We start from the raw sequence: 144,179 nt of genomic DNA, 5'->3' as shown, positions 1-144,179 counted from the left end.
AAATTATTGGAGAAATTTTTATAAATTTCTAGAAACAAATTAGGAAGTTTTAATTCTTGTTTAATTAAAACTCTCCTTGATTTGAGGAAATAAGTGGCCGGCCATGTTATAATGAGAAGAAAAATTATTTTAATTAAAATAAATTTTTCCTTTTCATGACAAAAGAATTAAGGAAGTTTTTAATTAAATTTCCTTATTTGCCAAGACCAAGGATTATAAAAGAGGGGGTAGAGAAGGCTTCATGGTGAACAACCTCTATTATTTTCTCCCTCTTTTCTTCCTTGGTGTGGCCGGCCTCCTTCCTTTCTCTTCTCTCCATCTTGTGGCCGGACCTCTCTTTCTCCTTGAAGATCAAGTGGTGGCCGGATTTTAGCTTGGAGAAGAAGGAGAGAAAGCTTACATCCCTTGGAGCTTGATTGGTGGAAAAAGGTCTTCATCTCTTGGAAGCATAGTGCTTGGCCGAAACTCAAGAAAGGAGAAGGTGCTTGTGGTTTTCTCATCTCGGAAGATCGCTGCCCACAAAACGTCCGAGGTTAGAAGAGGAATACGGTAGAAGATCAAGAGGTCTTTCTAAAAGGTATAACTAGTAATTTTTCTTTCCGCATCATACTAGTTATTTTTGGAAATAATACCAAATACAAGAGGCATGCGATTCTAGTATTTCGAATATGTTTTTCGATGTTGTGTTTTTTTTTTCCTTGTGATTTGATTGTTCTTTTTGGTTAACCTAAAGTTATTTTAGGAAATTAAATATTAGCTTTCCATAAAAGGTTTTGTCTAGTCGGTGGTGGTTGCTCCCATATCCAAGAAGGCCATGTGCCTCGCCACGTCAAGACGGGAACCAATTATGATATTTAATGGAATTAATAACTTAAGGTGATTTGGGTTGAACGTGTTAAGTTCCGCAGAGACCCAAGTCAAAACCTAAAAGAACTAATAGATTAAGTTTTGGATCAAACGTGTTAAGTTCCCAGCAGCGATCCAAAATTTAATTTAAAAGAACACATGGTAGCTAGGAAAGGTTCAGACCTTTGTACAAAATTTTCAGACAGGAACCTCTAGGCTTCCAGTAGCAACCAACACTAACATCCCAGCTTAGGACTTTCTCGCCTCGGCTTCACTCACTTTCTCCAACCGCCTAACATCCCGTTAGGACTTTCCCACCCGACTTCACTCACTGTGACTTTTCCACACCGCCTAACATCCCGCTAGGACTTTCCCACCGCGGCTTCACTCAGACTTTTCCACTAACATCCCGCTTAGGACTTTCCTGCCACCTCGCTTGGACTTTTCTGCCAGTCTCCATACTTGGACTTTTCCGTGCAAGTCTCCATACTTGATTCTTTCGCGAAGCTCCCCCTTGGACTTTTCCGAGCAAGTCTCCATACTGATTTTTCCAAAGCTCCCTCGCGACTTTTCAGTCAACCCTACTCCTGCAACTAATTGGTTAATTCTCCCAAGTTTGTATTCTTGTCAACACATCAGAATACAACTTTTCTACTCTCGTCAAACATTGTCAAACATCAAAATACAACTCAAGTCAGGTCACCCTTGACCAACTCGAGTCAGGTCAACCAAGTCAACCTTGACCTAAGGTTGCACCAACAAACTGCACCTGCATTGTCCATGTCTACATATCTTTCTGTATTATCAAACATCGAAACCATGACCAAGGTTTACGCTTGGTCAACTAGGTCAACCTTGACCTACTGGAAATTGCACCAACAGTAATATGTGGTTGTAGTGTTATTTTCCCTTGTCTAATTTCGGCTCCTAGGAATTCAATGTGGTTTACAGCTAATTTCATTTTACTTCTAGAAATAATTAATCCATGGGTTTCAAATAAGTTAAAAAGAAGATGTAAATGTGCATAATGTTCTTCTTTTGTTTTAGAAAAAACTAATACATCGTCTATATATACACATGTACAATTGGATATGTTTCTAAATATATTATTCATTTTTCTTTGGAATATTTGTGGTGCTACTTTTAAACCAAAAGACATTACTAGCCATTCAAAATGTCCTTCCGGACAGGAGAAAGCTGCCCATTCTACTGAGTCTGGATGCACTTTTACTTGCCAAAACCCCGATTTCATGTCAAACTTAGAATACCACTTTGAGTCTTGTATTTTATTTAGTAGTTGATCTTTGTCTAGGATTTTATATCCATCTTCTTGACAGTTATCATTAAGCCTTTTATAATTGAAAACCATTCGGGATTGCCCTCTTTTTTGTTCAGATCCTTTGTTTACTATGAAAGCAGGGTTTCTATGTCTAGAAGTAGAACGTTGGATAGCCCCAAGTTTTAATAATTGTTGAATGTGATTTTTACATTCTTCGGCTTCCCAGTTTGTATATTGCAATTCTTATGCTTTTATAGTTAAGTCTGGGTTTATTATTGATAAGTGACAATATATTTTCTCTCTACCCCTATTGTATCCCCTATTGTCTCTGACTATTCAGCATCAGTACAAAATATGGAGGTACTCCTCAAAATATCCCTGCCTCATTAGTACCACCACCACCTAAAGTAACACCTCCCAAAACACATAGTCAAACAATTTGTAATTGCAAAAACCAAAATACATGTAAAGGCTCTTGCCTAATATACCAACAACCTATTTATAACTTAACTTTCCAAGAATTTCAAGAGGATAACATTTCTGATAACTTATTAGATGAGGATCTTTTTAATTCTCTAGAAATACCAAAAGACTTTTTAGCACAAAAAATATTAATCCAGTTTATTTCAAAACAAGAAAATCTAGACGATATAATTTCTAGATTAAAAAAGCTAGAAATCATAGGAGACAACCCCATTAAATATTGGGATATATATATATATATATATATATATATATATATATATATATATATATATATTAATCAAGTAGTAATTGCTATATCCGTTATTTATATTTTTTTAAAAATAATAAAAAATCATTGACTTGCCATGTGAGGAGAAATATATATAGTAAATATATAATAATTTCAGGACATTAAAAAAAGTAAATATTAAGGCATAATGGCCGTCAAATTGAAATTAATCAGCGATTTAGCTTTATGTTTGGACTTCGTAATGGGAATAATAACGATCGGCTCCGGTCAAATCCCTAACCACCACCGGTATAAATAACGGAGCAGAGCTCCGCGCACTTTGGTAACGCAAACATCGCATCTTTTCTTCATGGCCCTCTCTTCGATCGCCGTCGATCCCGTCGCCCTCTGCGGCGGCGGTAGCCGGAGTCGGATCTGGAGTTCCCTCACTCCCTCACACTTGGCCCCTTCGGCTGGGTTCGGCTGGCGTAGGAAGGCCTCCGCTGCTGCTGCCTCCAGAACTGTGTCGGCCACCGCGGCCCCAACGGCCGTTGAAGAGGTCGGCCAGGGGGATGTCTTCGAAAGGGTGGCGTCGCTGAGTCAGGTTTCCGCCGTGCTAGGCACGCAGTGGGGCGATGAGGGTAAAGGGAAGCTCGTCGATATCCTTGCAAAGAGCTTTGATGTCGTTGCGCGTTGCCAGGTAAAGTTTTTCCGACTTGTATTTCTTTCAGATGATACAGAAAAAAAATCTTATCTTTTTTCTTCATTTTGCCTTTTCGCTTTGGGCTACTGTTTATCTACGACTCCAAAGTTTGATTTTGCATGTTTTATTTTTCAAGATTTCCCGTGCATTTGCTTTTTTATTCGTATTACTGTGTAGATCTTTTATGGAAATCTTTTACAAGATACTCATGAGTTCCCAGTAGCTTACTGCATATCAAAAAGAATTGAACGCATTAACGAATGATTCTCTTGTAATCTAGATTGATTTCTGAACTTCTTGATCTGCATGTACTAATTACTAAGGCATCCTCCTCCCTGTTGGCCTGGGACGGGTTGGCGGGGGCGCAAATTACTAAGGAAAAAACAAATCTTCTGTTCTTGGGATCTACTATATCTTACCTTACAACTTACTTATCACTAGACATAAAGCAGTTGGACTAGTTTTTGGAGTAAAGTTCAAGAGTTTGATGATTTTACTGTTTTCCTTTCAGTTTGTCAGTGAGAAAGCCCTTGGTGGCAGTTGATTGTCCTTTTTTCATCCAATTAAATTTGATGCTCGATGCAATGCATCCATGTCCAATCCCAATATCGTCTGTAAAATGTGGATGACTGTTCTAGGCTTTGACAACTTACCAAAACTATGTGAAAACCTGATGAAAACAGATCTTAACTTTACTTTGTTAGGATGGGCTGCTAATTGTAAGTGGGTTCATAATGCGCCTTCACGATCCAAGTGTTCTGATATGAAAAGTTAGACTAGATGGTTGCTAGAAGTAATCTATCACATAGACACAAATAATTGCTAAATAGGGAAAAATTCTTACATTGTTATGGGCTAATGCAGGTAAATAAGTTAGTTTATTACAACAACACATTGCAATGTAAACACTTTTAGGAAAACAGATTAGAATTAGTAGACTCAATGATGATCAGGAGGAGGATATATGTAATATGCTTATAAGATACAATGGGCAAGTGGAAGGACTAAATAAATAGGTAACACAATATTTAAAATTTTATATATTGAAGAAGTTAAACATATGTCATGAGTAGCTAGTCTTATAAGATCATAAGTACAATGTTATATTGTGAATGGAACTGGAGATGGTAGTGTAATTATGGACTTGGTGTTATGAAAAAAAAAGGTGTTATTCAAATTATCCACCTAAAAAGATCGAGTGTTATAATTAATGAAGTATTTAGAAAATTCTAGATGAAAACTTTTTGTGTATCTAAGATAGGGATTTGAATTGGATAATTTTTAGATGTATGTTGAGATATTAGATTTGGCCATTTGGGGGAGACAAGAGTATTGCAACTTTGGTTTTGCTATATCTCATTTCCTTATTGTTGATGTTAACATAATGAAAACTCAAGATGTTCATCTGATTCGATTGAATTTGACAAAAATCATATACCAAGTAGGTGTCTGCTTATTATAGAGGTAGTCAGAATTATATGTAAATGTGATGTGAGAAATTATTGTAATCTCCATAACACTAACAGAGCCACCAAATTTTCATTACTAATAACTTAGTTACTATTTGTATTTGGTAATCTGAATTTACCAAAAATAGTAATAAGCCCTTCTGCCCTTTTGCTTTTGCTCTGTGTATATACTAACTCACTATGTATCTGTCATAATTTCACTGTATATTATATGATAAAAGAATTTGGCTATTTACTAAGGATTTGTTTGTTATTCATCATGCTTCGTTGCATGAGTCAATTAGTTTAAGCTTACAATGTGTTTTCTTTATTCAATTTTCTTAATGATTATGTTTAATGAAGAGATAAAATAATTTAATGGTTCTGCTCTTTTCTTGAGAATCTGAATAAAAAATTTATTTTTTCAACATCAGGGTGGTTCAAATGCTGGACATACCATTTACAATGATGAGGGTAAAAAATTTGCACTCCATCTTGTTCCTTCTGGAATTCTGAATGAGGAAACTCTCTGTGTTATTGGTAACGGAGTTGTTGTTCATCTTCCTGGTTTATTTCAAGAAATTCATGGTCTGGAATCCAATGGAGTTTTATGCACTGGAAGAATATTGGTGTCTGATCGTGCCCATTTGTTATTTGATTTTCACCAAGTCGTAGATGGATTGAGAGAAGCCGAGCTTGCAAATTCTTTTATTGGAACAACCAAAAGAGGAATCGGTCCATGTTATTCAAGCAAGGTTATACGGAATGGAATAAGGGTTTGTGACCTCAGACACATGGATACGTTTGCACAGAAGCTTGAGATTTTATTGAGGGATGCTGCATCTAGGTTTGAAGGATTTGAATATACTACTGACATTCTTAAGAGTGAGGTTGAGAAGTACAAAAGATTTGCAGAGAGGTTAGAACCTTTTGTTGCTGATACTGTTCAGGTGATAAATGAGTCAATTTTGCAAAAGAGGAAAATATTGGTTGAAGGTGGTCAAGCAACTATGTTGGATATTGATTTTGGAACTTATCCATTTGTGACCTCTTCTAGTCCCTCCGCTGGTGGAATTTGCACAGGATTGGGGATAGCTCCAAAAAACCTTGGTGATCTTATTGGTGTTGTAAGTAGAATCATTCTCTAACTTCTTTTTATGAGTCCATTTTTTTTTTCCATTTTTTTCTTTTTCTTTTTAACTTCTTTAATATAACCTTATGCAGGTGAAGGCTTACACAACCAGAGTTGGTTCTGGTCCTTTTCCAACAGAAATATTGGGCAAAGATGGTGACCTTCTTAGAGATGCTGGGAGGGAGTTTGGAACAACTACTGGTCGTCCTCGCCGCTGTGGCTGGCTTGATATAGTTGCATTGAAGTATTGCTGTCAGATCAATGGTTTTTCTTCTCTGAATCTCACCAAGCTTGATGTGCTATCTGAACTTCCAGAAATCAAGCTTGGTATTTCATATCGGCAAACTGATGGCGAAAAGCTCAAGTCATTTCCTGCAGATCTCAGTCTTCTTGAGCAAGTACAGGTAAGTTATCTGCAATTCTATGCCATGTTTGACGCAGGATTGTGTATTCTTAGGGAATGAAATAAAGTAGATATGAATAATAATAATAATAATAATAATAATAATAATAATATATATATATATATATATATAGGATTGATATGCTGCGCGCCTGCACAGTGCGTGACTGTGCGCGCGCAGCATATCAATCGGCATTTTTTTATTTTTTTTATTAATTTTTAAATTAAAAAATAATTAAAAAATTTCCTTATATTTCATTTATATAACTTAATATATCCTAATATACTTCATACTAATACTCAATAAATGCTTAAATTAATTTTTTTTAATTTTTTTTAAACCAAAAAAACTTTATAAAACATAACCAAACTACATGAAACTGAAAAATATAAACAATTTTTTATTTTTTAATTTTTCTTAAATTATAAATTAAAAAAAAAAAAGCTTATCATGTAATTCGATGAGATGGAATAGAATTTGTGATTGCTATTTGTTATTGTGTTGGCTATTATTCGTATTTGAAATTGTATAAGTGAAGGCCAAGATTTGATTACAATTAAAAGATATTGTATTTTAGAAAAGACCAAAGCAATTATTTTTAATTAGGTGGATGCGTGGAATAACTGTGCTAGATTGTAAAGGATTATCATGTCAAAATTCAGGAATCACTTGTTATGATCTAGTTCATCATTAATTTTCTTTGGTGTAGGTCGATTATGAAGTGCTACCTGGGTGGAACAGCGATATTTCATCTATCCGAAAGTACAACGACCTTCCCTTAGCCGCTCGTCAGTATGTTGAGCTGATAGAACAGCTTGTTGGTGTTCCCATTCATTACATTGGTGTCGGACCTGGACGTGATGCCATTATTTGCAAATGATTCGGGGCTGGCTATTTCTTTACACATTGGGCGATCATTTTTAAGCTTCAAGCACATTCGATAGCATTCTAATCAATCAAGTCGTTTCGTTCCATTAGCATTCTAAAGATACTAATCAATGTCTTTTGAATCTAAAACTGAGAAAAGTCCATGTAATAAGCTTTACCTTGGTGTGGCACTGTGTTTTTAATTTAAGCCTGCAGGCTCGTCTTATAAGATGACAGCAAGAACTTGGCAACTTAATAATGCAGCAGGATTTAACCTGATCTAAGTCATCTTTAATTACTGATCTTCTACCTTTACTTTGATTGTCTGTTTCTTGCACTACTTATCTGTAAATCTGTAATGATGACTGATGCAGGAAATTCACCTACAAGAAAAATCATGGATCCACAAATCCCTACACTACTGCTTCCATGTGCAGTGAGCATCTTAATGAGGTAAAGACCAGACTCGAAACCCATCTAATGTTCAATGTAAATTGATCTCAACCATCAAGTTCAAGCTGCTTTCAGTATTAAGCTTGAGGTCTGGTCCCAGTTGATTAAACTATAGCCCAAGTCACTTAGTAGGGTTTGTTCATTAAATTATCTAACTACATATATTTATTGTCATTGCTGGCAACTCTTGTTCTTGCTACAAGATTCAAAGCAGTATAACTTCTAAATAATGAAGTGGATGTATGGTACTGGAAACAAGGAGGTAAGGCAGATGGGAAAATTTAGGAGATTCACCAACCCCCAGAAACTCTTGCATGTGGTTGAACCAATAAATAGTTGAAGCAATTTATGAAAAAATCATTGATTGTATCTAAATTTTTGGATGTTTTCCCATTTTAATAGCTAGTATTTTTATCTTAGTTTTCAGTATTTTCGTTTCCATTCTTTTATTATGCAGATTTGTTCTTGTTTGGCTTTCTCTTTTCATAAAATAAAAACTTTATGAAATACTTTTATAGTAATAAAAAGATATAGGATTTTTTTAAAAATTATTTCACTTTGAGAGTATTTTGATTTTTAAAATGTTTTCTAAGTAATTATCGAAGTTTTCTGTGATTATCGAAGTTTTTAAAGTAATTATCGATACTCGTATTATTATTAATTTTTTGTAATTATCGAAGTTTTCTGTGAATAAGTCAACATTTATCCGACACAATGGACATATAAGAATTCTGGGTTCCAGCGTACTGCACAAGTTGCAGCGGCGGTAGGCAACCTGAAATTTGAGGATTGAGCGGATTGGCGGAAGGCCAAAGCACCGCCCCCATCTTCTTCACGCGCGCCGTCAAATCTCGCCGCCTGCCGCTACGTCTTCCCCATGGCAGTTCCCGTGGCGTTGGTGGTGCTTCCCCTCGGCCTGCTCTTCCTCCTTTCCGGCCTGATAGTGAACTTCGTTCAGGTAGGTCATTTGGATTTCCCATTCCGTGATTCGGAGGTTTGTTTCCTCTTGTCTGGTCCCTTCTCCGTGTCGATTGGAGTTTCGCAGATAAATTCATCAGCTTTCGCGTTCATTGTCCTTAGGGTTTGATTTTTAGATGTTTGTTCCTGCGTTTTGGTCTCGTCCTGCGTTTTGCGTTCTTTTTGTTCATCTTCTTAAAAGATAATTCTTCTTTGTTCTTGCAGGCTATATTTTTCGTGACAATACGACCGTTTTCGAAGAGTATGTATAGGAGGATTAATAGAGTGGTGGCTGAATTACTATGGATCGAGTTAGTCTGGTTGGTTGATTGGTGGGCTGGTGTCAAGGTGTACTTTTTATTCGATTAGTTTCTTTATATATTGTTCATAATTTCCCCTATTATACGTACAATGTTTTGGCAAATTTGGATCCTTAAAGTTGTTACATAAATCTTGAGTCCTGTACACCAACAATCTACTCTACGACATGGCATGATCTACAGATTTCGATATTGAAAGATTCCGACTAAAGATTACCGTCCTTAACAAAATTAGTGAAGTTATTATGATGTCAACGAGGTTGTCATTGCTTATCTCTCACAAAATGTGACAAAATGATGGCAAATATTGAGCTAGGTTGCTTTCTCTCACAAACACAACATCATTTTCATGTTAACCTAGGTGTCATTTTGCCGCAATAAACCAGATATGGAATTTTAAACTGCCAAAACATGAAAAATGATTGTAGTGAGCTTGCCACAATCTCAATTGAGATGCCATCTTTGTTTGTTTAAGTTTGATGCTTATTCACAATTGTGAAATCATTGGAGGTCAATGGAACCTCTGCTTCTCATTTCTTCATTTTGATGGTTCGTAATAATGTAATTAATGTAGTTTTTCTGGTTACAGGTTGAGCTGTATGGAGATTCCAAAACCTTTGAATTAATGGGTGAGGATTTATCATTGTAAACCTACAAGTTTTCTGGGTCAAGTTGGCATTGTGTCAATTTCTTCTTTTTGTTTTATCTCCAAATTTTTTCTCTTAGTCTTCATTGTTGTTATGAGTTTTTATGGTGAATTTTACAGGAAAAGAGCATGCACTTCTCATATGCAATCATAGAAGTGATATTGATTGGCTTGTTGGATGGGTTCTAGCACAGGTTTTTCTCTTTCTGCTTATTTCTTGATCTTTAGCTTGTAGTTTGAATTCAGTTGGTTCATGTTGTCCTTTCACTGGTCGAGCATTCGTACTCTCAGGATGAAAATATTATGGCACTTCTGCACTGCTTCTGCTTGTTGATTCTGTGAATCTTTTAGTATTAACTTGATTTCCTAATTCCAGCGTTCAGGCTGCCTTGGTAGTGCATTAGCAGTCATGAAGAAGTCATCAAAGCTCCTTCCAGTGAGTATATTAATAGGACATTGGTCTCTTTCTCCTTCACATTTAGTTGTTTCTTTATTTCCTTCTTTAGTCGTCATGAAAAAGAATGACAATATATAGTTTCAAAAGTAAATATATTATGACTTGCAGGTCATTGGATGGTCAATGTGGTTTACTGAATACCTCTTTCTGGAAAGAAGTTGGGCTAAGGATGAGAACACACTTAAGGTTTGGTTGATTTGTGTTTGGTTGTTCTGTTTTGGCATTTTCTGATATCATTTGGATGACTGAGACATCCAGTTAGGTTTACAACGATTGAAAGACTTTCCAAGACCATTTTGGCTGGCTTTGTTTGTTGAGGGGACACGCTTTACTCCTGAAAAGCTTTTAGCAGCGCAAGAATATGCAGCTTCACAGGGTCTGCCCATCCCTAGAAATGTTCTCATTCCTCGAACCAAGGTTTCATTTAGTTTATGATTATTTATGTTTGCTAGGAGAATGCTTTTTCTTTATTTTTTTCGGTCTTATTTCTATATACTTTGAATTGCATGGATCACAAATGATGTAGATCGTAAAAGTAATTTTGATGCAACACGAACAAATCTTCCCACCACAAACTCTCAACGAATGAAAAGGGATTTTTTTTTATCAAACTAAAAGATAAAACGATACAAGGGATTCTAACCTCTTTATAGACATAATAACTTTGTTTTTGTAAAAAAGTGACTGATATCTCAAAATCTAACAAATCTAAATAACTCTTTTAAAAATTGAATAACAAAATTTAAATAATTGAATTGACAAAATCCCAATTATTAATAATCTTGAAAAATCTAATGATGTTTAAAAATCCTAACTATGTCATTCTCTCCCACCAAGAAGAATTTGATTCTATCGAGTAGTGAGTAGGATGATTATTCAAGTTATGCATCACCACACATAATTGCAAAGCGAACAACAATGTCTTTCATGGAAGATGGTTCTAGCACCCTTGATGAATCTTAACAAATAAGTTAGGTGTTGTATGTTGTAGTTTCACTTCTTTGATTTATGTGCCTTCTAGATCTGGAAGCCTTTTCCAGTGGACTAAGTATCTTTTAGTATTTCCATGGGGAGCCAACGATCTCTATGCATTAATGGCCCTCTCAATAATATGGACAACTATGATGGGGAGGAAGAACTGACACTGAACATGAATAACAATTTTGGGATTTGTTGTTGGTTTCACCAGTTCAATAACAGTTTCAGGGCCAGTTGAGTTCGTTCAATATGGTTCATTCCATACCAATGGAAATAATGTTCAATCTCAGCCACATTCAAAGAATGCACTTGGGTTTAATCTAATGTCAAAGCTAGGGACATCTATGTTACCTCTAGTAATGTCTCTTTCCTCTTGCCTAACCCTATGTCTATAGTTATTGTGTTTAGGGAAATATTTGTTTTCATCTCTTGGTGTGTGTTGAGAGTCACGATGCAAACGATGTTTAGGTGAAGTCCATCCGTCGAAATTTATCTCTTTACACATGTCCCCTAGTTTTTTTAATGTGTTTCTAAAATTTTTTAGTTTGCCCACTTGAAATGTTAGAACTTTAACCTTGTCTTCCAAGTCTTGACATTTGACTTTAAAAGTCTCATACCTACCAAGTGGGGTTTGACATGTTATGTTACGATTTGACAAGGAATGAAATTTATAAAATATGTAACACAAGTAAACTAAGTCTGTCCTGCGTGTGTTTCAATTGATGGGGGATGATGTACTCAAGTACAAATAAATCTCGGTGCTGTGAATCTGAAAAATGTTACGTATATATTTAAATCTACTAGTTTTATGGGCCAAAATCTGAAAGGCCAGGTTTGGATTAAGTCAGTTTTGGAAGAAATCGGGGAGGAGATCTCGTCCACTTTGTTGTGATGATGGAGCATCTGGATTGGTCGATCCCGCAATAGGATTTTGTTGAGTTGCTGATTTCCATCACTGCAGGATGTGTGGCTGTTCTGTTAGTGGATCCAGTAGCAGAAAGGGTGGTTTTTGGCATTCTCACCTATGATGAGGAAGGAGATGAGAGGGGTCAGCGATGGGGTCACTTCTTGCAAGCCCAGTCACCTTCTTGATGGAAGACAACAATCTCCCATTGATGCGGTGAATGAGGCAGAACTCTCCTTGTTCTGGGAAAGTGAGAGAGAAAGTGGCCAAGGAGCTTCAAGGGAGGGAGAGGTTGTGGTAGCAAGTGTAGAAATTTAGGCATGGTTCGCTGAAGTTGATCTTGAGCGGTTGGGCTTAAGTGAAGCCAGGGGTTCACGGATGGAGAGAAACAGAGGGCTCCAAGTTGGAGTATTGGAACAAGTATCAAGATTAAATTATTGAGATTTTCTTCACAAACATATAGAATTTCACCTTTGGCAGCAAAATGTGAAACCGTCACCTTGGCAGCCCCTCCAAGATGGGATTTTACCCCGCAATAACAGCGCATGCAAGGAGGGGTTGAGACAACCAGCGAAATAGAATTTCACCTTTGATACTACTTGATGCAACATGAACAAACCATGCAACCAAACACAAACTCTCAATGAATGAAGAGGGGACATTGTATTAAACTGAAATATAAAACAATACAAGGGATTCAAACCTCTTTTATAGACTGAGATCAAGACCAGTTTTTTTTTTTTTTTTCAAATAGACTGGGTTATTCCAAAATCCTAACAAATCTTTGAAAATTAAATAACAGGATTTTAAATAATTGAATTGGTAAAACCCTAATGGCATATTAAATCCCAAACAAACTAATGACTAATTAAAAACACTAACTACTTTGGTTTTGGTTCCCCTTCTGGTGTACTAGACCTTTATTAACTGAAGTTAATTAGCTACTCTGGGGCAGTCATAAATGGTATTGATAGATATACATTCTGATTTCAGGGTTTTGTTTCAGCAGTACAGATCATGCGACCTTTTGTTCCTGCTGTATATGATGTAACAGTGGCCATTCCTTCCGATCAACCATCACCAACAATGCTTAGGATTCTGAAAGGGCAACCATCAGTGGTATGTACACAGAATTAGTGGTGTCCATAATATGCAGTTTATTTGTGCATGTATCTTGAGTATGCTAATATATGTAATTTTTTGTAGATTTTAGTTTGTAGAATAGCAAGTTTCCTGAATTTGTAAATGAAAGCAAGGAATAACATGTATTTAGCTGTAAGGCTACACTTTCATGATAGTAGAAAAGTAAACATATTTATGTGTCTGAGTCATTGATGCAAGTTCAGCGCAAGAATGTTTCTTATAATTATAACAGGCTAATCTGTAAGAGAATCAGAATAATGTTATTCTTTGTAAAAGTCGCTCACTCTTGGGGCATAATAATAAATAGATCTTAAGTCATTGGCGCTAACATAGTTGTGAAAAGTGTGTGCTTGGTTGCGCAGTGGTGCGCCTGGGCAGTGGCCAAAGCACAGTACTTGAATGAAACACACTTAAGCATGAGAGGTTAAGACGCGCTTGAGGCGCAATTTTCCTCACCTTATTGAAGTTTTTAAAAAAAAAATAAAAGCTCAACCCATACCTTTAATTACCCTTTAAATTAATTAGTTTACATGCATGCATGTGACACATTTTTCTTACGTGACTCTTCCTTTCCTCTAGAAAATAAACATCAACCTCCCTTAGTCCCTTGGAAACTTATTTCTTGCATGACTCTTCGTCTCCCTTAAAAAATCAGCATCCACCTCACCTCCCCTCCCTTCTCAAACGTGAACTCTTCTCTCGCTTACAACATCAACATCGATCTTTTGGATTTGGCTACACTTTTTTACTTTTCTCCTTTAATTTTGTCATAATAGTATGTTTTTCCCTTGCAGATTTAATTTGAAATTTGATTTTGATTATGAAAATAAACTATTTCAATATTTGGATGTTAATGAATATTATATATACATTATTGTTTAATAGTTTTTGACATATTTTGAATTTTGTTAGTGAAATATTTTGGCAGAAATTCCATATATATGTTTGAATTGTAAAAATTTATACCCAAAGCACCTTATTTCAGTGCGCCTCACCGTACACCTAGCGTCTCATGCCCCACAGCAACTATACGCTTTTGGGCGCCTCACGCCTCAAATAACTATGGGTGCTAAATTTCACAGTGGTGTGCTATGTAGATTGCATAATCCAGTAATGTGATCCCTTATCTGGTCATAAAAATTTGGTGTAATGTCTAAATATAGGCAAACTACAAGGGTTGTTCAACGTATAACAAGTTTTCCATTTCGTAGAGATTTTATTCACAAGCATCACAAAGGGCAGCCTGGTGCACGAAGCTCCCTCAAATGCAGGTTCCGATGAAGGATCGGACCACATTGAGTCTATTATACACAATTTTACCCAGCATTACAAGAGGTTGTTTTCACAACTCGAACCCGACCACAACATCACATGGCAGCAACTTTACCATTGTACCAAGGCTCTCCCCTTTATTCACAAACATCACAAAATATGCTAATTGTAGCTCACTATCGACTTGAGTTTAGCAAATCATTAAACTTTATTTTACTTGATTCTAAAATATGATTTATTTTAATGACTTCCACTTAAAAAATTAATTTAATGAAGAAAAATTATACTCATCAATGTTGGCCTGGGAAATTTTTTAAAATATAAATGTTTTAGAGCTATGTCAGCTAAATTTAACCATTTGCTAATCTCAACTTACTTGACAATGGGCTATAATTGAAACTTTTTAGAAAGTTCTTGTATCATATAAAATGGCGATGAGCTATTTCGAAGAATAGTATTTTGGTCACTTATACACAATATCGATTGATGAAAGATGCCTATAAATGTTTAAATCAAGTTAATATATTTGTGGAGATTGCACATATACTTTTTGCTTGACCTTCCTGTCCATACCCTTTTATGTAATCTATAAGTTTTTGCCTTCAAAATTTATCCTTTCCATATTACTTTCTTCTAATATTCGTCTGAGCTTGGTCCATTTCTCAACAATTTGAAGTGTTTTGATTTTAACCAATACTTGGAAAAAATAAAGGAAAATGAGAAACCAACATTCTGAGCTATGAGACAATGCTGCATGAATCTATATCCAGTGAAAAGAAGAAAAGAATTTGGGAAAGGAGGGGGGAAAGAGTAGTTCTTTGCAGTTTCTTTGCTGTCAGCTTCTGGGATTTGAGGCCACTTTTTTAATATTTTATTATGTTCAAGAGAAGATGCAAAGATAGTATATTCAGTTGAGGAACAATTTGAACAGAAAAGGGTAGGAGCAGCAGTGACATGGCAGCCGTTTGGAGGAGTATCGAATCAGATGAGAAGTAGGTTTTCTTACTGTCTGATTGGAACAGAGATTTAGAAAAGTTGTGCAAAGGCTATCGCTAATGTGGAGTTCAATGATAATCTGGTTAGGAATGTTCAATTTGCTGATAATGTTGAATTTGAAGTTTACTTGTTTTTCTACTTTATGGATTTCTTATTTTACCTCTGCCTTTAGTGGTTACATTATGAAATTTTATTTTGAACTTTAGCTTAAGCTTCATATGTCCACAACAGAATTTAATGTGGGTTGTTCAGTTGACATTAGTTATTTTCAACTCTGTACTCATTGAAAATTCCTGTGCTTTCAGGTGCATGTCCACGTGAAACGACACCCATTAGCGGATCTTCCTGGAACAGATGAGGGGGTGTCGCAGTGGTGTAAAGACATATTTGTAGCTAAGGCATAGTATCTTTCTTGGCAAGCCTCATATGGGTTTCGTAGCTCTATTACTTTGGTCTATAATAGTTGAATATCGTTGGTTTTAGGACTACTTGCTGTAGTGTACCTTATGCTATATTTTCCTCGCAACAGCATCATACCAGGTTTCTTTTTTTATTTTTTGGCAGGATGCTTTCCTGGACAAATACAAATCAGAGGGCAGCTTTGGGGTTGAACAAAGGCAAATTGGTCGTCCTGTGAAATCATTGCTGGTAAGACATAAAAAGGTTTTATTCAAGACTTGAATTTTAGGTTTTTATCATGCAATGTCAATATTAATTTGCCAACAGAATTTGCTTGTAGTTATGATGATGCTATCCTGTTTTATTAGTATTTGAAATTTGTCCATCTCATTCTGCTGACACTTGCTCCGATGAAGAATAAAAACTTTGTTCTTGAAAGAACCATCTGGTGGTGGTTTTCACTTGCTCTTTGTCCAATGTCATTTTTTACCATACTAGTAACTTTACTCATGCAGCCTTGGTGTTCATGTTTGATAAAAGAGAAATTAGTGTTGGAAAATGCCTTTGCTGACATGGAGATTTAATATTGCAGTTTTTTTTTAGAAGAAAATATTGACTTGCAACTGATATTCTTGTTTTTTTTTTGGTTAATCAACTTTACAAACAGGTGGTAATGTTTTGGTTCGGCCTTCTGTCATATGCAACATTCAAATTCTTCAAATGGACTGAACTATTGTCAACATGGAAAGGAGTTGCAGTTACTGCTACGGGGCTTTTACTGGTGACGGCAGTTATGCACATTTTTGTTAGATTCTCCCAGTCCGAGCGTTCAGCTTCAGCCAAAGCTGCGCGAAATAGAGCTAAGAAGGACTAGACAGACAATTCTGGAAGAATACAAAGAATCTGCCCGACCTAAATGTAGGAAATCTTATGTACCTTTACCCCCTATTGGTAGTCATGCTTGCTCCTTTGCATATTTCTTGCCATAGAATAAAAGCAATCTGGATGAACTGCAAGGTTCGATTATTTCAATTCATTTTTCATTCAGATAATTCCAAGAAGTGCATTCTGCTCACTTCTTGTGAATATAGTCAGACAATGTTTCTAGAATAGCAACTTTCTGTCTATTATGTTGAGTATGATGGTGAGTATAACTTTAGATTTCTATTGCTCCAGTATTTAATCATATATTATCAATTATACCTCCTCTCTCAACAGATAGGCTAGAATCAAAATACTTGCCTACATCAACACTACAAATGAAGTAAACAACCAAGGCACAAGAGTGGAGTAATCAAGGAGGAAAAAGATGTCATAATCCATTGCAAGAGCTGCCATTTAATAAAAGATGGCCACTTGCTATTGTTTATCTCAACATTCAAAGCTTTTTTATGACGCCTGAAAAACTGTGATCATATAGAAACAAAAGAAATGTGCATTGCATAGATGACTACTACATCTGCATTTCTACTATTACTCTCAGATCTAATCACTTTTGTCTCATGCGTAAAAGGACAATGAGAAGCTTTATTTATCACTTGTTGATGTGATTTCAAACCTACCACATTAATTTGTTTATATTGCTTCTCTTGGATCTCATCTCCAGACAAAAATTTAAACAAGTCGTTTATTTAACAATAAAGCATCGTGTACTTGGCAACAACAAAAATATTATACTTTTGATTGCCATCTCGGATTATAATTTAACAGCCATTTGTTTAAACAAGTCATGGTATCTTCAGTACTTTAATTTGAATTGGTTTCGTCCGATTTAAATAGCATTTGGTTCTTTCCTAAAGATGAGAATGAGAATAGGAATTATAGTATCGTGGAATGAAAATGAATATGAATATGAATATGAGTATCATTCTTAAAAATAATATTTGATTAGTTGAATATTTTTTATTGTAATAAACTTAAATTTTCTTTTTTACCCTTAGAGAAAAATAAAAGAAAAAATTAGATGTACGAAAAAGTTGAATGTAAAAGAAAATTTTGATGAGAGAGAATGATGAAAGAAAAAAATGTGATGGGAAAGAATGAAGAACGAGAAAGTGTGATGGGGAGAGGATAAGGAGAGAGAAAGTATGATGGAGAGAAAGAAGAGAGAGTGTGATAGAAAATAAGGAGAGAGAGTGTGTGATGGGAAAAATTAAGGAGATAGAAAGTGTGATGAGAAAAAAAAATGAAAGAGAAGGTGATGGAAGAGCATCATGGTGCAAAAGGCGAATACGCTCGCCTTTAGCGTCCCTGCCAACCCGTCCCAAGGTCAACACGGAGAAGATAAATCACGAGCGACTATTAGCCTTTGGAATAATGACTAGCACATGATGAGAGAGAAAGTATGAAGAGAGAGAAAATATGATGAGAGAAAATGAGAAGAGAGAGTGTGTAATAGGAGAGATTGAGGAGAGAAAAAATACGATGAGAGAAAAAGTGTGATAAGAAAAAATGATGAAATAGAGTGTGATGGGAGAGAAAGCATGATGAGAAATAATGAGAAGAGAGAAAGTATGATGGGAGAGAATGAAGATAGAGAAAGTGTGATGAGAGAAAATGAAGAGAGACAGTGCATGATGGGAGAGCTTAAGGAGAGAGAAAGTGTGATAATAAAAAATGAGGAGAGACAGTGCATGATGGGAGAGCTTAAGGAGAGAGAAAGTGTGATGATAGAGTGAGAAGAGAAAGTATGATGAGAGAAAAAAAATATGATGATAGAATAAGAAGAAAGAAAGTACGATGAGAGAAAACAAAGAGATAAAAAATTATATTAAAGAAAAATTGAATAAATACATTAAGGGTATTTTTTCAAAACTTAATTCTCATTTTTATTCTTATCAAAACCCAAGAGGAAAGGTGGGTTTCATCAAAATTTAAATTTTAAGATTTTATTCTAAAATTTTAATTTCCTTCTCATCCATCATAAAATTTGAAAATAAATTTATTCCCTCCTTCTCAAAAATATGTAAACAAAATGCTACCTTAATTTATTAGTTTCATACCCACCCTTAGCAACATTCATCACTCCTTATGAATATTTATTGGTTCTATGCGTCAATGCATGGCATGCCTATTGTCCACAAAACTCCAACCTAACACGAGCAACTTTTTTTAAATGAGATATTGTAGGCCATTAAATATTTTCAAAAAAAAATTTATAGTGAACCTAAATTTTGGAATAAAAATGAAGATTATTTTTGAAATTTTCACACACATTTAATATAAATTATAAAAATAATAAAGTTGAGCTTATTAAAAGCTTAAATAATATTTATGAATAAGTTTGAGTTCATGTAAGTTTAATAAGATAGACTTGCTTCCGCCATTCAATAAAATGCTGGATTTTCTATGTTTTACTAATCTCTATAAGTAAGTTTCAATATTATCATATCCTGATACTCCTTTTTCTCTCTAGGTCCATTAACCAAATCACTTCAAACCATAATAAATATGATCTTGAAAATTTTAATGTAATTATGCTATCAGATCTAAATTCGAGTGTATGGTAGCAGGTGTGTGCACCCCGGACTCTACGTGGGTCGCGAGAGTGAGGGCAGCCTGAAAGAAGCCAGCTATTTCCACTTAAAGACGGAAACAAGGCAGCCATCATTGCGCTATTCCTGATGAGTGCCTACCGAGTGTCAGGTGAAGCGCATCCAGATCGCCTATCCACGGAGAGCACACCAAAGGGTGAGGATCCTCTCTCAACCACTACCGCGGACGTTGGTCAAGGGGTTGTCCCATGATGCTAGGGCAAGGTAGAGTAAGCAGTGGCAGAGAAAGGACAACCTCTTGGGGTCCATATCACATGGTCCAGGTCCATCATACCTACCCTGAGCGGGGTAGGGGGCCGTGTTCAGGGGTGTTGTAATTGGGCGGCTGCTTGTCGTAACTAGCCGCGAAGCCCGCCTGTATGCATAGTACCTCACAACGCGCCTTCTCAGCGTGCAGCTATATATCACGGAAGACTTCACGTTATCGAGGTACATAATACGTCTTGGCGACTTGTGAGCTGGTACCGAGTGAGGGAACTTGTGAGGCTGCCGGAGACCTGTCTTTGTGCGTGGAGGACCGCCACATGCAGCGAGGTCGGAAACCTCGTGGCTCCGTCCTGATCGTGCCGATCAGTCTGAAAGGCCAACGCCATTGGTCGCGACCGCCAGAGAGCGGGCGAGCGGGAACATTCAGGAGGATCAATTTGTCCAGGTTGCCCTGAATTTCGCTCGGACTAAGTAGCGACGTAACTCGCAAGCAGGGTGACTGACAGCCGGCAGCAGAAGAGCAGCTGCTCGGCAACAACAACATGTGAGGCCGGACGGGCCGCGCAGCGGGCAGGTCCAGCAGGCCGTTTTGTATCGCACGAAGCAGAGCCTACAATCGGACGATTGGCCAAGACTTCGAGGCGAAGCGAGCGGGGATTGGCAGCTGCAAAAGCGCCATGGGCGATGTCAGTGCCGCGCATCTTAGAAGTCATTGAGGATGAATCGCTCCTCTCTTAGTGATCTCTGCACGCTACCGGCTGACTCGCGATCGACGATAATACAATGGGAACGACCCGATCCGATCCGATCATCCAATGGACACACACCGCGCCTAATAGCACTAAGTGTGAAGTCGGTTTCTAACCTCTCGGATCGGCGCGATGGTTTGAGAGGTCGGATGTGGGTCCATCACAAACTCAAGGACTTCCGGCCTAACGGCCTTCCTCCATCATTGCAAGCTTGCAACGGTGCCCTTGTGTTCCGCCGTGACAAAGAGCTCGGAGCTAGAGCTATATCCGCCGGTCTGTGAGTGCTATATTCCGGATATTCAGCATATTCAACGGACATGATGACTCGATTTCCTTCATTGAACACTTCACAGATGCCTTACCTCATGGATGATTATTCATTACAGCGCCCGCGCTCCAGATGCTCCTGTGGCCGACACTAAAGCCCTTGAGGCTGAAGGCGACCAGAGGAAGCCGCAGCATCACGTCCGAAGCAGCGTGGCGGACCCACGCACGGAGGAGATGGGAGGTGACCTTGCAGGTTTAAATCACATGGCGAACTCAGGTCAAGGGGTCAAGGTACCGAGTGTCAGTTGACTTGACCGAACTGCTTGAGTCGAGTCGAGCTTGTTATGTTTGATTTGTTATTATGTTTGGCGAGTTATGGCAATTTGGCGGATGGAAAGAGATTTATATCTCTCGATGTTTGACAAGGATACAAGTTGAGGATGTCAAGGTTGATTGACGGGTGAGGAATCGTAGAGAAGAGTACTGACACATAAAAGTCACGAATGTAGGCCCAGAGTCCAAATGGAGACTTTGTGGAGAGAGTCCCATGGGGTGTGAAGTGAGAGAGAGGCTCTCTAGTAGCCTGCTCTCTCCTGACCAGACCAGCCGAGGAGGTGAGCTGGACGTGCCTGACCGGTGACATTCGCGATGATAAGGTGGTGGTTGAGGATAAGTCTGCCAAGGTGAGTGAAGCAGGCTGAGAGCCAGGATGGCGGTAGGTAAGTGCCGGTTAAGGTGGGTGAAAGTAAAACACGGTGAAGAGGAGTGGTCCTGAACGGTGAGCTGTGTGGAAGAAGAGAGAAGATGCCCCAGGTGAGGTGAGTGTCTGAGAGGCGAAAGTCAGGCGCAGCCCCGGAGTCTCGGAAATCCCAAGTGAAAACAAGGTGGAAAGTAGGTTAGAAAGTCAGGGTGAAAGGTCCAGATGTCAGCGCAGCGATCGAGGGTGATGGATCGGGACATCTAGTGGTTAGAGAAGGTAGGTCGGTCAAGGACCGGGATTGAGACGTGGGTGGGTCAGAAGAGTTGGCCAATTGTGCGGACATGCGCAGTCAGTGTGATGCATTTGGTCGAGGTTGGCAGTCTTAGCGGTTGGGTGTTGGACTTGGCTAAAACTTGGTTTGGGCGACTGCATATGACAGGTGGATGTCTGACTCCAAGGTGACTCGATGCGAGACCGAGCCCAAGACGTTCCTGTGGTTTCAAAAGGTGAGGCAGTGGGACGATCGAAGATAGACGTGTGCATCGTGCCTCATCGCCTTAAAGCCGGGACCGATCTGACGACTCGAAGGACCGTACGAAGGTGGGCATCGATCTCGCGAACGAGTTGGGCAACTGCGCACGAACATTCTGCACTAGGTCCGTCATGGCTCATCTGACACGATGTTGTTCTGCAGCTACCAGCCCCAACCGTCCCATCCTCTTTGTTCGTCTTCCGCGGGTTTTTCATGATGGAGTGAGCAAAGAGGGCTTTACTAAGTGGACGGTGGGTCTTCACATCGTTCCTTCCTACCTCATCTATCTACTTACTCAGCGAGCTAGATGCCGCTTGGAACTTCGTGAACGTCTTCATTGGGTTCTTCTCGTAGGCTTCTCACATGTTGTGCTGAATCGTCTAGAAGCGATCCATGTCTACAGCTGATGTGTATACAGTGTATACCGATATACTCTGTATTCAAGAAGTTGCATAGTCAGGTCCACCGTAAGGGTTTATTGCCCGTGCTCCTGGGAGGACTCCCACGCGCGTTGATGGAGAACTCGCTTCACTTATTATTGACACACGACCGCGACGTAGAGATAGTCACTCCCCTATGTGAGGTTGCTTTCCTTTTCGCTTTTATTTAGCAACCCGGCACTTGCATAACCTAATGAAGGAAAGCAAATCGAAATTAATCATTATTCTATTCTTCTTCCAGTAGCATCGCGTCCTCGAAGAGAAACAACTATGCCATAGGTCCCGTCCGCGTCCCATGCAGAAGGTCCCACGTCACACTGGCAAGCCCACCCTGAGATTTCTGTTGCGCTTCTTCAACGCAACTGGATCGGACACACAACCACACAAGGAGTTGTCAAGTCTTCCCTGCTCATCCCTTCCTCTCGAATGGTCGGATGTCTCCCTCAGTAAGAGCCAGCGTGCTGACAGCAGGACGAGAACTCATGCCGTTCGGGGTGGCGGTAGATGAGACAACAAACTCCAGGCATGCCCTCCGGATCGATCGAGTGTCTAAGCGGTCCCGACTCCGAAGCCTCGGGAAGAAGAAATGTACTCTCGTGGCGATCAATTATTAAGGTTCGGGCCAGGACGCCGTGACTCTAGTCTGCGAGCACAAGCAAGGCGAAGTCCGGTACGGCAAAATGGCAACGAATGAAGAGCAAGACTCAGTAAAATTAGGCAGGAGGTTTCGTGGTTTGGACTTGAAGGAGTTGAAGTCCCCCTGGCGCCCTTCCTTCCATAATAACACTATTCATGCCAGCGTTTGTTGGAGGGAAATATATTGAAAGAAAATTGATCATGATCGCCGATCATCAATGGAGAGCTCCCTTAGTTTACGCGTTATTGGTGATGTCTTTTGGTGGCCGCGGTCGGCCGAGATTGGCGATTCAGATAAGGAAGGGGAAGTAAGCTGAGATCGCATCATCGACTCTCCGCCAGCTCCTCGTACGTCACGCCATCGCCACAACCTCAGCCTAACCCGCACAGACTCTCAGAGCACTTCTCGAAGTCAGTCGTCGAGGACAAAGTGGGATGAGTCGTAGAATCGATCTGCTTTAAGCCCTTTCACCTAAGGTGAGCTATAACAGCATGTATACAACATAAAAGCATCCCTATAAGGAAGAAATGAAGATCATTCAGACACGGAGCCCGCCACAGACTGTGACCGTTCTGGCCGACCGACAAGGCAAGTGGGCCACCGGGGATGAGTGATCACTTATTATTTTAGGAGAAGCGTACGTCAGAGTTTAATCAAGCCTCAGGATGATGCATGTCACCGGAACTCTTATATATATGTTTTTATTTCAGAATGTAAAAGCAATAATTAAAGGATGGCAAATAGTACATATAAGAGATTTAAGTTAGCGATCCTTTCAAATACGTCATATTAAATATCGTTAAATATCAGACGGCCTATAAACGAGCTATAAGACTCCTATAAACCTCCGAGAGGGTCGAGCTCGGCGTTAAATATCGAGACGACGTAGTATATATAAACCCCTCGGCGGCGGAGCCAGCCGCGCGTCAGAAAGGCCGGCGTGCGTTTAAACCTGCCTATAAACTCATAAACCAAGTAGCAACTACCTGAAGGCCGGAAAGCGTCATCAGGGACGTAAACATGAGTTAGAGATGTCGCTCAAAGAGATGAGCCAGGCGTCCGAGATCGCGTTAAATATCGAGAGGCATAAACTTGAGGAAGACAGCACATTAAATATCGAGAGCGAGTCTAAACAATGACTCCGTCCGTCGAAGCCACGTAAATACACCGACGGCGCGTCATGCCTTAAACCCGTAACCCGTGCGGACCGCCGAGGCCGAGTCAGCCGCAATATATCAAGCCGTAGAAATACGAGAGTGGGGAGGCCAGTGCTCGGCTCCGTTATAATATCGAACGAGCTGAGAAACCCGGCGATAATATCGGAGGCCGAGCGGTATAGGCGTACTGACGGCTTGCTTACGCAGGCCGGGTCGAGACGACTCCGATACCGTCGAAGCTCACACAACAAGCCGACATCTATAACGGAGCCGAGGAAGAGACTCGGTAAATGTCGAAGCGACCGTCTACTAAGAAGCAATAGCAGTCGACGACGTTAAATATCGAGACGCGTACGATAACCGCCATGACGGAAGACGACCGTGGGCACATTATTAATATCGAAGAACGCTCTATAAACCCCGAGCTCTCGTCGAACAAGTTAAATAATTAAATATCTGGTCAACTCAGAGGCGTTACGTGCAGTATTCTAAACGAAGACCCGTCGGACTCACTCGAGCGCGTCGACGTCGGCTAATATGCGATGTGAGCGACGACTCGTCTGTCCTCGAGCGAAGGACTCGATGGACGTGGCGCGCTTAGTCAAGCTTCGCATACGTGCGGAAGAATGTATAACAAACTCTTGAAGAGTTTCAAAATCTTGAGGTTCAGAGTGTTAGTGTCTTATGATCCATCGTCACCGCGATCTGGACTAGTGTAGTGTAGGGCCAAGGACCGGGTTCGGGATGGGCCAAGGAAGCCGAATCGAAGATCAGGCAGAAGAAAGGAGAAGCGTTAGCCAGAAGGGTAAAAGAGGTAAAAGAGGTCAATGATTGGCAGACAGCCGATAACGTATAAACACGTACACAACAAGAGGTATGCCCAGGAAAAGGATCAAGAAGCGTGGGAGGCCTTTAGGGTCGAGTCGGTGTGGGGAGCCGAACCGAACCGAGTAGAGGAGCGAAAAAGGAGATTTTAGGGCCCTCCAAGACGCCGGCCTCATCGATCTAGGTCAGGAATCAGTACGCGCTTATCATTTCAACCGCCTAGATCCCGCACCTTGGCGCCTTGGCAGTGGCCCGGTAGTGTACGACGATGTTCTACGCCATGTATGGCCCGATGATGCATAACGCGTACTCGACGCCGTAACTAACAAGGGTGTCTTGGCGTTGTACGAGAGGAGATCAGGTTCGGCTTGCTGAACTTAAAGGTCATCCCAAAGCCGAGGGTTAGTGTCAAGTTTAGCACCCGAGGCAGCCCATAACTAGGGACTAATCTCCGACCCCGGCCATTGACTTGCCGGGGAGGCAAGTGATCTTGCGTGACTACTGAACTTGAAGTGGAATCCCGGTAGGAAGAACTAGTCAACGGGAGGATGGTTGGTGTGTGGGAAAGCGTCCGCCACGAGTAGGCGTATCATCTCAAAGGCCGCCGGCTTAGGCATCGGCATCGGATACTGACCAAGGTAGTCAACCATCGCGAGGCAGGCCAAGCCGACGCAGGGATATCCAACCGCCCGTGAGATCTCCCACCGGCTAGGATGGACCCACCAACCCGTGGGTACTGATCCCCACGGTATACAAAGCGGGAAAGGACATCTTTTGGCCGACGATGGTGGGCCCCAACTCCATAATCCTTATAACAGTATTGATCGACCATGGGTAGTAAGCCCTGCGGCAGTACAAGACGTCTCATACCGAGACGCGGATGGTCAGGTGTAAAGGTGTACGCAATTCTCCTGCCCTCGGGCGGGAAATAATCTCTGGAGGCCACTTTTGCTTCGTCCGTTCGTACCTTCCGCCCCGCCTCCCGCGCGGCTAATGCTGCGGATGCATGCATAAATTGAGGCTCCAGATCCTGAGGATACAGTGCGAATTCTGCCGGAGGCGTCCGGTTGGTGATCACGTGATATTATAAAAAGAAGTGAATTTTTAAACGGATAAATGTTTGAAAAAAATTGTCACAAATTCATTATAAGGTCTTGGATAATGATACTTACTAACCAACATCACTAGTGAATTATTAAGATTACCCTTATTTGAAAAAAAAAATCAAATTTTTAAATTTTTGAATGGTATAAAATTTCAGATGAAACTGATCGATATATCATAAAACTCTGAATCACTTCAAATTAAAATTAATGTTCTTCTAAAAATCTTTTTAATATATTTATGTCCTCAAATCTAAATTCAATAGCATAAATTGAGAGTAATTAATTCTTTAATTGATAGAGTAAAAATAAAAAAAATGTACTCTCAAATTAATTTACTTATTAAATTTATATTTAGGCCATAAATACAAAAAAATTTAAGAGTATATTAGATTTGGTTTAAAATGACTGACTTCATTAATTAGTTTTGCGTAAAATTGACTGGGAGACCTTAAAAAAAAGGAGAGGCATTTTCGGAATAGGATATCTTTTTCGGAGAGCCTCAATATTATAAAAGTTGGATTTTGGATAATACCGAAACCTGATTAGGCTGTTTCAGTAAAATTCAGGGTTTTCAATAAATAAACTTGTTAAGTTTGAATATGTAAGGAAAGAAAGTCTGAGAAGGTGTGCATTTTAGAAGTTTCCAAAATTGAGGCTTTGATTTGGGAAAGGCAAAATATAGGTGTGATTTTAAAATTCTGCCATTTGTTTATAGATTAAGCCTCAAGTTAAAACAAATGAACTTAGGAAGAACCGTCGGGAAGAGTACGTGGAGTCTTCGTTAATGTGGGCGTTGCTATTTGTGGTTTGTGGGTGGTCGTCGTGGTTGCTGTTGTCCAGTGCAGAGGAGGAGGAGGAGGAGGAGGAGTCGCCGCTGTCAATCGAAGTCTACACCCTCTCCCTCTGTCCTTCCATCGAGCACCCACGAGTTCTCAATCTGGACGTCGCGGCGGCGGCACCCTCGGCGGGGGGTGCCTCGCCATCTTGTGGCGGCCCCGGAACCGCCGCAAGCAGTGGATTCCGCCGGAGGAGAGCGTGAAAGACCTGATCAAGACCAAGCCTCGGAGCCCCTCCGACCTCGTACGCCTGACGCGGGAGCTCCTGAGATACATCGACCGCGACGGAGACTTGCGGGATGCCAAACGGGAGGAGAAGGTGGGATTAGTCAATGCCCTCTCATTTTTTTGTGTTCATCGATCTTTGGATTCGGATCGTGTTTTTGTGTGTGTGTGTCTTTATATCTGTGCCAAGGATTGGTATTAATCGGCATTTTGCGCAACGGTGAGATCGGGTTTTGAAATCTGGCTCCATGATCGACTTCGGTTCTATGCTCTTCGTTTTGTCATTTTCCTTGTGTGTGAATTCTTTCACTATGCGGAGGCAGTGATGAATATAATCCTCTGTTTTCCGTATCGAAGAGCAGAATACGATTACTATCAATGAGAAAGATCAAAAGTAATAATATTTTTATCGCGTTTTACATGGAGTGTCATCTTCATTGGTTGGAGAGAGCAATATATGCGCAATCAAAAATATTTTGCGTTTCAGGGGAATGAAGGCTGGCCATTGACAAATTCAGATGCGGTTGGAAGCCGAATCTTTATTTGATGTCTACTAAGCCATAAACAAGGATCTTCTTGTCTGTATCCAATTTTTTTACTGAAAATACAGTAGATTTACTTGGCCACTTCAATTTCCAAGCAAATAAGTGATACCGCTTAAGAGTATTTGAGTTTACAATTGAAAACTTTTTATGAAACTACCTTCATTTTCTTTCCAGCCACAATATCTGAATCCAACTTTTATGCCAAACTGAGCATCGTCTTCTCTTGTTTAGATTTGGTTGTTGAAAAGTGTATCTTTGTTCAACTCAGATCTTCAGTATCATTCAGCGAGCTAATTTTTAGATATTGATAGTCCATCAAACTATCATCTCTTCTTATGCAGATGACAGAACTATCTAGCAGCATCAGGGAGGTGAAAATTGTGCTTTATGGCAACAGGGATTCAGAGCCAACTGCTGAAGGTTGCGCACAAGTAACTCAGGAATTCTTTAGGGAAAACACCCTACGCCTGCTAATTGTTTGTCTTCCAAAGTTAAGCCTAGAAGTAAGTATCTTAATCTATGATATTTTAGTAAGATTTAAAAGTGCATGATTAATCTTGAAGAACATTTTACAATGTTTTTTCACAGATCTGTTTTATTGTTACATGCTGTGATTAAAAAGTCCTAAATATATGTATACATGCATATAACTTGGTTTTGAAGTCTGATCTTGTGTGAGTTTGCAGGCTCGCAATGATGCTACCCAAATTGTAGCTAATTTGCAAAGGCAGCAGGTCCAGTCAAGATTAATTGCATCTGATTATTTGGAAGCTAACAAAGATCTCTTGGACCTCTTAATTTCTGGGTGAGTTTCCTATTTAAAGTTTCATGTATAACTGATCTATCTCATAGATGTCAGTTATGTATTGTAGAATTATAGGAAGGTTTCTGCCATTTGTGTCTGTTTCTTCCCCTTAACCCTGTTTTTACTGTTTGGATCTGAGTTATAAGTTGTAGCGTATCTATTCCATATATATTTGTTCCTGAACTTTTCAGAATAAAAAAAAATATCTGGAGTCTCTGGAATGACAATTGGAATCTGTGTTACATTAGTTAATGCTTATATGTTTTTATTCATTTCTATCACAACAAGATGGACTTTACCCCGGATGAGAATGGACTAGCAATTAAATCTTGGATGGAAATTTCTTTTACCTATTTCTTTGGGTAATCTATTATTGACAACTTCTTCTCAACTTATTTCACTATAAATTAAATAAAGTTTCCCTAACTATTTATGGTCAACTACATTGATCTTATTTCTCCTTTAACTGCATGCAATTCTATAAAAAGATTAATATTTAAACCAACTAAATTATTTTTTATTACATCAATTAAAACTTTAATTGATCTCCCTTTACTCTAAATCTTTCGAATCAATTCATCTCTTTAAGTTAACTTATTTTGTCTTATTTTATCATAAATTGAAAATTGAAGTGACACCTAATTGCTCTTGGATATTAATATCTTTCATTTTATGAGTTTTATCCTTTCTACAATACTAAATTAATCCATAAAATATAGTGAGTCAAGCCACAGTATTGTAAAACACTTTATAGCCTAAGGAGCACATGATGATCATAAAAGACTCTAAAAATTCTGTTAATGGTATTTTGTCAACTTCAATCTCAATAAAGTTGATACTTGAATATGCCACCTTAAATATCCTCTATATGTCAAAATTTATGCAGGTAGAATGCAAAATTACCTCTATTTCAAGTTGTATCTTTGTCTTTTGTAGTAGAAGCAATATATCAAACACCTCGTGTAGTCAAGAGTTGTCTCCTCCAACACCACAAGATTGCAAACATAAACGTAAAGAATGGACAAGAATGTTTGGCATAAGTTTACCTCTCATGAAGAGCATTCAAATTTATATAATATGATCAGGAGAGCAAAGGTAAAAAAAAATGGATAAGATGATGGCCACTACGTAAAAAAAGACTGCAACCCAAGTGTAACCCCACTCTCACATGAGGCACTTCCCTAATATAAAATACATTCCTTAAGAATAATGCTGTCCTCTCTACAAACTTTTTAATCTCCATTAGTCTCTCCTAACCTTGAGAAATTTGCATTGCAGGTTTCCTAAGTTGAGAATCCAAAATCATCTCTAAATTTCTTACCACTTACCTTAATGTCTTCTCATATAGTTGTCATTTTTTTTTCAACTTAGGCAGTACTCTCTCTCTCTCTTTCACAAAAAAGAGTTGGTTAAGGAGAAATAGTAGTTTCCTCTTATTTGTCATTCGTAATTAAAATTCTTATCTTTCATTTTTACTCTCTTATAAATAAAGATAATCTCCCATGTTCCCAACACATGTCTGGTCATTTCTCTATGGTGGCTCTTCAATTGTTTAAGATGAGAGAGGTACAAATAAGGATGGAGAGTAATTTAAGTATTTAGTTCTGATTTTTCAAAAAAAAAAAAAGTAAATGCATTAGTTGAGTTTCTTGAGAAGTGTGAAAAGTCTAGAATCATTATTGATCCAGTCTGAGATCAAGGAATGGGATGACTTGGTCAAAGTAACCATGATCGAGTAATTTTGACCAGGATACAAATTAAGTAGAGTAGGCTATCTTCAATTCAATCTTCTATCAGGTCGGACTTTAATCAAGTCGGACTTCAATAGACTGACTGCCTTCGGGTCGGGCTTCAATAGACCGAGTAATCAGGAGATCTTTCGGGTGAGGATCTGAAAAGACTCGAGAAGAACGTTAAGAGGGCAGATGACTCGACTTGGGCACTCCGACGCTCATGAGAAAAGGTGGAGAAAAGTAAAGAAAGTAGAAAGTTATTAGATTGCTTTCCTTGATGTTGTAAATAACTAGTTACCTTTAAATAGAAAGTGAAAGGGTGACCCTATTTCCCAAAGGGCGGACCTCTTTTTTTCGTTACTGAGAGACGTCTCTCTATCTGACTAGTGCTTTAACGGTTGCATCCCTTGGTGATCGGTGCTTCAATAACAGGCGAGTTAGGTCCTAATTTGGGCCAATGACATTCAGATGTTACTCGGGCTTAATTGACTTGAGGTCTTCTTTTAGAGCTGATTTGGTTGAAGCTTGGTTTAATTTGACCGGGACTTAGTCTAAACGGCTCTGAGCTAGGTTTAACTCGACCTGAGCTCGATATGTCTTGATCCAAGCTGATTTGACTTGACCCAAGTTCATCTTGACTTTGACTTCCAGCTCAACTTGACCTTTGACTTGACCATGCCATGTGGTGTTGGTTGTCTTCACCATATCAATTATCTTTGTGAAAATGAGGGATATTATTCTGATATGGTATGTATATACAAGTATATGTAATCTATAATATATTTTGAATCATATGTTTCCATGTGTTGCAAAAGGTGATAACGCTCACCCCAGGCACCCCTCCATGGCCCGCCCCAAGGCTTGTGGAAGGGTAGTAAATCACAGTACCGAGCGGCCTCCTAGGTGGGAGGAACTTATTCCCTAAGGGAATGAATTACCAAACAACTTGAAACATTTAGTAATAAAATTAAATGTGAATTTGCCTCCTTTTGATTAAAAAATAATCAAAGTATTTCAGTCATCAAGTTGTTTCATCAAACAACTTGATTATTAAACTGTAGGTGAAGCAACTTAATAGAATTCATTTTAAAAACATCTCCTATTTAATTTAATTGGTATTCGTTTTGAAGAAAAAATAATTTAATTTTCACCAATTTCTACCCATCAACCATTTTCACCAAATAGCTTGATGGAATAATTAATTTTTCAGTTTTAAAATTAGAAAAACATGTTTACCTGTAATATTAGATGGACATTTGCCTTTTTTTTAATATGTTTCTTTTCAATTTATTTTTCAGTCAAGCTATTTCACCAAAACTTTAAATTCTGTTTGGTGAAATAGTTGAGGGTATTTTGGCCTAGAAAAGTGGAAGGAGCTTGATTTATGCATTTGACAAAAAAAGGAGCTTGATTTTGGCATTTCCCAATGATCCTGTCCTAGCGCTGAGTCGATGGACACTGGGGACGTGGCACTCTCCGCTATCTTCGACGGGTGATGTGGATCTCAGCAGCCTCTCTCAGCCGAAAGAGAGGGGTTTCTGTGACGACCTCCACGAAACTTAAGTGTGAAAGGAGAAGGAGAGGCAATTGCGCTACTGATGAGAATCGTGAATACCTCAGGTGTGATGGTCCCTATATATAGGGACCAGCATGGCAATAGCACGCTTCGCGATGCGCCTTCCGAACATACCCTATTAGGGTTGTGTCGGCGCGGCATTCACGCCATTCCCGTGATCCGAATATCCTGATGCTGACGGTGGAAACTTCTGCGTGATGCGATACGGCATCCGTACGATGCAAGAGGCAAGTGTCTCGAAGATGATGTTACACAGCTGTCCTTTTGTCCCTTGCTGGCCAGCTACTCAAGGCTGTTCGTTTTGACTCCAAGGGCGGGTAGGCTCGGAAGCACTCGATCGTGCTGCTCGCGAATCCTTATCCGCCATGATTTCTGATGGAGAATTGAATACTTGAAGCTCCGTCCTGCCCGTAAACTATGGTGATACCGACTCCGCCCAGGCCCTCGACTATCTGAGATGGGCTCGTCATCACAGAGTCACACTGCGCCGTCTTCAGGCAGCGCTCTGCTGACAGGGTTTCACTGCTGATCTGGCCGACAACGGCGCTCCTCGTCTGTGCGTCCACCAACGTGATGACACCATCGACCATCGACCATGACACCCTTCCACCGATCATCCTTACCCTACCACCCCTACGCTAAGTCCGCGCTAAGTGGAGCTTTCAGCTACACTGAGTTTAGTCCGCCCATATCCGATTTATGTTAAGGAGGGCTTTCACTCTCCCCCTCCCACATCCGGCCTTCCCAGTGTACCTTCACCACCATGGGGTCGCCGAAGGTTTGCAGTGGCCCGTTGACGGTACAGGTGTGATGCAGCAGACGTAACTCTGTGTCAAACGCAGGAACCGGGTAAACCGCCTCTTGAGAGTGCGTTATGCCCTCGGGCTACGTGGCGGCGTGCTGTCACGGCTGTCGCCTTACGCCATCGTCGCCGTCGTCGGGATCCGATTCGGGGTATTGCGCGGCTCATGGTTAAACATCGGATGCTCAGCTGAAGTTCTGCAAGAATGAGCTGATCCCCATAAAAGCCGTGAGCTTCTTGCAGACCTTGTTCAATGACGCTCTTCGCACTTGTTCCCTTCCCGACAGACAGGTGAAGGCGGCCTGTGATCCATTCCGTCTTCCACTTCCAGATCCTCTCTTCATGATCTCTCCGCTCTGATTTGGTTCAAGATATAAGGCTCGTATAAGTTCTCCTCCGCACTGTTTGTTAGTGGCTCTGCATCTCTCCCGATTTCGCTTTGCCCAATCGTCTCCGGCGAAGATCGACTACAGCTCTTGATCTGAACTCCCTGCCTGCACCTGATATGTCCCACATGCTGTGCGGAGTGGTGATCGCCACCTTTGACTTACACCAACTCCCTCGCCTTAATACCCGATTCACTTTCACCTCGTCTCCAACTGACTTTGGGTTCCGTTTCACATGGCTGCGACGATCCACCCTTTCACCCTTACGCCTGCCGACCATAATCACCCAACGTATGAGTCATGTAAGATAAGATGAGATACACATCGATAGGTAGTTTAGCTGAGTAGGCGAGCGCTCGCTCGTAGACAATACCTCTTCCATCTTCAGGGCTCTCTATGGCTTGCCTGCCCTTCGCTAACTCGCCGGAACTATCTTCTTCTTCGACGAGTTCCTGGATACAATACCGTATACTATGCAGGCTCCTTTCCATGCTAGCGCTTACCTTTTACTGCTACGACCTGAGCCAAGGCTACCTATGCTTGGCTGTAGCGACCCAACGCTCCACCGGAATCAGCCGAGGCGGGACCCCCTCTGCTTGACTCAAGCTCTTGGCTCAGTTTTATATCAAGACTATGGCGCTGCGCCGAGCTACAACTGAGATCTTTCTTGCAGATCTGATGTCGAGATCCGCGGCAAATGAGACATCGCAGCCGCCATTTTCAGGCCACTATCGAAGTCCTTTCGAGTGGCTCGCTATCTGAACAGACGTATAGTGGTCACTCGAGCGCATTGAGGCTGCGAGTGAGCCCTTCCCTAAGGGAGGCCGCGCAACGCTTTGGGAGGGAAAGCTGCAGTCCGAAGGATGGACTCCGCTCTCTCCACGAGTTCAGTGAGACGTCGGCTGAACGACCTCTCGTTGTCGGCCCAGGGCCGGCGCCGAGTCCTCCGTCATGCGCATCGCCGCGTGTTGAGGCGTTCTTGGTCCGGCGTGTACCCTGGAGCATTACTCTGTGGCATCTCGGCGGTCAGTCTCTTCCCAATCGGATGCTCACCCCATCCTAGCGATCAGTCTCACGATTAAGCAGTCGACTTACGATCCGATACTGCTCTGGCTCGATAGCAGTCTGTTTACTGTATCATATCAAGCCGAGAGGCCACCTTGCGAGCACGCGACAGGACGATATATCAGTGGCGCTACTTGGGTGGCTGGCACGTCGAGACTGTGTTGAGGCACCACGTTCGAACGTCTGAGCCACAGTGGGTAAGTTTACCATGCCGACGTATCGAGCCTTCTTTATTTAACATTTATATCGCTTTTAATGGCCTGGAAACATTCGTTGTCCAGATGGCGTGAGTGATAGAGCTGTTGCGGAAGGAGGCTGCGGCCAAGAGAAGAGGATCATAAGAATTAGAAAATTAGGTTTTAGAGCCACCACCTATTCCTTTTATAGGCTAAGTAAAAGAAAGAAAAATGATTCATCTCTCTTTAAACCTTGCATTTTCAAAATCTCTTCATAACCATGTTAACCAAACAGTTTAAACCAAACCAAGTTAAGTTAAACCAACCAAGTTAAGTTAAACTAAACCAAGTTAAACTAAACTAAACCAAGTTAAAGATGGGTGGACGCGAGGCTTTATATAGAGGCTACGGACAGGGAGAGAAATTGGCTGGCTCTCTCACAACACTCAGTCCGATCAATAATAACCCATACCACTAAAGGGTTATTATCAACTTGAAATCAATCCCATATTACAATATGGGCTCTACTATATAAGTAAGTGTAATCTTCCCGTGTTTAAGATATCGTGGTTAATTAATCGAAAGTTCTTGACAGGAATAGGATCATCAAATGACATCACTTTCGCTCATGGCCTGTCTTGAAAGGCTCATGCCAACGAGATATCTTTCTTATAAACCCATGATCTTTCCGTGTTTTCATATGGACTACGTTTCAACCTTCAACCCCAACAATCCCCTCAAACAAAGGACCACTTTCCACGTCCGATCCTCGACCCACCAGGTCTTCCGTCTGCCCCTCCCACCCGACCTACTAGACTTCCTCGCTTAGCCGCAACTAGGACTTCCCACCGTAGTCCTCTGTTCGAACACAAGGTCTCCACTTCGCTCGGTTCTCAACCAGCTGTGCAATCAAACCATCTTAAGGTTAAACCTTACGGCTCCGGCTCCGATGCAGAGTAGGATCGAAAAGAATTTAGATATCTTCACAATGACATGATATTGTTCACTTGGGCCCAAGCCCTCATGGTTTTTCTCTTGGGCTCTATCCAGGCCATACCAATGGAGATATCTTTTCTTATAAACTCATGATCTTTCCCGTGTGTTTTGACTAACAGATATGTTTGCAACACAATTAATTAACATCGATTCCAGAGTAAGCCACTCAACTTTATTATCATGTCGAAAGTCCACTGCGGGTTTATGATAATCCTTAAACTCCTCTCAGGACATCATCAACCTAAATAATTAGGACACAATTTCCTTCTATAATCAACAACACACCATATAAATAATACTATCTCCAACTCAACCTATTGATTTACGACGAATAAATCTCACTCATGATAAGTTAAAGAAATAAATATTAAGTATCGTGCTTGTTATTATATATGGATTAAGAGCCATAATCATGTCGTTCTTTTATGTAGTCAGTATAAATCGAACAACCTCAAACAGTCCTGCTCAATACACACATAGTGTACTAGTGTAATTTTATAGTCAAGACAGACTAATACCAAATTACACTACAATCGTTCCAATGGTTTGCCCCAATCCATCTTGGTTGTGAGCTACTATTTATAATTTATAAGGAACCGATAACATGATATTCTGTGTGGCACCACACACCATGTTATCTATAATATAAATTAAATGGACAACTGCATTAATATATATATAAATATAAAATGCAAACATTTGACCAAAGTGATTCTCATTTCAAAACATTTCAAAACAGATGTTCATACAAAAGCTAGACTTATAGTATACATCCCAACATATCTTTCAACCTTCCTTTTTATTTTGTTGTGATGCCTATCTATTTCAGATTTAGGATTCGTCTCCTTGTTCTACTAATTTAAAAATACATCTATATGTACTCCAACTAAGATCTATGTTATGATTTTTTTAATATATCTCTCATATTGTGCATAAAGGTATGAAGACATAAATATGGCTTTACATTATGGACTAATGCTCAGAGAATGTATTCGGCACCAGAGTATAGCAAGGTAATGTATAGTCTTTGTTTTTCTTTTAGCACTCAAAATATTTTAATCTGAATTGTTGTTCCCTAGAGTGTTGGCTATGAATGAAAATGTAATGCATTTTCAGACGGTGTCAATCTAAGATAGAAAAGCAAATGACGACTTGAATGATCCTCATTTACATAGAAAGTATTTTTTAGTGATAGGTGGTTATGTTGTGTTATCAGTATCTCTCTTTTTCTGAAATTCTATTTATTATTTTATGCTACCGGTATAGGTTAACATGGTCACAATGCAGCATACTGATCATCAATTGATACCTAGGTAAATGTTATTGTGACGCCTATGCTTTTGGGGTTTCTATAGTGCCAATCAAGTCATAGTTTATCTAGACTAATAGAGTCTGCAATTAACTTAAGAAGGTATCCTTCAATTCTTTTCACCCGTCATGGGGAGGAAATAAATACTAAAAGAAGAGGGAATGCCAAGAGAAGCAACACGAATAAAGAATATCTACCAAGACGAAAAATCATTTTCCATCACTCATCTTTCAATTTTGTCATTTGTTAATCACGAAGAGAAGATGAAACACTAAAAAGAGAAGGGAGGGATAGAGGAGATGCACCAAATGGAGCACCAAATATTGAAAGAAAAAGTTACTAAAAGTATCTATATCTTGTACTTATAATTGCAGCATTTCAATGGTGCTAGATCAAATGTAAAAACCTAACTTAAACCACATTGTCAAACCATCAAAATAGTGTGGTTAGCTCTAACAACAATGGAGGAACTAATGTCCCGACAATTACAATTCCCTTATGATGGCATGTTTTCTATCCATATGAATTTGCAGTTACTAGTATATTTCTGTGAATTTTTGCATGAATGATCAATTTATGTGTTACATTGACTGGTAGTAGCCCTTTGGCAAAAAAAAATCTCTGATGTTTTTTTTTTCTTTCACTTTTTTGCTTTTAGAAATACTTGTATTCATTGACTAATTTTATCCTCAAATCAATCCTGCATTCTTTAAATTTGTGGTGTCGACTTCACTGTCCCAAAAGTAAATAGACACTGTTCAATTAAAATTCTTCCACTTCAAACATAAACCATTAATATTTAAGTTTGAATAGTCTTGACTCCTGGCTGGTAGAATTTTTAAATGTTGTTGCTTTTGTGCTAAAACTCTATCCCAACTAGTATTCCAGAGTAAATACAGTTAAGCACAGAATCATGAAAATTGATACAAGTGATGAGGAGGAATGTATAAATAACTTCATATAAGCCAATAGATTCAATTTGTGGAGAGTTTAAGATGAACAGAACTTTTGATGGACTATGTATTGTCTTTACATCACACTTTGTTGGATAAGTGTTGTTTCTTGCTTTTAAGATTTTGGTTTCCATTTTATATGATATTAAATATGCTTGTCACTTGGAACCATTTGTTTGCCAATTGCACTTGTCCTTGATTTGCTTTGGCAGGTACGTTCTAGAGTTCGATAAAATGAAGAAGTTCTTTGATTATATTGAGATTCCAAATTTTGACATATCATCAGATGCCTACTTAACTTTTAAGGTCAAGCAACTGTTACAATCTGTTTATTTTTATCAATTTTGGTCAGTTATTACCCTTAAACAGTTAAGAGCATATATTTGTTTTATTTCCAGCTAGGATTTAAATTTTCAAACCACAGAGCTTTTATGGTCTAAGTTTGTTGGTTGACCAAGAGACAGGTAGGGGCCACAAAACTTTAGAATGGATTAAGCAGATTTGTATGAACTGGTATAGAATTACTTTTCCCTAATGATTATTTGATGAGGATAATATAAACATATGTTTGGATTTAAGTTGGTTTAAGATCCCTTTTTAACTTTATAAATAATAGGAAATTTACAATGGAAAATAGTAGATATGAAGAATATAAAACTATTATTATTCTTAAAATATTTGGAATTATATAAGAGTTGAGAATTAGTAATTAGTGCAGAACAATCAGAAAACAAAGAAATTAGTTTCCAACTTCTACTTAGGAGTATTGGAATCTGAGTCTGCTAAAGCTATTCTGAGTTCCCGCTCTTTCTCTAGAAGGCAAGAAAAAAAACTGACCACTAAAGATATTATTATACAGGAGCTCATGACAAGGCACAAATCAACTGTTGCAGAATATCTCTCGAAAAATTTTGAATGGGTAAGGATATTTCTCTCAAGAGTTCTTTTGTGTAGGTAAATTTTAGGATAATCAGTTGCATTGGGCCAAGTTGTTCAGAGCTGATTGGGGCTTTTATTCAGATGGTTATGTTCTCTTCTTTATTATTGTTATGGTCAAACTCATGTACCATACTTTGCATACATTTTATTTATTCTCACTTTTTGTGTTTTACTTTGGGATTAGTACTTCTTTCATTTTGGTATAGTTAGGACCAGCTGATAATTTAAATTTTTTTGCATACGTTTAATTTAGTGTTGGTTTTGGAAGACATTTATTTGCCAAAAAACACCTGGCTGTGCCAATTGTAGAACTTAATCATTTTAGATATAAATTGTAGGTCTCAATTCTATTTTGATATTATTTGTTAGTATTCACATTCACATTGCTGTGATACACCTATGTGAGTTATTGTGATACCTGTGGAACAAAATATCACTATGACACCACCTGTTTGATCTTTCCCATGAAGATGGGATGCATCTAATTTCCTAGTATTTGAAACTGAACCAATCAGAACACTGCATAACATAATTTTCCATCAACAAGGCAAAGAAACCAAAAATTTTATGTGCAATTGAAATCAATCTCAACAACATAAGTGACAAACAGCAAAACACACAAGCTAGGAGAGCCATAAACTTGATTCGGTTTTCACTTGAAACTAACATGTATTTTATTTGTTGATCCATGATGAAGCTGGAAAACTTTTGCACAATAGATTCTATATAGTGTCACAATCATTGTATATTCTAGATAAAAATTAGATGGAAAAGGTGAAAAATAAACAGAGAAAAGCAGTGCCTACACCTGAATCCTAGAGGCTGTTGCCCCTCTATACTTACAAACGGGATGAGATATATAAGCAAAGATCTTACTTTTACTTCCTAGAAACAGCACTATTAAGAGAAGTAAAAACACTTTTTCTGTATTTGTTGCCTTCAATAATTGTATACATGCATTCATTTGGTCAAGGTCTGGTTTAGTTGAATTATGCTGGACCCCTTGAGGGTGTTCGACCATAAATGTAGCTACTATGGCTAGTGCTGGAAGAGCCAACCATATAAACCTCCACCTCATCAAGCTTTAGTTCAACAACTCAATCAACTCCAAACTAATATGAAATGATTTAACCTAAATGAGAAAATTGTCCTATCAATTTGGGTAAGTATGAACTACTGATCCAAAATTCTTGAACCCAAATTAGTGACGGTGAACTCATCTAGGCCTTATAATCCTTTGTTAATGCAAAACCTCCCTTTGGCTTAAACTTCGATGTAAAATCTCTAACCGAAGGGTGGCGACATGGTTAAATCTCAAGGTTTTTAACTGAAGGCATCTTAGACCCAGTTGTACACGCAACATTACAGGTAGCCCTTTCCTTTTGGGTCACCTCATCAAGATTTGGACTATCTATTTTGATTTTATCTGTAAAGACCTTAGGCTTGAATCACTAGCCTAAAATGGTTAATATAGTCTTAGTACTACGATGCTTATCAAAAAACTTATAGACGTCCTTCATCAGGACACAACTAAGGTGCCCAAATTAGGGGAAAAAAAACTTTTGCTGATGAGTCAGACACATCATTATTCTCAATTCTCCTTCATGGTAAAGGATACAAGATCCTGAGAGGACAAAGCTGATATTTGGTCTGTTTTATCATCTACGGTGTAAATAAAGGAATTATTCTGAGAAGGTGCCTTAGAGAGCACCTAAAACTGTGGCATCACTTTAATGCCTTTAATTTTAAGGGCGATCCTAATCAAGCAGCACCATGGCTGATGTGAAGCTTAACAAGTGTACCTACCTAGTTGCTAGGCATTCACTTCTTTTGAAAATAAATGTAAAATATTGCAGGGAGTGGAACTTTATTTCATTTTTGTTTTTTATTTTTTATTTTTAAAAAAAGAACTGAAACGTGAACAACAGGCTTATGAATACCTAACTTTGCCAATATAACAACCACTTTGCCATTGAGTTAGGACTAACTAATTATGGAATAACTTAAATAACTGATTCCTTTTAAAGGTTTGAATATTAACTAAGTTATTTGGTTTCGGATTATTAGTTTTAATATGAGTCGTCTTAAATTTCAGTCAGCAGAAGTTTGCATTTTCTTTGTAGTCACCCTAAGGCCATAGGCATTCAATTAATGTGTGTTTGCTTCTTTTGTTTTAAAGTGTTCTCTTTCAGTTTTTTGCAGAATACAACACAAGGCTCTTATCATCCTCCAATTACATCATAAGAAGACAATCTGTTAAGGTATATTCCAAATTATGTTCTAGATGCATTTTTCAGTTTGGTGTTTGGAATTTAATGAAGTTATATATCTTATATACAGTTTTGAGTAGTTACTTCAAGAACCTTATTTTTACTCTCTTTTAACTCAGCTTCTAGGTGATATGTTACTCGATCAATCAAACACTGCAATTATGGTGCGTTATGTTAGTTCAAAGGATAATCTTATGATCCTAATGAATCTCCTAAGGGTACGTTTACTCAAATCTTTCCTAATCAGGATTCATAAGCATTCTATGCTTACTTTGTTACAAAGGCTAAATTTTATATGGTTTGAAAATCACCAGTAAGTGCTAGTGTAAATTAAGTTAAATGTATCAAATATACGTAAAAAAGATGTGTTTGCCAAATGGCATATCTTTGTTTATCTGTATTCATATAGCTTAATGATTTACTATTATAGTTAAGTTGACAATTCTTTTTTTTCTATTGATAAATAACAATGATGTGATTACTTTGCAACTAGCAGCAATGGTATTATTTCATTGCTATTGTTATATATGATAAACTTATTTTATATTTACCTAGACTATTATCAGAAATCATTTTTCAATCATCTCTGCTGATAGGAATCAAGTCAGAATATTCAAATAGAAGCATTCCGTGTATTTAAGGTATACCTTGCATCCTTTTTTTTTTCTTTTAGAAACTTTTTTTTTGTTAATAACATATTCTTAGTTATGAGTTAATTTTTCTTTGAAATTTTTTTAGCTTTTTGTCGTCAATCAAAAGAAGCCTCCTGAAATAAGAACTATACTGATCACAAATCAGAACAAGCTTCTTCGTTTGCTCCAACAAATCAAGTTAGATAAAGGTATGCCAGAGCTCCAATTTATTTACTAAATAAAAGCACTTTCTTTTCATTTCCAACTTTTGTTTGGCATCAAATCGATAAAGATAACTAAGAAGCAGATACTTAAGTAGACAAACTCATTTACTCAACTTTACTGCCAAGCAGTAAGGATCGGATCAGGATTAGTTGATCAAGGTTTGGCTATTGTTTGTTGCTGTCATTTTCCCAACTTTTTCTGCAGAAGATGAGCAATTTGAAGGAGACAAAGCCCAGGCTACGAGAGAGATAGAAGCCCTCAAGTGAGAGAACACCTAATTGGGAACATTATATGCTATATCATTTTGGGTTCTCAAGTTTTTATAGAATGTTGGAAGAGTTGGTCCTGCAATATTAACCGGCTTAGTCAGCAAGAACTTTGAAAGTTGGGCCAAAACTCTTAGGTTCCCCTTTATAATAAAATATATCTATAGTTTATCACTGGTTCTAATCTCCAGCTTCACAAGAAAAATATAACAGTCCCAAGGCATCTTGTATACTGTATTGTCTCTCTAAAAAGTACAAACCAAAGGAATATGTTCCTAGATTTTCAGAGGTGTTAGCTCGCTTTTGACTATTAATTTGTTTCCTGGGGTTAGATTTCATTAACTTAGTCAAATTAGTCTATTAATGTCATGCTTGAGAGAATGGTTGATGACATTCTCAGAGGTGTTCTTACAAATATTTTTAAGAACTGTCACTTAAGTTGGAATTGTATCCTCTGTTTTACTATGCTGGTCAACGTCTACGTAAACAATCTCTTCTCTCTCTTGTTTTTTGGGTGATAAAATTAATTTCTTAGTTGAATAAAAAAAATAATGTCGAAAATAATTAATTAAGCGGATTTGCAATTAAATTCGAACGCAAAACAACGGGTCTGCAGCGACTACCTGGAAGTTTGAACTGTGGGGCTGACTCCTGATTTACATAGATAGGTGTGGGCCCGCCGTACTCTTCCTTCCGCAGCGTGATTTGTAGTGTTCCCCTCCACCTCGCTCATGGGCTCCTGTCTCCTTCTTCTGTTCTTCAGCCAGTCTTCCAATCCCCCTTCTTCTTCGCCCAGCGCCCTCCATTGGTTGATCATTCTAGAAGTTACGCCCTTTTGAGATGGTCTCCCTCGCCGACTCCCAGTGCGACAGGGCTCAGCGCTACCAGCAGGGCCGATCCATGCGCACCGTCCGGTCCCACCTCCCATCAACACCGCCCGCCCTCCCATCCTCCGCCGCTGTCTCCGAAAACCTAACCGACTCACTCGTCGATTTCAAGCTACGGGAGCTTGCCTCCTCCGGAGCGGGACCTTCTCGCTCTGCCAATTCCAGCGCCGAGCACGAGGAGCTTCTCGAAATCTCCAGGGGCTTCTCTGACTGCTCCAGCTTTGGCTCCGACATCTCCGGCGAGCTCCAGAGGCTGGCCTCCTTCTCCATATCTGAGGTGCCACGGAGCGTTGTGGCATCCAACGTCGAAGGTTTCGAGGAATCCGGGCTCAGCACGTCGTCGGAGAGCCTAGAGTACGCGTCGGTGGAGGGCGTCGAGCCGGTGGTGCGCGCTTGCGTGGAGCGTCTGAGGTCGGTGTCGGTGGAGGCGAAGCGGGAGGCTGCGGCGAGGATCCGGCTCCTGGCGAAGCACCGGTCGGATTTCCGGTCGCTGATCGGGGCGTCGGGGGCGATCTCGGCCCTAGTCCCGCTGCTGCGCAGCACGGATCCGGCAGCGCAAGAGAATGCGGCGACGGCGCTGCTTAACCTTTCGCTGGAGGAGGCCAACAAGAGGCGCATAGCGGCGGCGGGCGCGATCAAGCCGCTGGTGTACGCCCTGCGGACAGGGACAGCCTCTGCGAAGCAGAACGCTGCGTGCGCGTTGCTGAACATTTCGATGATCCAGGAGAACCGGGCAATGATAGGAGCATGTGGAGCGATCCCACCGTTTGCTTGCTACCTCGTGGGTATCGAAAGAAGGACAATAGCCATCTTGTTCACACGCTCGTAAAAGCTGTGTTCCGTACAGGGGCGGGCGACGCGGTGCCTCTGGTGGGCATGATCGCAGAACCCGATGGCGGCACAGCGGAGAAGGCAATGGTGGTGCTGGGTAGCCTGGCTGCGATCCCGGAGGGACGAGAGGCGATAGTAGAGGCCGGCGGCATCCCAGCGCTGGTAGAGGCGATCGAGGCCGGGCCAGCAAGGGGGAGAGAATTCGCTGTGCATGCCCTTGTACTGCTCTGCGCCGACAGCACCCAGAACCGCGGTCTCCTGGTCAGGGAAGGTGCTATTCCGCCGCTGGTAGCCCTTTCGCAGTGCGGTTCCGCCCGGGCCAAGCTCAAGGTACGCATTCGCCACCGCAACCTTCCTCTGCTTCCAACTCCTCCAAAGCTAAAACAAGTTTGATGTTTTATCTCGCAGGCAGAGACGCTTCTCCGATACTTGCGCGAGCAGCGGCAGGACATGGCGAGGTAATTTGGTAAGGTACATTGTTCTACACTGTTTTGGTGTATATCATGTATGGCAATACTTCCTGTTCAATCAATGACTTTAAGTTTCTTAGTGCAATATTGATGTGTACAAAACTTGTCTGATGTTCTCGAAATACATTTGGATTGTAATATTGTTGTTTTGTTGGTGTTACCATCCAGATGCTGCTGCTTGTTTGTTGATTGCATTGACATCGAATTGATGACTTGCTCCTAGTCCTTTATGTTTCTCACTTATTGATGATTGCAAATATCTGTCACTCTATACCTAGCTTCTTCTTAGCATCTCCATAGTTCAGCAACTTAGAAACATCAGTAGTGGCAATAACAACATAGAGCAAGTCAACCTTTGATTCAATCACATAATATCATTGTTTTATGGTTAAAAAAATGCTTCAAGCTTTGAAAATGATCAGAGTGATTAAAAATTTTGGTTGTTACATGACTCTTTTTTGTGCTTTCTATATATCTTTGCACGTGTAACATGGATCTTGTTCATTGATTTTTTTAGATATTTTAATAGGGAAACAAATCAACAAATTATTAAAGGCACGCTTTTCATCTAGAGATGAACCTGTCTCTTTTTTCACTGTCAGATCATATTCTTGAAAACTAATAGATATGGCTACAAAATTTGCATCCGTTAATTTGTGTCGGAATGTAAAACTTTCCCATCAATGCTCTTGTAAGTATCTCTCTGTTTTCCAGCCTCGTGCGAGGTAACACTTGTATCATGGTTCTCATATTTATGCCTTTCAAATAGAATAGTCAAATTTATTCAGGATGGGAAGAGCCTGTCCTGAAGCACATCCTGTACTAGTCATGTGCAAGCCAAAGTTTGGGAAGAAATATAATGTTTATTTAATGATTATGGCATTGCCTTAAGTGCATTTTTATGTAGCTTCTATTATGGCTGTCTTCTCTGGTGTCTCGACTGAGTATATTCAATTAGAATTTCAATAAATACCAAATGAAACCCAACCATCTCAACATTATCAATCAAAATTCAAAAGTGGGAGACATCGTCTGTCCCTCGTGCCGACCAGCATTAATTTGTAGGTGAACCGTCCGAACTACCACATGCCTTCACAGTTCCTCTCCATATGGAGGTTGGAGAAAATTTGTGAGCTAGAAGACAAAAACATCTTGTTTCTATATATTCGAAGGACTATATATCTATAATCTATCTAGAAATTATATGGAAAATAAAAATGCATATATATAATTCTAGGTTATTAGTTATGGTTAGAAGTTTTCTAACTCATTCTATCTATATGGATAAATATAGTTAGTTATATAATATTTATTAAAGTAATTAATACAGAACTAAAATAGATAGCTAACTAAGATTAAGTAATAGGTAAAATTTGGTAGTTTTCCAGATTTCTATATATTAATTTTTTTCTTACATTATGTGTTACGTGGGCTTGCTTAGCTTAGAGCTTAGAGCATTGTATTTGTAATGTAATGGCCATCAGTTTGACTCCGAGCATTATTATTAAACGTTTATTAATTCCTATGTTGTAGTCACTTGGATTATGACTAGGCATGGATGACAAATAATCGAGTCTACTTAGCCCAAGTCCAAACTTGAATCATGCCAATTCATACAGACCGAAAAGTGAAGTGTGCCTGATCAAAAGAAAACATAATTTCTTTATCTGGTAAATGGTTTAGTGCATTACTCTTTGCAACTGAAGCAGATTCTTTGTGTGCCAGTGCCTTAAGGCTGGTTGTTACATCATTCAATAAATCTCCTCCTTTAGCATTTCATTGTGCAGCACCAGCAACTTCATAGTTAACTTTTAAAATGCATTACAGTGTTGCAATGCTCTGAAGAATATTAATGCCCAAACCAGAACATTAGCAATCGGGTAAGCACTTGATTGTTCATTTTATGATACTTTTATCTTCAAGTGGGTCATGATTCACTTTACAACTTCTATCTTTGAGGAATATGTACAGTTTGAGCTGCAAAGCGTGAACGCACCACCAGACCACAAGGCCCCACTGTCTGCCAGATTTGGCTCAGCTTTAAGCTTCGGCACGCGTTTGATTCCACCTTTTCTCCTTCACGCTTGTTCTGCTTTGGTACAGTGGAGTTGGTGTGCCACACTGATATATTCTATTCTATGGTTGTGAATGATGAGTGATGAATATCAAATATGTGCAACTCTGTACGTCCAAAGCTATTTGAAGGCCCTAGCACCAGTTCAAACTAATACTAAGTTTATCATGCTGGATGCTGATGTTTGTAAACATTAATATTTCTGCTGCCTTAATAACGTCTAAAGGATGAATATAGTCAGAGTAGAGTGAAAACCTGTGCTAATGGTTGATCCTAGTCTCAAAATATGTTCTTTCGTAATTGAGAAAAATGGCTCATGTAGTTGTTGAATAGATGTGAATGGAGAAGAGGTGGAAGAGGAAAGAGGTTCCATTGTGAATGAGATTTTAGTCCCATATTGAGAGTTTCATGGCATAATGGTTAGTTTATATTGATTCACATGCATTGAGAATATGAGCAATTGCATGGGAAGAGACTCTCTTTCACATGTGGATGTGTAGAGGGGTGTAAATCCAAGGTTTGGATTTGCATTGAACTATGTTGACTCATGTTCGGGCACGACTTGTGTACGTCCACTCTCCACCAGTGTTCCCTCCTCCTTTATCGTGCAACTCCTGTTCGACGGAGTGTCTGTGATAGCAATCGAGTGTCACTCAGCTTGTCGTGTCCGTCATTGCTTGGTAGAATCTGTTTCAAGAAAACTGCGTCAGTCATAGGACTCGGTTAGTTTTTCCGGTCGGTCTCTTCGTCTGCACGTTCGGCCGACCTGCCTATATGCTCGCCTGGTCTGCCTGCTTCACTCGACCGACACCAACTCGTCCGACCAACCTATTGCTAGGCCTGTCTACTTGCACAGTCGGCTCTCTGATCGGACGACTACCTTGCTCGGTCGACCTCTCTCTGTCCGCTCGATCAACCTTTCTGAACCACTGTGTCCACTTCTGGTCTGCTGCTCGGCCGATCAGCCCGCCTTGTCAATATTGTGCAGACTACTTTCATACTTGGCAGAAACCAGTCCCTGCTGTATCAGCTCAGGTCATCTAACTGTAAGTTGAATTTAAATATGAGTATTTAAATTCAACTAATAATACCTCGTATATCTCCGGCAACCTATTATTTATCCAACAGTAGTTATCTTTAGTTAAGAATTAGAAAAAATGATTCTATATTTAATGTTTTCCGTAAAAAACACTCTAGCCTTTCATTGTTTTACAAAACATGCTCAGATCTTTAATTAAAACAAATTCTTTTAAATATAAAAATAGTAATATTGTATTAGAGTATTTAAAATCTCATAATGAATTTATGATCAAGTGTTCATTTTTCTCATCCTTTTCATTCTTTTGTTTACTTTTGACTAGTATGAGTTCACGATTGTCAATACGAAGAAAAATCTAATTACTTTCACTAAAGGAATAAGTATTAGGCAAAGTCACAAGGTCATTATAAATTTCTCCATGTTGATCCACAACAAGAAAGAAACAATTAGATAAATGAATATTATATTTGGATAGAAACAACTACAATAAAGAAAGAAGGAAAGAAGCCATTATTCCTATTTGGATAGTATTATATTTCACAAGAATCCATGCTCATTTTGTTTGAAATTATTATCTTTGATATAGTTGACATAACTTTTTCTTATTAAAACTTTATTTAATATTTGTATATACCATTCTGGCAATTCATGTGAGTCGATCTAAACTAATTTGATTTAAAACAAAACAATTTTTCAAAGAAGATAAGGGTGTTTTCTATAAAAATAAGTGGACGGCCAAAGTCAGTTCTCTAAATTTTGTTCACAATTATTATTGGAAAAAAATCAAAATGACACTCCAAATTAAATAAATTATCAAATTAAAAGGACTTTTCTTTTAAAAATAAGCCAAAGGCACCCATCAAATATTTTATTAATACTTTTACTTTCAACACTACTATAATGGCTACGATTAATTACTTTAATATAATATTATTCTACTTGCGTAGAAGCTACTATATAGTTTATACATAATGTAGTTATTAGATAACCGTTATAATTATTTTTAAATAATTTTAATCCATTTAAATAATTTTAATAAAATTTAAATAATTTTGATTAAGTTGATAAAAAATATTTTAATATAATAATATTTAAAGTTATGGTTAAGAATTTTAGTAAAATAGTTAATTTTTCATATATTGTAACAACTACCTAGTATTTTTTATATTTTGTAGTGGCTATTAAGTAATAATTACTGATTAATTTCTATACATTATAGTTAAATCATAAACTTTGAATATAAAATAGTTGATTTTTTATATAGTAGTACCTACCAATTAACATCTGCATAGTATACCAGTCATCGAGTAAGTATATATGTTATGATCAAATTCTAAATTTTAAAATCTTAAATTCTAAACTCTATACTATTATATCAAATTATTCTTTATCAATTTATTCAAAATTATCTTAAAACCGTTATACCAACTATACAATATATATATATATATATAGTAATTAGTGAAAACTGTTATAATAATTTTGAAAATAAAAAAATAATATTATAGTAATTACCGATAATGGTTACAATCATATTGAGTAAAAGATATTTTGAGAATAAAATAGTTTATGGGTGTTTTTTTATTATTTTTTTAATAGATATCCATTTATATAATTTGGAATGTTTTTTTTTATTTTTGTCTATATATATATATATATAGTAATTAGTGAAAACTATTATAATAATTTTGAAAATAAAAAATAATATTATAGTAATTACCGATAACGTTTACAATCATATTGAGTAAAAGATATTTTGAGATAAAAATATTTTACGGGTGTTTTTTAATTTTTTTTTTTTTTTATAGATATCCATTTATATAATTTGGAATGTTTTTTTTATTTTTGTCTATTATTATTTGGAGCAAAAAAGGAAGAATATTTAATGACAGTGAGATGGAAGGAATTGCCCGTGGTTAAAGCAATACTTTAGCTCCAAAAAAAAACTTAAATGAGTAGGAGAATTAAATATATGGATGAAAAAGTGTTGCAATTGGATCGCCTGAATTTAGGCAAAGGAAAGAAAATTAAGAAACAAGTGGAGTTGATGTGACCCACATTTGCTATGCTCCATGCCGACTTGATGTGACGTCTCACCAAGATCGTGCGTCGCATAGCCAACGTTCTTTCCCGTCACATTTTAGCGGAAAAATTAGAAGTCAAAAATTTTTAAAATGTTTTTTTATTATAATTAAAAAAATAAAAAAGATTTTTTCCATTAACAATACTGTTATTGGATTATTAAAGCATCCATAATCGTGAAATCTCACATAAAACTCCTTCGTTATCACATCTGTACCATATCAAAAATAAAAAATCTTACATATCTTTCTATTGCAAAAAAAAATTTCAACAACTCTTTCATGAATCTCATATTTTTTAAACCTTCACACCATATATATCTCTTTCCTAATTAAAAAAAATATCTCTAATATTATATTTAAATTACAAAACTTATATTAATTAAAAAAAATAAAAAGAAGATGAAGGAGCAGCTCCATATGTATGGAGCCGCTCCTTGCCAAATGGGAAAGAAGCTCCCTCCTATTTCGTACTATCACATTCGCAGAGCTCCCACTATGTGGATGTCCTTAATGTTAATATATAATAATTTTACTCGATTAACTATGTTACAATAATATTGATTAAATTAAAGTATTTTTTTATAATCCAATTTTCAATTGGATTAATCGTGATGAAGATGGGTAGGACACTCCGATGAATTAGGGTGATTAGCTTAACTTGTTTCTGTTGGGGCAATTTCCCTATGTCAAGTTTGACCAGCTTGACTAAGCTTGTGTTGAGTCAAGCTTGAGTCGGGATTTGAGTTTTGATGTTTGACAATATAAGGAGATTGCTGGAGCGCGTAATTGTCTGATTATGGAGATGGCGAAGGTTGACGATGAGTACAGTCAAGTAGGGTTGGCCGAGGAGAGACTTGGAGCCCTAAGCGGATGTTAGGCATTTAGAAAGTCTAGTGAGAAACTAGGGGAAAGTCAGTGATGAGCCGAGCAGGAGCTAGTGAAGGAGCTAGGAAAATCAGGCGAAGTGAAGCAAGGAAAGTCTAAGTGAAGAGTTGGTGGGAGAGAATTGAGTGGAGCGGTGAGAGCAAGTCGAGAAGTCGGTGAGGAGCCATAGTGAAAGTCAGGAGTGGCGATAGGAAGGAAAAGTCCAAGGTATGACGAGATAATGAGAAAGTCAAGTGTGATCTCGACATGGAAAGTCCATGACAGGTGTAAGTCCGTGTGGTGGTTGGCAATATAAGTCCTAGTATAACTTGAGGAGAATCTGGCACTAGGATGGTAAGCTCGAGGCGTGAAGGAGAGATCAGGGGATGCAATGGTGAGGCTAGGCTAGTTCGAGGTTAGTTGAGTGTGGTGGTATGGAGATCCAACAACGATTGATGGGGAGTTGGGTTGGAGACTTTGGACTTGAGATTGAGTCAAGCTAGTCTAGTGAAGTCGATTGAACCGAGGTCAGCCGTCAGGTGTGTCAAGGTCTTAGGAATAACAATTAGATCGAGTGTCGGTCGATTAGTCGATAAGTCGCATGAGCCTGAAATCTGACGATCTCCAAATCGATCGATTGGAGCTGGGAGTTCGCGCGCGATCGCGAGAACACAGAAAGCTTCTGAATCGATCCACCGATCGATTCAGACTGTCCCAATCGATTGGCCGATCGATTGAGATTCGACCGTTGCGCAGGATGCAGGTGATGGACAGCTGGGATTGTGCAAAGCTGACGTGACAATCGATTGAGGTTGATTTCAATCAATTGGGAACACAGGATATAACCGTTGCAGAGCATTTTCTCTGCAGATCTTTGCGATCTTTTCCAGCGAGCTTACAACGATTCTCACGGTGATTTCTCCAACACTCACGCTGGTTCTTGAAGGCACTTGAGGAGCATCTTCAAGGTTCAAAAGGCAACTACAAGTAGCAAGAAGAAAGTGTATTCACTTGTATTCTTAGGGGTTCTTCTTATATTTGTGTTTGTGTTATGTGAGAGTTTGTACGAGGCTTCTCCGCCTCCGGCTGCGACCGAGAGGGAGTTGTTCATAGTGGAGATAGCGTGTCGTGTGTGGATCCTTGAATTAGTTACCTCATATTGAGGTGGATACCAAGTAAATCTACTTTTTAGCGTTATGTGAGTCTTGTATTGTATTTCCGCTGTATATCATCATCAAGACGAAGCAAACGACATAAGGAGCACGACGAAACGCTATTCACCCCTCCTCTAGCGAGCACATCGGTCCCAACAGCTTCTTCAATAATTTATTGTACCGGCTAATTGAAGCGAAGACTTGACAATACTAACGCCCTTAATTTTACTTGGTATATCCATCTCCTTAAGGTGATTAATTCAAGAATCCACTTCTTCTCACTCACATATACATTATGAAAACTTCCTTCATGAAGACAGAAAAACCTCGTACAAACTCAAACAACAAGAATACATGAGATATACAACAATAGATGCAACAAAAATAAGTAAATGAATACAACAATATGAAACTTTGCTCTTGATATCTTATTGATCTGGAAATGCTTCTTTTAGACGATGCAACACTTTGCGAGAATCGGATGAGTGATGAATGATGGAGGAAGAAGTATATTTGAATCTTCATAGTCGCCTTTATACTCCAATTGATGGAGCTCCCAATGTAATTGGCGTTAGCGATCAAAATCGCGATCAAACCAAACCTGCCTTCACTCTTCATATAATTATTGGTTGGTCCTAGGAAGATCGTCTGGCCAGCTTCTGTATCAAAAACAAGTGTCGAACCTTTCCTAAACAACCTATTGTGTTCTTTAGAAATTAAATTAGGAATCGCAAACAGAACTTAACATTATTAATTCCAAATTTAATTTATCTGTTCTTAATGGTTTAGATTTGAATTACAAACGATACTTAACATTATTGATCCAAATCCACCTATGTTATAAATTTAATTAAATATTAATTTCTAAAATTGGCTTTCAGGATTGCATGACGAGACACTAGTCCTTTTTGAGTATGGGATCATCTATCACCGCCTAGATAAAGCCTTTTAAGGAAAGTTAATATTTAATTTCCTTATATAACTCTAGATTTAACCAAACAGAATAATCGAATCACAAATTCGAAAAACAAAAAAAAACACAAACTCGAATCATAAATTCGAAACTCTAGAATCATATGCCTATTGTGTTTGGAATTCATACAAAGAAAAACTAGCATGATGTGGAAAACAATTACTAGTTATTGTTGGTGCAGCGGAGACCGGCAAGAGGGGGGTGAATTGCTGAAAACAAAACTAAAAATACCCTCCTCGGATTTCAACTCAGAATTTAAATCAGCAATAGAAATAAATAAATTAAAGGAAGGCAGCGGAAAAGCGGAAATTGTAATTGATGGTTACAACCAAGGAGGTTGTTAATCCGGTCTCCTTTCTGAGGCTACTATATCCTTCTCGTTCGTACTTAGACAGAGTTCCTAGGAATTGATTGTCATTGATTGCTTGAGTTGTTTTGAATTCCTAGCTCTGTGGGCTTTTATAGCTCTGGAAAGTCTATCCCGAGGGCGCCTCCAACAAGGTTTAAGGCGCCAGTCGATAAACGTTATAAGCACATTCAACGCGCTGGGCGCCTCAGTCAAAGGCTGCCGCAAGCGCCTGCCGCGCCTCAGGTGGCTCAACATTCTAGCTTCTTTCTTCACTCCAGATTCTCCCGCGATCCGGGGTGGCCAACAAGTACTCGCCTTCTCCTAATCCGGCTCGCGCTAACGTTCCGTCGAGCAGACGGCAACGCGCTCCGCCGGGAGTACTCTTGGACCATCGCCCGTGCTCCGCTCGCCCGTCGACTCCTTCCCGTCCTCCCTCACTTATTGCGTCCTAGCAGCTCGCCTTCTGGATCCTCTAAGGACTAACACACGGGATCCGTGGATCCTAAAACACAGATAACACAATATTGATCATGGCTACGCTACCAACTCTAGCACAGCACCTGAACGCCTCCTCGTATTCTCCTTCTCGGCCTCCTCTTGGAGCGTGATCCGTGGGCATGATCAAGATGATCAACCTCCTCTCTCTAACGAAACCCAACCACCACCAAGGACCAAGACATAGAGAGGAAAGAAGAGAGGGGACGACACAAGAGAGCACAAGCAATAGAATAAGAATTGATATATCATGAGGCATCTCCTCCCCTTCTTTTATAATACTTGCCCAAGACAAATAAGGAATGATTTTGACAAATATTAAAATCTTCCTCTTGTGTTTCCTTTTCTCCTTTTAATTTTCTTTTTTCCTTTTAATTGATAGTATGATCGGCACCCTTGCTTGGGCACCAAGCAAGGGTGGCCGACCCTTAAAAGAGGAAGGAAATATTTTGTAAAAATTTTATAAGCAAAGAAAGAAAGCTCTTATAAAATTTTACAAGCTCTCTTTTAATTTCCTAATGTGGATGTTAAAAAAGGAAAGTTTTAAAAATTAAAACCAAATTTTAAAATTTAAAACTTCTCATTTAAAATTTCCTTTTTTAACACGGTGACAAAAAAGGAAAGTTTCAAATTTAAAACTCCCTTTATAAAAACCATGAGGATGGTTAAAAAAGGAAAGTTTTAAAACTTTTAAATTTTCTTTTAAACCATGTGACCTAATTCAAATAAGGAAAGTTTTATAATTTAAAATCTCTCTTTTAAAACTTGTAGATATCTACAAAGAGAATATTTTAAAAATTCAAAATACCCCTCTTAATTTGAATTATGGTGGCACCCTTACTTGCACGGCACGCTGAAGATTGCGGCAGATTTGTGACGTCAGCATGGCGCTTACGAAGACTCTCCTGGACACCAAGATGAGCTTTTCATGATTGTATTTGAGGCATTAATGAGGCTACGAAGGACCTAGAGGAGAATGTTTTGTGGGTGCGGTATCCCATGATTCGCGAACGAACACAACTCAAGTTCATCGATAATAACTCATTCTACTAGAGTTATTGTACTACGCATCGATCAAATTAGATTATGGGCTTATTCTTATTAGTAGTTAGTGATATATCGAATGTCCATTAATTTAATTGAAGCGACACAACTCGATCGATTTAATTAATATCTTAGTCTAAGAGTAGTACCACCTCAACTTCATCATGCTATGACTAAATCCACCAGGGTGGTTTTAACATGAACTTTAGCTCCTCTTGGGGCATTCTCAACCTAGATGACTAGAACAATTCCTTTTAAAGTAATATATTTCCCACTTATCTGGCATATTGATTTATCGATTAAATCTCACCTTTGATAAGTCAAAAATAAATACTAAATATATGTACTTGTTATTATATTAGGATTAATACACACCCATAATAACTAAGGTCTTATTTTATTAAGTTATAAAAATAAAAAGAATACCTTAAATGTATACACTAAGAAGTGATAGTATAAATTACAAGTGTACTAATATACTTTACACTACTGTTGTTCAGGTTTCCTAGACCGTCATCACATTTGTAATCACGATACTTACCGCATCACGTATCTGATATGAAATATAAATTAATTCAACTATACTTAGCAAATAAATATAGACATTTGACGACATTTGACGATTGGGAGCTTCTCTTAATCAATTACCTAATTGATCAAGCAGCTTCAATCGATCACCTGATCAATTTAAAAACTCTATGTTCACTCACGACCAAGCTTAATCGATTAAGCTTCTTGCAATATTCTCAATCGATTGGAAAATCGATTTAGCATAGTGCAATGCACTATGCTTCACGAAAACCACTTTCCAATCGATCACTTGATTGATTGAGTTCGGGGTGAATCAATCACCTAATTGATTCACCATACACTTCGCAAAGAGATGCGTTCAATCAATCAGCTACAGGTCTCAATCGATCACCTGATCGATTATTCAACCCTAACTTGCTTAACCCAAGTCTAGAGTTCCCTTGCCCAATCTCTGGTCAATCATGACTTGTTGGGACTTCTCCACCAAATGTCCAGTCAACGTTTTTGATCCACTTGGACTTTGCCAACTTCCTGCTAGATTTCGGATCACCAAGTACGGTACTCCTTAACCTATTTAGATTTCCCTCTTATTTAACCACAGTTAAGACTTTACTTTGCAAACGTGAGGTCCCTCCTTAACCCACTTGGACTTTTCTTTACCTAACCACAATTAGAACCTTCCTTTGCCAACATGCGATCTTCCTTGATCCACATGGACTTTTCTTGCCAACGTGCAGTCTTCCTTGATCCACTTGGACTTTCCTTTTCCTAATCGCAGTTAGGACTTTCCTTTGCCGATGTGTGATCCTTCTTGGTCCACTTGAACTTTCCTTGCTAACATACAATCCTCCTTCACTTACTTTAACTTTTTTTGTATAACCATAGTTAGAACTTTACCAGTCAAGTACCGACCCTCCTTGACTTACTTCACATTTCTCACATATTGTCCCAGCATGTTGTCCATAATATATTGCTTATACATCAAAACTCAAGTTCAAATCCACTCGAACTTAGTTAAATTGATCAATCTTGACTCCGGATAATGATTGGACCAACAATCTCCCAACAGATATGACCGCACAAGTTTTCCACCTGTGACCAAAATAAATTTGAGAAATGCTCGAGTTGAAGACCACGAGTAGTTAACCTCCACAATCGACCAATCATGGTAGGCTCCATGCTCCACCTAGATATTAGAACCACGGGCCACAGATACTATCGCTCCATCAAGTGAGAGCTGTTTGGCTCTACTTGATAAATTGAACTATGATATTCTAAATATCTATCAAGCATCTTACCGCTACATTGTGTCGATCAAAAGCAAACTTTAATTGATTTTTGAAGTAGTTTTTGATAAAATTGATGTAATTTTAGAAAAAAAAAGCTAAGTTATATAGAATTTATAATTTCTATTAACCAAAAATAAGGTTACTTAAATGACCATTATCTTAAACTTAGGTGATTTTATATGGCAAATGAAATGATTAGAAAACTTGGTTTATTCGTTACCAACTTACCATGTTTCAAAATAATATGTTATATCAGGCTCATCTTGCCCTCTAATTGTTAATATGGTTATTTTTTCTTTTAATTATTAAAATAATAATATTAATAACTAGGGGATAAATAAGTATTTTGATAATTTTAAATTTTAGAAAACTATTTTTGAAAAAACATAGAAGAAAAATTTATATAAAAAAAATAATCAAAAAGTATCTCACAAATTAAATGAAATATCAATTGAGTGTTTTATTTTTAAAAATAAATAAATTAAAAGGTGCTTCATCAAATATTGTAACTACTAATTCCCACACCATAAAATAACTATTCGATAATGATTATAACATGTAAAAATTATTAAGTAGCTGTTAAATATTATTTTTTATTTCTAATACTATTGGAGTAACTACAATAAGTATAAAACTATTATTTAATTATTACAATATATATCACTATAATTAAATTCCACTCGAACATAAAATATCGATCTGTTACATTTTAAATTTCACTCGACCCTTAGTCACCCCTCCTGTCCAATTTAACTATGATTTACTCTCTCTAAATATCTGTGAGGCCAGATTCAGGGGCTGCTAAGATGACGATTCCACCTTTTATAACTATAATTAAATTAAATTATAAATTCATCGTAAATACATTATAATAATTATAGAGTAATTTTTTTAAATAATAGTGAGTCGGGAACTAATATTATAATATTAAAATATAATATATTTTTAAAATATAATTAATAATGGTGTTTTTTATATTTATTTTTATTTAACAAAAAAGACGTTTCAAGATGCCTTTTAATTTTTATCCAAATTTATTTACCGTGCCCTTTCCATTTTGACAAAATGTCAATCAAACCCCCGCACTGAAAGCTACTGCAATTACGAGCATGGAGAGCCCCCGAAACAGGGGCGGGGCCCACCTGTTCCATTCATTCTCTTTGATAATTTTTGCCTTTTTGTTCTTGTTTTTTATTTTTTTATTTTTTTTTTGTTTGTCATTGGAAAAAAGGTGAAGACGAAGGAAAAGCACTGACGTCGACTCCGTCGTTGTTCTTCAATGCTGCGCCTTTAATTTTCACAGCATTCCAGTCAATTTAGAACTTTGGCGAGCGACAGAGACCGAGTTCAACTTTACCTTTGAGGAATCACTTCTTTTTGGCCTCTTCAACCTGGTGAGATTGGTGATGGTGTTTCTAGATCTTTTCGCTTTGCTTTCACCCCTTCGCCCTGGTTTCGCTCCTCGGATTCTGGTCGAGCAGAGTTTTTTTGTTTGGTTGTATTTTTTTTGGAGCAAAGGTGAGATTTTTGGGGGCTTCAACGCTTTCTCATGCTTTACGCGTTGCTTGTTAGCAGATCCTTGCGATTTTTATACTGCAAGAACCGTTCCTCTCTGGGATCTGTGCATTCTTGCTTAGATCTTCTTGTATCCCTCATCTGGATTTTGGGGAGAAGTTTGTTTTTTGCAAGTTTGTGAGCTTCCCGAGGTTTCAAAAACTGGAATTTTGCCGTCTATCTTCTCAAATTAGTGGTGTTCATCAGAACATCTGTGCTTATTTAGATCGACTACCTTTTAGCTTGCTTTGTAATCCAATACTCTTGTTGGTGCAGCTGTTAGCAGAAGCTATGGAGTCCTACCAAGCAGTTCCCGCAACCTTCGGCTCAGCTGCCGCCGCTGCCGCTCCCAACGGGGCCGGACCAAAGCCGATCGCCGGCCCTGTCCTTGAGAGCACCAATAGCTTCAGCGATGAATTTAACCCTGAGGATTTCATTGGCTTTCTTGAAGTCTTTGTCCACCAAGCTCGTGACATCCACAACATCTGCATCTACCACAAGCAAGATGTTTTCGCTAGGCTTTGCCTTACCAACAACCCTGATGTTACTGTCTCGACGCAGACAATCAACGGCGGAGGTAGGAACCCGGTCTTCAACCAGAACCTCCGACTCAACGTGAAGAACATCAACTGTTCGATGAAATGCGAGATATGGATGCTAAGCAAGGCCAAGAATTATCTTGAAGACCAGTTGCTTGGATTTGCGCTGGTCCCCCTTTCAAATGTCCTCATGGCCAACGGAAAGCTGGTGAAGGAGTACTCCCTATCTTCAACTGATCTTTTCCATTCGCCCGCCGGGTTTGTTCAGCTGTCAATCTCTTATGTCGGAGCTTCTCCCGAAGTGATGACAATTCCATCACTTCCAAAATCGCTGATCGTCGACACTACCTTACCTGATGCAGAACCTGATAACTCAATTCCCTGTGATTACGAGAAAATTGAGTTTCCTGACTTGAAAGCCGACAAGGAGAATCAACTAATGGTTTCTGAATATTATGGGATTCCATGTGCGGACATGGAAACTCAGAGTTCAGATAGCTTTGTTACTGCAGAGAATGATAATTGCGCCGGTGAGGAAGCAGGGATGCGCATAGTGGAGAGCTTCTCCACCGCCAATAGTCATGATTCCATTGGAAATCTTAAACGTGATACTGCAGCAAGCAGTTTCTCAACCACTGAATCGACTGTGGTGCTCCCAGCTTCCTCTGATCCATTGTCATCCACAGCATCGCCGAGGCCAAATGTCAAAAGTCTCGAATCTATGGAAGCTGAGGTAGATTCTTCTAGAGCACCATCAGATGATGCATTCTTCAAGCCTATTATCAAGATAGACGTTCCAGAGCAACCAGTTGTTCAGCAGGACTTTGTTGATATGTACATGAAAAGTATGCAGCAGTTTACAGAGTCATTGGCCAAGCTGAAACTTCCTATGGACATTGATAATAGTAGCACAGCTTCCGAAAATGGTAACTCAGGTCCGACTCAAGAGAATGGTAGCTCAGGATCTGAGAAGACGCTGCCGACTCCAAAGAGCAATGGTTCCAGAGTTTTTTATGGAAGCAGGGCATTCTTCTGATCTTATGGAGTGAAGTTCTATGGTTAACTCAAGAGCTCGTACTTTAACTGGTCAGTTTAGTTCCAAGCAATGACCAAGAAACACTTTCTGTCTGTTCACAAGATAATCAGACAATAATATGAGTTGCTTAGATAAAAAATGCTTTAATGTACTGATGTTACGCTGTTATTATCGTCTGTCGAATTTGCATGATATGTTCTTTATCTCTTGCTTGTTTTGTGTTTTTTTGTTCTGCCTGAATTGGCTTTTGATTTTCAATTTACAGTGTGGATTCTGAGTCAGGTGCTCTTTTGTCTAGATTAAAATTTACAGTGTCTGTTTAGTTTCTAAAGCATGTAGCTGGCTAAGCAAATGCTCATCGACACTACCATTAAGGTTTCATGGATGTGATCACTGCACTGGTTTTTTGCTTGTTTAGATTGATAGATAGATCATATTGTGTGAAATTTTTTTGGAATCATAATCTAATCCAATCACGTTACTCTTTACATTCCTATGATAGAAAAGTATGATCAATACTGCTCATGCAGTTTGTAGAGCTGAAACTAATCATTAGTAATTTGTTGCGATGCAAAACCAATGGCAATAATTCAATAAAATGTGATTGATTGAATCTTTTTTATCCATAATCCTTGTATTTCTTTATCAAAACTGATGTATAGAAGTGAAAGTTTTCGCGGATAGTACTCTTCATCTAATAAATAAAAAAAAATTATCCCAAACCAAAAATCTCCTCTACAAATTCTTAAGTTGAAATTTTTATTTTTTTGGCACCATGTGTTGAGCAGGCTGGAACCCCGTGCTGTATTGCTGATCCTGTATTGAGGCCAACCCCTTGAACAAACGCTAAATAATTCTGTTAGATTTTATCTCGCTATTTGGTAGGCTTGTATGTTGTTTTGTAACACGGTTTTATGTCATTACGAATAAATTTGTAATCCATTAATTAACTGATTATAAAATTGGACTTATTATATGCATACATTCTTGTCGGTTTTTGCTTTTTTTTTTTTTAATTTCTGCTGTAAAATAAATCTGTCTAGAATTCAAAGGTTTGTTAGAATTTGCTTAGGATTCGTGATTAAGAAAACCTCCTCCAAATTCTTCCATTAAATTCTTCCATTAAATTCTTCCAGCAGTTTATCCCTTTCCTTAGCAACAACAGCTAATTAATTCTCTATCTTTCAACTTCGTTTTGCTTTTCTATTTTCATTCTTTAACATTGATTTCTTTGCCTGCTGTCAAACATCTACTCCTGCTGTCCTTTTCACCTTTGTGAAGTTGATTGAGCCAGCAGTGAAGGGAAAAATGGCTGATGCCTCTCTCTGACTTGAGTTGGAATCTATGCATTATGCATATAAAACATGTTCTTTTCACTTGCTTATGTGCAAATAAACATGTTATTTTCACTTGCTTATATCTTCCCTTCTAATCTACAGCTTACGGCTAGATAGATCACTTTCAACTATTTTCTTGTTGTGCTCATATAACTGTCACTGTTGCATAAACTCTACACCATATCGATTTCAACTTCAACCTCTTTTCCCTCATATATTCTACAATACCTTACGACATCTCTAACTTGAACTTTGCTTCCACTAGTCGGTTGGTGATAACATAAATAAATAAGCAAAATGATGATGGAGGTTCCTTGTAAGATTGTCTCAAGTTCACTCTTTAGTTTTTGTAAAGTTGTACCGATTAATTTTAAGATGATTGATATGATATCATAATTTTTTTTTACTATCTACCAAGATAAATTAAGAAGTACTTATAATGAAGGTCTATTAATCTAGTATTTTTAGATTTCATTAAAAAAAATCATATGTTAATTTACTTAAACGAAAACTCTATCTTGAAATATTTGGGAGGATCAAAATATTTGGGAAATTGAGAAAATGCTCAGGTGCACAATTGCAAGTTTCATAATGCAATGGTAAGAAATGACTCAGTTAGTTATCATATAATCAAATTGCTAAATCAAATAAGGGATATTTTATTTTTGTAAAGTTGGGAGAAATATCTTTTTCATATAGTGGTATGCTTAGTTTTCTGATTTATCTTTCTACGAATAACTATGAAACCGATCATGTGATGTGTCTGAGTCAATATATGACTTTTTGTCAAATCATGATGTCAAAAGATGAATACGTTATCCCTAGTGCCTCCGTCAATCCGTCCTAGGACCAATACAGAGGAGATAAATCACGGACGACTACTAATCTTTGGAATCGTGACTAGTAGATAAGGGAGATATTTATCTTGACTTTGATGAGATTCGAACCTTAGACCTTATGATAATAATATTTCATATGCTAACCACTAAATCGTTCTGAATAAACTTTTACCAAATCATGCAAAGCTTGAAAGTATACTCACGCATCTAGGATTTGATTTCCAATAAGACAATATTACATTAGCGGTGCTCGAACTACTGGGTCCGCTGAGCTACCATGTGGAGTCATTGTGCTTTTGAATTTATCGATGGACGAACTAGGAAAAGACCATTCACTGCTAAGATTAATGGATAAAGGTTACCCAGATTTTTTTTTTAAAAAAACCTACTAACAATGTGATGTACACATTGCTGGTTTGCTGTGGAGAATGGTGTTGGACAAACATGAATATACTCCATCAAGAACCAGTCCATTTTTTTCTTGAATATTTTTATTCATACCAAAGCCAACCAACACAACTTCTGATTTTGAACTGCAGGACTGCTCATCATGAAAGCTGGTCCATTTAACAAATGCCATCATGATGGTGAGAATGACAACATCTTGGATCATGCAAATCCAAGCACTATCTCCACTGTGCTCGTCAGTGGACGGCCGGTCCCCCTTCCGTTTTGTATATCAAGATAAGAGTCCTCGAGTACACCACAAGGTCAGAGTCAACCCCAAAAAGTATTGGCACCTCATGGGAAGGAAAGGGGACACAACGGATGCTCCTCACCTCAGTCAGCTGCAGTGGCTTAGGCCTCATGATGGTGGCTACAATGATCTTGTTATATACAGCAGCTGGCCCTGCCACTCATCCTTGCGCCTCTTGGAACTTTTGTTCCACGACAGGCCAAATTGAGTTGCTGAAACATCTTGTTTGCACTTGAAAGTTACTCGATATCTGAATTTTAATTTGGGTTTAGCAAGGGAGAATTGTTACAAATGATGAAGAAAGAGTGTTTGATCTTCATGGAATCTTAAGGAGCACACAAAAAGATGCACAATATCTTGGCATTTTCTTCGACATCTCTCACGTGCCCCGGCATGCTGCTGCTACGTACGAAGAATAAATATATTGTAATATAAATGAATGAATGGTTAACAGAGATTGTACACTGGACCGCCAACCATCTGCAAGATTAGCAGTGTGCAAATGACAGTTTAGCATGTTAATATTATGTTTCGTAATTTTTCTACAAATAGATTATTTTTTAGCAAATAAATAAAGTCTAATATGGCCAGATATTGTCTCTCTTTTTCCTCTGTTCATGTTGGCTTCGATGTCCTCACAGGTATCTAATTAGTTAGAGGTTAATAATTTTACTATAATAAAATAAGAATTTTCAATTGATGCATATTCTCATATAAAAAGATCCCTCTTATTATTTAGTTATTTGATAGTCAACTATAAACTATAAGCGAATTGTATTTTGTCACTTGACGATTAATTATAAATTAATTTTATAATTTATTTCTCTCTATTTAATTTAGGAATAGACTACGAAAGTATTTGAAATGAATGTATCACCTACTATATTGGCTTCGATTATATCATAATTATAGATAGACATCCAACTAATTATGAGTTAAACATAGGAAAAATAAAAATTTGGTGGGGGCAATCGGCAACAGGTCCCCCACGTTGATGTCTAAAATCATCTTATTCACAGGAAAAATTTAGTTGTGTTGCATTAGCTATTTTTTTGAATTTTTTTTTTAATTTTTGAGCCACATCATCTTATCAATTTCTTATAAATTGATTATCTTTACATACCTTATTCAATATTATTACCTGTTATTATGCATATTAAATTTTAAATTAGTCGGTCAATTATATAAATAAGATAAATTTATATTTTAATAGTTATGAAACCTAACTAGTATAGTTATGACAATTACAATTTATGGTTACTTGTTACAATATGAATAATATTGAATAAGACAAGTTTATATTATAGTTCATATAAAATTGTAATTATTATAATATAAATATTAGATGAATAAATCAAGTCTCTATTATAATAATAACTATGAAATGATGATGATAAATAATACACAGTAGCTGTTTCAATTGAATATTATTGAACAAATTAAGTCCACATAATCATTTTAGTCTCAGGGCATTCACAGTGGTTAGAACTCATAGAGAGCTTTTTCGTTACCACGTCTGTGCCACATCAAAAGTTAAAAACCTCATATCTCTTTTCACTATCAAAAAAACCTCTCAATTTCTTCATGGGTTTCACATTCATGATTTCATATTCTTTAAACCTTTAAATCATATATATATATTTTCCTGATTTAAAAATAATTTCTAATTTAAAAAAATAAAAAAATGATGAAGAAACGGTTCTATATAGATGAAACCACTTCTTGACAATAGAGAAAAAGCTCCCTCCCACTATGGGAGGGAGCTTCTTCTATTTTACCATGTCATAGTGAGAATTTTAAAAGAGCTCTTACTGTGGATGTTTTTAAACTTAAAATCGACTTAATACTTTATTTGAGGATAATTACATAATTTTACAAGCGTCCAGAACATGAGAAAAATATTGCATTTTATCTCTGTTTGGTGTCTGATCCCATCTCCTCTCCCTCCACATGAAAGAACAAGTTGATTATTTTTTGTCACATCAGTTGTCAGGAAAGACATGCATGAAAGAAACATAGCCTTGTTCTGATTCTTTTTCCTCTTGAATTACCATCCCCATGTCAGGGTGGTCTCTTCCTGTATTTACATATTTTGTTCCTATTGTATTAATAGCACTCCCTTGTCAGTCCCAACAGATGATGAGATAATGATGCAGCATCAAACCATTAACAAATATGCTTCGCATCACCATGTATGATGTGGGTTGAGCAGTGGAGAGAGAGAGGAGGCTGAGAAGCTAAGAAAAGAACAAAAACAGTGCACCGAAGAGAGAGAGAGAGAGGCTTTTATTATTTTTATTATTATTGCAGTTCCATTGTTGAAGGTCTGTTCATTTTAGCTTGTTTGATGGTTTCAGGCTAGATTGAGGAAGAACAAAGGTAGTCTTTCTGGGATCATTCTATTATTGGACCTTTTTTGTGTAGTGGTGTGATTTAGGGGTTGGGCAGGGATAAGGGGTGTTCGAGAGAAGCAAAGAAGAATAAAGCAGGAACCGTCTTTTTCCTGTATCTTCTTCCTCTGATGAAATCCATGTGCCTTCTGGGCTTCTCCTTGAGTGGCTTCTCGAAAAGGTGTGGTCTTGATGGATCCCTGGGCTGGATGCAGTGAAGGCAGAGGCAAATTGGGAATAGTGAGTAGCTGAAAAAGAGTAGGAGGAGGGAGCTGCCATGTCATGTGGAACTGCTTGACATGAGAGCGTCAGTGCCCTCCTCACTTTGGATCTGGTTTCGTTTTGTGGCCAGACATGTGGGATGTGTTCCAAGATCTTGTCTTTGACCTGAAGGTTGCGAAGGACACAAGAAGAGGAAGATCTTGCCTCCTGCCCTTGTGCTTCTCCGAAAGACTGGCTGCGTTCGTCTCACTGTCTCATCTCGAAAACCTTCTTCTGGAAAGTTCGCATCTTGACTGGGTGGCTGTTTGGCTTTGTCCTTCAATACCATTCTGCAACTTCCTCTGCCATTTTTGAAGTTTCGTGAGGCGAATCCTTTGAAGGATGGCCAAGAAAAGGGTCGCCTTTGCTGGTGACCGGTGCAGCAAGAGTTTTGTAAGGTCGAGAAACGTGTTGATGGTTCTATCTGTTCTCTGTTGCGTCAGTTGCTCGATGTGGTTATTATGGAAGCCGGGGAACTCCGGGATTTTGGAGAAGTTTAGGGATTTGCGAAATCCAATAAAGAAGATGCTGTTCGATCGATTCAACTCCAGCTCAGATCAACTGCGGGCCTTGGCTTTGCTGATCTCCTCACTGGATCAGGTACACTCTGCCTTTTGTTATTTTGCTCACCATTGGTCAGTGATGCTGTGTTTGCTTGGAGGAAAGGAAATAGGAGGGGAATGAAAAGTTTACTTGTTTCAGTCTATTCCATTCATCTTGTTTACTTGTAGGCATGGAAGGAAAGAAATATATTACTTATTCGTGTGTTTGTTAGATGCTTATCTGATATGTGCAAATCAAAGAACTTACATATGTCCCTCCATGAAAAGCTTCTATTGCTGCTGAGAAAGTTTAATTAGTATTTTGTAGATTATTCATCATTTGAATCTGTGGAACTATTTTGATAACCTTTGATGTTGATGGCTTGATTTATTTTTAAGAGTTAACTGCAGTAGCACAAACTGGACTAAGTACCATACTCTATACTAAGTGTTTTGGTTAACTTTTTACTCAGTGATGATAATGTTCTTCAAATCCAGATTTGGGAGTACATTGCGATATAAAATTTATTATAGTAAGGTCTTGGTTGACTAGGATGAACTGGAGGCATGGCATGAGCTTCATATTTGACTTGGCTTTAGGTTCACATGTTTAATCTGTTAATTACCATTTCAGATATGAACTTGAAAATTTTCAGATCACTTTGATTTATTTCATTTTATCACTTTAGGTGAACGCAAAACCGATGTTATTTGGATCAATAGGGCAGAACAGGTCAACTAGGGGATGCAAACTACTATACAATGGGTATCCTTGCACTTTTAAAATTGTTGTTAAGGGAAAGAAAAATTCTATTGAATCTTTTAAAGATATATATTACATAGGTGTATATAGGATTCATGATAAAACCTTGAACCTAGGAATACCAATGTGAGACTCAATGCACAACACCTACTGACTCCATTAAAGCCCCTCGAGCTAGAGCATAGATAGTATCTATTTTTAGTTTGATAAATAAAGTTGAGAAATTTTCATAAGGGGAGCATAGATTAGACACGATAGTAATGAAACTCAAAAGATGGGAAAATGAAACTTTGAAAGGAACATACAAATGATGATCCTTGTATCTCAGATTAGACTGTCGACAAAGAGAGCTGAAATACGGACGTCTCAAGAACAAATTTTTCGAGTGGGCTTCTCCTGAAGCGACATATACAGTAGCATGCAGCAGACTACAATATGTGCTGGAAGAAGGAAGAAGGGGAACAGGAACTTCTCTTGAAGTGACCTGGAGAAGGTGAGTTCCACACTGCTACTGTTGTTCGTTTACAGTATATTGATGGAGACAAAAGAGATGTGGATGCATGAGTCAGCTCAGATCTAAGATGTGCAGGAAATTCTATAGCAATTAGATGATGGAGGCAAAGATTCAACTAGAAATCTATTTGAGGTGAACTAATCCATCCGCTATGCTGTTGGAACAAGCTACCAAATCAGATTCCAGATATGAACAACCAAAATAGAGTGATGTGGAGCTGAATTTTTTGAAGCAAAGATATATCAGTTGCCTTCTTCTTGAAAACAAGGGTATTTACTTATCGTCCAAAGAGAACTGTGTAGAGATGCGAGGGAGGAACAATGAGTGAGCTAGGGGAAGGTGATGAACCAAGGAAAAGGAGTTCACGTGGGGGACAAGTCTAGCAACCCTTCCTTAGGATCAGTCTACACTAGAGGATGGAAACTAATTCTGCGGACAATTTTTAAGGTAGTTTTTTCCCACTCCCTTATTTACCTTAGTGAAATTGGCCAGAAGAAGGAACCGATTAATGTTTCCCTTATTTACCTTTGAGATTGATTCCTAGTGGAGTGGTACTAAAATTAATCCTATTTTGAAAAATCAAGCAACAAGAGTACAAATGAACGGACATATTATATTTATTTGACTGTTAAATGAAAAGATCCTGAGTTTCTTCATCAAGGGAAAGACTTGATGTTTTTGCATCAACTTTCTCTCATTGACTTTGATACTGAAACACATATTACTTGGTAAATATGCCTTTGTGTATTATAATATGTTTGAGATCACTCTGTAATCCGTCAGACTGCATGATGCCAGATTTTTCCGTTGACCTATTGATGTTATGAAAATTTTGATTAATTTTATTTTGGCATTTCTGAACTCCATTTGTAGTTATCAAAAGGAGTGTGCCTTTAGGAAACTATTTCATTTAGCAACTTGTAGCACAATTCCATTTGGATCAATATTTATCAGTTTTTATATATTTATTATGACGAGAAGTAGATCCTAGTATTGCCTTATTTATCAGTAAGCAAATGCCAATGCGTTTTTTGATGTATCAAGCTGGAAAATTGAAAAAGGAAAACCCCAGCAAAACCCAGTTGAACCGGAAACCAGTAGAATCGATATGTTGAATCTGAGAAAGAAATACTGCATTTCGAGGTAACCTAAAACTCTAACATGAAGTTAAACCCACGACATAATGGTCATAGTTTAGAACATTGACAACGCGTTTTTTAATAATTTTAATAATTTGCAGTACACATGAATTTGAATATATTGTTTATATCATTTATTTAATTGTAAGTTCTAATTTTTTATGTTTAATAATGTGTGATAGTTTTTTATTAATTAATATAAATATTTTACTTGTAAAAAATTTATTCATATTTATAATATCAATTTCCACTCAAACAATTGAATCAAACAGGTAGTGCTGCCAATTCAATATTTGGTTTGGTTTTGTGAACATTGCCTAAAAGGGTTACTCGAGGACAAACTCTAGGACATGCTGCTGAGAAACAAAACCAATGTATAGGTGTAAACTTTGCAAATTGATCAAAGTACATAGTTATCTACCTTAATTAGCTAGATAGTCAAATTTTGGTAATTCAAGCAGTCCTTTTGATTGTGTCCTCAATTATTTCCAATGTATGGAAATCTATCGACAGGCAAGCTTACCTAATTTATAACAGAACAAGTTAGATAACAACTCGATAAAAGCATAAGAATTTTGAGTTCATTGATATTGTTTACATCTATACAGTAGATTTACGAAGATGAGAAATCCAAAAATACTATTCATGAGAATTATATAATCTCAGGTTGTTTGATAAGTCATATTCGGAATGGTTAAGAGGAAGCTTTTATAAGAAATAATATGATTTCTGCAAGAGAACATTTGTTTCCATCTAGCTTCCTATTTTAGAAAATTCACAGTGTGTATTTGCTCAGGAATACAGTCATATTGCTAAGATGGATTCTTCTCCTGATCTTCATTTTCATATTTTGTCATAGGGAAGATTCTTTGAGTGCATGAACAAATCTGTATCTGATGCAAAGCTAGGCAGTAAGCTGCTGCAAACATTAATAGCACTAAATTCAGAAATGGACCATACCCAAGGCCAGCAGGACCTGATAGGGAGAAACATATTCTTTGGTGGGAGGTGTTCAATTCAAATTGGTTGCATAAACTCTACAGAATCATCTCTGTCATATATCACCCCCCAAAAAATTATGCCTTCAACAACCTTAGGTGCAACATCTCAAAAGGTTTGCAAACTGTTTTGTAATTTCACTCAGAACATAAAATTTTGCATACTTGTTTTGTGATCATATATAAATTTCTAAGAAACATGCAAAATGTGGGAGATTTTTTTCCTTTTTTTCTTACGTTTTGACCTTGAAGCAGAGGGAGAATTTACATTGTGCCTATTGGCCCAATTAAGATTCATCAAGCAGTCCAGTATTCTCAAGGATAATGACCTATCTACCTTAGCATATTAAGGATAATTTCCCCACCAGGCCTACATTATACATTGTGCACATTGGCCCAATTATATAAATTTCTAAGAAACATGCAAAATGTGGGAGATTTTTTCCCTTTTTTTCTTATGTTTTTACCTTGAAGTAGATGGAGAATTTACATTGTGCCCATTGGCCCAATTAAGATTAAGCAGTCCAATATTCTCAAGGATAATGACCTATCTACCTTAGCATATTAAGGATAATTTCCCCCACCTGGCCTATATTATACAATGTATAACTAAAAAGCGTTCCATCAACCTATGTTCTACGACTGTGAATATTTTTTGCCTTTTGTTTTCTCCATAACATTTTCCTTCCAGAAATAATAAATACTTAAGTTAGTGGCTAGACAAGATGAATAGATAAAGAAGATGCAAAGGATGGGATGGTAGCCATATAGCATGCTATGGAATTTGCACCTTTTGTCTCTCGATGCCTTAACTAATTTCAATGAGAATAGAGTATTATGCTGTCGAATGTAGTCTAAGGCTAAATTTAGCACTATTCTTCCCAAATATAACAATATGAGCATCAAATTATATTTGATCATATTTTTTATTATGAAATATTTGTAATAATTCTTGTTACATTATTTGCAGCAAATTATCGTTTATTATTAAGAATTATTAGGGAGAAGCTTGACACAATGGTAAAGTTGTTGTTTGATCTGGTGATGTGGTCTGATCCTTCTCCAAGACCTCGCATTTGGGGGGAGTTTCATGCATGGAATTGCCTTTTATTAAAAATTATTAAGAAATGATGATTAGTAAAATATTTTATAAAAATAATACTAAAAATGCATGAACAATTTAATCAATTATTGAAATAGTTAGATATAAAACAAACATTTATAAAGGAACAAATAGATTAATTAATAGTTAAAAACTATTTTTATTTTTAATATAAAATATTTATAGGATCATATGGCATCATCATTGATATAGAATGATCAAATTGACTGAAACAAATCAGTAAAATCAATTTTTAGGTTATTTTGAAATATATTGTTCAAGCATGATGCCTTCTAGCTTCAGAGGTCACTTTCCCAAGTTGATAATTGAAAAGATGTTCCACTTTGATTGAAATATATTCTCCATTGAATCTTTTCAATTTAACTAACAACACCATAAAGTTCTCAAAACATTTTTCTCAAACTAGTTTATTTTTGTACCATTGAGCTCTGAATGGTCATTGCCATACAATTTAGACTTTTTTGTTAAACAGACAAATTTTAAGGACATTTACTATCCAATCTGTTTCCTTCTTGTGTAGGACTCCAAAACTATGCCATATGAGAGAGAATTGGCAAAATCTTCACTGGATCAAGTGAGAGTATTTTCTAGAACTTTGTATAGCATACGTTCTCAGCTTGTAGTGGCCATAGGTTTCTTCTCTGGGGGATTTGCTTTTGGAGTATTTACAAAGTCCTCAAATAAACAATTTCAGTTGCAAAAGCATTATAGATCACGCAGATGGAACAAGAATTTCCTGATTCTAGGCATCCTACTTGGCCTTTCAATCTCCTTGTGGATATTTGTTAATATGAATGCAACAATTACTGAGAGAATGAAAGAGACTCTTGTTAGCATGTGCGATGAGAGAGCTCGGATGCTGCAGGATCAGTTTAATGTGAGCATGAATCATGTACATGCTTTAGCCATTCTAGTCTCAACTTTCCATCATGGGAAGCAACCTTCTGCAATTGATCAGGTATTTAGACATCACAGGTGTCATGCTTAAGTTTTAGTTGTTAATTGCTATTGTAAAATGAAACTTGCTATTGAATTCATTATCTTTGTCCCATTTGCATGTTGTGCAGTTTTCTTGTCCATGTTTCTTTTGGAATCAACAATCAACTGACCTTATGCTTGAAAATTATATATATAATTTTTGAAGAACATCCTTTCTCTAGTTATGTGTATACTTTGGCATGATAGTTAGCTTTCGTGAGACCTATTGAGACTTTTCTGAAGTACATGATTTAGAGAGTTCATGTTCTGACATACATCCTCCTACATGAAAGCGATACATAGATCCAGCAGCATAGTTAAGAAAATTAAGTATTTCACTACGTAACCTCATTAACATGCTTATGCAGCAAATATTTGCAGAGTACACTGGAAGAACTGCATTTGAGAGGCCATTGATGAGTGGTGTTGCTTATGCTTTAAGAGTATTACATGCAGAGAGGGAGGAGTTTGAGAAGAAGCATGGATGGAGGATCAAAAAGATGGAGACTGAAGATCAATCCCTGGTTAAGGATGACTACAACCCTGAGGAGCTTGACCCCTCTCCTGTTCAAGATGAATATGCACCAGTTATATTATCACAAGAGACAGTATCACACATAGTATCAATTGATATGATGTCTGGCAAGGTGACTTCCTAAGACCATTGCATTGTTGTCATATTGAATATCCAGTTTCATCTGGTATTTTATGTCTTCCATTGCCATTATATGATAATTTGTTTTTTCTTAACATATTCATGAATATGAATTCCTAATCAACTGTTATAAGCATTAGTTGCATCATCTTAAAGTCACAAGATCAATGCTTTCTTTCATCAAGGTTTAATGTTATAGTTCGGCATGTTTCACATGAGCAGAATCTGGTTCTGGTTTGCTATCTTCTTTCTGCCTTTGCTTGCTCAAGTACATCATATGTTGGATACATATGGCTGGTGATGCAAGATAAGCTTGAGTACATGCACTTGGTAATTTGTTCTTTTTGTTATATTTAAGAATTGCTGTGGTCAATTCACATTGTCTTAATGCCCTGTACTAAAGAACTAAGGAAATAGCAAAACTGCAGCAACTATGTGTTCTTGTTGTTACAATAGGACATATTATTAAAAATAATTAGCATGTTGTAGTCATGCATGATTAAATAGAACGTAGGTAAAGGAATCAAGGTATGTTGGTATGATTAAGTAAAGCAGACAAAGTAGAGTGAAAAACTAAGAAATGCAGTAGTAGGATTTCTCCTTTACAGTGAAAATCATAAAACAGATATGAAAAATACTATTTGTAAAATAAAGAAAAACATCCAAAAAGTTAGTGTATTGATACAGTTTCTTAATTTTATTTTTAGCAGTGTTTTAGATACTACTCTGCACTGAGCTCAACTGTATTTATTACTTGGACCTTGTCTGGTGCACCATGGTGTACCTGTTGAAGTTGTCAAAATCCATTCTTGTCCTTTTTTATTCAATTACTCGTCTTCTTTATATATATTTCCTCATCTATCTTATAGCCTTCACTCATTCACATCACCAGCCTTCTTCTCTTCTTCTTCTTCTTCAATCCTTAATCTCTTACCATCTCGAATCTGTTAAACCCCTACCTCTAATTGTTACCATAATGTAGGATCCTCCCACTTCTTGGCCTCATAAGGCTTCTGTCCCCTTCCTCCCTCAGGCAAGCACTCTCAATTTGCCTCTTCTTGGTGACAACCAGTAGTGGATATTTCAATGTTGGTGCATAAGTCAACAATCTTGGTTTAACCAGCCAAACCTCCTAACTAGCATCAAGCATGGACTGAGACCTGAAACGTTTCAGTGTTGAATCTTTTAAAACAACTTGAAAGCATAAACCTTAAATAGCATATTCTTTTTAGTAATGCTACTTCTATATTTCATTATTATATAATTGATTGTTATAGTTGCTAACCCAAACCTCATATCTTGTGCTTGTTAAACAATTATGGAGTTTGTTAATGTGTAAATGGAGCAACAAAGAACTTGAGTTTATGATATACAGAATATGTTGAATGTTGCTTTATATCAATGAATTAATGATGAACAATGTTGCATTATCGAGTTAATATTTTTTTCTTTTAATATATACAAAATATGTTGAATGTTGCTTTATATCAATGAATTAATCATGAACGATGTTGCTTTATTGAGTTAATATTTTTCTTTTATTTTTAACAGCAAGACCGTGAGAATATACTACGAGCAAGGGCTAGTGGGAAGGGTGTCTTGACTTCTCCTTTCAATCTTTTGAAGTCCAATCATCTTGGTGTGGTGCTTACTTTTGCAGTGTACAACACTAGCCTGCCTCCAAATGCTACACCAGAAGAACGTATTAGTGCCACTGTAGGGTATGTTGTGTCAGTTATTTGCTTTTGAAAATCAGCAAAATGCTCTTTTTTCTTCCTACTCTAGTTTTGGATTTCTAAAAATATTTTTCTCAAGCAGATATCTTGGTTCATCCTTTGATGTCCCATCTTTGGTGGATAAACTTCTTCATCAGCTCGCCAGCAAGCAAACCATTGTTGTTAATTTATATGACACAACAAATGTTTCTGCACCAATTAGGATGTATGGTCCTGATGCTGCTGGCGTTGGCGAGACGTATATTAGCAATGTTGATTTTGGGGACCCCACCCGTAAGCATGAAATGCATTGCAGGTACCTATCCTAATATAAAGTAATATTATCATTATTGTTAGAGAAAACTATTGGTCTCTTAAACGAAAAAGTTGTTCCATTCTAGATTCAAGCACAAGCGTCCACTGCCTTGGTCAGCAATAGCAATGTCTGTAGGGGTTGCTGTAATTGTTCTCCTTGTGGGATATATATTTCATGCCACTCTAAACCGTATTGAGGAGGTGGAATATGATTATCGTCAAATGAGAGAGCTGAAAGTCCAAGCAGAAGCTGCTGATGTGGCAAAATCTCAGGTGTCTTAATTCTCTATAACTTAATATGTATTGTGATAAATCTATTATGTGTGGATCAGTTGTGGTGTCGCTCTTAGAATTTTTTTCGTTTCGTGTAATAGTTGCTTTATTTTTATCCTCGAACTGATGTATCATACTTTTTCATTGTAGTTTCTGGCAACAGTTTCACATGAAATCAGGACTCCAATGAATGGTGTCTTAGGTTTGTGACACTTTTGAAACCCTAACATCATTCATTCTATTCTTATGGTCTTTGCAGTTCGTTTTTGTTTATCAGGAACTGCATCTAGAAGAAAATGCCATTAAGAATTTCTTCCCTTCAAATTAGGTATGCTACAGATGCTGATGGACACAGAACTTGATCCAACCCAGAAAGATTTTGCAATGACTGCTCAATCAAGCGGAAAGGCTCTAATAGCTATAATAAATGAGGTCCTTGATCTGGCTAAGATAGAATCTGGCAGACTTGAGCTAGAGGCTGTTCCTTTTGATCCTCGTGATGTTCTGGATAATATATTATCTCTATTTTCTGACAAGTCTCAAGCTAAAGGCATAGAGGTATCAATTCTCAACAGATTCTGATAACATTAAATGTTTTCGCACCCTTTAGTACTTCTGATTGCCACCCCTTTTGTGACTTCTGTTTCTTATCCCGTTGCTTATTATCCTTGTGGTGACCAGATGGCTGTGTATGTATCTGAACAAGTTCCAGAGATTTTGATTGGAGACCCTGGACGGTTCAGGCAGATTATTACAAATCTTGTTGGAAACTCAGTGAAGGTTAATCCCTTTCTCCAACTGCTTCTATTACATGAGTATTTATTACAGATAAGTACATCTATTTTGGAGGTTTTTGACAATCAAGAGCATGGATCATTAATATTTGTATAGTTACACGCCTTATACTGATTTAAGTAAATCAGCCTATAGTGTATGCCAGAATCAGGCATTTTACTGAGCAGTATTGCCTAGTACCTGATGATCTAGCTCATACTTGTTATAATGGAATGATAGAAAACTAGAGATTCTGTTATTAGTTAGAGTTATCAAAGAAAATGTGTTTCTTACATGCACCCAGTTATTAAGCAGCTATTTCATCATGCCATTTCCTTTGTTTGTGAGCTTATTTGTGCATAGACAAGTGGATCATTATTCTCTATCACAATCAAAATAGTTGGAAGACTTGTTGTTGTTTCTGCCAACCAAAAACATTCCATACCTTATATGGAGAAGTTGATCTTCCCTTCTATCCTAGACAGAGCCTAACTAGTGTTTCCTTAATGAAGTGCTTGTGGATCCTAATTCTCGTCATTAAACAAGCGTAATCTATTGTGTGATTTGTTTGTATTAGCCCTAGTACCAATTATGAGATAATTGATAAAACATTTTTTTAATCATATTTTATTAATTAATAAAAAGACAAAATTGGTTATTATATTTACTTCAGTTCAGTGCTGAATAAATAATGATAATAATGTCCTAGGATAGTAGGTTCTAGTCTACAACATATCAATTGGTTGAATTGATAGTAAGATATTGTAGATATATAGAACGCTGCCCTTAACTATTCCTAATCAAGCATTAATATACAAGGACAATAGTAACACGTTGAGATTGGATTAAGTTGATGACTTAATTTCACAAGTCATGGAATATGAGATATGGTGACACATGTATATAGAAATATATCTATGAATGACCGCATGAGAATATTTTATGGATCGGTTTATATGAGTGTCATAAACATTCTCATGTGGTGAATAGTCCTGACATGGACCACCGTCTGAATACGCTTATAAACGCCATTTGTGGACTATAGTTGTCAGTATGGCGCAGTTACGCGGAGGAATGTGATGATGATGAGATGAGATCTATCCCTATGATTTTCGTGAGTGCCATGATGCATGTGATGAGTCAATATGCGATATTGAGCTTGATTGGTACTTTATAATTGAAGAAATACAAAGATTGATAAGAGGATGACACGGTCTATGCCTCATTGATCAATCTAGATATCAAGGATAGAAGGATTGAGTCATACAAGATAATAGACACGAAAAACGTTAAGTTGGATCTCAACATTCTCGTCACTTGAGTAGTAGTGATGTCTTGCTAGATGTCACTCATTGTTTAGGTATCTAAAATAGTTTTAGAGACATTGCCAACGTTACAAGAACCTATTGGGTCACACACAAAGAACAAGTTGTTTTGGAGATAAGTTCATATGATGGATCATTGGATTAAGTCTAATTCAAATTGGACTCATTGAGTTAGACTCAATTGGATCCAACTATTAGATTGAATTGAGTCCAATTCGAATTGGACTCATTGAGTCAATTCGGATTGATGATTAATGAATTAGACTCATTGAGTGATTTGATGAATTTGAATTCATGAATGAAGAGGAGTGTTCAATTTAGAATTGATCATGCATTGGATGAAGAGTGGTCAATTTTGAATTGCTCATGCATTGATGCACTGGATGAAGACAAACATTAATGTCAATTAAGGCAATTGACATTAAGGCATTTTCATGAATGAGTACAAAGGGCTTTTGATTCATTTCATGAGTATGTGAATGTGTTCTTGCTCTTCTTCTTCTCTCCTCTCTTCACTTGGCCGAAACTCAACAAAGTGGTTGCTAGCACAACGTTTGGTTGATTTTTTTTCTCCACTTCTTGAGTTCATGACGACGAACGGAAGACTTGTTCGTGTGGATACCGAAAGAGGCGCGAACACTTGATCGTGCTGAGATTCAAGCTGTCGGGAGTTCGTGTTTATGCAACAAAGATAACTCCCTTTAACATAACTTAGTATATGGTTTTCCTTCGCATGGATCTTCCGGAAAGGAACTAGTTATTTTCCGCTGCGCTTTCTGCGTGTTAAGCACTCTAGTTCCTTACATGATCAATCTACATGTGTTGCCGCCAACATCCTGCATCTCCACCACAAGGAATCAGTGTCCTTTTTGCTCAGCATGGGCAGCTTGGTGCAAGCCCTACAAGCAGCCGCCAATGAGTTAGCAGCAAACTTCTTTGTTCAATCAACATGAGTGCTGCCACAACATCTAATGGACAAGATGGTTGCTCTCCGTGAGCGTGCTCCAACCGTTGCCTATGCAACCTAACCCCCTTTCTCAGCATGAGGGTAACAAATGGGCTTTGCATGCAGCCAGTGCTCCATGCTCTTTCCACATAAGTAGTTGGCAGGTCAACACCCCTTTCGCTTAGCCCAAGAGTCGACACCGCCCCTTTCCAAATGGTGGATGGCCAGTAGCTGACTTTGTAGTTGCAATAGCCATGGTGGATGCCGCTGATGCAGATCAAGAGGTTGCAATCTCCCCCTTTTTATAACACAGTTTTTTTTTTTTTTGGTGTGTTAATGGGGATGAGGAAAACTTTGTACATGTTAGGTTTTTAAAAAACTTCATGAAAAAGTAATGACAAGTTGATTGAACCTGACATGGATGATAAATTTTAGACTGTAAACTTGTTCTAAATCTTTGCATGGAGACTCTAATATCACATGTCAGAACATGTTCTGCCGAGGATACACATGCAAGATGTAGAACAAGAAAATACAACAACCAATAACAACTAAGTCTTATCCCAGTGGGTGGGGTTAACTAATCTAGAACAAGAAAGATAAAAAATAATAAATAAATAACTATGCCTTTGTTCTGCATTTCATGAACCCAGTTTAGGTCTTCCAATTCCTCTTTGGTTATAATAGTCTTCCACAGGCCCGGGCAAATAATGCGAGAGGGAAGAGGAGGCTTAGCCTTCTTTTTTAGATGCAAAACCCTAAAAAAATAACTTCCATGGAGAGTTATCAGAGTTTTCTACCTACATAAGCCATCCATCATGATGAGGTGATGCCTTACCTCAAGGAATCACATTGTACGGATTAACATTTTGGGTTCAACTAATCTAGCCTAGTCAATTAAAAACCAGAATCATTTATTGACTAATATTAGTCCACAATTAGAAAGAAATTCCAACATAATTATCTGCAATAAGGTCAAAAGTAGCCGTGGAGAAGCTATTTACATTTTTTGCCTTATATAAATATTGTATTATTGCAATGATTATACTTCTTATTTATAAGGGTTACAGCTTTCTTAGTAGTGTATAAACCTTTGATGTTATTTTCATCTCCAGGAAGTTGTTTAATCTTGCTAGTTATAACTCTGAGGAAGCAGATAAGTTTTCTCTCATAGCTAATTACAGATAGAATACTTTTTCTTTTCAGTTCACAGAAGCAGGACATATATTTGTTTCAGTATATCTCATTGAAGAAATAAAGAATAAGGAAGGCGACCTCTGTGAGACACTAAGTGGATTTCAGGTAGTTGATAAGCAAGAAATCTTGGAGAATTTCACATTGTTGAAATCTTCAACTGGAGGTAATAATGGTATCAACTTGATTGTGAGTGTTGAAGACACTGGTGTGGGGATACCTCAAGATGTTCAGTGTCGTATTTTTACACCATTTATGCAAGCTGACAGTTCAACTTCAAGGATGTATGGAGGGACTGGAATTGGCCTGAGCATTAGCAAATGCTTGGTCAATCTTATGGGAGGTGAAATTGGCTTTGTTAGTATGCCAGGGATTGGCAGTACATTTGCTTTCACTGCTGTATTCAGGGAAGGATGCAAAAGTTCAGGCAACATAAAGAGGCATTATTTTGACTCAACTCTATCAAATGTTCAAGGCATTAGTAGAATCAAGATTTTGAAGTCCAAAACACTACCTATCATTATCTTTTCAATTAATATAAGAAATGATAAGATACACTCCAATTTTTACATTGCAATCTTTCAGGTTATTTTATGTTGAGAACCTGTAATTTCTGAAAGACAGAACCAAATTATGTTTAAGTGTAAACATAACCCTGTGCAATGCTTGTAATGCATGTAATCTTTGGTGTGCAGTGGGAGAAATCATATAGACATGGTTCTTGTTGATAAAGATGCTTGGGGTGAGGGTTCAGGCAAATCATTTCCTCGTCTATTTTCAGAATGCCAACAAAATGGTACATTGATGCCCCAAGAACATCAACCAAAGATGTTTTTGATAGCAACTTCCCTAACCTCTGCAGAGGTTTCTGACCTAAAGTCAGCAGGCTACGATGATAGCATACTGAAACCACTACGCTTGAGTATGATCATTGCTTGTCTTCAGAAAGCACTAGGCACTGAGCTGAAGCAGCAGCACACCAAGAGGAAACCTGTGGCACTTCAAAGTATTCTGAGGGGCAAAAACATTCTAGTCGTCGATGACAATCTAGTCAACCAAAGAGTTGCTGCTGGTACTTTAAAAAAGTTTGGTGCTAGAGTTACATGTGTAGATTCTGGGAAGGAAGCTATTAGAAGGTTACAGCCTCCTCACAATTTTGATGCTTGCTTTATGGATGTTCAGATGCCGGAGATGGATGGGTATTTTTCTTTCTCCTTTTTGTTGTTAATAAGATGCTTATCTTTCTATTTTGATTTTTATTTATGTATATTGGATTAGCCTGGTGTATGATCTGTATTTTTGTCTTTTTAAAACTATTTCATAGAGCACTATTCCCCAAAGCCAATCATCTATTCTATAAACTTATTTCTCAAGCTGCAATTCTGCTTCAGTGACCAGATACATATCTTGCAAGAATGAGTAGTATGGAGTCAAGTTAAAATTTTTCGTTGGTTATTTCCTAGTACTTGTTTTGAAATTTTACTTCTCTTGTTGATCAGTTGCTAGTTGTTTTGATTGATTGCTTTGTGCATTTTGGGATTACTTCATAACTCATGCAAATAGGAATGAGTTCAATATATATTTATGGATATATATTGCCAACTATCATTTCATTTAAGAAACTTATTAATTTTTTGTTCTCAAACTTTTAAATATCTTCTCTACTGGTAAATGGTAGTTAAATTTCTGCAGCTTCGAGGCCACACAAAAGATCCGGGACATGGAAAATAGAGTTAACGAATTGATTAAATCAGGTGATGCATCATCAGAGATTTATGGCAGTGTATCTCACCGGCCTGTACCTATATTGGCTATGACAGCCGATGTAATTCAGGCAACACATGAACATTGCCTTCGCAGTGGCATGGACGATTATGTGTCAAAGCCTTTTGAAGAACAGCAGCTCTACTCGGCCGTTGCACACTTCTTTGAGTCTGAGACAAAAGATGGAGTGCCATAAGAGTGAGAAATTTTATTGGTGTGTTCTAATGCACTAACATTTGTCAAGGCATTGAGTGCTAGAAGATAATGGCTGGCATGGGTCCACTGAGGAGTGGCACGCCGTTAGGCGTTAGCTGAAGCTTGACCAACCTCAATGTTCTTCTTGTTTGGTAAGTCATAAATCACAATCTCTCAGGAATGTTTTTAATTTCGTAAGAATTAGACAGTATATTCTCCCAGGAAAAGACCTTTTTTGTGGTCAACTGTGCCGTCAATATGCTTAGATGAAGTCACTGTATGCACAATCATATTACAGACTATCGTTGATACTTGGGTGGCATACCATAATCATATAACATGGTTACATGGTACTCTTTGTTTGATCACAAGCTTTTACAGAGATCAACATCATTTGATAAGAACCTTTTTACAGTTGGTTTGGTTGCAGAATAAAAGCTAGCACAAACTGATCATAATGTGCCGACAAAGAGTTTGGGAGAATTGGGATTCAATGAATAATTATTTCATACCCAAGAGCCTTCAGCATTAGACAAGCTTTCCATTTTCTTGATACGAGACCTTCCTGAACTACTAAACTTAGGGGCATGAAGCTAGACAAAGAGGTCACTCTTCCGGAACTTGTAATGCTGTTGCTTTAGAGTTTTGTCTCCAACTGTCAACCACATGGTTGTGCTTCAGCTATTGATTTGTGCTCCTAAATCTTTATTTATTTGTTTATTTATATCTTTCTTCTCAAATCTCACACCTTTTAGTGGCTCCTAAATCATCAATCAGAAGATTATTGCCCTCTTAAGCAATTCTCTGATCCATGTTTTTATACAGGACTAGCTAGCAGCTCTACGTTAAGAGATCATGTCCAGCACAAGCTACAAGTAAAGCAAGTGGTTTTATTTTAACCATTTCAAGTCCATGAAAGATGTTGTATTATTGCTGGAAGAAATAGGGCATTTTGGAGGTGTATATAAGTTGGCTAATGTCGACCAGTGGAATGTGTTTGTTGTATGCTCCCATGACTTTTTGACAAAAGATGTAAATTCTTTGGATCTTTGTGGTATAATAAATAAGATCATCATCTGTTCTCCCAATCTATACTTTTCTGTTGCTGAATCATTGCGATATCTTGTGTGAGTTTGATGCAGTTTTTCAGTAGAACTAAAATCAGCTGTGGAAGTTTTCTCTGAACTTGTGTAATTCTCCCTCGTCTCTTTTGATCCTATTCCATATCATTATCTTCTTTTTCTATCTAAAATAGGCAATTAATTTTCTTTATTTATTTTTTATATAAAAAAGTCTAAAATGAAATATAATTCCTCCTAAATTCAGCCATTCAAATTAGAAGTTAGTATAATTCCAATCGATTTATTCTCATTCTTTACATACAATTTTTTTTTACTTCAACTTCTTTTTAACTCCTTAATATATACCAATTTATTTAATTATTTTTATTTTTTTTAGATATGAAAAATCTAAAATGAGATATAATTTTTCTTAAATTCAGCACATTCAAACTAGAAATTAGTATATTTACTATCAAATTGAGTATGATTCTTTTTCACCATATCAATCGATTGATTTAGGTTCTCAATCGATTCAGCCTAATCAATCGATTGATATGACTCTCAATTGATTGGTAGACATAAAAAGAGTTGTACTCAATTGGACGAATAAAAAATATACTCGATTCTAATTAAATTATATTTAATTTAGAAAAAATTATACCTCATTTTTAACCTTTTATACCTATAAAAATAATGAGAGTTTCTATTCCTAAATGATAAACTGATCGATTATCGATCAATTCCTGATCGATCGGAGCTACTCAATTAATAGAAAATATACTAAATTCTAGTTAAATAGTATTGAATTGTAAAAAAATTATACCTATTTTAGTTTTTTCACTTAAAAAAGGAGAATAATTAGATAAATAAGAATATATTAGGTAGTTAACATGGAGTTAAAGTAAAGAAGAATTTATATTAGGTTCTGAATAGATTCAACCTAGTCAATCGATTAATATGACTCTCAATCGATTGGTAGGTATAAAAAGAGTTGTACTCAATTGGATGAATAAAAAATATATTCAATTCTAATTAAATTGTATTGAATTTAGGAGGAATTATATCTCATTTTAAATTTTTTATGCTTATAAAAATAATGAGAGCTTCTATTCCCAAACGATAAATTGATCAATTATCGATCGATTCTACCTAATTAATAGAAAACATACTAGATTTTATTTAAATAGTATTGAATTATAAAGAAATTATACCTATTTTAGATTTTTTACTTAAAAAAATAAGGAGAATAATTTGATAAATCAGAATATATTAGGGAGTTGAGTGAAAATAAATTTTATTTTTTACAATGACCCAGGAGAAAGTTAAATGCGCATGTAGGGATTTTAGGGTAATTTGCTGTTTTTTCAAAGGAATTTAGTAAGTTTAAATATGTCCTTTGGGATGATTTAAAATCTACTGGAAATCAACTAAATAGTCAGTAAAAAAAAAATTACTTCAGCTGGAAATTCCCAGTCCCCTCTTTGGTACCATCTGTCAAAGACTTCACACATCGTGCATAGTCCACTAGAGCATCCTTCTTCCTCGGGGCCATCGATGAGAAAGCTCAGCGTCTTAAATGCGAATTCAATTCTCGTTGTTCCTTCGTCGCTGCAATAAATTCCACTCCAATGAGCGAGCGAGCAAGTGCCAGACGAAGTAATGGCACCCGACGAGAGCAGAGATGAGGTAAAGATACATCAATAAAGAAAATCAATCAAAAGCGACGCCTTTAAAGCAAGCAAGGGGACGCGATCCGATAGATTGGCCCCTCCAAATTGGCACGCGAAGGTGCCGGTGGCGGTGGCGGTGGTTGTGGTGGACAACTGCGCACTAGTTGCTATAAAGTCAGAGCAGGCCAGAGGCAGCTTTCTCTTCTCGCGTCTCCTCGCCGCCGGTGTCTGTTCTCGAGGGCTTTATAGCGAGCCGATGATGCCTGCGGAAGGGGTCAGCCCAGGCAACGTGGCCGTCTACAACGCGGGCAGCAAGCTGAAGGCCGTGGACAGGAGACTGAAGGCGGCAGAGCTTTCCCTGAGATGTGCGATTTGTGGTTTTGGGGTTCTGGCCGCTGCCCTGATAGGGTCCAACACCCAGGTCAGGGAGTTCTTCTCGGTGGAGAAGAAGGCCAAGTTCACCGACATGAAAGCTCTTGTGTAAGCTATAGTCGTTCCTGATCCTCGGACCTTTTCTTTTCTCCTGCTCTGCTCATACTGTTTGTTGTGCATGGCTGATTTGCAGGTTCTTGGTGGCAGTTAATGGAATGGCCGCCGGCTATAGCCTGATCCAGGGAGCGAGGTGTGCGTCGAGCATGGTCAAGGGAGCTGTCCTCTTGAACAAGGCCCTGGCTTTGGCCATCTTCTCTTTCGATCAGGTCCCCTGCTTACCTTGATCACCTTAAGCAACTGCTAGATTTATGATCTTGTCTGCTTCAGGCAATGGCATATCTGGCCTTGGCCGCGGTCGCCTCGGCGGCGCAGTCGGCAGAGCTCGGGAAATTCGGGCAGCCGGAACTGCAATGGATGAAGATATGCAGCCTTTACGGGAGGTTCTGCAGCAGGGTAGGGGAGGGCATTGCGAGTGCCCTCCTGGCCTGCCTCTGCATGGTCACCGTTTCCTCCATGTCTGCCTTCAACCTGTTTCGCTTGTATGGAAAATCCAAAGGCAGCAAGAACAGCAACACAAGTTGGTAAATGCATGCGTTGCTCTCGATGTCTCCGTCGAACTTCATCTCTGTGTCGACCATCTCTAGGTTTTGTACGTAATCTTTTCTGTCAATTTCTGGAACAAATGTTTGAACTCTTGTTTGTTTGTCGCATATATGTTTAATGCAAGGTTGGTAGCTCACTTAACTGTTGCTCTAACTCAGTGGGTTTAGGCCATGCTAATTTAATATTTAAAATTAAATAATAAATTAAGGAGGTGTTTATGATTAGAATGTTCTATTAGGTAAACAGAGGTTGAAGGTTTGATTTCAGCCTATGCAATTTATTTATTTCATTTAAATTTATTGTTTCCAGCTGATGAGCTTGAGCCAATGATTAAATAGCCGAGCTCATTTATATCTCTATTCTAATACTAGATAACTAACAAAAAATTCAAACAACCATTGAATGTTTGACTAATTTGGATTTTGTCAAGTTATTATGGATGACACTAATTAAATGTAATAGCAAATATAACATATACTTTTGGGTGTGACTTCAAAATAAAACCAAATTACATGCTAAATCTATCAATTTAGCTTAGTTTAAGATCGAGATTGACCATTTTCATCTCATATTAGTTGTATTGCTTATGACGATAGCCTATACACTGACACTTCAATCTCAATCCTATATGGAGCCATCTTAACACTAAGATATCATTCTCATTGAAAGATTGCTAATGAAACAACCATACAAGTAAAATCATTATATGAGTTGATGCGGAGGTAAATAAGGGTCCTTGACCTGGTCAATAGGAAGTGATATGGTAAGGTCAATGCTTGGTCAATATAGCCTTCACATGGTAAGACTTGGTCAATACAACGCCCAAGTGGAATGTCCCTTGACACAGTCAACATAGAATCTATGTGGTATATCCCTTGACTTGGCCAACATAGAGCTTACAAGACACTCCTTGATACCCCTTTTAATCATGTTTTAATGCTCATTAATACCCCTTAATGCTCTTTGAATCTCATGAATGACTTTTATTAAAGATTGAAGCTTCTCCTTATAAGAGAGGGGAAGGTACCAAAAAAAGAGAGGGCTATCATTTCATATGCTCTAATATCATATACTTTTACTGTTTATTACTTTTTTTTTACTACTATCAAAGTACAGCTACCATAGCCCGAGGGTCGACCCATGGTGAGGAGGGTTAGGCATGTTCATGTAATCATGGTCTGAAAGTTTTAATGTGTTGACAATTATTTAAGTTTAGGTTAATACGTTGGATCTAATATGAGTTGCGAGTTTGCAAGAGAAGCCCTTGCAGGTCGAAAGACTGGATGCAAGGCAAGGGAAGTTCAAGGAGGTCAAGAACCGAATTCTTGGCAAGCGAAGTCCTTACAGGTCGAAAGACTGGATGCAAGACAAGAGAAGTCCAAGGAGGTCGAGGACCAGATTCTTGGCATAAAGGCTTGGAGATGAGGAAGCTTCAGGTACAAAGTCCAGGGAACAGGAGGTTCATCTGACATGAGGTACTTGAAATGATTTGGAATTTTGTAAAAAAAAATTGAATTGTGAGTTAAAATGTGTATCAATCAATTAACTGATCGATTGGGAAGCAACCAATCGATCGGTTAATCAATTGAGAAGTATTTGCCGAGTAGAGAATGCTCCTGGATCAATCAGGCGATCGATTGGTGGTAACCAATCGATCAGCCAATCGGTTGAAGAGGATTTTACGCAAATGTACAGAATGCTCCTGGATTGATCAGGCAATCGATTGGTGGTAACCAATCAATCAGCCAATCGATTGAAGGGGCTTTTGTGTGAAAGCATAGAATGCTCTTGGATCGATCAACCAATTGATTGGTGATAACCAATCGATCAGTCGATCGATTAGCAAGACTTTTACGCGAAAGCACAGTGTTCCTAGATCGATCAGCCAATCGATTGAGATAACTAATTGATCAGCCGATCGATTAGGATTTAAATAAAATAATCTACATCGTTGATCTAGAGTTGGTGGCACCCAACGGATATTTTAGAATCTATTGGAGATTTACCCAAATCGATTCACGATGAAATTTCTGTGAGAAATGTATATTTTTGAAGACATAAAAAGCTTCTCACCGAGGAAAAACAGCAGAACTCATGCAAACACTATTCTATTACTCTCAAATGTTCAAGATCTCTCAAGTGCTCAAGACTAACTCAAGCTCTCATCCAGCTAGATTTTCAAGCTACGCACCAAGAAGTAGAAGCTATTTCAAAGTTTGTAATCTTCTCCTCTTCTATCTTGTTATGTGCTATTTCTTTTGAGAAAGAGAGGGTTGTAAATCTTGTAAGGTTTATCCACATTCGGGGTAGCTCTGAGAAGGAGAGTTTCCATAGTGGAAGGGTGATTGTGATGGTGTGGATCCTTGGACTAGTCACCTCCTTGAGAAGGAGGTGGATACCAAGTAAATACAAGGAGTTAGTATTGATCTCAAGTCTTCACTATGTAAAATCAAGTTAACCAAGAAATCGAAGTGAGCTTTTCACCCCACCCCCCCCCCCCCCTTCTCTAGCTCAATCGATCCTAACAAGTGGTATCAGAGTTTGGTGGCTTTTGAGGATTCACCTCTAAGGAAGCATAAGTTTAGAGCTACAATATGTCATCGAAAGAGGGACACAACACTTCACAACCATCATTCTATGAAGGCAACAACTTTGCTTACTAGAAGAGCCGCATGGAGCACTATCTTATGATCGAAATTGACATGTGGTTCTCGATCGTGGATGGATTTACTACGCCAACCAAGGATGGAAAAATGCTTGAATCATCAAAATGGACGGTTGAACAAAAGATGAAAGCTCAAGCAAATGCCAATGCGATCGTGACTCTTCAATGTGGGTTAAGCTCAGAGCAACTCAACAAGGTTGGACCCTTCAAGGGTGCCAAGGATTTGTGGGATAAGCTCATTGAGCTAAATGAAGGCACCAAGGATTCAAGGATTGCAAAGAGAGATCTCCTAATAAATCAACTTCAGAATCTCACAATGAAGGATGGAGAAACGATAAACTCATTATATGGGAGATTCAAGGAACTCCTTAACGGTCTTCATTCAGTTGGAGAAAGTGTGGAGAATCAGGATCTCATAAGGTATTCACTAAAATCTTTTCCAAGAAATTCATTATGGTCACCATGGTGGATGCCTATAAGGTTTCAAGGGATTTATTAATAGTAAAGTTGATGAATTATTTTGTGAACTGGAATTGGATGAACAAGATAACACAAGCCATAAAGAGAAAGGTATAACATTGATTGCAGGTGAAAAGAGTAAGAAGAATCACAAAGAAAAGAATAAGGAGAAGAAGGAGGAGTCATCTTCAGAGTCTAAGCAAGATAGTAATAGTGATAGTGATGAAGAGTTATCATCAAGTAAAATGGAAAATTTTGTTTGAAGAATGATGAGACGCTCAAGGAAGTTTAACAAGAAGGATGTCAAGAAGATCTTCAATGATGACAAAAGAAAAGGTAAATTTCTTGTGGATTCAAAGTCTAAAACTAATGTAATTTGTTATGAATGCAAGAAGAAGGGGCACTATAAAACGGAGTGTCCAAAATTGAAGAAGCAAGTGTTGGTTGCTACACCTGGATTCCGTTTTGTTTCTCTTGTACAAAAATTTTGTACAAGCACAGAACTTTTCCTAACTACTCATGTGCTTTACTGAAGTTAAATTTGGATTGCAAATGATACTTAACATTATTAATCCAAATTGCTCTTCAGAAGTTAAACTTGGATTGAAAACGATACTTAACATTTTTACTCCAAGTTTAACCGATGTGATCTTCCTAAGTTAAACCATATTACAGAAGTTGATTAAATATCTATTTCAAAGATTGGCTTCCAGGTTAAACATGATGAGACACTAAGCCTTCTTGGTTATGGGATCATCCATCATTTCCTAGACAAAGTCTTTCAAAGAAATTAGATATTTAACTTCTTACAGTAACCCTAGGTTTAACTACAAAGACCACAATAGAAACACAAGATCGAAACATAAAATCGAAATACAAAATCAATATCATGAAATCGAAACATAAAATCGCTAGTCTTGTGTTGGTGTTTCATAATCCATGCAAAGAAAACTAACTAATGAATTTAAAGCGGAAACCATTAATTAGTTATACCTTTGTTTGTAGCTAATGACCTCTTGATCTTCTGTTGTATTCCTCTCCTCCTCTTGGATGTCGTGTGGGCGACGATCTACCAAGATGGAATCCACCCGAACCACTTCTTCACCTCCAAGAAAATCGGCCACCAAGGGATGCCAAAATAGGAAATTTCCTTCTCTTATTCTTCCCCTCCAAACAACCGACCACCAAGGAGATGGAGTTCGATGTGACGCCGGCCTTAAGGGAAGAAAGCAAAAGAGAAGAGAAAGGAAGAGAGTCGGCCACCAAGGATTAAAGGAGATGTGATCCGCCGGCCCTTAAGGAAGAAACAAGGGTGCTAGCCACAATGAAGAGGAGAGGGGGCAAGACTTAGGTTTTTGTGTGTTCTCATGAGACACCCTCTACCTCTCTTTTATAATCCTTGGTCTTGGCGAAAAAGAAAAATTTTAAACATAATTAAAACTCCCTTATTTGTGGGCTCCTCTTAAAAAAGGAAATTTTTAATAACAATTAAAATCTCTCTTTTCTAAATTTCCTATTGTACATGGCAATAAAGGAAAGTTTTAAAATTAATCTCTCTCTTTTAAAACATGTAGACAACTACAAAAAGGAAAGATTAATTAAAACTTCTCGTTTTAAATCATGGTTACAAAAAGGAAAGTTTTATCAAAAATTAAAATCTCTCTTTTAAACATTATAGATAACTACAAATAAGGAAAGATTTTAACAAAATTAAAATATCTCTTTAATCTTTTGTAGATAGCTATAAAATGAAAGATTTTAAAATTTTAAAACTCTCTTTTAAAACCATGTGGATGGCTATAAAAGGAAAGATTTTAACAAATAAAATCTCTCTTTTTAACTCCATGTGGATGGCTATAAAAGGAAAATTTTTAACACAAAATTAAAAACTCCTTTTATTCTTTGTGGTGGTCGACCCCTTGCTTGGGTACCAAGCAAAGCTTGGCCGACCACCTCTTGGGCTCCAAGCTAATGCTTGGTCGGCTCCCTTGCACCAAGTAAGGATGTGTCCGTTCCATTACTTGGGTAAGAAGTGGACTTTATGGATATAAGACTTTATAGAGGCTACAACAGGGACCGAGAGGAGGAATTGGTTTTGGTCTCCCGATGAGCTTGAGCTTCCTGTGTTCGCCCTGAACACCCAACTCAAGTTCATCAATAATAACTCATACCACTAAAGAGTTATTATTGAACTACCGCACCAATCTCATATTACGTTATGTGCTCCTTCTTATCATGAGTGCATTAATCTCCCTGTGTTTAAGATATCGAATGCCCACTAATTAAATAAGTTACTGGCAACTCACTTAATTAATATCCATCTCCAAGAGTAGTACAACTCAACTTCATTATCATGCCGGACTAAGTCCATCTGTAGGGTTTACATGATAATCCTTATGAGCTCCTCAAGGGGGCATCATCAACCTAGATTACTATGGCACATTTTCCTTCTATAATCAACAACACACCATATAAATAATATTATTTTTCAACTTATCGGGGTTATTGATTTATCGAACTAAATCTCACCTATTGATAAATCAAAGAAATAAATACTAAGTATATGTGCTTGTTATTATATCGGGATTAAGAGCACGTACATCCATAATAACAGAGATTTTATTCTTTTATGTAGTCAGTATAAAAAGAAACAACATCAAATGGTCCTACTCAATACACACATAGTGTACTAGTGTAATTTTATAGTCAAGATAAACTAATACCAAATTACATTATAACTATTTCAATGGTTTGTCCCAATCCATCTTGGTTGTGAGCTACTGTTTATAATTTATAAGGAACTGATAACATGATCTTCTGTGTAACACCACACACAATATTATCTACAATATAAATTAAATGGGTAACTGTATTTAACTAAATACAGATATTTGACCAATGTGATTCTTATTTCAAAATAAATGTTTACAAAAAGCTAGGCTTTTAGTATACATCTTAATAGCAAGAAGAAAAAATCAAGAAGAAACAGAGAGTCTTGAAAGCCACATGGGATGAATCATCTTCAAGCTCATCGGAAGAAGATGAAAGAAAGAGCTCATGGTACGTGGCACTCATGGCCTTAAGCCATGTGGAAGATAACAAAGGTGAAGACAATCATGGGGAGAATGAGGAACTTCAAGTGAGTCATCATCTAGTGATGACGAGGTAATTTCTCCCAAGCTTGTAAGATGTATGATACCATTGCATGTTTAACTAATGCTTTAGCAAAATCAAAAGATAAAGTTAAAAAGTTATAAAATGAATTGACATCATTTAAGGATGAAATTGTGTGTGAAAGTTGCATGCATCATGAAAATGACATAATTGAATTAGATGACCTTAAGAATGAGAATACATCTTTGAAATTGCAAGTTGATGATCTTAGAGGTGCTTTAGAAAAGTTTACTTCATGTTCTAAATATTTGGACATGATTCAAGAAGTTCAAAGGGGTGTTTTACAGCAAAGTGGTTTAAGCTTTAAATCACAACATAGAGAAATCAAATTCATATCTTTAGTTAGTAGAAACCATGTTTCAAGGGTTAAGATTATGCAAGCTTGGGTGCCCAAGCAATTTGTTGTTGATGCTACCGGACTCAAAATTTGTGTACCAAAATATTTGGTTTATCGCATTTGAACAGACATGCACCAAGGGGGAGCATCCAACAACATGATTTATAAATAGTGGATGCTCTAGGCATACGATGAGAGATTTATCAAAATTCTCATCATTTAGACACAAAGTAAAAATACCATTTTTTTTGTAATAGTGGTGAATTAAAAGTAATAGGAATTGGAGATATTAGAATTTTTGAAAATTTTATGATAAAAAATATTTTATTAGTGAAAAGCATGACTTTTAATCTTCTAAGTATTACTCAACTATGTGATTCAGGTTATAAAGTTAAGTTTACCTCATCTCAATGCCTAATCAAGCATAGTGAGCTAAATACTAGTATGCTCATAGGCCATAGAAAAGAGAATGTTTATCAAGTTGAACTATTTTGTGCTACTAATGTGGTTGCAAAGTGTCTCATGTCTAAAGAAGAGGAGACTTGGCTTTGGCACTGGAGACTTGCTCACACCAACATGAGGAACATCAAAAGGCTCTCAAAAAAAGAGTTGGTGCAATGATTGCCAAAGTTGAAGTTTCAAAAGGATAAAATGTGTGATGCATGTCAAATGGGTAAGCAAATCAAAGCTACCCATAAAGTAAAAATGTTGTAAGTGCTTCAAATGCATTGGAACTCATTCACATGAATTTGTTTGATAGTAGTAAATATGTTTCTTTAAATGGTAGTAGGTATTGCTTTGTGATTGTAGATGATTACACTAGCTATACATGTGTATTTTTCTTGAAACATAAGGATCAAATTTTAGTACCTTGATTGCTTTTTGTAAAAGGGTAGAAAATAAAAAGAATTACGAGATAAACAAAATAGGAAGTGATCATGGAGGTGAATTTAAAAATGATAGATTCACAAGTTTTTGCATGGAAAAAAGTTATAAACATGAATTTTCCACCCCTAGGATTCCTCAACAAAATAGAGTTGTTAAGAGGAAAAATAGGGTTTTGCAAGAGGCCGCTAAAAGCATGTTAAATGAATATTCACTTTATAGCTACCTATGGGTCAAAGTAATTAATACGACTTATTATGTACAAAATCAAACATTAATACATAAATTTCTAAGAAAAACACCTCATGAGTTGTGGTTTGGTAAATCACCTACAATTAAACAACTTAGAGTGTTTTGATGTAAGATTTACATTCTAAATACCAAAGATCAATTAAGAAAATTCTCTGCTAAGGCGGATGAGGTGTTCTTGTAGGTTACTCAAGTCATAGTAAAACATATGGAATTTACAATAAAAGAACTAAATTAATTGAATAATCATTAAATGTTATGTTTGAAGAAAATCCTCCATCAAATCCTACTAGACCAAATAATGAAGAATTACAATTTGAGTTAGAGAAATTAATATTAAATGAAGGAAATGAAAAAGGGAAGTGTAGTGTGTTACACTTCTCCTACCTTCTTTGTACTAGATCCTCTCTTCCGGAGGTTTCGAAAGAGGTATTTAGTGGGTTATCGATCGATAGGTCTGCGGGACCTAGGTCTTGGAATAGTAGTCGCCGAAGGCTCCGAACCAAATAAAACGGACTGTATTTTCTTGTGTTTTCACTTTTTTTAATTCCACTGCGTATACTTTAATTCAAAATGAAAAGATAAGTTTTCAAAACCACGTGATTCATTCCCCCTCTCTCATGTACGTTACGATCCAACAGGTTATGTCACTTCTTGGAACAATATTTTTCTCTTGAAATATAGCTACAACCATGGTATTATCATAACAATATTCTCTAAATTCTTATAGAAATAAAATATTTGATTGTAAAAGTTTGATAGCAAAATCAATATCCATATCTTCATATTGAGGAAATTTGCTTACTATATTGATAGCATGCAATAACTTATACCAAATTATCACACCAAGTAAGAATTTAAAATTCTCAAGTTCATATAATGCTAAGGACTTAACTTCACTCTTCGTTTTGGGATCTTCGCTATCATTTTCTAAGTCTTACAAAGCATCTCTTATTTGTGTAGTTTGCTTTTTTTTTATAGGTTTAACACTCTCAACCTGACTTTCTAAACGTGTTTATGACAATGGCTTAATTGTCAAACCCTTCATATGATCTTTGAAAATCTTCCATCCCTTGGTAGAAAAAGAGAACAATGTATAGATCCATTGTATCTCTTTCTACTAAAAAAAATCTCTAAACTTTCTAATCAATGTTATCCCACTTTCCGGATCATCAAAACAAGTCTCCTGATTCAAATTCTCATTTTAAACATACTCATAATCTTTCTCATTATCATTCAATTCATCCACATTGATAAATTCAAAGAGAACCACATCAATCTCATTCTTATCAAATTCATTATTTACACTCCACTAATTGAATTATTAGCCACATTTCTAACCTTTACAATTATTTTTTTAAATTGTAAATAAAGTATTTATTGGTATCTCCAGTCTAACTTTAAATTATTTTTTTAATCTTTAACTTTCTTTTTCATTTTTAAAAGACCCATGCATGTATTTAGGAGACATAATTAAACTAAAATTTTAACAAACAATTTAAAAGAATACCACATACATTTTTGCTTATGTTGTAATTTTATGAGGTATTTAGTCAAACATATAGTAAGCATATCAGTCAGACTCTATCTAGTAGGAAAAAGCTTGATTGTTATTAGTTATTGTTATATAGTAAACATATGAATTCATATCTCACCTTAATGATTTCTTACAATAGATTAATATAATTCCTAGTATTATCATAAAAGTAATGAAAATAACAAAGATTCAAATTAAAATCTCACTCTATCTTCTTTGAGTTATAAATATTTTTTTCCCTCTCAAAAAAAAAATATATATACAAATCTAATTTCATCTATTAGTAAGACAGTTGAGGAATCTGCTCCACTTTTAAAAGAAAATGATCTAAATTAATAATCAAAAAGCAAGAGGAAGAATAAGTCAAATCTTCTAGCTATCGAAAAACAATTCTGATCTTTCGTAGTTCTTAAAAATTGAAAAGGAGAAAGAAGAGAAAAAAGGTTGCACGATCGGTTTACTAAAATGATTAGAGTTAAGGAAATTATATTGGATCAATTTATACTACTCTATAATAACTTTTTTTCGAAACTATGAGCTCCCAAGGACTAATAAGAAGTAAGAACAAGACTGAAAGACACGAAAGGAAAAAGAAAGTAAGAGACTGCTTGGTTTGATTTACCTTTTTCGAAAACTGTGTATTTTTTTTCAGAAAATTATTTTTAGACTTTTTCTTTTTTTTTTTAAGAAAATGATATTTTCGTTTCTAGAAAATAAATATAGAAATTACCAATCATTCCTTAATTTTTCCTTAATTTTTTTTAAAAATAAAATAAAATAACATAAATGAAGAAAGTTAAACATTTCAAAATGGTGCCTTGTTATCTCAATATTGTAAAACATTGTAATTAAAATTAAAGTATTACAAACAGCCCTTAATTAATTACATTAATTTGCAGGCTGATTAATTATTATTGTTCCTTCCTCCTTTTTCGCCGAACGCCGCCTCCGTCTCCTCCAGCGACCTGCCCTTCGTCTCCGGGCAGAAGAAGAAGAAGAAGAGCCACGCGACGACGGCGATGCCCGCGAACATGAAGAAGGCCCCTCCGATGGTGATGGCCTTGTAGAGCGAAATGAAGGTCATGGACACCACCCCGTTCATCATCCTGTTCACAGCCACCCCCAGGCTCGCTCCCTGGGCCCTCAGCCTCAGCGGGAAGATCTCCGAGCTGTACACCCACGTCACCGGCCCCATGCCGGCGGAGAACGACGCCACGTAGAGGAACACGGAGGAGATGCACAGCCCTACCGCCCACGGCCGGTTCGCCGCCTCGCCGTGCTCCACCGCCGTGAGGCCGGAACCCAGTCCCAGGAGGCAGAGCACCATCCCTCCGACGCTGCTCAGCAGCAACGGCCGCCGCCCTACTTTGTCGATCAGACACGTGGCCACCAGGATGAAGGCCGCCTTGGTGACGCCCATCCCCATGGTGACGAGGAGGAGCCTGCGCCGCCCCTCGACGCCGGCCTTCTTAAAGATCCTCGGCGAGTAGAGCACCACGGCCTCGATCCCAGTGGCGTGCTCGAAGAAGTGGATCCCCAGGGCGGCCGCCAGGATGCGGCGCACGTGCGGCCTCGGCCGGAGGAGCAGCTCCTTCCACACGCCCTCCCCCAGGTTCCGCCCTCCAGGCGGCGGCTTGACGTCTTCGTCGTCGCCGGTGGCCGTGATCCCGGCGGCGGCTTTGATCTCGCCGAGCCTTAGCTCGGCCTCCGCTGGGGTATTGGAGACGCGAAGCAGGACGGCCTTGGCTTCCCTCACGCGGCCCTGCATGACGAGCCACCGGGGCGACTCCGGCATGGCGAGGGCGCCGAGCCCCAGAGCAGCGGAGGGGACGGCCGCGACGCCCAGCATCACCCTCCACCCGACCTTGAGAGGCAGCTCCGAGAGGAAGTAGTTGGAGACGTAACCGAGGAGGATGCCGAAGCTGATACAGATCTCCGGGAGCGAGGTAAGGAAGCCGCGGGTGGCTGGCGAGGAGATCTCGGCGGAGTAGACCGGGGCGACCATGAGCGCGTATCCGACGCCCACGCCGGCCACGCAGCGGCCGCAGAAGAGCATCGCGAAGTTCAGTCCGATCCCCATCAGCACCGAGCCGATTAAGAAGATAACCGAAGCGACGACGATGGTGCAACGGCGGCCGAGCCAATCGGAGAGCCGGCCAGCGGTGAGCGATCCGACCAACGCACAGATGTTCATGATTCCGGCGAGCACTTCCACCTGGCCGTCCTTGATCTTCAGGTCTTCTTTCATGAACAGCATGGCGCCGCTCATCACTCCGGTATCTGTAAGGTCCATCGTATCAATTAATTTACAGATATCGGTTAATATAATCGATCTGTATTTGAAGTTTGATCAAACCCACCGTATCCCATCAAGATGGAGATTATGGAAGCTATGATGGCACAAGCACAAGCAAACTTGTTGATGCCTCCCCTGTTTCCTTCTCTTTCCACTCCGTTAGTACTCTGTTCTTGATGTCCATCCATCTTTTTCTCAGTCTTCTCTGTTCGTGCCAACGGATATATATAGTTAATACTTAACGATCTATTGTTGTGATGTTTCAATAGTTAATGAAGTCAACTCTCCATGGAAGATTGGAAGTCACTGTTTCAATGGGCGAGGGAGTGATGGAGATGGCCACGAGGTATCTATCAGTGAAGCTGAACTCCTCGCGATATTCTAACCTTTCAGTGCATGTTCGGTTGAAAATGTGAGTGGAAAACGAGATCTGGGGCGTAGCCAGCACGGCCTAGTGTGGGGGGCGAAAAAAAACACTAATTAAACTTTGTCTCCTCACACGTCCCGCCCTCCGCATACGCCTTTCGGCCTCCGTACGTAGTCCACACTCTGCACTCCATCATGCTGTATGCCTACTTCCTCCGCCCTCTGCGAGAAATTAGGAATTGCTTAATAAAATAATAATAATAATAATAATAATAATAAATTCAACTAACTTTGAATGATCTATCTAATCCCATCGATTTTTTTTTAAATCAGAAAATGTTCATACTCCATAATCAAGTTACGTTCTTACTTCCTCTGCAGCAAGGAAACTCAGTCAAAGCTTCAAAGGTAACACTAATTCCCTAAACATTCTAATCCTAATTCCGAAAAAGATGCGATGCTGACCTCTTATTCTTTTAAAATGTATTTTGAGTGGTACTTAATGGCTAAATCTTGATTATAAGCTTTTGATTTATGGCTTCGTTGTGTTTTGTGAACCGGAATCAGTTATTGCCTTGCCAGGCAACGACACCATGGCTTGTGAAGCGGCCATTTTGGTTTTCAGAATTACATTTGTACTTAACAATTTATTTCATGAAAATGTCAATTTTAGAGGTTACCTAACAATCTAGTTTCATGTAACATAAAAAAAACAAAATAATCCTAATAATAATAATAATAATAATAATAATAAATTGCCCAATCAAAATAATCCTAATTTTAGAGGTTTATCTACACAATCCAGTTTCATGTAAAATTAAAAAAAAAAAAACAAAGAATCATTTTTTATTTTTTTAAGAAAAAGGTGTGTTAATGTTTTCTATCCGAGTCGCATAATCAATTAAGCTCAGTAGCTAGCTAGACTAGTGTAACTAACCAAATCTATTTGAGATGATAAATTATATAATGTTGATGGAGTTCACACTAATATTCTAATTCAAATTTTAATGAATGAAAAATGAATTAAGTTAGGTGTATTTATGATCTAAATACTTTATCAAGTGTATAGGAATTGATATGTCTAGAGGATATGATACTAGGCTGAAATCTAGCTAGGTTCACGAGCCCAGATAGCTAGTGTGAAGTCCAGATAAGTCAACGGACCGACCTAATATCTGGTAGAAAGTTCAATTGGGTCCGCGAGACCAGCTGACAGCCAACAAAAGTCTAGTTGGGTCAGCGAATCTGACAACTGGTATGAAGACTTGGTGGATCAAGAGGTTAGTCAACCGACTATAAGTTGGTAAGTAAAAGTAAGTCACTGGAGGAGAGTGACTCGGTGAGGACGGGTCTCGGTTGAGGGACAGTAGGCGTCGGTCTAGTTTAGATCCATTTCGGACTCCTAAACTGATACTTTAATTAGATTTTGATCTCGAGGAGATAGGGTCTAATTACTACTCAGTATTATTGTGTTAACACTTGTCTTGTAGGTTATTATTTGGTTTATTGGACTAACATACTTTGTAGGGCAAGAAGAGCACAAAAAATCTAAGGTGAACAGTACCCGAGGCACCTTCCAATGGATGGAAGGCACCTTCATAGAAGGCGTCTTCAAGCACTGAATGCGCCTTGGCACTGCTCATAAAATGCGCCTTAGTGCATGGAAGTCTCCTTCTGCAAGATAAAGTTCAGAATTCGTCAAAGATAAAGACCAAGCTATTCGAGATCAGACTTGCCACATTGGAGATGCCTTCACGGCCTTTGAAGGCGTCTTCTATGCTTAATATAAGGGTTGCTCGCCTAAGTCATCAAAGAACACATTCATACGAACATCTACACTTCCGATCGGACTTCCGAACACTCCGGTTTCCTGCTACAACTTTGCTGCGACGCTGTTACACTCGTCTACTACTAAGAAGTCGCCCAAACACCGAGCTCAAGCTGACCATATTAAAAGAGTGTTTGGTAATCTTTTCATTTGTGTACTTAATTACTACAAAAGAACAAGTGCAGTATGTTGCACTTGTTCCAAATTCTTTTGTATGGATTACCTCTTCCGGAGGTACCGGAAGAGGTATTTTAGTGGATTACCCATTGATAGGTCTGCGGGACCTAGGTCTTAGAGCAGGAGTCGCCGAAAGCTCTGAACCAAGTAAAACCGAACGCGTGCTCTTTTACTTGCTTTTCTATTTCGCTCTATTACTTAATTTTCCATTGTGCACTTTGTTTTTAAAAATGAAAAAGATTTATTTTTGAAAACCATGTGACTCCCGAGTGTATACTAAAAGTCTAACTTTTTGTAAACATTTATTTTTGAAATAAAGATTCACATTGGTCAAATGTCTACATTTATATGCTAAGTGTAGTTATTCAGTTAATTTATATTGTAGATAACATGGTGTGTGGTGTCACACACAGAAGATCATGTTATCAGTTCCTTATAAATTATAAATAGTAGCTCACGACTAAGATGGATAGGAACAAACCATTAGAATAGTCCTAGTGTAATTTGGTATTAGTTTATCTTGACTATAAAATTACACTAGTACACTCTGAGTGTATTGAGCAGGACCATTTGAGGTAGTTTCTTTTTATACTGACTATATAAAAGAACAAAACCTCTGTTATCATGGAAGTGTGCACTCTTAATCATGATATAATAACAAGCACATATATTTAATATTTATTTCTTTAATTTATCAAATGGTGCGATTTAGTTCATTAAATCAATAGTCCCGATAAGTTGGGAAATGATATTATTTATATGGTGTATTGTTGATTATAGAATGAAACTGTGTCCTAGAAATCTATGTTGATGATGTCCCCTTGAGGAGCTCATAAGGATTGTCATGTAAACCCTGCAGGTGGACTTAGTCCGACATGACAATGAAGTTGAGTGGTACTACTCTTGGAGCTAGATATTAATTAAGTGAGTTATCAATAACTCATTTAATTATTGGGCATTCTATATCTTAAACACAGGGAGACTAACACACTCATGATAAGAAGGAGCTCATATAGTAATATGGGATTGGTGCGGTAGTTCAATAATAATTCTTTAGTGGTATGAATTATTATTGATGAACTTGAGTTAGGTGTTCGGGGCGAACACGGGAAGCTCGAGTTCATCGGGAGACCAAACCAATTCCTCCTCTCGGTCCCTGTCATAGCATCTTATTTATAAAGTCTTATACCCACATAAATCCAACTTCTTACCCACCTTAAGGTGGCCGGCCAAGCCTAGCTTGGAGCCCAAGCTAGGGCCGGCCAAACCAAGGTTAGATGGGATCAAGTGGTGGTCGGCCCTAGCTTGGAACCCAAGCTAAGGTGGTCGGCCACAATTAAAATAAAAGGAATTTTATTTTATTTTTTTTAAATCTTTCTTTATGTGGAAGCCATGATTTAAAAAAGAGTTTTAAAATCAAAATTTTCCTTTTATAGTTTCAACAAAGGATTAAGAGAAAGGTTTGATATCTTTCCTTATTTGTAGTTAAAAGGAAGATTTTAATTTTGGAGAAAACTTTCCTTTTTGTAATCATCCACATGTTTTAATAGGGAGATTTTAATTTATAAAAGTTTCCTTTTATAACCAACCATGAAGGGAATTTTTAAAAGAGAAATTTTTATTTTAAAAAATTTCCGGAATCAAATTAGGAAGTTTTAATTTTGTGTTTAAAACTTTCCTTATTTGGAGGATTTGTAGGGGTCGGCCACAAGATGGATAAAGAAGAAATTTTAATTAAATTTTTCTTATTACCAATAGGCAAGGAAGATAAGGAAGTTTTAATTATGTTTAAAACTTTCCTTATTTGCCAAGACCAAGGAATATAAAAGAGAGGGTAAAGGTGCCTCACCTTACAACACATCTATTATTCCTCTCCTCTCTTTCTTGGTGGTGGTCGACCCTCATCCTTCCTCTCCTCCTTTTCTTCTTCTTTGGTGGCCAGCAGCATCAATCCCTTGGAGCTTGGTTGGTGGCCAGATTTAGCTTGGAGAAGAAGTAGAGAAAGGAGGCTTTGTTTCTTAGCATCCCTTGGAGCTTGGTTGGTGGCTAAAGTTCTTCATCTCAAGGAGATTGTTGGTGGCCGAAACTTGCAAGGAGAAGAAGGAGGCTTGGGTGGATTCTCGTCTCGGTAGATCGTCGCTCACACGATATCCGAGATAAGAAGAGGAATATGATAGAAGATCGTGAGGTCTATAAGCTACAAAAGATATAACTAGTTATTAGTTTCCACATCATAACTAGTTTATTCTTTTGTTTAGATCTTGAAATACCAAACACAAGAGGCTAATGATTCTAGGCTATCGAATTTATGTTTCGATTTTGTGTTTCTTTTGTTTTTCGATCTTGTGATTCAATTGTTCTTAATGGTTAAACTTAGGGTTACTATAAGGAGATTAAATATTGAATTTCGTTGAAAGGCTTTGTCTAGGAAGTGGTGGATGATCCCATACCCAAAAAGGCCTAGTGCCTCGCCATGTTTAACCTGGAAGTCGATCTCTGAAATAAATATTTAATCAAATTTGTAACATAGGTGGATTTTGATTAATAATGTTAAGCATCGTTTGCGATCCAAGTCTAAACCTCTAAGAACAGATAAGTTGAATTTGGAATCAATAATGTTAAGTTCTGTTTGCGATTCCAAATTTAATTTCTAAAGAACACAATAGGTTATTAGGAAAGGTTCAAGACTTGTACAAAATTTTTGTACAGGGGAACCAGTACGATATTCCGAGTAGCAACCAACACTCACATGTGACTCGATCCAACAAGTGCTATCAGAGCCAAGTTCTACTCTGAATTGGTGTAACCACCAATCAAGGTGGCGGGAATTGATTTATTTTCTTTGGACTTCAATTTTTCACATTATATTTGAATCGGTAAATGTTTACCTCTTCAAATAACTCTTTTTTGGTCAATTTTTACTCGAAGTTGATGCAACACCACTCAAGTTCCTCAATATATTTTATTTTCTTAAAACTCTGCTAATCCAAGACCAAGTCTTGGTACCTTTCTCTAGTTTTTTATTTCAATAACAAATGGCTCAAAATGAAGGATACGGCACTGTTCGTCCACTCCTATTCAACGGGGACGATTTCTCATACTGGAAGAAGCAGATGAAAGTCTACCTAAATACTAACTTCGACCAGTGGTTCAACATCACCAAAGGATACAAGGCGCCAGTCGACCACAACACCAGATTCCAATGGACCCAAAAAATTGGAATCCGAAGATGAAGAAAAAGGCCCAGATTGACTTCAAGGCCCTCAACACAATCTAGTATGGACTGACGAAGGAGGAACTAAACCATGTTGACCCACATGAAAACGCAAAGGAACTATGGGACAATCTCATAGAACTATATGAGGGGGCCAATGATGCAAAGGTAACAAAAAGAGACTTACTTTTAAATAAATTATTTAATATCAAAATGCAGGAAGGAGAATTCGCTAGTCAGTTGCACGTAAGGATAAAAGACATCCTCAATCGTCTCTACACAATTGGCCATCAGATGGAGAATCAAGACCTAATAAGGTATGCCCTGAATGCCTTCCCTCAAAATGCATCGTGGGCATCCATTGTGAATGCTTACAAAATCTCGAGGAATCTATCCAAACTTAAATTAGATGAACTTTTCTGTGAATTAGAGCTACACGAACAGACTAATGCCAAACACAAGAAAGGTATTGCTCTTATTACAGGAACATCAAAAGAAAAATTCATAACCAAACCAGAACCTGAAGTTGAGTCTGACCAAGACTCGGACGATGAAGAGTACCTGGTGAACCTGGTAAGAAAGATGTTTACCAAGAGAAAGAAGAACTTCACCAAAAAGGACCTGCAGAAGATCATTCCACTTCAAATTTCAGCAATAACAAGATCAACTGTACATGCTTTGGATGCAACAAGAATGGACATTATAAGAATGACTGCCCAAATCTCAAGAAAAAGAAAGCTCTCAAAGCAACGTGGCATAAATCGTCCACGGAGGAATCAGACGGCGATGAACCAAGGCACACCAACTACCTCTCACTGATGGTGTATGGACTAGAATTGGAAAGTGAATTAGAAGATGGGTCCAAACCTGAATCGAGCCACAAATTCGTACTCATTTTCGAATGTTCCGATGAGGTACAATCTATCTTAAGCAAAAAGTTCTTTAAAATTATTGCATGCTTTCATAAGAAAGTAACTGTATTTGAAGAACAAATAAATGAACTAACCAAAGAAAATAAAATATTTAACGAACAACTAAATTCAAACTCAATAATTAAGTCAATTCAACCTAAAATTTTGACTCAAGTTGCACAACTTGAGGAGGACAATTCCATATTAAAAAGCGAAGTACTTGAACTAAAGCAACTATTAGAAAAATTCACAACAAGATCTAAGTATCTAGATATAATACTTAGATCACAAAGAGTTGTGTACAATAAATCTGAACTCAGATACAAGTCCAGCTCAACTAACAAAACATTTATATCTTTAGTCAACCAAAATAAAAATCAAACCAAAGTCTGGATTCCAAAAGCATGTCTAACCATGCAAGTAGGAATCAATCAACTATGTATCTAAAAATAAAATACACCATTTAAAAACAAATAAACCAAATAAGTCAACATTAATCTCAAAAACTAACCTCTCTAAACTAAAGTCAACCAAGGTTATAACTAAACCTAAATTAACTAAAAATAAAATTAATCTAAACTCAAACTATAACCAAGTTCATTATAACTATAAAGCAAATCGACATAAATCCAAAATCTAAAACCTAGTCCAATAATTAAAGGGAAGTCTCCAAATCAGTTGGCACCTCCAAAATCAATAAACTTACCATGGATGGGTAATTAGGACTTGTCTAAAAAAGGATAAAAGTTTAACTTGATAAACAGTACTGGTGGAGTTTTAGATGATAGTAGGTTAGGAAAACTTTGCCTATGCATGTCTAGGAAGATATGGCTTTGACCTGGTTCATTTGGTTTAGTGAAACTAACTGAAGCTACCCCATGTAAATCCTAACCAGTCAGACTAAAGTTTTGTATTAAGTTTAGTGGATAAGACTATTTGAAAAATTTTGAAGGCGTGGTTACTTTAATGATGTCCAGGTGACTCACCACAACTTAGAAGTTTATCCGAAAAATATTTATTTTTTGAACCCAAAACTAAACTTGAATTCCTTGACCTGATTTTTTAAACTCAAATTTTCTTCCTCAAGTTTTTGAACTTGAGTTGAATCTTCAGTCTGAACTTGATCAGGTAAGGATTTTGAGTTAGTTACTTCTTTAAGGACAGCTACTTCCTTTAGAAGTGACTTTATTTTAAGATTTGACGTAGCTAATTTGCGAAGTAAATAATTGACTAAATTATTAAGCCTTGGAATACTTACAGCGGAATCTGGCCCTTCGGAAACGGATGCGGATCCGTGGCTTTGTTCGGAGTCGGCCTCTGACTCGCTCTCGCTCTCAGATTCGATGATTTGGTCCCGGGCCATCAGTGCGAGTAAACTCGTCTGATCGAGTTCGTCGTCTTCGTCCTCTGAAGAAGATTCGTCCCATGTTGCCTTCAGGGCCTTCTTTCTTCTTTGCTTCTTGGCTTCCTTTTTGTTGGGGCAGTTCGCTTTGATGTGCCCCTTCTGGTTACACCCGTAGCAGGTGACTTCAAACTTTACCTTCGAGTTTGGTTGGGCCTCCTTAGATTGAACTGCCTTCTTCAGATCTTTGTTGTTGAAGCCCTTCTTCTTCTTGTAGAGCTTCTTCACGAGATTCACTAGTTCGCTGGTCAGTTCATCTTCTGAATCTTCTGAGTCGGGTTCATCTTCTGATTCCGGTTCAAATTTTCATCGGGATCTTGGTTCGCGTGTTCGACTAGTACCTGTAACCAAAGTGATACCCTTCTCGATCAGCTGTGCATTAGTTTGTTCATGAAGTTCAAATTCACTAAATAATTCATCTAATTTTAAGGAAGACAAATCCTTGGAGACTTTGTAGGCATCTACCATCGATGCCCACAATGTACTCCTAGGAAACGAGTTAAGAGCATACCTTATAATGTCCCTATTTTCTACCTTCTGCCCGATTCCATGAAGTGAGTTCAGAATATCTTAAATTCGAGCGTGTAACGCGCTTGCCGTCTCGCCTTCCTGCATTTTTAAGTTGTAAAGTTTATTAAGTAATAAATCACGTTTACTTACCTTGGTTTTCGAGGTGCCTTCATGAAGTTCGATCAGTTTCTCCCACAGCTCCTTTGCGGAAGAGAACGGACCGACTCTGTTGAGCTCTTCCTTGGTATGACCGCACTGGATGGTGCAGGTGGCTTTGGCGTCGGCTTCCACCTTTTTGATAAAGGCTAGCTCCCAGTTCTCACAGGATGTAGGCTTGCCGTCTGCATCAGTTGGTAGTTGCAGTCCTGTCTTGACTATCATCCAGGTGTCGAACTGGATCTTCAGATATATCTCCATTCGCCCCTTCCAATATCCGAAGTCTTCTCCGGAAAATAGTGGGGGACGAACAGTGCTATATCCTTCTTGTTGGGCCATTTAGATCTGAAAAACACAAACAAGAAAATCTATTCCAAGACTGAGTCTTGGATTAGTAGTGCGGGACGAAGAAGAAAAAATAACGAGCTCAAGTGGTATTGACCAACCTTGAGCAACACCGATTTGAAAAGAATTAGAATTTTAGCTACTTAGCTAATTTCTAATTGACTCCGAAAAAAATAAACAAAATACCACGAAAAAACTATTTTGAATGATGGTTGCACCAATTCAAAACAACCCCGCTCTGATACCAATTGTTGGATCGAGAAGCGCTAGAGGGGGGTGAATAGCGCTCGTGGCTATTTCATTTTTCGATTATCGGAATCGTATCGAGTAAGTCGTTCGAGTATAAGCGCAGCGGAAAGAAATAGAAACAAGTACAAACAAAGACACGAAAGATTTACTTCGTTCGGAACTTGTGGCGACTCCTACTCGAAGGCCCGCAATCCTTAATCGCTTTCCGTGGGCAACAACTATAAGTACGAAAAAAGAGTTACAGCTTTGAAGTACAAGTAAATAAACAAACTAATGGTACCGACGACAAGAACAGAATCTTGGAGCTTCGGGTCGTCGGAGACTTGCAGCAGCACTTCCGGATGTCTTTTAGAGCAGCACGTTGGAGACAGAAGACTTGAAAATTCATGTTTTGAGCTGCTGGTCGAGACCTCTTATAAAGGTTGTTCAAGGCGCCTTCTACTGTTCACCAAGGCGCCTTGAATGAGCCGAGTCAGCCGCGGAGATAAGGGGCGAACTGGTCGAACCTTATCACAGATTCAAGGTGCCTTCCACTGTTCATCAAGGCGCCTTGAACAGCTTCTCGCAGCCAGCTCCAGCCTTGCACCCGAGGTGCCTCCAAGCTCCATGAAGGCGCCTCGGACACTGTTCATCCGAGGCTTTATGTTGCTCCTTTGCACCTGCAAGATACGTTAGTACAATAAATATGATAAATGAAGTATAGACAGTCTCCGGACACTCCAAGTCTGACTTCGGGTTTCCGACCGGAAACCCTAGGTCTCCCTCTACGGGGAACGCGTCCTCACCTACTCCCCTCAGGAGAGATTACCTGATGCCAGTTCGATCCTCCAGATCGACTGGACTTTTGCTCGGCACTCGAAGCTCCCAGACTTTCTGCTGGACTTCCGCTTCCCGGCTGATCCAGTCTTTCACCTGGTTCGCGACACCAGGACTTTCCACCTAGGGTTACCACACCCTAGGACTTTTTCCTGAAGCCATCGACCTGCCAAGACTTTCCGCATAGGGTTACCACCCCTTATGACCTAGGGTTTCCACCCCCTAGGGTTTTCCCTTTGCCTAACCGCAGCTAGGACTTTCCTAAAATCCTCAAGCAGATTTGTTAGATTACAAAACACCTTAACTTTGAATCCTTTGTCATTATCAAAACACGAGTTCGATCGTCGGATGCTTCCCGCACCAACAGGCGCCTTCCATAACACCTTGAAGGCACCTTCAATGAGACTAAAGGCGCCTTCAATTCTATTTTTTCCAGCGAATAGGGCGACGCTCTGTTTGTTGGTTGCTACTCGGAAAACCTAGAGGTTCCACTGTACAAAAATTTTGTACAAAGGTCTGAACCTTTTCCTAGCTACCATGTGTTCTTTTAAATTAAATTTTGGATCGCCTGCGGAACTTAACACGTTTGATCCAAAACTTAATCTATTTGTTCTTTAAGGTTTAGACTTGGATCTCCTGCGAAACTTAACACGTTTGATCCAAATCACCTAAGTTATTAATTTCATTAAATATTAATTTCCATAATTGGTTCCCAGTACTGACGTGGCGAGGCACATGGCCTTCTTGGATATGGGAACAACCACCACCGACTAGACAAAACCTTTTATGGAAAGCTAATATTTAATTTCCTAAAATAACTTTAGGTCAACCAAAAAGAACAATCAAATCACAAGGAAAAGAAAAATAAAAGAACACAACTTCGAAAAACATATTTGAAATACTAGAATCGTAAGCCTCTTGTATTTGGTATTATTTCCAAAAATAACTAGTATGATGCGGAAAGAAAAATTACTAGTTATACCTTTTAGAAAGACCTCTTGATCTTCTACCGTATTCCTCTTCTAACCTCGGACGTTGTGTGGGCAACGATCTTCCGAGATGAGAACCACCAAGCACCTTCTTCTTCCTTGCAAGTTTTACCACAATTCTCCAAGAGAAGTAGAGGTCCGGCCACCACCACCAAGCTCAAGGGATGCAAGAAACAAAACCACCTTTCTCTCCTTCTTCTCCTAGCTAGAACCGGCCACCATCAAGAGCTCCAAGAGAGGTTGCCGGCCATAAGAGAAGAGAAGAGGAAGAAGCTAGGGCCGGCCACCAAGGAGGAAAAGAGAGGAAGAATATAATAGAGTTGATCACCCGTGAAGGCACCTCTACCCCCTCTTTTATAATCCTTGGTCTTGACAAATAAGGAAATTTTAATAAAATATTCCTTAATTCTTTTGTCATAAAAAAGAAAAATTATTTTAATTAAAAAAAAAATTTCTTCTTTTAATAATAATGGCCGGCCACTTCTAATTCCCTAAAACAAGGAAAATTTAATTCACACAAGAATTAAAACTTCCTAATTTGTTTCTAGAAATTTATAAAAATTTCTCCAATAATTTTTATCCCTTCATGATTGGTTAATAAAAAGGAAATTTTATAAATTAAAATTCTTCTTCTAAACATGTGGATAATTTCCAAAAGGAAAGTTATCTCTAAAAATTAAAATCTCTTTTCAATCTACAAATAAGGAAAGATATCAAATCTTTTCTTAATCTTTTGTAGAAACTAATAAAAGAGAATATTTAATTTTTAAACTTCTCTTTTAAATTATTATCATGGTCAAAAAGGAAAGTTTTTCTTAAAAATAAAATCTCCTTTCAATCTACAAATAAGGAAAGATTTCAAATCTTTTCTTAATCTTTGTAGAAAGCTTTAAAAGGAAAGATTTAATTTTAAACTCTCTTTTAAAACTATGATATCCACATAAGAAATAATTTTAATAAAAATCCTTTTTAATATGATGTGGCTACCACCTAAACTTGGGCTCAAGCTTATTGCAATTAAGGCCAACCTTTAGGCAGCGGCCTAAGCAGAAGCAAAGCTTACGCCCTATTGGTTGGGTAAGAAGGTGGGTATGTGGTGGGTATAAATCTCTATATACAAGAGGCTACGATAGGAACCGAGAGGAGGAATTGGTTTTGGTCTCCGATGAAATTAAGCTTCCGTGTTTGCCCGAACACACAACTTAATTCCATCAATAATAATTCATTCCACTAAAGAACTATTATTGAACTCCGCACCAATCCCAAATTACATTTTGGGCTCCTTCTTATTATGAGTGTGTTAGTCTCCCTGTGTTTAAGATGTCAAATGACCACTAATTAAGCGAGTTACTGACAACTCATTTAATTAATATCTTAGTCCAAGAGTAGTACCACTCAACCTTATCGTCATGTCGGACTAAGTCCACCTGCAGGGTTTAACATGACAATCCTTATGAGCTCCTCTTGAGGACATTCTCAACCTAGATCACTAGGACACAGTTTCCTTCTATAATCAACAATACACACTATAAGTGATATCATTTCCCAACTTATCGGGCTTATTGATTCATCGAACTAAATCTCACCCATTGATAAATTAAAGAAATAAATATCAAATATATGTGCTTGTTATTATATTAGGATTAAGAGCACACACTTCCATAATAACTGAGGTCTTTGTTTCTTTATAAAGTCAGTATAAAAGAAACGACCTCTAATGGTCATACTCAATACACTCTAAGTGTACTAGTGTAATTATATAGTTAAGATAAACTAATACCTAATTACACTACGACCTTCCAATGGTTTGTTCCTTTCCATTATGGTCGTGAGTTACTGTTTATAATTTATAAGGTACTGATAACATGATCCTCTGTGTGTGACACCACACACCATGTTATCTACAATATAAATTACTTGAACAACTACATTTATCATAAATGTAGACATTTGACCAATGTAATTCTTATTTCTAGATAAATGTTTATACCAAAAGCTAGGCTTTTAGTATACATTCTAACACTGTTGGTAATTTTGGCAGCAAGAAGGCGCCTTCCACAACCAATCTCCACTACTTCTTCATCTTTTCCCCTCCAAAACCTCAACAATGTCTCCTCGGTACATCCTAACTTAACTACACAACTCTTTTTGATTATTTATTTGTTGTTATATGAATGTTTTGCACATATATAAATTATTTTAGGAAACGACGACATGTTAATTCTAGCTCTAGCAATACCCCATCTACTAATGCTAGATTCCCCACTGAACGACTTAGGTTAGATTTTTTTACAGCATACATATGTTGCACTAAAATCTAGGTTTTTCTTTACCAGATATTGTGCACCTATCGTAGAGATTATTGATTACTACCAGTTAGATAGACTAGTTTACTGTAGCCATGTAGTAAATCTAAACTTATGTACACAATTTTACAACAATCTTGTTAACATTGATAACCAAACTTATTCTACTAAAGTTGGTGGGAAGGACTTTCACTTCTTCCCCACTCTATTATATAATAACTTAGGACTCAGGAGGTCAACCTGTCCATTTTTATGCTCCGCTAGCAAAGATTTACCATTTGGCGAACTCTACTCCCATATTATATTAGATACTATCTACATGTATTTTGGGAGGAGGAGAAACTACCTACTGTGACTGATTTTATGTCACTCTCCCTTAGGGTCCAGGACTATGTCCTGTATCAAGTCCTGACCACATGCATTTTGTCGATCACATCTCATGATGTTACGATGATGCGACCCTCTCACTCCTTCCTATATGCACTCTATCAGCGTCTTGACATCGAGATCGCATTACACATATTTCATAATGTCATTCATGCATCTAGTCTCATCACCAGGCGTCAGGTTCATATGTCCTATTGTCACATTTTGACATACATATTCTCGACCATAGGGATAGATATGGCACAGGGTACATCCATCCACTTAGTGCATATGACGAGATTGGTCAGTGATGATAGTCATATTCATGTCATGTGGTCTTTCAAATTATTATTGTTGAAAACCCATATTAATTCAAGAGAATAGATGTAGTGTAGGTCTCAAGTCGTATTTTTCTAAGAATAACTAATAAGTATGTATAAATTCTAGATTCAAAACTATTTTTGGGTTTCCTAATGGAAGTGGTTGTGAATAAACTTGAATTATTGATCAAACCATATCTACGAATTGAATTCAAAATATCAATCAAATGTTGCAAGAATTCTAACAATTACTTGCAGAATTAAAATTCAAAGTTGAAAACAGGAAAAGAAATGCAAATTGTGGAGTTCACTAAATTTAAACTAAAGAAAACCGATCTACTTATTCCAATTGTAAAACTTAGCTGTAGAGTACAAATTGAATTCAAATTTCAACACTCAAATTGTAGCTACTTACAGAACAAAAGTAGAACTCAAATTTGTCTACCCAAGTGCAGAAATCAAGCAATAAACTGATCGGAAGAGTGTGCAATTTACAGTAAGAAATGCATAAAATTCTAATCAAGAAATCGGTTGCAGTAAAAAATAAAATTAAGCATTTGATCTAACAAATAAGTCCACAATCTAAGTGAAGAAGTATTCCGCAAACTTAGATCACTGATCTAATCCCTTCTCCCTGTCATCACACAGAGATGCTCTTGAGAACGCCCTTCAAGCAATTGACGAAGAAGAACCAAACTCTCGACTAGTACCAGATGATGCTCACAGCTCCTGGGAACCACCCTTCAAGCTCGCGATCAACTGAAACTCTCGACGCATGAAGAAAAGGGTTTTGAAATCTGGAGTCGCTAGTTATGATTGATTGATAGGATCGATTCAGAAGTCACGGATGAATTCAAAGATGAAATGGAATTGGAAGTGTCGAGAAAACACCGCCAACACCTCTAATGGATGGTCGAAGCTCAGATAGGAGAAACACCCTCTGATCTGTGGCAGGCTAGAGAATGCGGAAGTCAAGATTGCAAACAGGGAAAACGTCTCCTGTCGCATTTTGATCCTCGGACGCTGATCGCTGGTTGCTCAGACCTCACCGTCGATGAAGGAAACTAGATCTCAGATCCAAGACGTGGAAAGGAGCTTGCGACCGCACCTGGAAATGATGATGGCACGGTGAATAGTAGTGCAAGCTGTTGTTAATAGCGCCGAAATCAAGCTTTTAAATCCCTATTGGACCGGTTCACTTAACTGGTTCAGTAGGGTTGGCTTGTTTGGCTGGTTCACATGGCTCATCTTGACTTCAATTGATTCAACAGTAACTCAATTTGGTCCAATTGGTTGAGTCATATGGAATGGATCCAAATGGTTAAGTTGACTCGCTCCCCTACTTGGTTGCACAAACCCAACTTCTCTTCAAATGATCTTTAATTCCTTGCTCAATAACCCCGTGAGTTACCTACACAACCAAATTACATTTATGAGACAAAAACTCATGAATTAAAATAAAATAATGTGGTTAACTCAAATCAATCTTTGCTTTGTAAAACGACATCACAGATCGATTCATCAATACAATAGATCCCCAAAAATCATCCAAAGCTGCCAAAATAATACGTCCAATAAACCAACTATTAGTCAGCGATAGCTTGCACTAGTGCATATAGAGGTTATTGCTCAAGAGCGACTGGCATGGAGAGTGGGAGTACAGCCAGAGATACCAGGCAAGGCTGAGGACGATTTTCCACCTATCATTCTGGCTGAGGGGGAGGAGTTGCCGACATTAATGGAGGAGGAGATCTTTGGACAGCCCTTGACCTCGACCCAACCCTCGATCTCACTATCCGTCGAAGATCGACTAGCATGACCTGAGGAGTCTTCCTCACAGCCCTGGCAATCAGTCTCAGACAGATTCAGCACTCTTCAAGGAGAGATGACCACCGGATTCTCCTCGCTTGGGAGGAGATGATCACCGAACTTCAACAAATGCTTCGAGTCGTGCAAGTACCTGAGCAATCCTCACCCCCCTCTAGATGATGAGGACTAGACTTGATCATCTTAGTACACTATCATACTTTGTATTTGGTTGACTGGATCTATATAATTGTCCACTTTTTGTCATCTTAATTGGATAATCTAGGATTATATCTCATAGACTAGGCCTGCTATTTTCAAAATATTTTCCAAATAATTTACAAATTCTAGGGAAACTTTCTTACTTTCTAAAAGATTTCCCAATTCCTTAGATTTTCAAGAATTGATTTTAGCCTTAGTCTAGATTAAATCCATAGAAAGCATGATCCTATAGACCTAGAACTTGAGCATCTCATAAACACACTAGGACTCGCTTGATTATGTATTCAAAAACTTAGAATGGTGTGATATGTGTAGGAAAATTGTCTAAACTTATGATGCTTATATCAGTGCATCGACACAAGTCTGAGCGAAAAATATCAAAACTACAGTAATTAAGTTAGAAAATCCATCTTAGTTAAACACTAACTAAATACATGTACTTAACTTGACTAACTAAGCAAACACTGTTATCTCATGATAGTCAACTAGTAACTAATGGCTAAACACTTAAGGACAATTTCAAGATATTTATTTTCCTTAAAATATATCAAGTTCAGGAGGAGAATACCTTTTAAAATATTTTTATCAACTTACAAGTATTTTTGAAAAACCTGCGATCTTTGACTATCTTTCTAAAATAATGTCAAGTTTCAATTAAAGCATAATTTCACAACTGTATTATGAAATTTAGTTTTAAATTCAATTAAAGCATAATCTCAAAATTACATAATCTCAAAAAAAATAGATTTTTAAAAAACTGCTTTGCAATCTTTACTTAATTTTTTTTCTTGTTTAAAATTTTTAAAAACATTTCTAATTTACAAATTCCTACTCAAAATTACATTTTCTAAGTCACAAAAATATTTTTACGATTATTTCATAGTTCAAATTTGTGCCTAAAATTTATGTTTTAAAGTTAAGACTATTGAAAAAATATTTTTGCCTTGAAAAATATATAATTTTGAAAACTCAGATCATTTTTAAAACCTAAACAATTATTTTAATAAATACTTTGCAAATATCAGGAAAACTACTTAAACTTTAAAACCTTGACAGTTATTTGGCAAAAGCTAAACTTTCACAACTTGCTAACAAACTTTGATAGACCTCTTTCAAAACAAAGTACAATTTTTTGTACTTCTCCCCTTAATAAACCTTAAAATTTTGTATTTACTTTTCCAAATTTTTTCCAAGCTTACTACATTCTCTCTTTCTCTCTCTACTTAATTTTTAATGAATGTCAAAGGAGGAGTGTTAGGGTTTAAGTTAGAAATTTAGAGAACTTAGCCCTTAAAATGATCAACTGTCTTACTCTAGATTTCTCTCAAGTCATCCTATAAATTTTTGCATATTTTTCCTAACTTTAACCTGGTTGTCATTTTATTAAAAAAGGGAAATATTGTTGATACAGTTTACACTAATGTTAAGTTTTCGCAAGTGTATGGATACGTCATCAGTAATAAAAAATTATCGATCCCACTAGGACTGGTTATAAGTACTAGTGATTGTACACATAGAATTAGCTAAACTATCGATGGTTGTAGGTGAACTATTTCTTAATAAGAAAAGAACTTGGGAAGTAGATGTGAGAACTAGTGAGAGAGAGAGACAGAGTTTTACTCAGCTTGGGAAGAGCTCTAGAAGTTCGATTTCGTTGTGGTGGTAGTTGATGCATCATGTTCTATCCTTTCCTCATTGTCAATCAACACGTACTCGTCGGAAGTTCAAGTTACTACCCTTAAGCACTAAACAAAGAAGATTCTTGTGAAATCTTGTTATGGTTAACCCCTGTCACTAGGGCGCCTCGGTAGATCACAAGAATGTGAATCTGATCGATATCATTAAGGATAGAGATAGGGGTTTGGTTTGGTTTCCTACTTCCTTGTGTGGAATTGTCTCTCCTTTAAAGGGAGTATCCTAGATGCCCGTGAACGGGTTACCCCTATCACTAGGGCCCCTCGAGTATACGATCTAAGATCCTATCTTTACGAAATTAGTAATTCCTATACAATCAATTAATACGACATGGTAATCTGAAACAAGTTTCATGCATATCAAATAGAAACAAGACAAGTGAAATCATTTAATAAGAAAAAGGCATAAACATGAGTCTTACATCAATACATATCCACAACTACACCCTGATCCTAGAACAAAAAATCTACTCCATAGGGAGAAAAATCCGAAGACATAGTATAATTAGACATATAATCCTAAACAAGAAGAGGGAGGGAAAAGAGATGCTTATTCAATGTCGTCCAGTGATCTTCGGATCCAATCCTTTGCTTCTGGAGTTGATGCGGTGATGGAGGTGATCTCGGATCGTCGAACGGAGGTCCGGGACGGCGTGGAACAACACCAAGGTATATCTCTCTGACGGCTCGCCTCTTCCTCGGAGAAGGGTTAAAGGCCCTTTTTATAGGCTAGGGCACAGGCGCCACACGGCTCGTGCCACGATCGCGAGAGATCCGCACGGTCCGCTCCTCCCTCTCTTCGGGTGGAGTGGCACGGCCGTGCGAGATCCGCATGGCCAACTTCCTCTTCCCTTCGGGTTGAGTGGCACAGTCGTGCGAGATCCGCACGACCGTGTCTTCCTTCAGCTCGGGTCTGCATTGCACGGCCATGTGAGGTTCACACAGTCGTGTGCTTCTTGGCCATTGGTCGTGAGGCACAGCCGTGCGAGGTTACACGATCATGTGCTGCTCTCTCTTGGGAATGGCCACACGGCTATGTAGGGTTGCACAGCCGGTGTCAAGTGGCTCCCTGCTTTGCTCCGATGCGTCGACAATCACTGTTTTCACTCCAAACGTTATCCCTATCAACACAAAACCAAACAAAGATCATATTTCTGACAAAAGAGTAATTAATGCAGAATAAACAATAGGAGAGATGATCGTGTAAACAATATATTCAAATTAAACAAGTGAATGTGCGTTAAAACATGCATAAACGATCATAATATCTACGCACATCACACCCCCAAACTTGAACCTTTGCTTGTCCTCAAGCAAAACGCTGCAATCTATGTCCATGAGTTCCTATAGTGTATCATAATCTCTAGTGCATTTGCCTAATTCTATCAATTAGTTTCATTGATAAGCATGATTATGGAGTAACCCAAGTATGGCCTAAGCATAAGTTCTTTATGCTTGGTACAATAAGTGACTCAAACTCTTCAAGTTTCAATTTTCTATCCTAATCAAGTCGTCATACAATTGAGTTCCTAATGTTCCCGGTGATAGACACTTATCTGCCACACACTTTGTTCGTTTTCCTTAAATTACACAAGGTCTCAAAGGATACTACTCGGAATCAAGAGAAACATAACATTTATTTCTCCAATAACCTAACTCGGTCTCAAATGGGTAAATTGTTAGTTTCCACTCACGACAACTATTTTTTATCCCTTATTCAACTTTTTTTTAAGCGCCATAGAAGTGTAGCACTAATCACACATGCACGATGCAAATGTTGGGATTTAGATTTTTCTGAAAGAGCTTCCATGATCCGAGGTCATCCAGTAACCAAAATGTAACTAAGGAATCCCCATGGGAACACAAGTACTAAACAAATTGGATGAATCATAACTATTTCAAAATATTTCCATTATTCAAGCTTAAGTGAAGTGAAAGTATGATCTTTAAGGTTAGGCCAAGACTTATACTAAACTCCGTACAATACTTAGCTTATTTTGCTACTAAAGATAGAGAAAGGAGATACACCAAACATACTAACACTATCTCTACATCACATGAACTAAGAAAATACACGTGCTAGTCATTTTGCTATCAGATAAGTCAACAGAAGAAGTAGAAGGTTTGATGCTCTCAAATATGCCTCAAAGCTATTTTTTTTCAAAATAAACACGATGAAAAACTATAAGTAGGAAAAGAAAGTGCAATGTGAGACTGAAAGATAAACTGAAATGCAAGTAAATAAAGCAAACTAGATAAATATGTAGAAAGAAAAAAGACTCGACTCAACTCAGGTTGTGCAAACACAACACCCACCATCCCCCCCCCGACATAGACTTTTTATCTTCCCGATGAAAATCAAAATGGCTGATGAGGCTGAAGGTCGGGGAATCGGGAAACTCACGATAAGTCTTAACTACCCATCTCAAGTCCCTTACCTGTTTATGATACGAGAACAACTCATCAATATCATTCTAAAAATTCCTCATATACTACCTAAAATCCTCATTCCAAACCATTCTCTTCCTATGAGCATCCATGAATTCAAGCATTCGTGTGCATAAATCTCTCACTTTTAAAACAGTCCTGCAAGTGCTTAAATTGCTCGTCCTTCATGCAAATATTTCTAGTAATCAATCTATTAGTTTGTTCCAAGTCATGATGAAGAGAGTTAATAGTAGGACGAAATTCTTGGAAATTGAATCGCAAAATATCTCAACTAACCGCAGGCATATTTCTAGGAACGGAGGGTGGAGGTGGGTTAAATTGTTGCTTTGCTAAAGTCAAACGCCAATTCTCCTTAACATGGATAGTGGTCAAAGTCGGGTTGGATAATCTAAGGGAAAAAATATCCTTAACTACAAGACTATACCCATACTCCTCACGGCGAATCAAATGAGTGGTTAAACAAAAATTTAGATCCATTCGATAAACTTCTTCAATCATTTCAAGACCACTCAGATCATAACCTAGTACTACCGCAATATGAGTAAGCAATCCTCCTAAAACTATGGGGTAGAGGAAGAAGCCTTTCCTAATGTTACCAAGTGCCTTAAAAAGAAATATCCAGAATTAATAGATACATTTTCTAGACCGTAAACAATACAAGTTAGAAAGTCTTACAATTCCTTCTTTGCCGCCCCTTCCAAATATCGTGTTCCTCATCATCATATGGACATATCGAAAAATTGGGTTAATGATACTAGTACCATTAGAAACATGTGGATTAAAGTGAGACTGCTCTCCAATTTGTTGCCATAAATTTGAATTTTCAAAAGCACGTAGAATTGTATAATTTCCATCCCTAAGCAAATCATAGCATGCATTAAAATCCTCAAGACTCCATTCATAATCATCATCAAACAAATGGAATTTTAATTTCCCTCCTCCTTGAACATTATCAACAATGATGGAGCTTAAAATTTCTAAAACAATACGAGGGTAAGTTGAGTATTTCATAGTCATTAAGGTAGTCCAACCTATTCTATGAAGAAACCAATCAATATCATTCCTAAATCCTAACACTTCCAAAGTTTCTTGGTCCATAAACCTAGTGCCCAAAATAGAGCGTTTAGACAAAGAATAATAACGATGCAATTGTTCATCACTAGAGAAAGTAATGCCGAAGTTGTTAGATATACATTTGAAGCGTGCATTTCCCTCGTTTGAGACAACCAACAACTGCTTTCCTTTCCTTTGACGAGAGCTTCCTTCGATGATATTCGACATCACAGATGATGGGAGAGGTAGATTTGAATGAAATGAATGTGGGTGATGGGTGGTAGCACTTTGGGAATTTGTGGAAGGAAAGAGAAAGAGGATATAAGGAAGGGGATGAAGTTGGCGGCTCGGACGTGTAGGTCTCCTCACACCCGTGCCCTAATAGAGGTGGGGTTGGGTTGGGTTGGGTTGTGTAAGACTCTACACGGCCTCTCCTTCTTGGCTTTGCATGGGCGTGCCTGTTGGCACGACCCCTACTTTCTTCCTCTCGGCCAAGATCGCACGGCCGTGTTAATCGACACTGCCCGTGCATTCTTCTCCTCGGGTGGCTTTGCACAGCCGTACCAGTTGGCACGGCCATGTGTTGTTCCTTCTCTGCATAGGTCAAACGGTCGTGTGGGATCACATGGCCCGTGGCATTTCCTCCTCTGCTAGTTTCACACGACCGTGTGGAATCACACGGTCGATTCCCTTACGCGTGTAGTGTCTCACCTTTCTCCTTTTTGACCCCTCTGATGCCCCCACGCCTAGCTCGTGGAGGCTAATGCACACCTTGAAAACAAAGACCCAACAATAAAAAAAAAATACTCGATTGAACTAACTAAAAAAAATATAGAAGGACAATTGGATAACGAATTAAAATGAAACCCTTGGGTTGCCTCCCAAGAAGCACTTGTTTTAGATTTTTAGCTCGACCCCATATCAGTTAATGTGGACTAAACTCATGGAGGCACGACTCTCCTCCAAGGATTAATGCTCCAGTTTTCTCCTTCAGTTTCGCTCGTGCAGGACAAATATACTTCTCATTACTTGTTGGAGGCAACCTCTCAAGCTTTGCCGAATCACGCATCATGTCCGGTGGCCTCCCATGGAAACTGCATTCCTCAGCTTTGTGTATATTCGATTTGTTGGAATTTCTCTGAGAAGAAGAGATGCAGTCAAGAGAATCAAATAAATCAAATTCTAACCTTTCTTTACCTATCACCAAGGATAATTTGTGACTTTTCACATCGATGAGGGCTCCAACGGTGGCAAGGAATGGTCTTTCAAGGATGATTGGGATCTTGAGATCCTCCTCCATATCCAGGACAACAAAATTTGCGGGAATGATGCATCCGCCTATCTCTACTGGCACGTCTTCCACTATACTCATTGGGTATCTACATGAATGGTCAGCTAATTGTAATGCCATGGTAGAAAGTTTGATGTTCTGGAGTCCTAGTTTCTTGCATAACGGGTATGGAACTAGGCTGACACTCGCTCTCAAGTCGCAAAAAGCCCTGTGTATGAGCTCAGAGCCTATTTTACATGATATCGAAAAACTTCCTGGGTCCTGGAGCTTCGGGGGAACGTCTGCCATGAGAAGAGCATTGCACTTCTTCGTCAATGCTACAGTCTCGAAATCGCACTTCTGTCTTCTGTTAGATAGAATACCTTTTAAAAATTTGACGAACTTCGGTATTTGGTGCAGTGCGTCTATCAAAGGTACTTTAATACAAATTTCTTTAATCTTCTTAAGGAATCGATGGAACTCTTCATCTTTTTGGGATGTTATTAGCTTTTGGGGGAAAGGAATCGTCTGATTTTGTGGGGGAAGTGGAAGAGTCCCTTCAACTTTCTCAGTAATCTCCCCCCTGTCCTTGTGCTGGACCAAATTAGGGATTAGAGGAGAGAGCTCTTCTTCTAATTCAATTCCTTTCTGGGCAGTAATCTGGAGATCTCCCAAAGTCCGTCTGCTCCTTAGCTCAATGAGGTTGCAATATTCCACCGAGTTTATGTCAGGCTTTCCCGAAAATGCTCCTGGCGTTCTTGAAAAGGACTGGGCTATCTGGGCGATCTGCTATCTTGCATCTTTTAATGCTTTTCAGAATTTTCCATTCTTTGATTCAATTGCTTAATTTCGTTCTTCATTTCTTTTTGCTCCAAGAGAGTTTCTTCAAGCATCTTTTCAATTCTGAATAGTTGAGAGGATTGCTGTTGTTGATGAGTCTATTGTCCAAATTGGTAGCTTTGTTGCCCAGGTTGGTAGCTTGGCTTTGCTGGTCCTTGATCTTGATTTCCTCGGTAATAAAAATTTGGATGGTTCCTCCACCCAGGGTTATATGTGTTGGAGTAAGGATTGTTTTGCCTTTGGTTATATCCAACTATCGCATCTCATTGCTCAAGTTGGTTTATTTGTGCTTGTATTGGCCCTGGGGGGCAAGTATCTTGAGCATGATCCAAACTTCCACAAGTTTCGCATACATACACTACTGCATTGGTTGTGTTGTTCCCCATGGTCTCAAATTTCTTGGTCAGAGCATCCATCTTTGCATACATGAGTGTAATTGCATCTACGTCAAATTTTCCTGATGCCTTGACTGGATACCCAGGGAAGGAACCTCCAGATCTCTCGGTTACCCACTGATGATGGTTCTGGGCCACATTCTTTATTATCTCTTCAACTTCATCAAGGCTCTTGTTCATCAACGCCCCTCCTGCTGCAGAATCGAGGGACACCTTCGTGTGATAATTGATTCCATTGTAGAATGTGTGTAGCACCAACCACTTCACGAGGTCATGATGGGGGCACTGTCTCAGCATACTCTTGAATCTATCCCATGCTTCGAATAACGATTCTGAGTCTATCTGTTCGAAGCTTGCAATTAAATTCCTCATGTGCGCAGTTTTACTCAGCGGGTAGAATTTATCCAGAAATTTCTGCTCACACTGCTCCCAAGATGTAATGTTGTTTGCTGGTAAAGAATTAAGCCACCACTTGGCTCTGTCCTTCAGGGAAAATCTAAAAATAAGTAACCTTACTGTTTCTGGCGGGACCTCATTCACTTTCATAGTGCTACAGATCTCATAGAAAAGTTTCAAGTGATGATTTGGATCATCATGCGGCCCTCCTCCAAATTAATTTTGTTGGACCATGTGGATTACTGCACGCTTGATTTCAAAATTGTTGGCTTCAATTGGGGGTTGGGTGATACTAGATCGTAGCCCTCGTGCATAAGGTGTTGCATAGTCCTTCAAAAGCTTATCAGCCATTTCGAAAGTTTCTTGTTCTATTTGGAGTTTTTGCAAGTTTCTTCTCCTCAGGTAAGTTCTATCAATTTCTGGATCAAACGGCAGAAGTTTTCCTGAAAGATTAGTTCTTCGCATGCAAGAATAAGATATTGAATAATCCAAGTATATAGTAAAAGAAAGAGTTAATTTTTTTATGTTTTAATAAAAATGCAGAAAGTAAAGCGAAAATAAAGAAAAACAAAGTCTAGTCTAATCCAATATGATTATCACTAATGTTATAGTCGTAGTCCCCGGTAACGACGCCAAAAACTTGTTACGCTTCCGCAAGTGCACGAATACGTCGTCAGTAATAAAAGATTATCGATCCCACGAGGACTAGTTATAAGCACTAGCGATTGTACACATAGAATTAGCTAAACTACCGATGGTTGTAGGTGAACTATTTCTTAATAAGAAAAGAACTTGAGAAGTAGATGTGAGAACTAGTGAGAGAGAGAGACAGAGTTTTACTCGGCTTGGGAAGAGCTCTAGAAGTTCAGTTTCGTTGTGGTGGTAGTTGATGTATCATGTTCTATCCTTTCCTCATTGTCAATCTACACGAACTCGTCGAAAGTTCAAGTTACAACCCTTAAGCACTAAACAGAGAAAATTCTTGTGAAATCCTGTTATGGTTAACCCCTGTTACTAGGACGCCTCAGTAGATCACAAGAATGTGAATTTGATTGGTATCATTAAGGATAGAGATAGGGGTTTGGTTTGGTTTCCTACTTCCTTGTATGGAATTACCTCTCCTTTCAAGGGAGTATCCTAGATGTCCGTGAACGGGTTACCCATGTCACTAGGGCCCCTCGGGTATACGATCTAAGATCCTATCTTTACGAAATTAGCAATTCCTATACAATCAATTAATACGACATGGTAATCTGAAACAAGTTTCATGCATATCAAATAGAAACAAGACAAGTGAAATCATTCAATGAGAAAAAGGCATAAATATGAGTCTTACATCAATACCTATCCACAACTACACCCTGATCCTAGAACAAAGAATCTACTCCATAGACGCGGGAGAAAAATCCGAAGACATAGTATAATTAGACATATAATCCCAAAAAAGAAGAAAGAGGGAAAAGAGATGCTTATTCAATGTCGTCCAGTGATCTTCAGATCCATTCCTTTGCTTCTGGAGTTGATACGGTGATGGAGGTGATCTCGGATCGTCGAACGGAGATCCGGGACGACATGGAATGGCACCAAGATATATCTCTCTCTACGGCTCACCTCTCCCTCGGAGAAGGGTTAAAGGCCCTTTTTATAGGCTAGGGCACGGGCGCCACATGGCCCGTGCCACGGCCGTGCGAGATCTACACGGTTAGCTCCTCCCTCTCTTCGAGTGGAGTGGCACAGTCGTGCGAGATCCGCATGGCCAACTTCCTCTTCCCTTCGGGTTGAGTGGCACGGTCGTGTCTTCCTTCAGCTCGGGTCTGCATTGCACGATCGTGTGAGGTTCACACGGTCGTGTGCTTCTTGGGTATCGGTCGTGAGGCGCGACCGTGCGAGGTTGCACGGTCGTGTGCTGCTCTCTCTCGAGAATGGCCACATGGCTGTGCAGGGTTGCACGGTCGGTGTCAAGTGGCTCCCTGCTTTGCTTCGATGCGTCGACAATCGTTGTTTTCGCTCCAAAAGTTATCCTTGTCAATACAAAACCAAACAAAGAGCAGATTTCCGACAAAAGAGTAATTAATGCAGAATAAACAATAAGAGAGATGATCGTGTAAACAATATATGCAAATTAAACAAGTGAATGTGCGTTAAAACAAGCATAAACGATAATAATATCTACACACACAACTAACAGTCTAACTCAAGTTTTGATAAATGATAAGTGAGTTAAGTTAGGTGTCTTTGTGATCTAAGTACTTTACCAAGTATGTAGGAATTGATGGGTCTGGAGGACTTGACACCAGGCTAAAATCAAGCTGGGTCTGGAGGACTTGACACCAAGCTAAAATCAAACTGGGTCCGTGGGATTAGATAACTGTTATGAAGTCCAGATAGGCCAAACGAGCTGACCTAATACCTGGCAAAAAGTCCGGTTGGGTCCGTGAGACCTAATAGTCGGCAAAAGTCCGGTTGGGTCTGCGGACCTAACAACTAGCATTAAGACCTGGTGGGTCAATGTTGGAACCCCAAGTTATTTTGGTGTGATCAACAAATTAAGTTAGATCCTGTGGTGTTTTAACCCTGTGCCTAAGTGTGTAGGAACTTAGGAGCACAGGAAGTCGAGCGGAAGATGTGGCTAGCAAGAAGGACGACACGGGGAGAGAGCCGACGAGCTCGGTCTGTCCGAGGGATGAGGTGCCGTGGAAGAGTACCCCGGCAGACGAGAAGGAAGCGTGCGCTGATTCCGAGGGTCGAGAAGCTGGAGCGGAAGATTGCTCTGGGAGCAAGAGATGCGGCTAGTGAGAAGGTCAGCACGGGAGAGAGCCGACGGGCCCGGTGCGTCTGAGGGATAAAAAGCTGCGGATAAGTACGTTGGTGGACAAGAAGGAAGCACGCGACGATTCCGAGGGACGAGAAGTCGGAGCGGAAGCCTGCTCGAGAAGGTCGGAAGTTGGGTTCGGTTGAGCCCTATTCCGGATGGTTGAGATTACCCAAGCGAGCGGAAGACCCGGATCGAGGCGAACGGAGCCGGAGTAGAAGACCCAGGCTGAAAAAGTAAACGAGGTTGACTTTCCCCACCCCGGGCGCCCGGAATAGTCCAGGGTGCCCGGAATAGTCCGGGGCACTCGGAACAGTTCAGGGCACCCGGAATAGTTCGGGGTGCTCGAAACCATTCCGAACGGCCGGAGTTGACTTTTGACCAGGATCGGGTCAAACGCGATCCGTTGCAAAGGGGATAAAATTTTAACCCCTCCCAGGAGCCCAGAACCCTTCCAAGCGCCCCGACCAAGGCTATAAATACAGTCTTGGTCCAAAAGCTAGAAAACAAACAAACAATTAGCATTTCCAACACTTGTGCGCTTCATTTGTAGTTTAGCTTCTTTATTTTCTATGCTTAAATGTTGTAATAGGCTTCTCCGCCTGAAGGAGATATTCTAGTACGCGATTCATTCCTTGGATTAACAACCTCCCCGGTTGTAACTGTTGGCGCTACTCGGAATTCTGTTCTGTTTCTCCTGTACAAAAATTTGTACAAGTACAGAACTTTTCCTAGCAACCCATGTACTTTTCAGAAGTTAAACTTGGATTGCAAATGAAACTTAACATTATTAATCCAAATTCAACTCATGTGTTCATCAGAAGTTAAACCATATTACAGAAGTTTATTAAATATCTATTTCAAGGATTGTCTTCCAGGTCATTGGCGAGGCACTCGGCCTTCTTGGGTATGAGATCATCCACCACTTCCTAGTCAAAGCCTTTCAAAGAATTGAATATTTAAACTTCTTACAGTAAACCCTAGGTTAAACTACAAAGACCTCAATCAAAGTACAAGATCGCTAGCCTCTTGTGTTAGTATTTCAGGATTCATACAAAGAAAAAATAAACTAGTACACATCGTAAACAATTAACTAGTTATACATTTTTTTGTATCTTAAAGACCTCTTGATCTTCTGCTGTATTCCTCTCCTCCTCTTGGACATCGTGTGGGCGACGATCTACCAAGAGCAAAAACCACCCAAGTCCATCTTTCTTCCAAAACTTTCAGCCACCAAGGGATCAAAGATAGGAACACCACCTCTTGTTCTTCTTTCTTCCTTGCAACCCGTCGGCCACAAGATGGTTGAAGCCTCTTGATGTCGCCGGCCTTAGGTGAGAAAGAAAGGGGAGAATAAGAATATGAGGGGTCCGACCATAAGGAGAATAGAAGAGGAATAGAAATTGTGTAGATGATTATTATTTCTAAGGCACCATTTATCCTCTTTTATAACCCTTGGTAATGGCTAAAAAGGAAATATTTTAACAACAATTAAAATCTCTCTTTTAAACTTCCTATTGTAGATGGCTACAAAAGGAAAGTTATAAAATTAAAAATCCTTCTTTTAAACATTATAGATGGCTAAAAAAAGAAAGATTTTTAAAATTAAAAACTCTCTTTTAAATCATGGTTACAAAAAAGGAAAGTTTTAACAAAAATAAAATCTCTCTTTTAAACTATTGTAGATGACTATAAAAGGAAGGATTTTTAAAATTTAAAACTCTCTTTTAAAACCATGTGGATGGCTTCATAAAAGGAAAGTTTTTAAAATTTAAAATTCCTCTTTTAAAACATTGTAGATGGCTACAAAAAGAAAGATTTAAAAAATTAAAAACTTACTTTTAAACCCATCTTAGTCGGCCCCTTGCTTGGGCACCAAGCAAGGGATGGCCGACCCCTTGCTTGGGCACCAAGCAAGGATGTGGTCGGCCATAAAGATGACTTGGGTGGATGCGAGGCTTTATACATAGAGGCTACAATAGGGACCTAGAGGAGGAATTGGTTTTAGCCTCCTGATGAGCTTGAGCTTCTTGTGTTCGACCCGAACATCTAACTCAAGTTCATCAATAATAACTCATACCACTAAAGAGTTATTATTGAACTACCGCACAAATCTCATATTACATTATGAGCTCCTTCTTATCATGAGTCCGTTAATCTCCCTGTGTTTAAGATATCGAATGCCCATTAATTAAATGAGTTACTGACAACTCACTTACTTAACATCTAGCTCCAAGAGTAGTATCACTAAACTTCATTGTCATGTCGGAACTAAGTCCACCTGCAGGGTTTACATGACAATCCTTATGAGCTCCTCAAGGGGGCATCATCATTCTAATAAATAGGACACAGTTTCCTTCTATAATCGACAATACATCATATAAATAATATTATTTCCCAACTTATCGAGCCTATTGATTTAACGAATAAATTTCACCCTTTGATAAATTAAAGAAATAAATACTAAGTACATGTGCTTGTTATTATATCGGGATTAAGAGTACGCACATCCATAATAATAGAGGTTATGTTCTTTTATGCAGTCGGTATAAAAGGAACAACCTCAAATGGTCATGCTCTATACACACATAGTGTACTAGTATAATTTTATAGTCAAGATAAATTAGTACCAAATTACACTACAACCATTCCAATGGTTTGTCCCAATCCATCTTAGTTGTGAGCTTCTATTTATAATTTATAAGGAACTGGATAACATGATCTTCTGTGTGACACCACACACCATGTTATCTACAATATAAATTAAATGGGCAACTGCATTTAACTAAATGCAGACATTTGACCAATGTGATTCTCATTTCAAAATAAATGTTTATACAATAAGCTAGACTTTTAGTATACATTCTAATAGTAACCAAGTAAAAATACTTGTGCCTCTTCTTTTAGTTTCTTTCTGTTTATTTAATCTATTTTATGCAAGTGTTATTTTGAAAGATCGAGAAGGGTTGTGTTTTTAATTTTTACAGGGCTATTTAACTCCCCGTCTAGCCAGCCGACACGGTCCAACAAGTGGTATCAGAGCAAGGACGTCTCAGAAGGACTAACCGCTGACTGAAGCAACGAGATGGTCGGACATAACATCTATCCACCAACATTCAAGGGGGAGTTTGCGTTTTGGAAGCGACGAATGCAGGTTTATTTTAAAACTAAATTTAATATGTTATTAATAATGAAATATGATTTTGAAGTACCCAAAAGCAAAGAAGGAGAAGAACTTGAGGAGCATCAGTGGACTGACGAGCAACGTAACGATGTTATGGCAAATGGTAAGGCCGAGTCCAGTCTTTTAAGCGTACTACCTGCCAAGGATCTTGATAGAGTCGGAAAATACAAAAGCGCAAAAGAACTTTGGTAAAAGTTCTTGAAGCTATACGAAGAACCAGTTGAGGTCAAAGTTGACTCCTCGATGGACACTGAGCCATGGTCAGAAGAATCTGAAACCGAGAAAATTGTCGGAATGTCTCTCACCGCCAAGCATCTACCAGAAGACGCAATCAGCTCTTCCTCAATGAGCACCGAGAGCATCGATGAAGGGGGAGTAACGTCGGAAGAAAACAACTCAACAGGGGAAGAGTTAACAGCCGAAAAGGTAAGTCAGGTATGGCCTCCACCTCTTGACCAATTGATTAATTCAATCAAAACATTATCGAAAGATTTTTTCGAATTAGAAAATATATTGTCAAGAGATTTTTGCAAATCAGAAATTATTTTGTCGAAAGGATTTTGCAAATTAAAACCCAAAAAATTATTAAAGAATAGTGGGTTAAAGGAAACTCATGCAACAGCTTGTCAATTAAAGAATTTCGACAAACTAATAATAGAAAATAACACGATAAAGGAAAGAATACAACTTTCTGTATGCTTAATATTTTCTGCTTCAAATTTAAAAAATTGTGACTTAAGAAATTATGATAGACTAAAATGGAAATTTAGATACCATAATGATATTAAAGAAATGGAAATAACTTAAGAACGAATTTATTTTAAATAAAAAAATAACAAGCTAGTATTATTCTTTTTTCAATTTGTTAAACTATGAAAATTTCGTTTGAGTTATCCCTGCCTACAAAAGTTTTTTGTATTTAAAAAAAAATACTTATCTAAAATGCAATTTGTGTTAAATCTTGAAAATACATGCTCTATTTTTTTCAAGATCTCAAAATTGATTTAGAAAGCTATCAAAAATTTGTTTTCAAAGTCATGCTCTAATTGATTTGTATTTTTCAAAGTATTTCAAATAAATATACTTCGTTTATTTTCAAATGAATATATTTTGTTTTACCCTTAGATTTTTTTCTTGGAACCCTATTTTTTTATGTGATCAAAGGGGGAGAAGGAAAAGTATAAGTCTAGGGGGAGGTAGACCAAATTTTCTATCTTTTTTTGCACTTTAATGCAAAATTTTATTACTCTTAATTTATATCTATTTATCCTATCTTAACTTGGGTTGCTCGCATCAAAAATGGGGAGACTGTTAGAACCCCAGGTTGTTTCAGTGTGATCAACAAATTAAGTTAGGTCCTGTGATGTTTTAACCCTATGTCTAAGTGTGCAGGAACTTAGGAGCACAGGAAGTCGAGCGGATGACGTGGCTAGCGAAAAGGAATGCATGGGGAGAGAGCCGACGGGCTCGGTGCGTCCGAGAGACGAGGTGCCGCGGAAAAGTATCCCAGCGGACGAGAAGGAAGCGTGCACTGGTTCCAAGGGACGAGAAGTTGGAGCGAAAGATTGCTCGGGGAGAAAGAGACACAACTAGCGAGAAGATTGGCACGGGAGAGAGCCGACGGGCTTGGTGCGTCTGAGGGACGAAGAGCTGCGAATGAGTACGCTAGTGGACGAGAAGGAGAAGTCCAGCTAGGTCGACGGGCGCCCGTGTTGGAGTGTATACTAAAAGCCTAGCTTTTGTATAAATATTTATTTAGAAATAAAGAGTCACAATGGTCAAATATCTACATTTATTTGTTAAATGTAATTTTTTCAATTAATTTATATAGTAGACAACATAGTGTGTGGTGTCACACACAGAAGATCATGTTGTCAGTTCTTTATAAATTATAAACAGTTGCTCGCGACTAAAATGGAAAGGAACAAACCATTGAAGTAGTCGTAGTGTAATTAAGTATTAGTTTATCTTAACTAATAAATTACACTGATACACTCCAAGTGTATTGAGTAGGACTATTTTAGGTAAGTTATTTTTGTACTGACTTTATAAAAGAACTAGACCTTAGTTATTATGGAAGTGTGTGCTCTTAATCCTAATATAATAACAAACACATATATTTAGTATTTATTTCTTTGACTTATCAATGGGTGAGATTTAGCTCGATAAATCAATAAGCCTGATAAGTTGGGAAATGATATTACTTATAGTGTGTGTTGTTGATTATAAAAGGAAACTGTGTCCTACTAATCTAGGTTGAGAATGACCCCAAGAGGAGCTCATAAGGATTGTCATGTTAAACCCTGCAGGTGGACTTACTCTGACATGACGATAAGGTTGAGTGGTACTACTCTTGGACTAAGATATTAATTAAGTGAGTTGTCAGTAACTCATTTAATTAGTGGACATTCATTATCTTAAACACAGGGAGACTAACACACTCATAATAAGAAGGAGAATGTAATTTGGGATTGGTGCGGTAGTTTAATAATAGTTCTTTAGTGGAATGAATTATTATTGATGAAATTAAGTTATGTGTTCGGGGGCGAACACGGGATGCTTAATTTCATCGGGAGACCAAAATCAATTCCTCCTCTCGGTCCCTATTGTAGCCTCTTAATTATAGAGTACTATACCCACCTATACCCACCTTCTTACCCATCCTATAGGGGCCGACCAAGCTAGCTTGGAGTCCAAGCTAGGGTCGGCCAAAGGCATGGTTCATAGGTTCATGAGGTGGTCGACCCTAGCTTGAACCCAAGCTTAGGTGGTCGGCCCTATTAAAATAAAAAGAAATTTTATTTTTTAAATTTTTCTTATGTGGATTCCATGGTTTTAAAAGAGAGTTTAAAATTTAAATCTTTCCTTTTATAGCTTTCTACAAAAGATTAAGAAAAGATTTGAAATCTTTCCTTATTTGTAGATTGAAAGGTAGATTTTAATTTTGAGAAAACTTTCCTTTTTTAACCATGTTCATGATTTAAAAGAGAGTTTAAAAATTAAATATTCTCTTTTATTGGTTTCTACAAAAGATTAAGAAAAGATTTGATATCTTTCCTTATTTGTAGATTAAAAGGAGATTTTAATTTTTAGAGATAACTTTCCTTTTTGTAAATCATCTACATGTTTAAAAGAAAGATTTTAATTTATAAAATTTCCTTTTTACAAATCACCATGAAAGGAAAAATTATTGGAGAAATTTTTTATAAATTTTCGGAAACAAATTAGGAAGTTTTAATTCTTGTGTGAATTAAATTTTCCTTGATTGGGATTAGAATAGTGGCCGGCCATATAGTTTGAGAAAAGGAAATTGATTTTTAAATCAATTAAATTTTCTTTTTCATGGCAAAGGAATTAAGGAAGTTTTTATTAAAATTTCCTTATTTGCCAAGACCAAAGAATATAAAAGAGGGGGAAGAGGTGCCTTCATGGATGATAACCCCTATTCTATTTTTCTCCTCTCTTTTTCTCCTTGGGTGTGGCCGGCCCCTCCTCTTTCCCTCTTCCCTTTCTTGTGGCCGAAACCTCTTCATTGGTGGAGTTGCTTTGGTGGCCGGATCAAGCAAGGAGAAGAAGGAGAGAAAGGAAGCCTAGTCTCTAGCATCCCTTGGGCATTGGTGGTGGCCGAACCTATCCATCAAGAAGGACTCTTGGTGGCCGAAACCTAGAAGGAAAAAGAAGGTGCTTGGTGGTTCTCATCTCAGAAGATCGTTGCCCACACAACGTCCGAGGTTAGAAGAGGAATACGGTAGAAGATCAAGAGGTCATTAAAGTTCACAAAGAAAGGTATTACTAGTATTTATTTTCCGCATCATGCTAGTTTATTTCTTTGTAAGAATTCCAAACACAAGAGGCAATTAGATCTAGTTTTCGAATTTATTTTTCGAGTTTGTATTTTCTTTGTTTTTCGAATTTGTGATTCGATTGTTCTTTTTGGTTAACCTAGAGTTATTTAAGGAAATTAAATATTAGCTTTCCTTAAAAGACTTTGTCTAGGCGGTGGTGGTTGCTCTCATATCCAAGAAGGCCATGTGCCTCGCCATGCAGTCCTGGAAGTCAATTTTAGAAATTAATATTTAATGGAATTAATAACATAGGTGGATTTGAATCAATAGTGTTAAGTTCCACTTGCGATTCAAATCTAAACCATTAAGAACAGATAAGTTAAATTTGGAATCAATGATGTTAAATTCCGTCTGTGATTCCTAATTTAACTTCTAAAGAACACAATAGGTTATTTAAGGAAAGGTTCGACACTTGTACAAAAAAAATTTTTACAGTGGAACTGGTACGATTTTCCTAGGACTAACCAACAGCCCAGAGTTGACTTTTGACCAGGATCGCGTCAAACGTAATCCGTTGCGAAGAGGATAAAATTTTATCCCCTCTCAGGCTCCCGGAACCCTTCCAGGCGCCCCGACCAAGGCTATAAATACAGCCTTGGTCCAGAAGCTAGAAAACAGACAAGCAATTAGCATTTCCAACACTTGTGCGCTTCATTTGTAGTTTAGCTTCTTTATTTTCTATGCTTAAATGCTGTAAGAGGCTTCTCCGCCCGAAGGAGATATTCTAATGCGCGATTCATTCCTTAGATTAACAACTTCCTCGGTTATAATCAAGTAAAAATACTTATGTAAGTTTCTTTCTGTTTATTTAATCTATTTTATGCAAGTGTTATTTTGAAAGATCGAGAAGGGTTGTGTTTTTAATTTTTACAGGGCTATTCAACCCCCCTTCTAACCGGCCGACGCAGTCCAACAGTCAAGAGGTTAGTCAATTAACTACAAGTTGGTAAGTAAAAGTAAATCACTGGACGAGAGTGACTCGGTAAGGACGTGCCCCAATTGAGGGACAGTAGGCGTCAGTCCAGTTTAGATTCATTTCGGACTCGTAAACTAAGACCTTGACTAGATCTTGGTCTCGAGGAGACAAGATCTAATTACTACTCAGTATTATTGTGTTAACACTTGGCTTGCAGGTTATTATTTAGTTTATTAGACTAACACGCTTTGCAGAGCAAGAAGAGCACAAAAAGCCTCGGTGAACAATACCCAAGGCGCCTTCCAGGGGATGTGTAACGCCCGCCCTTCCAGGTAGCACTAAGGCCACCCCAGAGGGACGGACGTCACTAAAACATAGACATCAATTATACTAATGCATATGGATTCATGGCAGCGGAAGACATATATAATTAATTGTTTTTTTTTTCATATCATAACATATACCATATGCATCTAGTTCTCTTAACATGGCATGTGAAGTCAAACGTACCAACATAACATGAGTAGGATATCATTCTAGCTGAACATTATCATAAGCATAGGTCCAACATTGTTCACATGCATAACTTAGATAATTCAAAAACTTAAATAGATCTATCCACCAGCACTTCCACACACATCCTCATTGCCTTTCCTGCTCTGCTCCCCTTAAACAATCCATTCCTTGCCTTTATCTGCAGTACAAGGAAAACGTGTAGCTATAAGCCAAAGGCTTAGTGAGATCCTTGCCTACCCATAAATCCAAAAAACACATAACATAACATAACATGTAGAAACCATAGCATAGCATAACATAGCATGGAGAATCATAACATAGAACATATCTTATCATGTAAAAACCATAACATCTCATAACATAACATGAGGGAAAACAGAACATAATATATCATATCACATAAGGAGCATAACATATCAGAGTATAGCATGTGAGTGTATATCATGATTCATATCACATTCTGTAAGCACATATCATGAAGCCTATCATATCATGTAAACATGTATCATAACTCATACCTGTTCATAAGGGTGCATAAACATAATTTCATAAATATGTGCATGTAGATGCAATATGTATATTTTTAAAACATGTATCATGGAATGCACATATGCATCATGCTTCTTTCAAAACATATAGTATACATACTTGAATATCATATCATCATCATGAGAAGGGCCCCGGCTTGTACCACATGTAAACATAAATGCGCGCAATCCCTAGGACAGGGTAGCTAGCCCCGAACCTACTAGGGATCTAGGTCCGTTCATAGTCCGTCGACCTAGGGGCGTACTGAGGAGCCCATCCCTTAACGAGGTTCATTCATAGGTTTCCGAGTAGGAGCCCACCCTTGGTACAAGCCATACAAAGTAAAATATCATGCATATCATATCTCATCATATCATACATGTCATAATTCTTGTCATATCATGAAGAGAGCTCTTGATCCCCAACTTAAGGGAAGCATCTCTTTACCATAGCATGAAGAGTGCTCTTGATCCCAACTTAAGGGAAGCAACTCTTTTTCATAACATGAAGAGTGCTCTTGGTCCCAACTTAAGGGAAGCAACTCTTTTTCATAACATGAAGAATGCTCTTGGTCCCAACTTAAGGGAAGCAACTCTTTAGGCTTTTCTTCTTACATAAGTCATTCACACATGCATTATATAACATGTTCTTATCATAACATAAAGTATAACATGTTATTTTCTTATCATCAAACTTGGCATATCATCTCATGAACTTAGCATAGCATATCATGAACATGGCATATCATATCATGAGTCTAGCATATCATATCATGACCATAGCCTATCATGTCATAAGTCTATCATATCATATCATAAACATGGCACATCTTATCATAAGACATAGAAATGCAACATATCGTAAAGCATATTTTCATCACATCATAAAGCATGAAAGCTTAATCTACTTATATATCAAAGGCTACATATCATGAAAATGCATAAGCATGTTTGGTTAGGTTTAAACTCTTTCCTAACCCAATTAATCCATCTTGGCCGAACCATATCAGTAAGTTTCAACCTCATTTCATTCCATATGAAGCATAGAACTTATCCACATAACATGTAAACTTGATCTAAGCACACACAAGGCATTATACTTCATGAATAAGCATGTTTAAGTTCAAAACTCTAACCTTAACCCATTTATCTCAATTTGGCCGAAACATATCAGTAGGGTTCTTATATCATTTGGTTTCATATGAAGCATAGAACTTATCCACATAACATGTAAACTTGATCTAAGCACATACAAGGCATTATACTTCATGAATAAGCATGTTTGAGTTCAAAACTCTAACCCTAACCCATTTATTTCAATTTGGCCGAAACATATCAGTAGGGTTCTTATATCATTTGGTTCCATATGAAGCATAGAACTTATCCACATAACATGTAAACTTGATCTAAGCACATACAAGGCATTATACTTCATGAATAAGCATGTTTGAGTTCAAAACTCTAACCCTAACCCATTTATTTTCATTTGGCCGAAACATATCAGTAGGGTTTCATGTCTTTTTATTCCATAAGAAGCATAATACTTAAGCATGTAACATGCACATTTAATCTAAGTACCTATAGAGCATTGTACAAGTACCTACAAGGCACTATACTTCATGAATAAGCCTATTTGAGTTCAAAACTCTAACCCTAACCCATTTATTTTCATTTGGCCGAAACATATCAGTAGGGTTTCATATCATTTTATTCCATAAGGAGCATAAAACTTAAACATATGACAAGCCCATTTAATCTAAGTGCATACAAGGTATTGTACTTCATGATCTAATCATATTTGAGTTCAAAACTTTAACCCTAACCCATTTATTTCAATTTGGTCAAACATATCAGTAGGGTTTCATACCATGTTATTCCATAAGAAGCATAAAAACCTTGATTATAAACATGTAAAAATTCATACATCACAAAGAGGTACAACTAGTATGGTTTCTATCTAAAATTCTTGACCTAAGGCCTTATAATCAATTTTGGCCGAACCATATAGATAGGTATCTCTTTTTTTTTCACAACATAAAGAATGAAGACTTAACTAACAACATGTGAAATTCATATATCATAGAGTAGAAAAATTAAGCATGTGATCAAAGAAAACTTGTTCTAGGTCCTCTCTTCCATCCTTGGCCGAAACATGCAATAAGGCTCTAAATTTCTCTTTTTCTTTTTCTATAACATGAAGCATCTCTTATCACTTGTTAACCCTAAGTGACTACCTATTCTTTATCTTGACCACATTCTTGCAAGAAAATTTTTAGAGTTTCGAAAAACATTTTAAACCGAAGCTACTTGTACTGCAGTGAGGGGATACTCACTTCCTTGCGCTTGTTTTCCTTAGAGATTTAACCTTTGTTGTGGATCCTTCCTAGAGAGGGGAAGCTTCCTTGCTCCTTGGTCTCGGCAAGAAGAGGAAATGGTGAAGAAGAGGTCATGGTGGAGGAGGAGGGAGTAGGAAGGTGAATGAGGAAAAATGCCAACTCATTTTAATTTCCTCCTTTTATTCATCATGAGAGGAGGAAGGAAAAATATATTTTTCTTCCTCCTTTCTTTTACTCTCTTCATAATTAAGAGAAAAGTCTAGATACATCCCTTCTTGGTGAGTAAGAAAAGAATATTCTAGAGCATCTCTTCATTAGAGAGGAAGAAGACAACTCTCACTTCTCCTTCCAAGAGAAGAGTCTTTTCTTCTTACATTTAATTATGGTTTCCCTCTCTCTTCTAACAATAATTTCTCTTGGTCTAGTGGTTATCTTATTCAGGCATCTAATGAGAGATCTAGAGTTCAAGTCCAAGACCTTATTTATTTTTATTTCTATTTTATTTGTTTAAGTGTTCGGCTAGGAGCAAAATTTAACTAAAGCATATATATTTTTTCTTTATTCATGATAAAATATTCTAGAATTTTGCTAAGGACCCTATGGGTGTTACAGGATGGAAGGAAGGCGCCTTCAGTACATGGAAAGTACCTTCCGCAGGATAAAGTTCAGAATTCGTCAAAGATAAGGACCGAGTTATTCAAGATCAGACTAGCCACATTGGAGACGCCTTCAAGGCCTTTGAAGGCGCCTTTCATGCTCAATATAAGGGGTCTCCCAAGCCATCAAAGAACACACTCATACGAACATCTACCCTTTCAATCAGACTTCCAAACACTCCGGCTTCCTACTACAACTCTGCTACAACGCTGCTACACTTGTCTACTACTAAGAAGTCGCCCAAACACTGAGATCAAACCGGCCATATTAAAAGAGTGTTTGGTAATTTTTTCATTTGTGTACTTAATTATTGCAAAAAAACAAGTGCAGTGTGTTGCACTTGTTCCAAACTCTTTTGTACTAAATTCCCTCTTCCGGAGGTAACGAAAGAGGTATTTTAGTGGATTATCCATCGATAGGTCCGCGGGACCTGGATCTTAGAATAGGAGTCGCCGAAGGCTCCGAACCAAGTAAAACCGAACACGTGCTCTTTTACTTGCTTTTTTATTTCGCTCTCTTACTTAGTTTTCCGATGCGCACTTTGTTTTTAAAAATAAAAAAGATTTATTTTTGAAGTCTAAGTTCTAGGTCAAAATTGGTAAGATGATTGATTGGGTTATGACTATTCTCACATCACTATGCCACGATGCATTTTATATAGACTGCTTAAATGGTGAAGTAGACCCACCACGATTCCCCATCAAAGATTCAACTGTTTAAAAGTGTCAATTTAAGGGTTTAAAAAATCTCCATCCTTAACTTTAACTCTCACGGTGGTTACCATTCATTATTATTTATATTTTATTTTTAAAAAAATATTTAAAAATTTATAAGTATGAAAACATTTTATAAAAAAAGACGTTATCTTATTTAAGTTGTTTATTTATTCACTGAGGATATAAGAGAATTAAAATTAGTTACTTTAGTAATAGAATCTTCTAGTTTGTCCTTTATAAGTTGTATTTATTTTATTCTATTTTAACTTTTATCCAAACATTAATTAGTATTTGAGCTTTCAAAAAGTCGGAAAAGAATATTATATTAAATCCGTAATTATCTTTATTTTTTAATATCAATAGTTTTTTTATCCACTATTATTATTATTATTATATTTTAGTATTTATTATTGAATATGTTATATAAGTCAAATAGTTTTTATATTTAATATTGAATAACTGTGTTTGGCAACTCAGAAATTATGCAATCAGATCAAATTTGAAACTCATGCAGCCTGTCCTATATCACACAACTCATAAACTATGTATATAAGAGATCAAATTATTTTTATTCCTCATGGACCAGCAAAAGATTCAAATAGTGAATGCCACCTGAATGCTAGAAGCAATTTTACAATGACCAAGTGCAACAAGAGAGGGAACATACACCAAACTTTGAAACAGGTTGATTGTAAATAAGGATTCAGCATTTCATAATACGTAATTCACTAGATAAAATGAAAAATGTCTTAATCGAGATTAATAAAGTATAAGAATGAACTTTGTGAAAATTCACAAATACAGTGCAGATTTGAATAAACAAATATACGTGTAATTAGAATACTAGATTAAGGGTAGGTAGAAGGATTCAACCAAGGTTTAAAATATCGATTCGTGCCGAGATTTTAGTCTCAGACCGGAATGATACGATTTCTGTATCGTATCATGCTGATATGATTTCATTATTTTTTTTATTTATATATAGTAATTATTAGATAAATATGTTTATGATATATAATTTAAAACTAAGTTGTATATTGATTTTATATAAATTATCAATTATTAGACAACTTAATACGGTTGGGAAAAAAACAACTAAATATAATTTTATTTTTTAAAAAAAAATATCAATAACTTAAATTAAAAGTGATACATCATAATATGTTACCTTACTAATACCAAAAACAGTGGCATGAATGATGGAAACATTAGTTCTTGCAACATTCTACTTAGTTCAACTCTATAGTTCTCCAACACTCAGATTAAATAATCATTTCATAACATGTAATATTGATATTGATTTCTCTACATATCCCGATTTATCACTATAGGTTGAATTTGTACTAACACCACTTAAATAATAATAATAATAATAATAATAATAATATAAATCTAATTTATTAGAAAAAAATAGATTTTTTAAATAAAATTTAAAATAGTAAAAATAATTTTTAGAATATTAATTAATAAAATTTATTTAAAATTTAATTTTAAATATATTTTTTATATTTTACTGAGATAATTTAATTAGAGTTTATAAAAACCTCTTCAAAATATCACGCATAAGTTGGAAAATGTTTGAATTAATTAAATTATTTTTAATTTTCTTTCGCTGTTTTTGCCTAACAAAAACATGAGCGCCTCGCGGATGCGCGGTGCCAAGCGTCCCGCGAGGCATTTGGCAACGCCTCCGACGACGTCAAAGGCCTCCGGTGATGCTTTCAGCACCACCGGAGGCATCCTGCGTTGCCGCCGGAGGTGTCCCACGCCGCCGAAGGCATCCCGCGACACCTCCGATGTCACCCGCAACGCCACAACGAAGAGGGATCAGAGGCGCCTTCAGGACACTTGGTCCCACGACACTTCCAGCGTCAACGGAGGAGTCCCGTGACATCTTCAACGCCTCCGGTACACCTTCGTCACCTCTGGTACGTTGCCTCTAGTATGCTGTCTCCACTCGTTTAGGTCAAATTCTGCCTCCTCCGTCGTCGCCGCCATTTGTTCCTTTTGTTTTCTATTGCGTGACACATGAAATTATCCCGCCTCCTATGTTGGTTTCAATCCAGTGGCAGAGCAATAAAATCCGTCCATGCCAAGCAACACGGAACGATATTTTAATTGTTGGATTCAACTGCCATGGATTAGGACTTAAAGTTGTAACATAACATCAAGGGATAGTCAATATCGACTACTGCAGAAGATAATTCCCAAGGCTAGGGAAAAAACTGAAAGGCAACCAAATACAACCTGTTTAGCCAAAGATGATATGAATTATACATAAAGAGAAGAACTAGAAGATCCACAAAGTAATACAGCAATTCTGGAATTGTTCCAACAAAATATTACTACACTGAACAGATCTGGGCCTTATTTAGAGAGAACAACGAAATAGGAGATAGAAAGGATGGATGAAATTCTATTTTCCCATCATATCACTTGGAAGAATTTTTACTTTTTTTAAAAAAGAATGCTTTTTATTTTATTTTTTTTTGCTGGAATGTACCTTCTGCTACCTTGAGAGGAAAACTAGAAACATGGAAATTGAGGGCAGGCCGAGATGAATGGGTAGTGTAATTGTTGACAAGCGATGAGGTAGATGGTTAGTGGCTAAAAAGCCTAAGATAAGAAAGAAGATTTATAATTAATATACAGTGGAATTTTTCAAAGGAAACAGGTGACCTATTCACTCGTCACCTTGACAACTTTTCATCCTTCCAATTTTTGCCCATATTCGGAAGGAAAATAAAAACTAAGACAGAATGGATGAATCTTGTTAGTCTTTGACTCCTTGTGTTGTTTATAGGGGGGAGTCCATGCTTTGCCTAGGTTTTCAACATAGGCAATCTTGATGCAGATGTAATCCTTGAATACGATTGCAATTCTGCCCTTTATTTCATTAACAATCAACTTTTGCACGGTGGATAACTCAAATTGACTATGGTCACTGTCTTTTCCTAAAAAGAACAGAGAGGAACTAACACAAGTAGAGAAAGGTCTTTTGCAAAGTGGATGTACTTAGCTAATCCCCTGTACTTGTAAAGGACAAATCACCTAGAAATATGAACTTTTGTCTTTTCATCCCTTTGCAAATTGATATTACTTGTTTGTTGTCTGTAAAATCCATGAACTCTTGCAAATTGATATTAATCATGTTGTTGTAAAATCTACGCCAATTGATATAAATATTACTTCACTACAATCAGCCACCAACTTCATCTTTGGCATTTGCCAGTCTGGATTCTAACAGGGAAAGTTTGCGTGAGGCGATAAGCATGAGAGAAAGATGAAATGCAATTATATTGCTGTTCAGAATATAGATTCTTTCAGTCAACCTCACATCTACCCCTCTGGCGAAATGAACAGGAGAAAGTGAAAGACAAATGGGTAATGAATACCCAAGGTGTTCTTGTCGTTTAAACAAGTGCATCTTTCCCCTTTGCCATATTCCCAACCAAACTATATAACGCAATGATCAAAATAATTATCCATTACATTCTGAATGCAATGATTATTTCACATCCATTGAAGTCCTATTGTCTATAAGCCCAATAAAACAAATCCATCCATTACTTTTCTAATGATGTCAAAAGTTCAAGGGAGGAAATAGAACAAAAAGAAAATAGTTTATGAAGAGAAAAGAAAATAAAAGTGTTCTAGTGTCCTATTTCCACTTTCCGCTTAAAGTCAGACTTAATTCAAGGGAGAAAAATACTCACATATTTGTGTTTGTTAGGTATGTGTAAATTCATTACGAACCAATTCCACTGGATTTAAGCAAAAATAAGATAGGGAAACAATGAAATTAAATCGCTTCCTCTTCTCTATTCCCTTCCAAGTAACCATTGAAATTATCATTTTACTTCTTTTCCATCTCCTTGCTATCCAAGTAAATGTAGCATAAGTATTTCCATTTGTCACTTTCCTTATTTAAAAATTTCATGTTTGTTTTCCATATAATGTTTTGCATCCATTATTCCACTAATCTCATATGCCACTTTCCTTCCTAATATTGTGTCTACTTGAAGTGGAGAAAATTGTTAAATGAAGGGGAAAAAAAGAAATGGAGTATATTTACTTATTTCCTTGCTATTCTATTAATCCTGTTTATTTGGACAACCCAAAAGAAAGAAATAATATCGCTTTCTTCTTTGTGTTCATTAAACTCTTTAATTTATTTCCCTACATCTCGGTGGAAACAAGACAAGAAGAAACAGATGGAATCAAAATTCTTCCCCTGACAAGAGAAACTGATGATTTTATTTAAATTATTTTCCTTTTTTCTTCCAACTGCAGTCCCAGTAAACACGTCAGACTACTACAACTAAGCAACAATATAAATAACTAAGCCATGTAAATTTCATCTCGTTAAGCAGTTAGGCCTTTCATCAAACAAAACCACATCGAGTTAACACGAAGACTTGAATAATAAGAATCATATTTCATATGAACGGAGCAAAACAACAGCCACCACCTCACATCGGCCAACAAGATCTCTGTGATATACTCGAAACAAATCGATTACAAACAGATCTGATCAATGGAAAATCTATGTGAAGTATTCGAAAACAAAATAGATTGCAAACAGATCTCGATCAAGAGGAGAAACTTACGATTAAGGTAAAGGGTTAAGATCAAGGAAACTCCACCGAAGAGAATTAGACTAGAAAAGTCGTCCTCGGCGTCAGTGGCGGAGCCGGGCAAAAGCGGGAGGGCAGACTGACGATCAAATTAGGAAAAAGAGAAACCGAAGCAAAAAAAGGGGCCCATGTATGGGTCGTCGGGCACGGCCCACAGGGTTTAATTTTTTTTAATATTAAAAAATTTGAATTATTTTTTAAAATTACTGATTTATTATTTTATAAATAGAAACCGAGTGTATTGGTGTTCATATTCTTCGATGTCTCGATGAATGCAGTCGTCGTCCACCCTTTCAAGTTCGACCTCTCAAGGCGCTCCGTCGACGAACCGCGTCATCGGACGTGGCTTCCCACAGCTTCGTGAGCCCTCCCCTCCAAGTACGCCAGGGCCATCAAGGTAACGGTCTCCGTCGAATCAGGGGACGCCTTCTTCTGCATCCAGACGACCGAGATCTGTCTCCACAAGTTCGTTCCAAAAACCCTAGATCGCCTTCTCTCGGAGAACTGGAGATGGGCTCTCAGCTTCTACGTACTACCACAATGACAATTATCAGGTAACTTTTGATGGTTGGTCACCATGATTAATATCATTAAGGCTCAAATACATGGTCTATAGTTAATAAAATATGAGTAAATTATTAATGACTTAAATATATGTCCAATATTTCAAAAAGAGTGAAAATGGTATTGGAAAACTACCTAAAAAAAATCGAAAAGAAAATTTTTTCCAATTTTTTTTGGCCTATTTGATTTTTTCGGTTTGATCGATTTTTTCGATGCAGTCGATTTATGCCAACCCCTACTTGAATTTGCGTTTTCCTTTTCAACTTTCAGGATGTAGCATTTACTCTTTTTGGTCTCGGAACTTTAGATTAACACCAATTGCATGCATGGGCCGAACTTTGTACACTAATTATAGTCTCGCCGTGCAAGTTCTATTTCATGTTGTATTTGGTTCAACACTGCTGCTTGTTAGGGTTAGGCCTCGCTACATAAATAAGAACAATGTAGACATGCATGTTGTAGGTTTATTGGTCGTAACAGAATGCCCTTTCTTGAGTTTATGAAAATCAAAATAGATAAAGATGCATTCAAGGATATGATTATGAAAAGATGCTGATCGAGCAATGGATTCAGCTAAATGGAATACCAAACCATTGTACTCGTTGGCTTCACAGCAACATTGCATACGGAAGATCAAAACACAACAGCAGGTTATCATATACCGTCAGAACGCAATACAATAACTACTTCGCATATACGGTTAACAGAAGGGAAAAAATCATCAAAACTAAAATTGACATTGAGTCATGTCCAATAGGATAAGCTCTTCATATGAGTAAAGAAAAACAGCAACTTAGCTAGCAAGAAACCGGTTCACATACCACTGAACGATTTTAGAGAATAACATAACTAGAAATCTCAAGCGCAATGAGGCAGTTCCTAAACAAATCCTGCAATAAACATCAATGTGAGTCAGTTCAACTGACTAACACAAAAAAATAATAATAAAAGCAATAGATGATTGGAAGCACTGCAACATCAAAATCATGTAGATACAAAATTATAATGTAGTTTCAAGAACATAAGATCGTAACATTAATCCAAAAACAGAAAACATCAACATTACTTCAAATATCCAAATGTATAGATGCAAATATAAGATATTTACTTGGATCTCGGAGATATCATTTAGCCATCCTTTTTTACTAATTTCCATTAACCTATTGGACTATTTGTAAATAAATCATTAGCATTTGTACAATTGTAAATAAATACAATTTATGAAAGGTAATCTCGTAGTGTAATTGAATGGTCAAGTTCTCAAGTCTCCTTTTGTATTAGTATCTCATATTCCCGTTTGTATGACATTGACAGGTAAATGTAATCAAACCAAGTTATTCTAGACTGACAGATATCAACTAGATGTGGCAATAGATTCTAGAAAAGAAGACAAGTAGAAATGGCTATAACTAATGCATACTTCAAAGTTCGAGAAGGGATGAATGGAGAAAGTTGTTTACTCACATATTTTGTTAAATGCGACAATATCACAACTCTGGATATACTCATTCGCAGGTTCAGCGCAGAGATATTCCTCAATAAGTTCATCAACAGAAACCAAGTCATCCACAATAGTCATCATGATCTGCAACTTTTTGATTCCATACCCAACCGCTACCAGTTTTGCTGCATATTGAATAAGTATAAATAGATCATTAAATACATGTCTCTGCAACTAGGATAAGTAAAAAAAATGCATGCGTCAGCTAGTAAAAGTATACATACAGGCTCCCCAGAGCAAACCCTCCATTTGGACACTTCTCACAGCTTCTTCTAGCTTTTTCATGTCTGTTTCATCATCCCATGGTTTCACATCAAGTAGCACTGATGACTTTCCAGCTGTCACAATAGAGGAAGCAAGTTATTCAGCTAAGAGAACAATAACAAAGATAGAATAGTTATACACCCAGAAAACACCACTCGACGTTTTGTCAAACTTACATTCTTTCTTCTTGGCAGAGGCTTTGACAGCAGCTGCCCGTTCTTCAGCTGCCTTCTTTTCCTCTTCAGTCTCTTCCCCGAACAAATCCACATCATCATCATCATCCTCATCTACTGGGGCCTGAAGTTACCGGTTGAAATCAGAAAAGTAATTCATCAGTCATCACATGAATCCTTCTAATAGATAAGCATTCATCACATTCCATTACAATTTTCTGGTAGTTTGACTCTCGAAAATCAATGGTTCACTAGGTTAAAATTTATTTTTTATCAAATAAGAGTCATTGTAAAAAAACATACTTTGTCAGCAACAGCAGGGGTGGCTGGAATCTCTTCAAGCAGAGTAGCAGTTGATTCAATTTTGACACCCTTCCCTTCTTCAGCAATGCCACTAACATTATACAACACAAGTTAACATGACAAGATACATATTAATTCTGCATTTAAACAAACTAAACCAAATTTATGTGCATACCTCAAACGAAGCAAAGCATCAATGTGGTTATACCACCTGGCTGCATTGACATATTCAGAGGATGGAGGTGTGTTAAGTGCGGCATAGACAGCAATATCATCCTTGGATGCTTGGTAACTGAAATATACCAATTGAAAATTTTGAGATGTTTTCATCACTGATAGCAGAACATGTTAACAATTTATCCAAACACCTTACCCAGTTATATAACTGCGGGTGAGAAGGTAATCATTAAGTTTCTGGAGGCCAGATGCCGCATTGAGGTTGGCAAAAGCAACAGCCATTTTTTAAAAAGAATAAAAAAAGCAGCTTCCTGCAACCATCTCAAGCAATCAAAGTTTTGATATTTGAGAAGTTCGGTATCATTTTGGCAGGTGTACATATCAACAAGGGTTAGCATCCATAGATTCAGTTGAAAAGAAAACCATCAATCAATAAATGAACAAATACAAACTTAATTTCAAGGGGAGACGAGAGATATGGGAAATCAGAGAGAAAAGATCTCAAATTTTTATTCACGCGCATTTCAAGACCAATGAAGAATATTTTTTTTGCCACTTCAATCAACGATTTCATCCATCCAAATAGCAGCATATTCACATGGAAGAACTACAAATCGAGATGCAATCTCCTGCTAGATCAATCTAAACTTATAGCCGGAAAAGTTCTAAACAGTAATGGCACAGTTCGCGAGACTAACATTAAATCTGTGCATCGTATCGGAAAGCGAAAAGAATATATTCCTATAAGAAGATCGCGAAGAAAACAGCGTCGCAAATCGCCTCAAGAAGAACCCGTGAATCCATCAAATAAAAAGTAAAATTACGAACGGGTTGCTTCAAGAACACTAAACCACAGCTGAAATTGCTGAAAAACACTTATCCGATACAGCCGATTAAGAATCAAAGAAAAGCACGCATTCAAAAATCGAATTGCCACGATTCATAACAGAAATCAAAAATAGAAAAGCGAAGATAAGGAGGTTTTAGGGTTTACAGAAACGTCGAAGACCAAAGCAGGCGGCGGTGACGAGCGATGCAATAGATGAGTATTTATAGACTCTGACCGTAGGACTCCGGGAGCGTAACCCTATGTCCCTATGCTTATTCCTATGTCATACGGTTTGGTCGAACCGGTTAAGTTCAAATCATTTCTGAGAATTCAAAAAAAAAAAGAGTTCAAATGAAATTTCTTGAGAAAAAATAAATAGGCTCCTCTTTTAGTCAAAGTAAGTGTCATCAAATCCAACTCTTAAATATTTTATTTTAACTCGTTTATAATTTAACCGAACTCGAATTTTATTTAATAAATATATTCATGATAATAAGTTTTTATGAATTTATTAATTATAAATTATAAATTTAAATATTTATTAAACATTAAATTTTAAATTGAGAGAAAATTATAATATTCTTATTAAAATTTATAATTTTATTCTAATAAATAAATTTAATATATTTATATATATTTTTCATAAGTAGAATATAAAATTTATAAATTTAATATTAAAATTATTATTTTTTTCATTGAAAAATTGATTCAAAAGGTACTCACAGAGTTTTATTTTTCTCCAAAAGACTGATTCTAATTTTATCTCTATGACAAGAATTATCTTCTTCTCATATCTTTCCTCTCTTATTTACATCCCCTTATCTAGTTATCTTTTTTTTCTCTTATTTATATGCAATACTTAATTAATTGCTTCTCTTTTACTCTTTCCGAAGTTATAATGTAACATTAAAATATTCAGATTATCATCTAAATACGTATATATAATTCGATCTTCAACTATAATAAATTTATAAAAAAAGATCCTCTAAATAGAACGTATAACTAAAGGATGTT

General features: G+C 37.6%; 7 protein-coding genes, 1 non-coding gene and 2 pseudogenes across 15 annotated transcripts; 8 read left to right on the top strand and 2 right to left on the bottom strand.

The window, feature by feature from the left end:
- Positions 1-3,113: 3,113 nt before the first annotated feature.
- Positions 3,114-7,668, top strand: LOC122034665 (adenylosuccinate synthetase, chloroplastic-like). Its single transcript, XM_042593985.1, has 4 exons — positions 3,114-3,519; positions 5,405-6,097; positions 6,195-6,506; positions 7,216-7,668. Exons 1-4 carry the CDS (start codon positions 3,190-3,192, stop codon positions 7,384-7,386), a joined length of 1,506 nt encoding a protein of 501 aa, XP_042449919.1. The 5' UTR covers positions 3,114-3,189; the 3' UTR covers positions 7,387-7,668.
- Positions 7,669-8,551: 883 nt separating this feature from the next.
- On the top strand, positions 8,552-17,065 carry LOC122034473 (1-acyl-sn-glycerol-3-phosphate acyltransferase PLS1-like). Its single transcript, XM_042593737.1, has 11 exons — positions 8,552-8,784; positions 9,009-9,131; positions 9,693-9,732; positions 9,870-9,943; positions 10,126-10,185; positions 10,315-10,392; positions 10,465-10,623; positions 13,082-13,207; positions 15,805-15,897; positions 16,064-16,147; positions 16,566-17,065. Exons 1-11 carry the CDS (start codon positions 8,704-8,706, stop codon positions 16,770-16,772), a joined length of 1,125 nt encoding a protein of 374 aa, XP_042449671.1. The 5' UTR covers positions 8,552-8,703; the 3' UTR covers positions 16,773-17,065.
- A 9,766-nt stretch (positions 17,066-26,831) lies between these two features.
- LOC122034248 (putative MO25-like protein At5g47540) lies at positions 26,832-42,609 on the top strand. 6 transcript variants are annotated; one of them, XM_042593414.1, is made up of 12 exons: positions 26,832-27,227; positions 27,621-27,656; positions 28,020-28,181; positions 28,365-28,483; positions 36,156-36,230; positions 37,692-37,785; positions 38,339-38,398; positions 40,611-40,679; positions 40,808-40,906; positions 41,285-41,329; positions 41,427-41,529; positions 41,750-42,384. In XM_042593414.1, exons 3-12 carry the CDS (start codon positions 28,020-28,022, stop codon positions 41,809-41,811), a joined length of 888 nt encoding a protein of 295 aa, XP_042449348.1. In that variant the 5' UTR covers positions 26,832-27,227; positions 27,621-27,656; the 3' UTR covers positions 41,812-42,384. The 6 variants fall into 6 exon arrangements, 5 of the variants coding, with proteins under 5 accessions (XP_042449348.1, XP_042449349.1, XP_042449346.1 ...); XM_042593412.1 differs by having other exon boundaries at positions 27,090-27,227; positions 27,621-27,711; XR_006126651.1 differs by having other exon boundaries at positions 27,096-27,227; positions 41,244-41,329; positions 41,750-41,788.
- LOC122034247 lies at positions 42,531-46,194 on the top strand (annotated as a pseudogene).
- A 10,937-nt stretch (positions 46,195-57,131) lies between these two features.
- Positions 57,132-59,227, top strand: LOC122034489. Of its 3 annotated transcripts, none has more exons than XM_042593762.1 (2): positions 57,132-57,289; positions 57,726-59,227. In XM_042593762.1, exon 2 carries the CDS (start codon positions 57,741-57,743, stop codon positions 59,022-59,024), a length of 1,284 nt encoding a protein of 427 aa, XP_042449696.1. In that variant the 5' UTR covers positions 57,132-57,289; positions 57,726-57,740; the 3' UTR covers positions 59,025-59,227. The 3 variants fall into 3 exon arrangements, with proteins under 3 accessions (XP_042449696.1, XP_042449697.1, XP_042449698.1); XM_042593763.1 differs by having other exon boundaries at positions 57,276-57,413; XM_042593764.1 differs by lacking the exon at positions 57,132-57,289 and adding an exon at positions 57,440-57,601.
- A 4,771-nt stretch (positions 59,228-63,998) lies between these two features.
- LOC122034592 lies at positions 63,999-80,849 on the top strand (annotated as a pseudogene).
- Positions 80,850-82,380: 1,531 nt separating this feature from the next.
- On the top strand, positions 82,381-83,668 carry LOC122034433 (CASP-like protein 2B1). The gene is made up of 3 exons (XM_042593682.1): positions 82,381-82,972; positions 83,058-83,190; positions 83,252-83,668. Exons 1-3 carry the CDS (start codon positions 82,749-82,751, stop codon positions 83,507-83,509), a joined length of 615 nt encoding a protein of 204 aa, XP_042449616.1. The 5' UTR covers positions 82,381-82,748; the 3' UTR covers positions 83,510-83,668.
- A 9,968-nt stretch (positions 83,669-93,636) lies between these two features.
- Positions 93,637-95,320, bottom strand: LOC122034577 (probable polyol transporter 6). The gene is made up of 2 exons (XM_042593884.1): positions 95,194-95,320; positions 93,637-95,113 (listed from the first exon to the last, which is right to left on the bottom strand). The coding sequence occupies exons 1-2, from the start codon at positions 95,315-95,317 to the stop codon at positions 93,738-93,740; spliced, it is 1,500 nt and encodes a 499-aa protein (XP_042449818.1). The 5' UTR covers positions 95,318-95,320; the 3' UTR covers positions 93,637-93,737.
- Positions 95,321-119,080: 23,760 nt separating this feature from the next.
- On the top strand, positions 119,081-119,186 carry LOC122035549. The gene has a single exon (XR_006127095.1). It is a non-coding gene; the product is annotated as a small nucleolar RNA R71 (small nucleolar RNA).
- Positions 119,187-140,542: 21,356 nt separating this feature from the next.
- LOC122034872 (elongation factor 1-delta-like) lies at positions 140,543-143,447 on the bottom strand. The gene is made up of 8 exons (XM_042594233.1): positions 143,331-143,447; positions 142,533-142,647; positions 142,335-142,451; positions 142,160-142,250; positions 141,860-141,980; positions 141,644-141,757; positions 141,383-141,544; positions 140,543-140,808 (listed from the first exon to the last, which is right to left on the bottom strand). Coding segments are annotated over exons 2-8 (693 nt in total). The 5' UTR covers positions 142,619-142,647; positions 143,331-143,447; the 3' UTR covers positions 140,543-140,806.
- Between the last annotated feature and the right edge of the window lie 732 nt (positions 143,448-144,179).

The sequence above is a fragment of the Zingiber officinale genome, chromosome 11B (assembly GCF_018446385.1).
Source record: "Zingiber officinale cultivar Zhangliang chromosome 11B, Zo_v1.1, whole genome shotgun sequence".
Taxonomy (NCBI): Eukaryota; Viridiplantae; Streptophyta; class Magnoliopsida; order Zingiberales; family Zingiberaceae; genus Zingiber; species Zingiber officinale.
The sequence above is the reverse complement of the archived record's forward strand: the minus strand, read 5'-3'. Positions and strand labels throughout refer to the sequence as shown.

Excerpts from the sequence above, each read along its gene's own strand:
- LOC122034665 (XM_042593985.1), top strand. The coding sequence starts at position 3,190 with ATGGCCCTCTCTTCGATCGCCGTCGATCCCGTCGCCCTCTGCGGCGGC. Across the intron at positions 6,098-6,194 it reads TTGGTGATCTTATTGGTGTT|GTGAAGGCTTACACAACCAG; the intron begins GTAAGTAGAATC and ends AACCTTATGCAG. Across the intron at positions 6,507-7,215 it reads GTCTTCTTGAGCAAGTACAG|GTCGATTATGAAGTGCTACC; the intron begins GTAAGTTATCTG and ends TCTTTGGTGTAG.
- LOC122034473 (XM_042593737.1), top strand. The coding sequence starts at position 8,704 with ATGGCAGTTCCCGTGGCGTTGGTGGTGCTTCCCCTCGGCCTGCTCTTC. Across the intron at positions 9,944-10,125 it reads TTGGATGGGTTCTAGCACAG|CGTTCAGGCTGCCTTGGTAG; the intron begins GTTTTTCTCTTT and ends TCCTAATTCCAG. Across the intron at positions 10,624-13,081 it reads TTCTCATTCCTCGAACCAAG|GGTTTTGTTTCAGCAGTACA; the intron begins GTTTCATTTAGT and ends TTCTGATTTCAG.
- LOC122034248 (XM_042593414.1), top strand. The coding sequence starts at position 28,020 with ATGACAGAACTATCTAGCAGCATCAGGGAGGTGAAAATTGTGCTTTAT. Across the intron at positions 36,231-37,691 it reads CGGCACCAGAGTATAGCAAG|GTACGTTCTAGAGTTCGATA; the intron begins GTAATGTATAGT and ends TTGCTTTGGCAG. Across the intron at positions 40,907-41,284 it reads TCCTAATGAATCTCCTAAGG|GAATCAAGTCAGAATATTCA; the intron begins GTACGTTTACTC and ends CTCTGCTGATAG.
- LOC122034489 (XM_042593762.1), top strand. The coding sequence starts at position 57,741 with ATGGAGTCCTACCAAGCAGTTCCCGCAACCTTCGGCTCAGCTGCCGCC.
- LOC122034433 (XM_042593682.1), top strand. The coding sequence starts at position 82,749 with ATGATGCCTGCGGAAGGGGTCAGCCCAGGCAACGTGGCCGTCTACAAC. Across the intron at positions 82,973-83,057 it reads ACCGACATGAAAGCTCTTGT|GTTCTTGGTGGCAGTTAATG; the intron begins GTAAGCTATAGT and ends GCTGATTTGCAG. Across the intron at positions 83,191-83,251 it reads CCATCTTCTCTTTCGATCAG|GCAATGGCATATCTGGCCTT; the intron begins GTCCCCTGCTTA and ends TGTCTGCTTCAG.
- LOC122034577 (XM_042593884.1), bottom strand. The coding sequence starts at position 95,317 with ATGGATGGACATCAAGAACAGAGTACTAACGGAGTGGAAAGAGAAGGA. Across the intron at positions 95,114-95,193 it reads CTCCATCTTGATGGGATACG|ATACCGGAGTGATGAGCGGC; the intron begins GTGGGTTTGATC and ends TGGACCTTACAG.
- LOC122034872 (XM_042594233.1), bottom strand. The coding sequence starts at position 142,618 with ATGGCTGTTGCTTTTGCCAACCTCAATGCGGCATCTGGCCTCCAGAAA. Across the intron at positions 141,758-141,859 it reads CTCTGCCAAGAAGAAAGAAT|CTGGAAAGTCATCAGTGCTA; the intron begins GTAAGTTTGACA and ends CTATTGTGACAG. Across the intron at positions 141,545-141,643 it reads GGGTTTGCTCTGGGGAGCCT|CAAAACTGGTAGCGGTTGGG; the intron begins GTATGTATACTT and ends TTCAATATGCAG.